We start from the raw sequence: 144,179 nt of genomic DNA, 5'->3' as shown, positions 1-144,179 counted from the left end.
TAAAAGGTATCTTAATATATTACAATGGTGCAATTGTGAGTATTAAATGTAAATAAGTGGGATGTCTCAAATAAATTATATATTGGAGCTTGTGTCAAGTGCATTGAAGGTGACATTTCAAGTCTTTATATTTGTTACAACAAGTGCTCCATTGTGTTTCTCTTTCAATACAAGTAAACATCTGGTTAAATGAAATATTTAGCTAAAAGACAAGCATTTTAGACGTGCTCACTTACACAAGCTTCCATGTTTGGCAGCAAGGTGGCGCTGTGGTTATCTGATTAAAAAACTTCATCGAGCAATACACGCGAAGAAGAAAACCCTGTGCGTCACTTCCATATCCACTCAACAATGGCGTCCTCCACGACGGGAGACGGCGTGAGTGAAACACAAACTGGGAAAAAGGCTAAAAAGACTAAAAACGAAGGTGAGTCTTTGACGCTGTGGAGTTAGAAACTGTTTCCGGACACCCGACCGTCGACCCTGTGTGAAACCTGGCGGAACTGGTCTGCTCACCCCTGTGTTTAGATGTCGGGTTGTGAGACACGCGACCGGAGCTAACAAGTGTGAGCTGAGCTGGGTTGTCAACATGTGTTTCATGTAACTCTCCAAAGAAAACTAACAGAAATGAACGGTTCATACTCTTGAAATCTTCTAGCTGTAATGTTAGTGATCTTGGATCATATTAAAAACACTGCGGTAACACCTCTGTAAACTAGGACATGTGCCCTGTGCTCTTTACATCTACGCATCAAACTCTATGACCTGGTTAACATACAGGATGTTGATATGTCCTACTTGTCAGCTGCCCTGTGATAAATTATTAAATGTGGCTGCCACAGTCCTCAGCTGTCTCTGTGAACCATCCATCCTTTAGATTACTTTCTATTTGTAATTGGAGTTCTGGTGGTGATATATGTATATACCTAAAATTTAAAAAAATGGTTGTCCTTGTTTAATTTGTATTTATATTATGGTTTATAATGTCATTATGATGGCGTCTGTGTTTGAGTGACATGGAGTGAAAACATCTTGGTTCTGATGTCTGTGTCATCCAGGGGATGAATCTGATCTCCTCACTGTTCCCGATGGATGGAAAGAGTCGCCCTTCACCAAAGATGACAACCCCCGGGGTCTCCTGGAGGAGAGCAGCTTCGCCACCCTCTTCCCTAAATACAGAGAAGCCTACCTGAGAGAGTGCTGGCCGCTCGTGGAGAAAGCTTTAGGAGAGACTGTAAGTTTCCTCTTGGAACACAATGCCCTGAAAACAACCCAAACACTCCATGTTGTCCCGGAATAAATATGTCTGCAGGCAATAGGAATTTGTTTTCATTGGTCGCTTACATAGATCAATAAATTAAGTCAGACACTGATAACCTATTCCTTCTCAAACAACTCTATTTGTAGTTTGTACTTAATAGATTATGAAACCATGTCATCTCTTGATTGTGTGGATGATTTTATTAATTGACATTAAATGCATATTGTGGTTGCTGCAGTTTGGGTCACATGAGGTGGAGGACATGGACAAATGTTTAGAAGTCATTAATCAATGTGTCATTCCAGCTGAAATACAAGTAAATCTGAATAAAAAACATCCCTTCCTCGTCAGACTAAGGTGTATGTCTGTATTATGTAATTCAGCTATTGCTGATTGACTTCAAACCGTTTTAATCCTGTGTTATGTGGATTATGTTTCTCTCAGCACATAAAAGTGTCTCTGGACCTGATCGAAGGCAGCATGACAGTTAACACCACCAAGAAAACGTTTGACCCGTACGCCATCTTAAGAGCCAGAGACCTCATCAAGCTGCTGGCCAGGAGTGTCCCGTTTGAACAGGTGATGATCACTATGCCCCCACAAAGGATATGTTCGGTTGTGGTCTACTGATTTAAAGTGGTTTAACATTTTGTTTTCTGAACCTCACACTGCTTATTCAAACACTCACAGCAGTAGCAGCTGCCGTGGGGTCTAATTATTACGTCGCTCTGTTACCCCTTCATGCTGTTGTTTTTACTTCCAGGCTGTTCGGATATTACAGGACGACGGGGCCTGTGACATCATCAAAATCGGAACCCTGGTGAGGAACAGAGAGCGGTTTGTGAAGCGAAGACAGCGGCTGATCGGTCCCAAGGGTTCCACCTTAAAAGTGAGGACCATACCAGCGTTCAGTTTTTATCGAACACCTATCATATCTGTTGGGCTGCAGCACTTCTACTTTTTTTTATTTGTTCTTGACCCTAGAATTAAGACTGTGGGCTCCAGTAACTTAATTCCATCACTTCACTTTAAGCACTTCAGAAGGCTGAAGTGCTTAAACCTGTCCCAGTAAAGTGTTTGCTCCAATGCTGCAGTAAATATAAAAGATGTTTCTTTTATTAAGAAATATTCAATATTCAAATCAAAATACTCAGCTATTTGTTCTTTATTTATTAAGCATTGTAAATGTTAACCCTGTTTCATATGATAGGAAAAACCTACGATTTTAATAATTGAGCTACTATGTGAACAAAGCCACAGTTTTTACAGGGTTCTTTGACTTTACTTTGTCTCTGGTGCATTTCATTGTATATTTCTCTAGGGGGCAGCATTTCCTCTAATAGGCCACAGTATCTGACCGTATCAATGGAACAATTTATCAGTGCTGTTAACTTCGCTCTCCTGTTTCTTCCCTCCAGGCATTAGAGCTTTTAACCAACTGCTATGTGATGGTGCAGGGCAACACAGTGTCGGCCCTGGGGCCTTACAACGGCCTGAAGGAGGTAAGAACCCAGCTTGGACTCCTGGTGGGAGTAACTTATTTGTTATTGGACTTAATATTGAAATCAGAATAGCTCAAAGAAATGAGGACGTAGAGTCGTTTAAATCATATTTGTCTCCTCTGTTCAGGTTCGCAAAGTGGTGATGGACACGATGAAGAACATCCACCCCATCTACAACATCAAGGTACGTTCAGGCTGCTGAAGGAAACGCAGCTGCACAGAGGCGTTCTGCCACAGCAGTAGTACTGGTCCGACTTGCACAGGCAGCCTTCATGCCCAGTGAAGATATTTTCCATCCTTGTTCTTGATGTCGTGACTGAAATAAATCTCTCTGGGTTTGAACGCCAAGGCTGGCGCGACCTAGAGCTGAGGGCATGAAAGAGGCACCTGTGTACTTCTATAGTGACAGCCAGTGTTGATGGTGCATCACCAGCACAGCAAGTATCCCAGTTTGTCATGCACTCACTCCTCGTCCTCTCTTTCCTTACTGGTTTGTTTGGCATCATCAGACGCTCATGATCAAGCGGGAGCTGTCCAAAGACCCTGACCTGCGGGTTCAGAGCTGGGAACGCTTTCTGCCCACGTTCCGCCACAAGCACCTGTCCAAGCGCAAGCAGCCCAAGAAGAAGAGCGTGAAGAAGGAGTACACACCGTTCCCTCCACCACAGCCAGACAGCAAGGTCAGCACACGCTTGAAACTCCATTTCTCTAAAACTACCTTAGCATTGTGTAATGAAGAATGGTTGGCTTGTTTTTATCAAGAAGCATCACATACACTCAAATTTGTACTGTGCCATAGACCACCAACACATGTATTATATAAGTCAAGATGATTAAAATCCGAAGATGCAATTCATTGTAAACTATTTATAGAAGGAGCTGAAGGAAAAATCCTGTAATTATTCAAACATGTTTTAACTTGTTTAATCTTTTGTAGGTTGACAAAGAACTGGCCACTGGAGAATTCTTCTTGCGTGAGAGCGTGAAAAAGAGGAAGAAGATGGAGGAAATTAAGGTGAGTCAACCGGAGCGTGTTCACACGACTGAGACGACAGCAACAAAGTCCAGCCGTCCTCGAGCTGGGGTTTTACAAACTTAAAACTCAATCAGCTCTGAGTATGAAGGATCTGATGGAGGCCCGGCCCACGAGTATTATCAGGGCTTCAGAGTATTAAGGGGGAGAAAGAAGAAGTTGTCAGAGAGCAGTGTCTACTTATATGTTGACTTATTAACCTGTAAAATACTGCAGTGACTCGTCCTAAACCGCAGAAGAAAGAATGACATATTGTGAGAAGTGACTGTCATTGTTCCTCTTTCTCAGGTCAAACAAGCAGAGGCGCTGACCAAGAAGCAGGAAGAACGCAACAAAGCTTTCATTCCTCCGAAAGAGAAGCCTTTAATGAAGAAGACCACTAAAGGTAGAACCGCAGAAACAAACTTTTTATCTGAACTACAAAACGTGTCTGAATCTGATAGTATGACTGACCCCCGTTCTGACTGTGTCACAGCTCCTACAGACGGAAAGCTGGACATCAATGCCCTGAAGGAGAAAGTACGAAAGGCCAAAACCAAGAAGCTGGGAGCGCCGCCAGTGAACCCAGCTCCCCCTCCCACAGACAAGAAGAAGAAGAAGAGCAAATCGAAAAGCAAAAGCTAATCCCAGGCCGACCACTGCACTGTCGCTACACATGTGATGTGATGCGTGTTGGACGGAGTAAGGACTCACACAGAGAGGATGGAGCTTCAGACAAGCTGTGTGTGCTTCCACCTAAACACACAAACTGTCACAGATGTTATATTGAACTATGTTGTTGTGATGAATTTCTTTTTTATTCTTGTACATTCTCTCTCTGAAGACCAACTGTTTGACACTCCTGTATCCCTCACCTGTTGTCTTCTATTGATCACAATTGCCCAGATTTTGTAAGGTCAGGTCAGTATTTAAATATGGAAAAATATATTTTCTTCTTTAATAAAGACTGGTGTGTACAGGAGTCGGAATCAGACAGACAAAACTTGCCTCTTGTTTTTATGCCTCCGGGCTGCAGACAGCCAGTGGCCAGAGACGAGAGATACATCCTAGTGAACGTAATATCACAGTGATGACTTGAGGGAATTTCCTCAAATGTGGTACATATGTTCAATTGGACTAAAGGATGACCTGATACGATTTTGGTGGTCAAAGGTCAAGGTCGCGATGTTCTTGTGAGCGTGATAAATCAGTGACAGACATTGGGGAATTGTATCCCATCTGGCAACAATATTCTTATATGAATCTGGAAATAAATGAAGTGGGAAACTGAACTGGTTGGAGGAGATGTGGTTTATTTTTGATTTGCTCAGTTGTCAGAGTGAAGTGCTCCGACCCAGAGCTCTTAATGAGCAGTAAGACAAACTTTATCACCGGAAGGAGTAACTTCTTATGACTAATTATCTAGAATCAGAGAGAGCTTTCATGAACTATACTTACACAATATTATGTTCAGTACATATCCACAAGGAAGGTTGGGGGTAGGAGGGTAAAGGGGTGTTAGTGGGGGGTTAGATCGGGGAGAGGGAGTAGTGGGGATTGGGTAAGATAAGGAGGCATTATGTTTTTACCATCTACCTAGAGTATGTACAGACATTCACTTTAAAACACGCCGACTCAGATTTTAGTGGTCAAAGGTCAAACAGTCACGGTGTTATCAAACATGTTCTTGTCCTCTTGAATGTGATTTCTCAAGATCTTTAGCTTAACACTGTCCGACTCAGATGTATTGGTTGCTCAAGTGTAAACGGGGGAAACTATTCATAGCAGAAGACGTCAGGGTAGAGGTAGCGGAGAGCAAATGCTGTGATGAAGGTGAGGAGGAGACCCATGGGCCGGACAATCACAATATTCAAGTAGTCGGGGTAAGTCGAAGCTTTGGCAGGGACTCCCTCTGGGCTCCAGTTGTAGCCTGGAAACAGCAGAAGAAGAGGTGGCTCCTTTTAGTTTGTAACATTTAAAAGCACAAGTGTGAATGGTTGTTGTTCTCTGAGTATTGGGTGTACTCCACCCCTTTTTTCAGCCTTTTATTAAGTGACTTGTTGGTGGCATTCGAAAGATTCTAAAAGGTTTGTGATGTGGCTTTTCTACAGGTGACCTCAAAAAGAGGAAAATATTTGACAAAAATGTCCTAAAAGTGTTTTTTAAAACAAAATGTAAAGGACTGGACGGAATATTTGCATCACATCAAACAGGATTGAGTACTCACGGCAGAGACGGTCCACACAGGAGCCTGTACATCCAGAGCAGGCTGCTCCTCCAGATTCATATGGTTTCGCTGAGTTCATGTTACCCCTGCACGAGGCACAATCATCAAAGTTCAATCACTTTCACATGTTGTAGGTAGAAGATATCTGGTTGTTCCCTGTGCTCAAAACTCTCCTTTAAGAAATGTTGTCCTGTCCTCATTTTCAAAGATCAGTTTGAGGGTTAAATCTTGCTTTAAGGTTTAGGGTGATATCAAGGTTAGGGCTAAGCATGTAGTAGGGATGGTTAATGTTAGGGCTAGAGAGTGCCAATTTGTGTGTGTGTGTGTGTGTGTGTGTGTGTTTGGTGTGTGTGTTAGCAGTAAAGCCATGTGGGTCACTGATGTCTGATATATTTTGGAAAGCAATGGATCTCTATCATACAGTGATTTAAGATTACATCAGATTTTATATTCCCTCACAATACATGTGCGTAGGATCCTCGTTGCTGATAATTTCCTGTCATCGGTTGAACCAATTAACATCTACAACTCTTAAGGTGTGGTTTGTGGTGTTCAACTCACGCTGTAGCATAGTTGCAGACAAAAACAACACCCTCCCTGGAATCAAAACCAGCGACACCACCTGGGCACAGATGTGCTGCACAACCAACCTTGTAGCTGCTTCCCCACACAACCTGGAAACAACATGGTAACATTGTTCATTGCAGACCAAAGTCTCTGTAAGGGTTTGTGACTTTTAACACAAATTGGCAAACACAGAATAAGCACCTTATTTTTTTGGGACAAACCTGTGTATAGTGGCCACAGATTGAGCTGCATTTGTTCCCCTTGTAGTTGTAGTGATCCTTCTCATCCACCCATTTCTTCATGGCTCTTGTCACATCAAATAAGGAGGGTGAGCCCGTCCATATGTTCTCCCCCACAGAGGAGAAATTGGGGTGCACGCTGGGGTCATCTTTGAGTTTGGGGTTGTGTTGAAACACGCATTTCTCTGCCCATGCTTTTGCAATGAGGGATAGGCCCTCGTCCCAGGTCTGGATAAGCAGAGGCAGAAAAGATCAGTCAACCGTCCCTCATACTGAGCAGCTCTCAAAGTGTCTGCTTCACCTACCATGTACAGCATGTTAGTTGCAGGTGGGCTGACAGACGACCGTGCCTTGTTGTGCTCCCTCACACATTCGTCAATGAACCTGCTGTCGGTTGTTTCTGGCAGCGAGACTGAAGACGCCCCAGAGTCCAGGAAGATCCAGAACCACAGCCACACGAGCCCCATCATGCTGCTCATGGTTCAAAAGATCAACTTGCACGAGTGAAGGCACATCAGCAGTCAAACTGTCACAGGAAATTACACAGTCAAGAGGAAGAGGATGTAACAGATGTTCTGACAGGAGGCGTGTTAATATATTTCATAGTTAACCCAGTCTTTATTTAAATAGAATGCTTTAAATAGAATCCTCTGGCCTTTATCACATCCTGTGTGCTATGAAGGTGTGAAATTCAGTGTGGTGAATTGGAAATGACAAATTAGTTGAGAAGCAGAGTGGAACATTGATTGCATGCTAAATTATGATTTTAGTAGATTGAATGTGTGTGTGTGTGTGATTGAGATGTTTTGCAGTTTAATGCACCAAACCAGGAGGCAAGTCCAAATGTATTTGTACTGAGATATTTCTTCATGTTAGCTTTTGTTTTTTCACTTTCATTTCCATACTTCCCCGTGTTTTTAGCTCCTGTAAAAACATGGCTCATGTAGCAGTAGTGTCAGTCTGTTGGTCAGCTCTCCACTTTAGTCCAGAATGAATTATCACTGTTACGTTTTGGAACAGGTGGTGCACTGTACTATAGGACCACCAAACAGTTGTGGATTTAAAATTGAAATACGATTTAAAAAACAGCTAGTGTGAGTTGTTGTGTCATATAAAGACAATATTTGCTGTGTGTGTGTCTCCATCAATATAAAGAGTCTGGGTCTCGTTGTGTTACTCAGGCTGAGCTGCAGCGTCTATTCTCAGGTGTGATCCCACCACTGAGCGGTACGGGGGCTTTGACCTGCTCCGTCTCCGACCTGGGCCGGTGCGCCCCTCCTCAGACGACCTGGTGGTCCCGGGCTCCCCCAGAAGAACCATATCGACACCGACCTTAGTGCGGACACCCGATCAGCACAGTCCGCTGCAGCTCAGAGCTCCAGAGCTCCACCGATCCTCCAGACTCAGCCTCCCGGACACTGGGATCACTGGTGCGCGCCACCGCACCCGGCGACAGCTTCTTCATCCAGAGAGGTGGAGAGGTGCTGCTACACTGTGACGTCATCGGCCGGCCACGCTCCCGGGCCATCTTGTGGCAACGATAGAAACTGCAACTAAGTTTGAATGTGACTGAATGGAGTTTAATTCCAGATCACTGTCACTTCTCTGAGTTTCTCAGTTAGAAGTAAAGTTTCAAACAAATAAAATGAAATGTTTGTTGCGCCACTTTCTGCCACACAATTTCAAACTATAGAACATGTTCACAATAAAGCTTATCAGCTAGCAGAGTTCTTTAGTTTTTTATTCCTTTGGAGATTGTGGTTAAATTGTTCAGTTTTAACTTCCCCGTCCAAAACAACTTTAATTTATTATTTTACGACTTTATTTATTTGTTTTGAGTGCGATATAAATACCAATATTATGATGATTAAATATTATGGCGCAGGAGCGTGTCCCCCTGATGACGTCACAGTGTAGCAGCACCTCTCCACCTCTCTGGATGAAGAAGCTGTCGCCGGGTGCGGTGGCGCGCACCAGTGATCCCAGTGTCCGGGAGGCTGAGTCTGGAGGATCGGTGGAGCTCTGGAGTTCTGAGCTCCAGCGGACTGTGCTGATCGGGTGTCCGCACTTAGGTCGGTATCGACATGGTTCTTCTGGGGGAGCCCGGGACCACCAGGTCGTCTGAGGAGGGGTGCACCGGCCCAGGTCGGAGACGGAGCAGGTCAAAGCCCCCGTACCGCTCAGTGGTGGGATCACACCTGAGAATAGACGCTGCAGCTCAGCCTGAGTAACACAACGAGACCCACACTCTTTATATTGATGGAGACACACACACACGGTCAAATATTGTCTTTATATGACACAACAACTCACAGTCACTGTGTTTTTATCTTAATTCCTTGTTAAAACCACAACTGTTTTTATGGTCCTACACTGCCTCCACCTGGAGGAGAAGAGCAATAACCACACATACACAGAACTTTTCAGCTGCTCCAATTTACCATCACATTCTTTGGTTTTCCATTTTCATTTCCATACTTCCCTGTGTTTTTACTGATCCAGAGCACTTGGTTACAGAGTTCTGAAGTCTGTTATATTTGAAATTAATGAAATTAAAAAGAAAAAAAAATTCTAATATGACATTTGTTGTTACTCTCTGGCCTACAAAAAAATTCTTAGTTGTATCTATTCTCCTCTGTATAACTGCAACACAGGAATCAGTCAAATGTGTCTTCATCCATACAACCCCTCCAGAGAAGTTGAGGAGATTATCCAAAGTTCAGATCATGTGTGAAAGCAGCTCGAGTGTGTTTGGTCATTGCTCCTCTCCTCCAGGTAGAGGCAGTGTAGGATCATCAAACAGTTGTGATTCTAACATGGAAATAAGATAAAAACACAGTGAGTGTGAGTTGTTGTGTCATATAAAGACAATATTTGACCGTGTGTGTGTGTGTGTCTCCATCAATATAAAGAGTCTGGGTCTCGTTGTGTTACTCAGGCTGAGCTGCAGCGTCTATTCTCAGGTGTGATCCCACCACTGAGCGGTACGGGGGCTTTGACCTGCTCCGTCTCCGACCTGGGCCGGTGCACCCCTCCTCAGACGACCTGGTGGTCCCGGGCTCCCCCAGAAGAACCATATCGATACCGACCTTAGTGCGGACACCCGATCAGCACAGTCGGCTGCAGCTCAGAGCTCCGGAGCTCCACCGATCCTCCAGACTCAGCCTCCCGGACACTGGGATTACTGGTGCGCGCCACCGCACCCGGCGACAGCTTCTTCATCCAGAGAGGTGGAGAGGTGCTGCTACACTGTGACGTCATCAGCGGACACGGTCCTGCGCCATATGGTGGCAAAGATAGAAACTAAAAGTACAGTTTGAATTTGACTGAATGGAGTTAAATTCCAGATCCCTGTCACTTCTCTGAGTTTCTGTTAGACTAAATGTTTCCAACCTATAAAATGTAATGTTTCCTGTGCCACTTGCTGCCACACAATCTCAAACTAGAACAAGTTCACAATAAAGCTTAGCAGTTAGCAGAGTTCTTTATTTTTTCGGTGGAAAGTAAGATTTTATTCTGAAATCTCTTTTATGGAGAACCTCTCCCTGTCTGACCTTCCTGTTACTTCAACATTCATTCAAAATACATGGGAATTCAAATGTATCCGGGTGGTCTTAGTCAAATGTAATTTTTTACTATTTGATTTATTATTTTACGACTTAATTTATTTTTTTTGAGTGCGATATAAATAGTATTATTATGATGATGATTATTATTATTATCGCGCAGGAGCGTGTCCCCCTGATGACGTCACAGTGTAGCAGCACCTCTCCACCTCTCTGGATGAAGAAGCTGTCGCCGGGTGCGGTGGCGCGCACCAGTGATCCCAGTGTCCGGGAGGCTGAGTCTGGAGGATCGGTGGAGCTCTGGAGCTCTGAGCTGCAGCGGACTGTGCTGATCGGGTGTCCGCACTAAGGTCGGTGTCGATATGGTTCTTCTGGGGGAGCCCGGGACCACCAGGTCGTCTGAGGAGGGGCGCACCGGCCCAGGTCGGAGACGGAGCAGGTCAAAGCCCCCGTACCGCTCAGTGGTGGGATCACACCTGAGAATAGACGCTGCAGCTCAGCCTGAGTAACACAACGAGACCCAGACTCTTTATATTGATGGAGACACACACACACGGTCAAATATTGTCTTTATATGACACAACAACTCACAGTCACTGTGTTTTTATCTTAATTCCTTGTTAAAACCACAACTGTTTTTATGGTCCTACAGTGCCTCCACCTGGAGGAGAAGAGCAATAACCACACATACACAGAACTTTTCAGCTGCTCCAATTTACCATCACATTCTTTGGTTTTCCATTTTCATTTCCATACTTCCCTGTGTTTTTACTGATCCAGAGCACTTGGTTACAGAGTTCTGAAGTCTGTTATATTTGAAATTAATGAAATTAAAAAGAAAAAAAAATTCTAATATGACATTTGTTGTTACTCTCTGGCCTACAAAAAAATTCTTAGTTGTATCTATTCTCCTCTGTATAACTGCAACACAGGAATCAGTCAAATGTGTCTTCATCCATACAACCCCTCCAGAGAAGTTGAGGAGATTATCCAAAGTTCAGATCATGTGTGAAAGCAGCTCGAGTGTGTTTGGTCATTGCTCCTCTCCTCCAGGTAGAGGCAGTGTAGGATCATCAAACAGTTGTGATTCTAACATGGAAATAAGATAAAAACACAGTGAGTGTGAGTTGTTGTGTCATATAAAGACAATATTTGACCGTGTGTGTGTGTGTGTCTCCATCAATATAAAGAGTCTGGGTCTCGTTGTGTTACTCAGGCTGAGCTGCAGCGTCTATTCTCAGGTGTGATCCCACCACTGAGCGGTACGGGGGCTTTGACCTGCTCCGTCTCCGACCTGGGCCGGTGCACCCCTCCTCAGACGACCTGGTGGTCCCGGGCTCCCCCAGAAGAACCATATCGATACCGACCTTAGTGCGGACACCCGATCAGCACAGTCGGCTGCAGCTCAGAGCTCCGGAGCTCCACCGATCCTCCAGACTCAGCCTCCCGGACACTGGGATTACTGGTGCGCGCCACCGCACCCGGCGACAGCTTCTTCATCCAGAGAGGTGGAGAGGTGCTGCTACACTGTGACGTCATCAGCGGACACGGTCCTGCGCCATATGGTGGCAAAGATAGAAACTAAAAGTACAGTTTGAATTTGACTGAATGGAGTTAAATTCCAGATCCCTGTCACTTCTCTGAGTTTCTGTTAGACTAAATGTTTCCAACCTATAAAATGTAATGTTTCCTGTGCCACTTGCTGCCACACAATCTCAAACTAGAACAAGTTCACAATAAAGCTTAGCAGTTAGCAGAGTTCTTTATTTTTTCGGTGGAAAGTAAGATTTTATTCTGAAATCTCTTTTATGGAGAACCTCTCCCTGTCTGACCTTCCTGTTACTTCAACATTCATTCAAAATACATGGGAATTCAAATGTATCCGGGTGGTCTTAGTCAAATGTAATTTTTTACTATTTGATTTATTATTTTACGACTTAATTTATTTTTTTTGAGTGCGATATAAATAGTATTATTATGATGATGATTATTATTATTATCGCGCAGGAGCGTGTCCCCCTGATGACGTCACAGTGTAGCAGCACCTCTCCACCTCTCTGGATGAAGAAGCTGTCGCCGGGTGCGGTGGCGCGCACCAGTGATCCCAGTGTCCGGGAGGCTGAGTCTGGAGGATCGGTGGAGCTCTGGAGCTCTGAGCTGCAGCGGACTGTGCTGATCGGGTGTCCGCACTAAGGTCGGTGTCGATATGGTTCTTCTGGGGGAGCCCGGGACCACCAGGTCGTCTGAGGAGGGGCGCACCGGCCCAGGTCGGAGACGGAGCAGGTCAAAGCCCCCGTACCGCTCAGTGGTGGGATCACACCTGAGAATAGACGCTGCAGCTCAGCCTGAGTAACACAACGAGACCCAGACTCTTTATATTGATGGAGACACACACACACGGTCAAATATTGTCTTTATATGACACAACAACTCACAGTCACTGTGTTTTTATCTTATTTCAATGTTAAAACCACAACTTTTGTATGGTCCTACAGTGCCTCCACCTGGAGGAGAGGAGCAATTACCACACACACAGAGTTAACTTTTCAGCTGCCCAAATTTGACCCTCACATTTTGTCTTGGGATATAAATACACTCAACAATGTGTTTTATTTAATGTATCACTCACACTGTGTATTATAGATAGTGAGTTCAAATCTTTAAAACATGATTTACTGTCTTTTTTTCATCACTGACTCAGAACAGGTCTACCTCATATCTAGCTATGGTCTCTGTTTGTGCCTTAGATGTGATTTTTTTTAGCCTTATTTTTTGCTGCTTTTAAACTGGGACTTATATAAGTAGATAAATAATATATAATAATATATAATATCTAAATAATAGATATGTGAAAACTGCTAAGGAAAAGCCTGGGTTAGCAGATGCACAAGAGTGAGCAAAGTTTTCAACATTCAACTTGCCCAGTGGAAACAATCATATATGTTGATCATTATTTTATTAAATATTAAATGTATTACCGATTTATAAAATTGTGAATTCACTTTTTCAGTGCAGGCCCATAAAATCAGACTCAATAAAAGTGGCATTTAGAGTAATGTATTTGAAGAATGTATAGTTCTGTTCCAGACACACACAACTGGAGTGTATACCAAAAGAAATGTGTTGCTTTTTCTAATTTAATGTTTGCTATTTGTGCAAAGTCTGTTCTCGGAGGTCAGGGATGCAGAGGCCTGCAGCTCAACTATTAGGAATAACACAGATGCCAGCCACTTGTGGTAAAGTGTTAAGACAAACACACACTATTACTGTATAAACACCTGCTCCATTACTTACATATGAACTAGGTGTCTCTTTTTCTCAATTCCTCCTGAAAAACTCTAGTAAATTACACTTCACGCAGATCTATAGAAGCAGTTATCTTCTATAGAGTTCATTAAGTGAAGATTTTATGGCACTCATATTACACCAGTATTGAAAGGGGTGTGAACAAAACCACACAAACATTAGAGGACATTAACAGAACCCACTGTTTCCTGCAAAACCTCATGGGTCCATCTCACTCCAGCAAAATGCATGTTTGTTCAACTGCCTTCTGGAAAGCATTATGTTTGCAATTACTGGGCAAAACTGGCCCAAGCTAAAATCTGACTTGTCCTTGAAGTGCCTCTGTCCTGTCAATAGACTTTAAAGGTTCAGTGTGTACGAGTTAGGTGAAAGGGATCTATTGGCAGAAATTTAATATAAAATAATCTTTGTGATGTTTTCACTGTGTGTTTCATCTTAATTATATGAATTGTTGTTTTCTTTACCCTACAATGGGACTTTATATTTAGATACTTTATATATATATATATCGGAAGTGGGTCCTCTCTATAGAGGCTGCCATGTTTTTTACAGTAGCCCTGTATAGACAAACTGAACCCATTTAGAGGCTGAGGTGAGGGGTATTCAGCTGCAACATGCAACTTCACCACCAGATGTCACTAAATCTTACACACTGAACCTTTAAAAACACGTCACTGAATAGCCTACTAACAATTAATATAAAAAATTGTCGAAAACATTTCCAGGCTTTTTAGAAGAACAGCATGTGTTTGAACAGAGCTAGCAAGCTTTGCTCATAGTATGTATTGTATTTTGGGAGTACTTTGTAAAAGTGTTTAGATACGTGATATATAAATAAAGTTATTCATATTCATATTATTATAAAATTGGCCCCTCTGTTCCCCCCACTCCTTGTGTGAATCATCATAGTTTTGAAATATAAAAAAACACCGATGGGAAATGAGATATTAATGAGCAGCTTAAACAACGGCGTGATTTTTCGTGAAGGCTTTTATTGTGAAAAGCCGTCCCCCCGGAAGTGTTGTTCCCGGTGGCAGCGGAGTGGAGCTCAGCTGTTCTGGGCACGCACAACAGCCTGTTTTGACCATTTGACACCTCTAATGGCGCCTTGTGCTCCCTGTGTCTCCTCCTAACTACCCCCCCGACACTTCCTGCTCCACCCTCGCCGTCTCCCCCTCTCGTAGCGGGCCGCAGTGAGCGCTGTTCGGCGTCGTGTGCAGGATGGTGGTGTCCACATCACAACAAGTCGCCCTGGCTTTCACCGCCGTGCTCTTCACCTTCGTCGTCCTGCCGAGGATGTTCGGCGTCGGCGGCGGGACCGCGGCCAAGGATACGAGGTTCGACTCCCGCTACTCCAGGAAAGGTGAGAAGGAGAGAGAGACCCCAGGTTCCTCCGCGCTCCCTCATGTCTGTCACAGCAGCTGCAGCCTGCACTGACTAGCGCCCCCCCCCCACCAAAAGTCACACTAGAGGAGTGTATCTGCAGTTTGTGGATTTAGTTGTGTGATGGTCTGTTAGGTTCACCAGTGTCCAACACAGGAGCAAACATCAAATATACAATTCACTTTAAATCACAAGCCTCACATTAAACACTCACATTTGTCCCTTTAACAATTCAGCGTCCAGATTCAGGGGAGGATCTAGGATTTGTCTAAACTAGGAGCTTCACGTGTTGTTCTGCCAAATTGACGATATGGCAGAAATATTAATGTTTCATGAATTTAGAGAAAAGATTGCAGGTTAACAAAAAAAACAGTTTCATAGGAAAAGTGAGGAATATGACAAAGGCTACAGAGTCAGTGAGTCAGACCTGCTTTCTTGTGATGTTGTGTTTTTACTGTTTTTATTTTGTTTACTTTTAGCTTTTATTTTACTTGTTCATATATTTTTACTGTCATATTCCTGCTTTTAAGTTTTCAAATTTACATCTGACATAGCTCTATATTTATTTATTTAATCTGAACACTCCCTTGGTTACGACCACGTAAATCTGGTTGTCTGGCCTCCTTGTCACATTGCATCCTGTTGACTCTTATTTCTCTCTTTTGTTGCTTTGGTGTCATAGCACTTTGTAAGATCTGTTTTTAAAAAGTGCTTTAAACGTTTGTATTATTATTATAAGGAGAAATTAGAAGATAAGATGTCAATATGTATTGCTAGCAGATTGATCGCTAGCGTTTTTAAATTCCCAGAACCAAAATTAAAAAGTTCAGTTCCATTGGTTTGCATTAAAACAAATAAACAACAAAAAAGCAGTGTAAGCTCCTAAGCTGGAAATCGACCCAACTCCGGATATGAGAGGAAAACAACGTCTAAAACCAGTGTGATGTGATATGAAAAGTTTTTGGGAGCTTTTTCTTTTACTGCTGTCGAACAAATCCTAGTTCAGAAGCTAATTCTGACTTCTCCAAGACATCGTCCCTCGAATGAATGAAACTCCATGTTTTTGACTTTTCTGGCAGCAGGTCCGGGTCCAGGCGGAGTCCGAGGTCAGCCCATGAACGTGAACGGCCCCGGCGCTCCTCAGACCGCTGAGAACATGCAGCAGATGAAGAAGCTGATGGAGCAGGAGCTGAAAGCTGACAAGTTCAAGTCCACCAACAACAACAAGGGCTACGTGTTCACACTGATGCCTCTGTACGCCATCGGAGTCGGAGTGTTTGCAGCCTACAAGTTTCTGAAGGTGAGAGAAACAGACGGGCTGAATCTCTTCTACCTCCAGAGAGACGTCTGAGAAATAATAAAAGTCTTAAAATATTAACTCATGCACAGCTCAAACGTGACAAACCTAAAAATTTAAAATATAAAATAAAATCACTATCTAGTGTATTATGCCTGCAAAACCAAAGCTGTTTTCAGACATGAATTCCAGAGAATGTCCACACAATGGGGTCTTGAGTTTTTCCAGATTTAGCCTCTCACACATTGAACACACGGCAGTGGATTCTGATTTTGATATGTTTAGTATTTATAAACTTTGAATTAACAGGTCGGCTAATGCTCTGTAGCAGAGGCTGTGACTCATTAATGTAGATCGCGACTACTGCGTGTTAGCAACAAGAGCCACGACAACTGATTCTCCAGTTCAGGGTTCTGCACGCTGAGTTTAGCTTCACTGAACTTTGAACAAATAGGTGAATAGCTCTTTGTGCAGCTTCAGGGTTTTGAGGACTGAGTCCTGCATCAGGTCTTCACTTGCCACGACCCAATTACTGCAGGTGACTCTTACAGTTTCAGAAAGGAAACTGCAACAAGCATCACAACAGCCCATTTCAAATAGGCAGGTTTATAGAACGTGCACTGCACTAGTGTGGGAGAGAGAGAGGATTTCTAGCTTTGACAATCAATAGTTGCAAAATGAGAATCTGTCAATCGTTCTTTTCCTCCTCAGATTAAGTCGGCGGACGACCAGGCACAGAAAGACAAATTTGCAAAAGGGGCCAAAAAATCAGTGGAGGCAGGTGTGTATCACGTGTACTCTGATTTCTGTTTGCATATCTGAGTTTGTTTTTTCCATGGTGACACATATTTGGTTACCACGCGATATTTAGATGAAGACACTTTCTGCTCTTGTTTGCTTTTTGATTGTGCAGAGAACCAGTTGAACGAGTTGGAACAAAGACTCGGGCAGACCGAGCGGATGCTCAACTCCATCCTCACACAGCTGGACCCGCTCACTAACTGGTGAGTGCCCAGCAGTGTCACATGCTTCGGCCCGCAGGTGTACAAACCACAGCTCATCTTTTTACTCTGTGTACATATACATGATACATGATCCTTATTTACTGGGCTGCATCTTTTCTCATTCAGCAGACCTGTGATGTATATACAGTGAATTCGCTGGCATGAGTAGGGAAATATGGATCGTTTCCCATTGTGTTAAACTTTTGTCCCTTTTAATGTAAATTCTGACAACCCTCTAATCACCTGGCAATTATTTGTAAATTGCCTATTTTTAAAATGTTTGACAATGTCCTCCATGGTATTATATTGGGAACCTATTTACATTCTGAGTTAAATTCAAATATTAGTGTCAAAATAAAAATAAAACAAACTCCCAACACAAAACCGCTGCCACATGTAAATTAAGCCTACCCACCATGGTATCCAGGTGTTTTTATTATTTTTTCCATCCTATTTACATAGGTGAAGGTAGGCTTAATGTCAAACACTCATTTGTATGAAACAATCCTGCTCAACAAACTTCATCCTCCAAAAAACATTATCTAGTCTCAAAATTCACCACTGGCCCTGATGTCATTAATAAAGTGATACTGCACTGATTCCTGTCACCACAATATCTTTCTCCTCCAGTTTAAGGCATGTTCTTACTACAAGGTAGTGTTCACCTCTCGTCTCTGTGCAGTGTGAAGTCAGTGGCCCAGGAGCAGAAAAACGAGATCATGTCTCAACTACAAACCATCCGCTACCTGATGAAGAAGAGAGGAATGGACTGTCCACCGCTCAACATAAACGGTAGGCTCCTCAGCTGTCTCTGACTGTGTTCACACTGCAGCCTAATCCAGATCAGAACAACTGTAAACACTGTCTATGTTTACATGGTCAGCAATATTCTGACTATTGACGTCATTCAGACTTTATTGCGATTATTATGTAGACATTAGTTGCTAATAGAATATTCCATTCATATTCCTATTGAAATGTTACAGAGCGTAGTCTGATAGCAACTGATTTGTACAATGATGATACAAAACAACAAACTGCAGCTTATATAGTGAAATACAGATTACACAGCTTCATGCCACAGTCACTCCCTGCAAACTGTGTGTGCGTCATCAGTGTATTTCTTGTCCTGTAAAACCACAATTTTAAATTCAACCTGCGCTGCTACACTGATCCATAACTGCAGAAAAGTGTTTTGCATCCACTTTTACACTGTGAAACCACCTGGTGCATGAGCGTGTGAAGTTTTTCATATCTTCGCTGCAGCAGGACTCGCATGATTTTCAGGAAGCCTGTGGTTTGGTAACGTGATCTTGTGTTGTTTAATCAGATTGGTTCACGCAGAGAGAACGGCTCTTAAAACCTTCAGGTGGCGGCAGGATAAATGTCTCAGAAGAGAATATTTAAGTATGGGGTTATGTCCCTATCTTTATTTAAGATCATGGTCTTTCAGTTTCAGAGCAGGACTCATTGATTTCTCTTAAAGATTTTGTAATACTCTCTCAAAACCCTGCGGACACAGTCAGATACATCCTGCTTAGGCCGAGACTTTCTGTGCTTCTGTCGCCTTTATCACAGTATAATGAAGACAATGTTGAGCTGAACAGGCTTAAAACAAAAATTAGAGAATACAAATATATACATACAAATTTGAATAACTAGAAATGATAAGAGCAACAAAATGTTAAACTTCATAGACAATTAAGAATTATAATATTGCATAATCACAGGGGAAATTAATGTCTTCTTGTCGTCTTTATCTCTAAAACAGCTGCAGGAAGTTTATTGATGTTAACAGAGCTGGAAAACTAAATCAGAAAGATTCTGTGAATGAAAACAATATGACTTGTTACTGTTGCTGATGGAATTAGTGATGTAGAAATGTACATTACACAGAATTTATTTTGTGAACCGTTGGGATTCAGGTTATTCCAATCATCCTAAAAGTTTTCGGCCCCTAAATACAGGCTTTTAGAAAATAATCCATCACATGTACTTATTGCCCTGACTGTCTGATGGTTTCTGTGATCAGTGTCACCAGCTTGTCCCACCCTTACTGCTGTCACCTAGCAACAGAGCATGAGTTGGACACGATGAGAACGTTTTAGTAGAAACCAGATACTTGAGTGTTGAACATCTGGCCATCCCCTCTAAAACGGTTTGTAATCAAATCACAATGAATCCTGGGACACTCTGGGCGGAAGAGGATCCACTCGTTGAATGCAATGCGTTTGTCGGACATATTTGCAGAGCCTTTGAAATGGGACAGTCTAGTAGTTGCATCGTTGTTACACATTTGGTCTGCAAATGCAACCTCTGAAGGAGACACAGCTCAATTATCTGAATTGAGACACAGCTTTAATATCATTTTTTTTGTTTTTCAGAGGCCTCCTGTGAGCGTAACCTGGATCAACTCATCGAGTCCCTTGGGGTAAAGGACTTCTCTGCAGCCGCTGCTTCTCTGGGGGACAGTGAGACCTCTGGAGTAGCAGAGACCTCGGAAAAAGACTTTCCGAAAAATTCAGGAGCAAAAGATGAAGCTGCAACAGAAGGTGAAGAGATGAAGGAGCTGGTACCAGAGGAATCTGATGGGGAAGAAGAACAAGAAGGAGATACATTGGAGGAGGAAGAAGCGGAAGAGGAGGAGGAGGAGGAAGCAGAGGAAGAAGAGGAGGAGGAAGAAGGACTTGAGGACCGTGAGCTCATGCCTTCTTTAGAGGACTCTTATGAGCCAAACACTGGGGAGGTGTCGCCTGCGTCCGGCCTCAGGCGACGCAACAGGCCTGAATGACTGCACGAATTCTGCCATGTATAGAAATGTAATAGGTTATTATGAATATTTATTATCTGAAAGGCTTTCCTTCCAAAATGCTGTCTACCTATTCATCACATACATGTACAGCATTAATAAGAAACATTAACCTCATATCCAAAGACATGGGGCTGTATTTTCCTGTTATAGACACAAAGACAAGCACGGACTATAGATCTTGTACACATCGCAAGACAGGGTATATGCAAGTGCATGCGCTATTTTTGCTCGTAGGCCAGCAGTGTGCTACAATATCATGGTTTTCTACAGTTTCAAAGTAACCCAGTGGTAGTTGGTTATACATCCATAGACACATTGTACAGAGACAGCCAATTGTCAGATGCCAGTTTTACCTAATGTAAAACTAGAATAACAGTCAGTAGAGCTATACCCCTGCCAAGGCCCAACTTTCGCCATAAATTCAATCAAGCTGCACCAAATATCACACACTTTTAGATAATTGTCACTTAAATGAGCTGTTTAAAAAGAAAAAAAAAATCAATAGCAATAATTTATTCTTTAGGAAATCTTTGAAAATTATATATTCGAAAAAAAAATCCTCCCTGACTTGTTTCACTTCCTACAAAGAGTTTTGTGATAATCCGTCCAGTAGTTTTAACAAGAGATTGTGTTACAAAATTACAGGTTGTAGTCCTAATATTAAAAAAAATGCATAAAAGATCAAGTCATCTATAGAAAACATAATAAATGGAGGACTTCAGTAGTTTAAAATCTTGAGATAAACGATGGTCTTAAGTGTTGTGGTATGGCAGCAGATATACGTCTATCGGTTTCTCAGCAGGGAGAAGAGGCTGCGGCAGGTGTTTGTGTTGCTTTTCAGTTTCCTTTTGGGCTCTGCACAGGTGCCTTGTGTCACTGAGATCTCCGATGCTCAGTAGATGGATACTGATGATGTTCTGCGTAGTTTTAATCACCTGCTGCAGAGCCGTGCCGTCCTCATGCTGCTGTATCCATCTTTTCACAGTAATGAGGCTCAGATGGGCTCCTCTGTTTGGGGATGCAGTTGCCCACAGAGACTGAGACTTTGGGCACATCTGCTCTGAGATATCAAAGCTACTGCCTTATCTAGAAATGCCAGTTTATGTGTGGGGAAACATTTTTTTTTTGTATCCCTCAGAAAAACCTACACTTTGCCTTGTGATGCCTCATTATCAGCATGGGACTGCACCATGTTAGCTCGACCCAGGCACAAACATCTAGAAGATACCACAGGGTGTTCAACAAAGGGGAAAATGCCAACATATCTACTTTTACTATTGCTTGTTGTTTGACTCTTTGTGCTGACATGAAAATAGAGCCCACACTGTCCTGCAGTCTCCTGTCGTCAGTCATTTTATAATACTAATAATCACATTTTTAATCAGAATTAATAAGTCATTGGTTCAAGTTTTTACCTGTCAGAAAATGCCAATCTATGCTACATGCTAAAAGGGGTGGTGGCCCATGTTGTGTTGTTGCTAGTTTGCCTTTACTGTTCCTTTCTCCATGCAGGCATCTACCAACATTCCTGCATTTCATTCATGTCACACTGGGACAGTTCTATCGTTTTATAGTTGCATCTTAATCCTCCTCCATCCTGTGCTGCCACCCCCAGGTTGCTATTGGACTAAAAATCCAAGTGTCAGTCACATTTGTATGAGAAAATGCATAAAAGTCTTTATTCATTTTTTATTTTGTATATATTCAATTTTTTATCATCACAAAGGAAGTAACACTAATGCTGCCTGATGTGACGAGCCTGTAGAATATTATGTTTGTTTTAGACGTGTGAACTCGGGCCTGTGCCATCCAATCATATCTATGCATGTTTTATTTTCCATTACTGTTTTCGCCTGCATAATGTTACTGCATGATATTTTCATTTACTCATCCCAAAGGAATATGACAATCATCTGATCAGCCAACTGACATGAATTCAATGTTTCTACTGCTTTTATGGTACTTAAATCCACTAAGGAAAAGCAATCAATTGTCACTTATGCCTTATGTTTCAATTACTACTTTGAAATTGTGGTTTAAAATCCATGAGAGTTTATCTTGATGAGGCTCTGAGGTTGTTAACATCAACGTACTATCAGGGTGGGTCTTACTGTTTTAGGTTCTGAATGCTGGTGTAGTAAAACGTGCTGAAATATGGTAGAAATCACAATAAAATAATCGTAATTATAATTTTCGCCCAAAAGGACACATCTCTATAAAATAGAATTTATTGTGTAATATGATACAACCAGCAGACCTTGCCTTATTCTGGATGAACAATTTAACGTGTACACCCACCCACACACACTATGTTTGCCTCCCTTTTCACTTACGACACCCTTACGTATAGAAATTATCATCACATGGTACCACAAATCTTTGCCTTAAATTATTTCGTACAATTCTGTCGTTTCTTTCCCTTAAACCAAAGTCACCTTTCTGTGTTGAATATTATTCGTGTCCTGTCGGAGTTGACGGCTTGTCTTAGTAGAAAATAAAACAAAAAAAGTTATGAAAAAAGTTTCTTCAGTATCAAAATAACACAGTAATAGTTGGTTGTACATCCCTGGGTAGATTGTGAACAGAAAAGCTTTACAGGCGTTTTACAATCTGTTCAATTATGTAAATTTGACATAATGTAAAACTGGAATGGCACTTATTAGACCAACACCTCCGCCAAGGCCCAATAATCCCGTCAAATTCAATTAAGATGTCACACACTCACTGAATATGGTTTCTATTTTTATCAAGATCCAATAATAGCAACAATAATTCACTAGGAATTAAACCTAAATGTGGAAACACCCTATCTCACTATGTTAAAGAAAATTCCTGAATTTGCCCCTAATCCTAGATCCATACCAAAATGTTATGGTTTCTTCCCTGACCCATATCACATCCTTCCACCAAGTTTGGGGTAAATTTGTTTAGTGGTTTTTGTGTGTGCCTGCTAACTAACAAACAAACAAACAGACGGATACATCACCTCCCTGGATTACATGCACAGCTAACATTAACTCACTCTAAAGGGACTGTCTAGTTATGTAAAATTATCATCAGCTTGTCTTAGTAGAAAATAAAACAAAAACAAAGTACTGTAGGTGTATATTACATTTAAAGGCTATCATCTTAAGTTTCTCCTTTTAACACAATAGATAGTCTTGGTACTAATACTGGACAAATTGTCTGCCAAAAGCTTCAAATCTCCTTCCTCCACGGTTTTCTTCTTGGTTGTATTTGTATCATGTCATTGATAAGAAGTAGGAAAGTCACATTATTAAGATAAAGGAATAATAGTTTTATTTATGAATTAAAATGATTTAGTGTCATGGTGGCAGAGAAACGCTCTCAGGTGATAGATCATGTCAATGCTGCGTTCAGGCCATAAAGGAGAAAATCGGACACAAACCTAGAATCCTGTCATGTTAAAAGCAATGCAGGCAACATTCCTGTTTTTTTGGTGTCATATCAATATTTGATGTTAAGATAGTAAAGTAAAGATATTTGGTTTCAAGGCATTTAATTTGGCACAATATATATTGTATCTCAATGGGACCCACCTGGTCGAATACAGGACAAATAGAATAATATAAGGGAAAATAAAATGATCAGATATTCTATTTATGGAGACATCTAACCTGCAATTACCACTTTAATCCACTTTTCCAATAATTTGTGCCTTACGTCTGCCTCTGTCACATTCTACATTCACCCATCAGATAGGGTGTCACAGACATATAAATATTAGACAGATTAAAAGGATGAAACGATCTGTTTTATCTCCCCCTTTCTATATTGGGAATAATACATGTGTATGATCATTTTAACAATGACTGCCTCTTTGATATGCTTCGGAGCCTACTTCAGATTTATTCCCTCTGCATAATGTCTACTGTAAAAAGGGGTGTGAGGCAAACAATATGATCACAGGAGAGTTTGTGGACAGGCCAGTTATGGACAATCTAGAGAAAAGGTATCATTCCTGCACAATCACCTATCTGTGTCAAACATGGATTGTTGAGCCTTTAAATATCACTACATCTTTGTCATGCTACTTTGCAGGCGATGGTCGGATGATTCAACAAAACTCAATAGGTTTGTGTTCTAATTCTATAATTTAGACCCATTTAATTCAACCATTATTACCTCAATCAACATTCTACCCCTTGCTTGCATCTGCAGAGTCAGAACCAGCATGCAGTCAGTCCCTGAGGTGGATTCAAGCTACGGGCAGCACAGAAGCTCCCGCCATTACCTGCAGATGGAGCCACAGGAACACAGTTACAGCAAAGGAAGTACGTTCTCAAGGAAAATTGTTCCTGTAGCATATGTCAGCATAAGAAATCCTCATTATTCATTTATTCTATGTGGAAAAAACTATATATAAAAATAGAATCAGACAGAAAATCACTGAGGAATGAACATCAATGAGCAGGACAAACTGTAATACATGCCACCGTCCTCATTAATTCCAACAAAGCAAAAAGTATTTTTGAAGACTTCTTCAAACTATCCTGGTGAAATAAACCACCCCCGCTAATCATAACTTCTAATTAGACGTACAGACTTTATAAATGACTTCCCCTCGTGCAGCACAGGAAAAAGGTCTGGGATTCATCGCATTAGCTCGGCTCTCTGAACATTTAATCAGCTCAGTTTTCTTCCACTGAGATTTCTCCCTAATTCCATCCACGGGTCTGTGGTTGGCTGGATAATTTGTTTTGTATTGTACTCTGTGGTTGTGAATGGAGCTGAGAGTGTTTCTAGCGCAGGGCTGCATAGAAAAAATTATCTTAATTCCTTCCACCACTCCCTTCAGTGCAACACTGGACTTCTAATCATACCCAAAACACCCTCAGGGGCATGAAAGTGTTTATAAAGTGTTTGCATTTGTGTATGGACTCAAATGTTTACATCCCACTTAGCAGAGCTCTATCTGTGATGACACATCAATCTGATGACATGGCTGAGACTTTTAACTGCAGTAACTGCTTCTGTGGGGGAATTTTATCCTCTATTCCCCCAGACTCACATGTTACCGAACCATTCCGATCTATAAATTATTCTCCTTGTATCAAAGTTATAAACAAATATAAATATAAGTGGCAAGCTCCATCCCAGGCACATACACACACATTTTGGCCCCTTTCCCGCTGGTCCCTGGCTTGTGTTGGCAATGGGAACGGATATTATTATCATTCACTTCCAGGTCAAATGACCCTGGAGTTAACACAGGTTTTTATTGGCTCCGGCTGGCAGTCTCTACACTGAAGCTGCACTTTTTCTGTGCAATGTTATCATGCGCATTGAACTTCCAGGCGTTGGTGCGTAAACACTCATGAATGTTTGTGTACTCGTTGGGTTTTACAACAACGTGCAATATAATTTTTGGGACATTTTGACCTCAGATGCTTTTGATCTTGACCTTTCTTTGTTTTTAGATCTGTCTCTTGTGAGTCTCCCAATTTAACAGACATGCAATATTGAAATACTGGTTGTCGTATAAACAAATTACCAGTAGTGTTACAATGAGAGGGAGGTCAAAACTAGAAGTGATTAGTCTATTTTCTTGATTTATTTCTTGTAATAATTTTGGTGCTTTCAAGAAGATGGTTCACTGAGCCCACTGGGCCTTCTTGTCATGTCACTTTTTTCCCTCTCACTGTTACAGAATAAGGTCTCAACATGCAACAATTTCCTTTATTTTTTTGGACCTGATTTGAATTGACTTTAGAAAAAGCTGAGTTTGAAATTTTTGGCTTCAGACAAAGACCTGTCCTTTTGGTCCATAGATGTCTTTAAAGTCAGCGGGATTGGGTTGTCAGACCTTTGGGAGCGTGGCAGACGTATTGTGCTTCATCAGATAAAAACCCTCCAGACAGTCTTTTCAGGACAGTGCAGAAAGTTCAGACTGAAAAGGCAGAAACGTCTCCGTGTCTTTGTCAAGAAAGGGCACTTCTCTGGACTTCAATGCAAGGCTTTATTCTAATGACCAAGGCTACATCCATACTACTAACTTTTTGTTTGAAAACGCACCAACTCTGGTACAGATACACCTCTTGTCCAGTCTACTGTGGAGTTTTAGAGCCACTAAAATGGAGAAGTTTGGAAATGCTGCTGTCCCTGTTTTAGTTTGAAACTCTGGTGCTGCATTGTAATCTGGACGAGCAGAAACTGGGATGTTTGGAAATGACGACAAACAATCCCAAATTGCGTCATAAATTCACAAATGCCTGCTGATTGGGTCTTTTCGACCTTCACGGTTTCATCAGGCTCCTTTGACATCACCCCATTCAGGAAGAAAAAACGGCATTAGCCTCAGCTACCAGTGGAGAACACAACATTGATAACAATTACAAGCGTTGCTGACCCTGTTGTCTTTACAAGCAGCTGTTGTGTAGATAGATTCTGCAGTTTACAACAATACAACTGCTTTCAACATTTTGCCACTTCTGCCATTGTGCGTGGCCTCGCTCTTTCTGCAACTCACAACCAAGTGCCTCCTGTGAACACCAGGACGTGCATGCTATGAAAACGCTGTTTTCAAACGAAAAGTTAATAGTATGGATGTTGCCCAAAATGTATTTTTACCCACTTCCTCAGTATTTTCTGTATCAATCACATCCTCTTGGAATGAAATGGACCCTTACCCCTCCTGTGGCCTAGATTAACGTAGTTTGAAATAAGACACTCGGACTCGAGACTCTTTTTTCCTCGACACAGACAACACTGAGCGAAATTGTATCATTCCCCATTCCTGCATTTCTGATTGATATTAACTTACTCAAGTGAAATCAGCCAAGGCTGCCTGTCTAGCCTTCAGTCCCCTCCGGGACTGCTTCTGTGGTTCTTCTTAGGGAAAATGGACCAGCCTAGGTCCTTGGCTTCCATATAGGCTTACTTATTTTTCTCTGTAGTTGCTTATAAAGATCAGCAGATCTGGCTGCTCTATTTTTAGTAAAGATTGCAGGGAGGGAGAAGGGGAGGGGAGACTCTGGATGCTATTTTCTTCCTGCATTGTTCAGTACACAGACAGCCGTTTATGGACCGTCTTGACCCACTATAGTCCCTAATACTTCATCTTCTGTGACGAATAGCCTCATTAGTAAGACATTAAAGGGATTTAGCATCCCAATATCCTGAACCAGCTTGTTCATTTTAAATTGAAGCAGCAGCGTGTGGACAAGGAGTAATGTTATCACAGTAGATGTTTTTCAGAGGGGTTTATGACCTAAACTGACCTTAGCTGGAGATCTATTCCCATTATGTCGGCTTTATTGTAAAATCCACACTTGAAAGGTCAAAGAAAGTGAATGTTAAATAATACCAAGGGATGTGGTCGCAGGTCCCATGGGTTAAGGGTCACTACACCTGCAGGACTAATGCTTCTTCTGCAGTGCATCACAAGAGTCCCTTTTCCACTCTTCAAACACACAAGCACACCACTAACATCTGGTTTGTCAGCATTGGAAATTGATATAATCTGCATTCACTTCCGATTCTACTGCAGACTCTTTCGACACGGGAGTGGATGCAGATTATATCGATAGATTGTAGTGTATGGATATATGAATGGTGTAAACTCCTTTCCATGAAAAACAAGTACTTGTTACTCGACATGTGAAGCTTTATATGGTTTGAAGTCCACCTCCTTCCCCTCTTTACTCTGGCTTTTTTATTAGAGGTGGGGGTAAGATTCATACAACACATAATTTTTGATATTTTGTGTGTAGTGATACAGACACCAAGAATTTATATTTTAGTTTCCCTAATAAATATTGCAAATAAAAAAAAGTGTGTGATTCAACTTTCTTCTAAGGTTTTGTGTTTAAAAAAAAAAAACGTTACAAAATTCCCAATAAATTGTAATAATGAATTGATACAATAACAAATACACACTGAATCAGCATCTGAATCTTTTGATCGTTATGATGGATCGAATTCAGATATTAGAGTATTGTCCCTGTCCTCTACTTTGTATTTTGGAAATTGTGTGAATATTTTAACTAGGGTCAACTTCTCTCTTTGTTGGTGTGCATGTTTTGAAGGAAATTGCTTTGAAAGAGATACCTTAATATTCTTTATTATTTAGAAACCCTGCTCTTATCTTATCTTATCTCAGCTGGACAGTGCTGTGGAAGTGTGAGATATAATTTTATTTGTAATTTGCCTTTTCTAAAAACTGGGATGTTAAACAAAAAAAAAAATTCCTTCCTCAGCAGATGCGATCAAGAAAGTTAATAAGTAATTAGGTTACTCAGAGGTTACAGTTTTACAAAGCAGCCTAACATCGGGGAATAATGATGCATGTAATTAAAGGAGCGCTGCCTGCCGTGTCTCCTCGTTGATTGAGCTGTGCTCCGGCTCCCTACAGATGTCACTCTCCCCTCCTCGTGCACTGCGGAGCACAGACTGACAGCTGACAGGCCTTCTGCCACACAGCTGCTTCTCTCCTCTTATCTACAAACCTGTTAAGACTCAGAGTGCAGAGATGGAAGGAAACTTGGTTGTCACTGATGTACACCATTGATGCAAAAAGCGTAATTCTGAAGGGGTGGAGAAGTATAGTCTGCACCATCATTGACAGTGCTATAAAAAACCTCACATGTCGGTGGTTCCTACGTAATGATTCTCTCCCCTGCGACTATATTGCACACAGTGCTGTTATTACTGTGGCCTGTACTTCTGCTATTGTGCCTAATAATTCCGGTATCACTGACTCTGCTACTATATTGAGCATTACGGACTTAACCACATTTGCCACTGCCTTTATTATTACTCTTACTAATACTTCTACAAATGCTACTTTTAGTCGTGTGTCTCACTCTTGAGAATGTCTGCACAATTGGGTCAGGACTTTCTCTGGAGGTTGCCGTTCGCATATGGAGAACGCAGCAGGAGTTACTCAGTCACATGCGTTCACAAATCAAGTCTCAGGAGTGTTCAGGTGAGGAGTGGAGCAGGAAGCAGCACTTAGCTTATACATTACGCTCCGGGGATCACATGCTTCAGTTTACAGGCATCGTGCCTGTATCACCAGAAGCTCTGGAATCCTGTCGTCTCTCAAAGTTGACATTTTCTCTGGTATCTTCTACATGCACTTGTTACTTTCGGTTTTGCTACTGTCATGTGTAAGAAACATCATCAACATGCCCATTCACTTGTGTTGAATCCTCTGGAGCATCTCCTGTGGCCATTATCCAGAGGTTTTAGAAGGGGACAGGCAAGAGACCCTCTGGAGAATGTCTGCAGCAACTGACCCTGACATTTGAGTTCCCACATACAGCCCCTGCAGATCATGTCAGGAGTTTAGCTATAGTTCAGTGCATGTCTCTGGTACAACCATACTATTACTGCCTATTCTACTGTACTACAATTTTGTCAGGAGGCGGGGGTGGCCCGAAAATTGGAAGGAGGTGGCCGCCTCACAATTCTCTGTGCAGGAAAAACCTGTATACTATATGTTTTGTGTTACCACTGCTGCTATAAATGCAAACCACCAAAGTACTCTGTGGCCGCCGGTTGCCTGGAGCCACAAAGGCCCAAGGTGCAAGGGGCTTTTGCTTTGTCATAACTTTTCTTGTGTAAATGTGTTTGGTAATACACAGGATTCAAGTGCAATATTGGCTGAGATGATGAGGGCATCTCAGGTACTTTTACTGTTTTATAATTTTAGTTCATGTTGTGTTTACATTGTGCAGTCCCAAAATAAATGTGTGTGTGCGTGCGTAGTTTACTGCAGACTGAAAAAAAGCAAACCTTAGGGCTCATTAAGAAGCTAATATGGTCAGTGATGATTAGACAGTAGAGTCCCATCTGTTTCAGACCTGTGAGATGAGCAAATAAAAATGGCAATTATCAAATTTAAAATTACTTAAATTGTTAAAAATCAAAGAAACAAGTGTTCATGTAGGATTTTATGATTCATTGTCACAACATGATTGAGAAAAAATGTGTTCAGACCCTTTTACTGCAAGATAAAGTGCAAAGTGTGCAAAGACTAAGGGTCAAAAAGAGCTTAAAGCTATAATTTTTGTCCTAGAGTCACCTTCGGCAGGTTTATTAGACCCTGCATGCCTCTAAACTGTCACTTAACTATTTCTATGGCACTTACCTGTCTTTACTCCTCATGGAAGTGTTACTCTGGTCTCTACTATAATTACTACTACTACTGTTTCTATTTATGGAGCACTGGTTCAGGCAGAACACAGCCTGACTGATTTACTGGAAAGCCCATTATTGGCTTATAATTGCATCTCAGAGGTGAGTATTGACTTTGGCTACAATTTTTGCCAATGCCCGTTGATTTAGTCATTTCTAATTATTGGCTCTAATAGGCAAGTATTACATAACAAGTCAATTAGCAGACTTATATCAGTGGATTCAACACATATGAAGGGGCATTTAAGGGTTCAGTATCTTGCCCAAGGACACTTCGGCATGCAGATGGGGAAGACTGATGATTGAACTGCCAACCTTCTGGTTGGAGGAGGAACACTCTGCACTTTAGCAACAGCAGCCCTCCCACTATTAGCAGTGGAGGCTTTATTTCTTCTTTAAATAAGTCAGTTCTAAGTTTATCCAACAGAAGGAGCGACATAATCAGCTAAAACAATTTCTACATCAACATTTTTTGACACTAATTATAAGGAACTTATCCTGTGGCAGAAATCTATTGCTAATCCATCTTTAGAGACGAAATGTAACCGCCATGTTACTTATGGCTATAAATGAGTACAAAAATGACAATAACCAACATAAACCACAATGTTCTCCTGAACAGACGTGTTACAAGCACTTATAGAAGTAACATTTGCATTAGGCAAATTAAAACTTCTCAGCAGTGCCTCATGAGGGGGGAAATGAGGGGCGTTGCTATGCTCCGAGCGTGCAGAGTGCTATCCCAGCTGAGCAGACAGTGGTGCGGAGTCGGACTGTGGAGTGGAGCAGTTTGTCTGGCCTATATATATCGTCCCCTAAAAATCCATATCGGTCAGCTCTACACTGAAGAAGCACAGTGTTTATCACTTCTCACTTTTCAACAAAACCTTCATGCCAACTGCAGTGTTTTAGTGTTAACTTACTCCAATCAAATTTAAAATTTAATTTCAATTGCTTGTAGATTTGAACCCACTCCTTCCCTTAGAACAGCCTACATATGAAAGCCTCTGTACAGCTTTATTAACACTGCTGCTATTACCAACTAAGATCCGAGGGTCAGATACATGCACTCATTCAGGGACACCTGCCTGATGCTGGGTTAAAAAGTTTGACTTTAAAGTCACTTCAGTGTAGGGGCAGAGACCCAAAGAATGATTGCATCTCATTTATACAGCACTTTCCATAAAAGCTTCTACTGTATGACTCAGTGAAATTCAACCTCCGTTTTAGTCATTCATGTTATTGCACATGAGTAACGAGGATATTAAGGTTCTAGGTCGCGCTGTTAGCTCATTCTGTGATGCTGAGGATAGACCCATCCCTCTTCTGTTAAACATGTGAAAGCCCATAGATAAGAACTGATCTACCCCAGTAATGCCAGTAACCATAACCAGTAGTGGACAGTACTGAGATCAAGTACACATTTGAGGTACTTGACGTTAGTATTGGTATTTATGCAACTTTGTATTTCTATACCACTACATCTCAAAAGGATATATTGTACTGTTTACTTCACTATATTTGTCTGACAGCTTTAGTGACTTTATAGACAACATTTTAACACTGGAAGTGTTCGATGTGTGAGTTGAATGAACATTTCATTGTTCAGTTCATGTGTTGAGAAAATTTTAAATGAACCACTAAAAGAGCCTCTTGGATTAGCTGGAAAATGCATAGAAACAAAGCTCAACACAGGCTTTTTGATTCTGACAAAGTTGTAAAATATTTTACTAAGAACTTTTAGTTTTTTTACTTTTACTACTTTTTGCAAATAGTACTTGCCTACTTTTACTTAAGTAAGGTTTCGCATAACTTTTATTTAGAATGAAGTATTTTATAAGTGTGGAATTAGTACTTTAAGTAAAGGAACTGAATATAATTCTTCCACCACTGATCATAGACAAATTATGCTGGGAGCTACTTTATAAGGATGAGAGGCTTCGATCACAATAAGAAGTTATTTTTGGTATCAGTAACTAATTGAGTTATTAATTATTTCTTCTTCACCTGAAACCGATGATTTCAGTCACTTTGTTATACCGAGGTAACCCGTGGCAGCTGCTCTGGAGGTGAGCGCTGATTCATGTCCCTGAATATCTTAACCAAAATAAACAGTTCCCAGCTTCACTTGAGAAGGAACTGAAATTACGCGCAGTGGATGACTTGTTCCCACCAGGAATAAGCAAAGTGCAGATACTATAATTTAGACTTTTAAGTGATTGTTATATATTGTGAGTAAGGAGCCCGACGCTGACGAGCGTCTGTGCGTCTTGGAGAGGGCAGGGACTCCGGAGGCGCGCATCGGCAGCACCAACACCAGCTCAGTCTGCTCGGAGCCACCGGCTGAGATCCTTCCTCACTGTGATCGCTGCCTGTCTGAGCGGAGAGTGGCACAGCGACGACCACCCACCTCCCCTGGTATCACCCCCCACACACACGATGACCACCCTCCTCGGAGCACACAAGAGCCAGGAGAGCTGCGGATGAGTGGAGCCGAGGATGCTGCTGCGCGCCACGGCCGAACTCCCGGAGCTCCTGTGACCGGGACTGTGGGTGTGCGCACGCGTCGGGCTCGCTGCTGCTGCCTCCGGACCGCACTCGCCAACTTCCCCCGCTCTCCATCGAGTCATGTCTGAAACCGAGCGATGGGCAAGTTTGACGACACCGAGAGGATAATCCTCAACGTCGGCGGCACCCGGCACGAGACGTACAAGAGCACCCTGAAGACCCTTCCGGGGACGCGCCTGGCGCTGCTCGCCTCCGACTCGGACCTGGACTCCGTGCTGGACCAGCTGCAACAAGTCCCCGGCTTCCTCGAGTACAACGCGCGCACCAACGAGTACTTCTTCGACCGCCACCCGGGCGTGTTCGCCTACGTGCTCAACTACTACCGCACCGGGAAGCTCCACTGCCCGGCGGATGTGTGCGGACCGCTGTTCGAGGAGGAGCTCTCCTTCTGGGGCATCGATGAGACGGACGTGGAGCCCTGCTGCTGGATGACCTACCGGCAGCACCGGGACGCGGAGGAGGCGCTGGACGTGTTCGAGCTCAACGTGGACAACGGGGACGAGGACGACGATATAGCAAAGAGGCTCGGCATCGATGAGTTGGATGCCGACGGTAACGTCAACCTGTGGAGGAAGTGGCAGCCGGTGATCTGGAATCTATTCGAGGATCCCTACTCCTCCAGGGCGGCGAGGGTAAGGGCGCACCGCTGCGTCTGGGGCTCACCAACCCAACACAGTAACCCCCCCAGTCCACGCGTCCTCCTTAGAGTGCACAGAAACACCACAGCTCACACTACACACACTACATGTTCAGTTCAACAAGTTGTTTACCCCAAATCCTCCATGAAGTGTCCAGAAAGTCACTCCAAGTTAAGTCTTGAATTGAGAGGTCTTGAGGTGAGAGGTCTTTGCAGTGGTGTGACATCGCTTCTTTCATTTAGTTTGAATGGTAGTGACTCCTGGTGAAGTAATCTGCCCTAATCTGACTCATTAAAGACACTTTTAAGAGCCTGATTTAAGAACAAATGTCTTTGGTACCATCATCCATCAAAAGAACCAAGTTCTTTTGTCCTATACAAGCAAACAAGGTGTTAACACTCTGTCAGGGTGGATATTCTTAGAAGAGTTGCATTGTAGGTGTGTGGTCTGTGCCGAAACGGAAGCTATAGCCTACATTTATTTGTTGCAGTCTGATTTAGTTTTTTTTAACCGTGCATCTTAAATCCAGCAGTTTCCCACTCGCAGAGACTTTGTTTATTGGGTTAGAGCCCTGGAAATGTCATGTACCTCTCAGCTGTGTACTGAAGCGCTCAAGGTCTGAAGAACCTAAAAGAAATGTGTGGGGCTTTACTCTTCTCCTGAATTGGAGCAGCACCATGTGGCATCTGTCGTCTGTTTTTGAACATCTCTATGTTGTTTATTTCTGGCTGGTGTGCAGTTCAAAAAGCATGCACAATGAGACGTGACATCCCACTTAATGTAGTTTGAATCTTAAACAACATGATGTTAAAAACATGGGAGAACCAGCAGATGTTCTAAATCCATGCTAGTTGTTCATCAGAAGTTTTTGGAATAGTTATAATGTTGAATGACCAGTTAATCAAAGAAAGCAACCGATTGAATCACCTGTCACGGCCACTTATTAAGGACAGGGGCTCCGCTAAACTCGCTGGTGAGTTCTGGGTTATGGACAGGAAATCATTACCTCATCGGCATGGCTGACGTATTGGAGGAGTGAATGATGTCATGTTGTGTCAATTAAAATGAATGTAAAACAGATACCTAAACACCCCCATCATGTCACAGGTAGTGCGTCATGACAACAGCTGAAGCAACCACAAATGTTGGAGCTAAAATGTTGAGATTTATTTCAGGTTTGACTGATGAGATGTCAATTTAACATTAAGTCTCAAAAGGAAGAAAATGTATGATTTATGTGCTCTTTCAACAACTACACGGTAATGGAACTATTAACTATACCAAAAAAAAAAGAACCAGTAAGAATTAAACATTTGACTTGCATTTGTACAGGCATATATTTATATATTTAAGTCATGTATCTTAAGTTAATTATTTGATTCTGATTCCCTCAGATTCATTTATTAATATTTAAAGTCACTGAAAAGAGTCAGACTGATAATTAGCAGCGTTTTCAGCACCAACCATGACAGTGCTGCTGAAAGGCATGAGGACGGAAGGCTTCAGCAAACAGACACAGGGTGGCGTGACCAAAAAGTTTGGCGCAGATTAAAATGTTCTACAATACATAGCAGTGTTACCTGGCAACGCACTGTGTTAAGTAAGCACACATATCAGTTAGCATACCTTCCAGTGTGCTCCTTAAGCCTGCAAGCATTAAGGTGAGGGAGAAAAATCATTGCTGCTGCGGTGAACTTTTCAAATTTGAGTCTTCATTTGTCTTGATTTGACCTGGATTAGTTCTAAATATAGTGCCCCATTGATAAAATGTACCTGTATCAGCCAAATATTTTACCTCTCATAATTTCATTGTTTTTCAATTATCAAACCAAATTGTGTTTCTTAGCTGTTCAATAGTGAAGGTTTCAACCCATTAGGAGATGAAAAGAGAGAAACAAAACCCGGATTGTTTTTTATTTGTACTGTGATTATATTATTCTTCCTCCTCATTCCGTCTCCAAGTGATTGTTTGATCACGATTGCATCCTTTTAAAATGAGTTTAAAGAAAGGAAGCAGTATCTGTGATTAAAATTAACCCTAAATCTATTTAATTGAACTCCAAAGCATAAACAACAATGACCTGCACTTTAATTGTCTTGTGAACATTCCCCCAATAATTGCTCACTGAAGAAGGCAGAGCTGCAACAGCTGTTTTCTTCCATCATGCTCACGTGTTACCACAATATAAATGTAAATATCTATTTAATCATGGTGTGAAAACCCAATCTTCTTGGAATCTTCCAACAAGATTTTTACCTCTGGTTAAAAGAAACCGATCCCATCAGATAGTTTTTAAATATTGTGACGTAAGACTCTCGCATATTTAATAGTAGGATTTATTTCCTGAAGACGTAAGATTTACCTCATTAAAAAAAGGAGAAAACAACTTGAAGATTTTGGTGCAAGTTATGAAAAAACAGACTTGGATAATTCCTATTTAATTGTTTTCTCTTTAGCTCATCCACATTTTTAAAAGAAAGGGAGGGACTAGTGTGTGTGTGTGTGTGTGTGTGTGTGTGTGTGTGTGTGTGTGTGTGTGTGTGTGTGTGTGTCTCAGTTGGGGGGGGTTTGGCTCCTCCTCATAATCCATCAGAAAACTTTCAGACAGGATGAGGGCTGGGATTTGTCTTAATGTGCACGAGGAATGCTGATACAGGATGAGAAGATATACTCTCAGTCAGACTGTATTGTACAACTTAATGTAAACACAAATGAACATAATTCCCACAGCTCATTTAACTAATTCAATTTAAGCTTCTACAAAAGGTTGCAAGATAACCAAAGTTTAAATGGAGACTAAATGACCATTAAGTTCAGTTGCTTCCCGTACTCGTCCACTAAATGTCACTGATTATTTCTTCCACCGTTAATAGAGGATCTAGTACTGATGTAACAGTGGTGAGTTAGTTCAGCACTTTCAGAAAAGAGTTAATGAAGCTGACATTTTTTGTTTAAAATACGTATGTACAGTACATGTATTTCCAACTCTCACTCAGACACTGAAGCCTTCAAACCTCTGTCATAAGTATGTGAACATCAGGTCTTACGCTGGTGTCCTCCTTGAGGCCTGTTTCCTCTTTTAATAAAGGCTAGCTGGCTTTTAATTAACCTTTCAATACTCAAACCACAGATGGAGAAAGGCTCTGCGAGTGAACGAAACAAAGAAGTTATGGTGTGCGGGTGTTTCTAAAAGCAGATCCTTGAGGGCACTAATCCTCCCCTGACAAGGCGTCAGGAGGGAGTAATGTGGAATTATCCCCCATGGAAATGAAAGGTGTGATTTCATCGCGTGGGCCTGTTCCAGCAGAAATCGTAGCCCTCTTACTCACCCTTGACCCTGACATCACGGTGCAGACGGAATTAGCTGTTAAGTGCTCTTTAACTGCAGAAATGACATTACCCTTTGTGGTGAATAAAAAAGATGGCTGGAGGGATCATACAAGTCCTCTAAACACTGATCATTATATGAAAATCAATCAGCATGTGCAGATAGGCTCTAAATCATTATACCACATACATGTTTACTACAGCATGTGCTGAAGACACCAGGTTGGTTGTGTGAGTCTGATATAAAGTAGGCCAACTACTACTTGGCTGACTGTATTTGTATAATCAGTTTCAACTTTTTCATCATCAGGTTCCAATAAGATGTGCAAAACTTTCAGACACAGCAAAGCGCTGGTTCCCTTAAAGCTCATTAAATCAATGAGCTGTTCTTCCTGAAAAGTGTTGATATGATTTGACATTTCATTTAGACCGAATTAACTAATTCACTGTCGTACCTGTCTGTGCACACCTGTGCTCTCATCCTTCAGTCGGGTGCAGAAGGGAGGGGGGTGCTATATATCTGTTGCATAATTTCAAAGTGTAGCCTGCCCTTGCTAGCGTTTTCAGGAATGCCAACCCTATCTTTAAACACATGGTGCACTTCAAGTTGGACAAGCGAATACTTCCTCTTTGCAACACTGGTAAAAATGTGTACTTGTATCACTCAGATCAGCGTGACAGCGCCAGAGCACCAGTCCTCTCCATCACGGTCTCATGTGTTTGCAGCAATTAAATAACAACTTATTTGATTATTCTCCACATAGGAGCCTCCTAAACAGCACAGTAATTGACATGAGATCATTACTCACTGTCAGCTCAGCTGTCTGAGGCTGTCAGAGAGCTGAACACCCCAAAGTCTGATCGGTCCCTTTAACCAACTCATCCACGAGTGCTCGTGTGCCAGCAGTCAGCGTTAGCAGGCGTGTTTCTCCGGGCTCCCCACGCTATTTCTATTGTTGTAGCCATCCTGTTCTCTCCTCTCTCTCAGTGCTGCCTCTTTAATCTGCATGCAGAGTGTTTTTAAAAGCAGCTGAGGGTGTGCTCATTTGTCTGAGCGAAATAGGACCAGTGAGAATTCCTTGTCGATGTTTGTGCTTATGTTTCTGAAAAGGAAAAAGGGAGTGTGTGTGTGTGTAGGTGTTCTACTATGTGTTAATCTGTTTGTTTGTCCCTCTCATGTCTCTGTAGTTGGCCATTGCTGGATTGGAGGGTAATAAAAAGAAGAGAAGAAATAACACCCACCACCTTTTTTTCATTTCCCATGTCTGTGCTCTGAGGCAGGGGTTTTGACTGATGCACAACTTTATAACCCCCCCCCACCACACCTCACCTTCATCCACTCACCCACGCATCCCCCCTTCCTCCCATGATCCCATATGAGACTGCAGCTTGCTTTCTGCCACTTAAGAGGTTAAAAACCCAAACCGTCTGGGTGCCGCCTGCCGCACGCCTGAAGATACCAAAGCCAGGCTGCACGCTCAGCCTGCCTGTTGTCATGACAACATCATCGCTCATCACCACGGCCTGTTTTCATTGAGATCCGTCCGGTCCGTGAAATCGATTGATTTCAAAAACCTGCTCGACCATGATCCCTTATTGCTCAGTAACCCCTTGTGTGCTAGCTTGTTATTCTTGAAGCGGCGATGCAAAAAAAAGGGTGTTGGGGCATCACTAACACAACCGATCCATGTGTGCATGTCTCTTTAACTGCTTTCTTACAGCTGTCAGAGGTGATACACGGAGATATGCTCGAGCTTGTTCCTGTTAAACCGGGGCTACAGGTGCACGAGGGCCTGCCCAGCTCATCAGAGATCACATTGGGACGTTGTAGGAGGCCAGGAAATGTGGCAGACTTGCTGCAAATAGACGCCAAAGCCATGCTGAGTAAAATAGAGTCTGATGTGTAAACAGCGGCAAACCTGACTCTGGGTTGGCGAGCAGGGCAAATGGTTGCCCGAATGTTGGTGGCCAATCACATTAATCTGCCCCGCCAATCACGATCCTGCACTGCTTTGGTTGACTGTAATAGCTCAGTGTAGAAGGCTGCCGCTGTGGTAATTAAGCCAGAGGCTCGTATGGGCAAGTGAGTGCAATATTACTTATTTCAACATTTGGTGGTGTCACTGTGATGTTCCTATATCTGCAGTTGTGCTGATCACTTGTCTGTTGTGCACTTTGATCTCCATGGTTAGTTTCTTAGTCATATAAGATTTAGAAAAATGCACATCTGTGCATGTCTGAGTGGAGGTGGTGAAGCTTCCATTTGGGTGCTCTTATACATTAATGAACCCTCAAACTCAGCCTCCAGCCTTTGAGGAACTGAGGTGGGGTATTGGGCAAAGGGGGAAGAAGCAGTGGAAACCATCATGCTGACTGATGAGATTTAGACATAAGTTTTAAAAGTAACCACTATGATCTTAATTGTAATTCCAGTAATTTTTACTCAGCAATTAGTTTCCAATTTAAAGATGAACTAAAATGATCTTCCTCTTAAAATGATCAGTTGAATTCACAAGCAACATTACAATCACAAGTGTTTTAAAATATGATTAACGTGCTCATGCCACGTAAAGAGAGTGTTTATGCTTAACATAATTTTTTTTACATTCAAGCCATTATTTTCACGTCAGTGATCTTTGGATTTTAAGCTGCACTTTAAAATAGCAGTACTTAATATAGTCTGTTTTAATACGAACATGATAAATTACTCATTCATCACCTTTCTGTCCTTTAAAGGTGGTGACTGAGATGTGGGTGTTTTAAAGGCGTTTCTACATGGTTTTTATGGCTAACTGTGAGAGTAGAAATGAGACTTGTGCTTATTGGCCCTGGCCACAGTCAATGAGATTTATAAAACAGAACCACGCGCACTTGTGGCTTTATAAAGCATATATACCTAAAAGAATGCATATACTATGCATGTGTGGTTTGTGCATACACAGTTTTATTCAGTGATTTTATGCATCTGGACCCAGGAAACATGTGGATTCTTTCTTGCTAAATGTCCTAAAGAGAATCTACATTTGCAGTCACTTGGTTATTACAAGACACTCACCTCAAAAGTTGAAAATCTCCCAAAACAGCAGCAGTACTAAAAAGACGTGACATGTAATAACTTATTTACCCCAGAAAATGAAAAGCTTTTTGTGAATGGGGAAATATTACCACTTTGTCAGGATTGGATTCTATGAATTGGTGGCATAGATTGGGACAGATATTAATTCATATGATTATGTAGCTATTGCATCCACCACCAACAAAAGTGCAGGATGGTGTTTATGAAGCAAAGAGGCCTGTTGGATAGATAATGAAGGAGACTCGTTCACTATGCATGATTGGACCTCTTGCCTTGCAGTTGCTTGCTATATACAGCATCCCATCAGGCCTTGCTCTCTCTGTCTGTCTGTTGGTCTCACTCTTTCACTCCCACACACACACACACACACACACACACACACACACACACACACATACACACACACACGCACACACACACACACACACACACACACACACACACGCACACACGCACGCACGCACGCACACACACTCATACACGCACACACACGCACACGCAGGAACCTGCTCACTCTCTCTCTCTCTTGCAAAGGGACTTTTAAATTATTACAGAGTAGATTAAAGTTGCCAGATTTGGCATACATGATGAGGGTGTTTCTCTGAGACCTTAAACTGGGTCTTGATGGCTGATGTCATTCTTTAGTGCGGCCTCTTAAAGTCTGTGCAATAGTTACAGAATTTTCTCAGCACATATATAAAAAGTGATCTTTCAATCAATCGTTTTAAATTGTTCTACTTTGTAGTGTTTGACTTTCGCACAAATTGTGTTTTTTAGTTTAGTTGGATTTTATGTCAAGAAATCATATAGGAGGGATAACGTAGTGACGATGATAAGAGTAATGGATTGCCGGTGATCATATCTATGGAGATCCGTTCATTGTTGATGAAAAAGCAAGAAAACAAAGAACAAGAGAAGCTCGGTTTCTTTTTAAAACATGCAGCAACTCTGAACATCAGTTGGCATGATGTGCATTTGATTATGAATGAAGCATTTTGAAGCATGAGACAAAAAGTGCATGTCTAACTTTCCAAGGTGGCGTTGCCCCTCTTTGTCCTGTTAACGGTTTCTGCAGGTGTTGATTCAACAGAGCATCTGACAAGAGTGATACATTTATTAACCCACTCCCACCCACCGTCTCTCCACAACAACCTGGCGGGGCTTACCGGTGCACATCAGAAAAAAGTAACAGCATAACGGTTAGTCATCAGAGCGTGTTAGGTGTTAAAATGTTTTTGTGTGTGTTCTAGAAATGTGAGAGAGAGCGTTTTTTTTCGGCGTGACAGTCACCCCAAAATAGTGGGTGGTTTTCACAAAATGCATGTGACTTAATGTCAGCCAAACTGGAAGAGATGCATTGCTCATTTTTGCAAACAGAGACTGATGTCACCGTGAACGGTGACGGTGAGGGATCACTGCCGAAACTGGGACGAATCGAAGAGAAGGAGCCAAGTCCTGTTATTTGACGTCCGTCTCAGCAGCAGATCACAGGAAGATACTGGATTACAATGGTTAAGCTTCACAGTGAGAATTGCTCTTGGGAGTGGGAAAGATAAGGGTTATGTATCATGCATTTATAAATGTCACGGCTTGCATGCCTAAGGTGGGCTCTTCCCGTCTTCCTTGCACTTCCTGTCGACCACCAGGAGGAGTCCTGGTGTGGCCCATGAGTTCTGGGAGCTGTAACGGATGGGCCATTAGTTTGGGCTGAATGCTGAATAATTAATGCTTTATCCAACCACTCTAAAAGATTGAGTGCTTCCAATTCCAAGGACAATGGATTTACTGAAAGTTCTTTGATCTGACACCATTTGCACAACCCCAAGGCTCATGCATTAAAAGGTAATTAATAAATCAGTCTTTGAAGCTGATTTGTGTATCTTGACTCTTTGCCCCCGTCAGCTGATTGCGGCTGTGACACTGTGTTACAGAGTGTAAGGGATGGAAATCAACAATCGGTTCTTAATTGTGAGCACCATCGGAGTTGCACCTCTGACCTCATCAATTATTTTTTTAAGTGCCGGTACTGGAAGTTGGTATCAAATGTCATGTCAGATTTAAAATCTCTTTTATATAGAAGTTTTAGATCTAAATAAGAACTTAATCTGTATTAAAACAACCTTCACTATGTTTGAGCTTTAGTCTTTTTTTCTTTAAACCCGTTATTCATTTTTGGGCACACACTAATATGTTTTCCCCTGATAAAGTTGATATAACTAACCTGTTAGCAAACAGTTGTTTCAGATCCATCAAATAAAGGGCAACATTATCATGATTTGAAGTCATGTCAAGTTACCTTGAAGTTCTGTTTTTGTCTCCACCAGCTACTGGCTGACTTTGTAAGTTGGCTGTTTGGTGCTGGCCACCTAGTAAAACAAACACCGAAGTCAAGAAGTTATTTTTAAAAGAAAAAAAAAAATCCAGCATATACATTTTTTATCAGCCTTTGTATATGGTTTGATAATGGTCACTTAGCAACTGAAGGCTGTTGCAGTCTAATAAGCTTCACAGCCTTCAGACCTTTTGTCCTTTAAGCAGTATTGAAGAAGCACTTTCCCACTGCTTAGATTAACTTGTATTTGGTAGGAACGTACCCTGCCAGACTTTAAAGGCTGCTATCAGGCCACATTTTCCGAGAGTCGTTCATATTATTGTTGTATTATTTATCTGGCAACAGTAACATTTATAGCACAGCGGGCTCTTGCGTGACAGCAGACAGCTCAGCCACCCTCACAGCTTTGATTTGAAAACCTGATCCCAAATAAACACGGTGAGAAACTGCGCTGCCAGACACGGATGAGGATCAGGCTGCAAAGTGAAAATGTCACATCAGCAAAGAGATGACAGGGGTGTGATGTGCACAGTAGGAGTTGTCATCTTGTAATAATGGTGACTAGCTTCGACCTGACCCTCTGTGACAGCTTTGGCTGCGATTGAAGGTGAAAAATGTGTATTTGTTTTATTTTTTCCCCTCTCCCTACACAGCGAGGCATGGATATGGACTGGATGTTGCCTTTTTCATGGTATGATGGTTTGATGCTAATTGCGTATTGGTTACTCTGCCGGCTCAACCCCTGCTCTCTCCGCTAATCATTTACTCTGGTTCAAAGAGTGAATCTTTAAAGAAGATCCACTGTTTAATGCAGCCACATCTGAGCGAGCTGGGTTCATTTAGAGGACACGCCGAGCCAAATGAAGAGACCAAGACACAAAGGTGGACAGCTGGAGGAGCTAAAAGTGGAAAGGGGATAGATGCAGTTCAAGATAATCCGCTGATGGTCACTATATGAGAGTTCAACCCCTGTGTCACACTGGAGCATCATAGCTATGGTTTGATGTGTATTAATCAATGCTCTACACACTTTAACATAGTGCTGCTCAATTGGGAAAAAAATAAACAATGCATGAGATACTAAAAGCGCTTACAAATTTGGACCTCCAGAGTAAAATCCTCTTCTTTAAAGTTGAACATGTTGGTTGCTAAGTTATCACAAAGGCATTGGATATGGTTTGAATTTTTAGTTTGTCGTAGTAATAGCAAGTTTTGTGGCCATGGCAACCACACCACAGGAAGAGCTGATTTTGCTGGTAACGGAGCATCTCATTTTTTAACAGCTTCTCACCAGCAGTGCAGCAGTTTTAGAAAAACTTGGTTGTGGTCTGAAATAATGTCATCTGGGGTGCAGTCATAAACAATGTTTAGGATGATTGATTGGCTGAAATTGTAATTATAGTCATGTAGTTGTTTCATCATTTAAAGCACATTAACACATTGGACTAATGAATGAACTGATCAGAGATGGCTTGTCAAAGGTGAAGGTCACTGACCTAACAAAACACTTGTGGCCATAGCTCGAGAATGAATTACCTAATTATAGCAAAATTAGCAAACCATCTTATAGGTGAAAACAATAAAGTGCTGCTGAATCATTACACATCTTCAAAAAATACATTTTGTGTAACAGAGCCCCATCGTTTCCCAAAAACTATATGCAAGTGATTACCATGATAATCAATGGTGACACATTGAGTTTATTTTATCTTAATCCCAAATACACTGCTGCTGCTCACTTGATCACCAAATATGGATCAATAAACTATGCAAAATAGTTCTCAACAAATGTACTATTTTCCCAGTTTGGATGACATCAAATCTAACAATCTACATCGACCAGTTGTTTCAAAAAGTAATTTGGCCTATTTTTATCAAACGAATCTGATGACATTTGAGTAGGATTGCAGCAACATATATTGTATTCCAGGTCTATAACAGTGACTAAGGAAGAACTATCTTTGTCTTTTGGCATAACGTTATATCAGTGCATCTTTACGATGTTGATATTTTAGCATGAGTGACTTTGGTGTTGCACTAGGATAACCAACTGTGAAATAATAGGATATTGATCACATCCTCGAGTACAAAGTTACCACATTTATTTGTTCTCAATTGTTTTTTCATACTTGACTTGAGCCATTTACTGCAAGTAGTAGACAGTGTGGATCAGAGAGAAACAAAACAACAAACTCAAAGCTCTCTAAATTACCTCAGAGACCAGACTCAAGTACTACAGCATATTTTCTGTGGAACAGTAATTGTAAATACCGTTAATATAACTTCTTTCAGAACTGTCAGGGGTCTTTCTGGATGATGATGATGACATATGGTAATGCAGACTCTGCCAGCATGATATCGACTGCAGTCAGTAACAGAAACCTCCCAGGAGATCGTCTCTTTGAGGGAAAAAACATGGTACTGTTAGAGTCAGTGCATTGCCCTCTGGCAGGAAAACACAGTCAGCCATGAAATGGAGCTCTGGACAATGTTTCTTCTTCATTTTAAAATCTTTTTATTAAAGTTTTCAGCGTTGCCAGATTAGGGCAGATACAGTATATGCACGATTATAAATTATATACCAATGCAGCATCGTTTAAACAATGAAATGTAGAAGGGCCTCCAAATGCCAGGACTACAATCGTTAGGAGCCCAGTAATAGTGGCAGATAACAGGCAGCCCCATGCCACTCTACTGAGTCTCTGAAATAGGATCTTGCCTATTTTCAGTTCCTTGAGATGTTCAGGTCCAGTAAAGAAGGGAGGGACACTGGTATAGATGGAAATAAATAAGTTAAGTTGTGGAGTACATTCATTTGTATTGATTTATTTGAGAAACACAAGGGACAATGCGAGAAGGGATCAACGTAGAAACAACATTTTAGCCTGATTTAGTATGGTCATGACATTTTTGAAAATGTAATTTCATTTGGTTGTTGCCCCTAAGTAACTGAATTGAGTTTCTTGAATTTGAAATGGTATGTCATGAAGTTCTGGTTAAATACATCATTGTCAATTAGGAGCAATACACTTTTAGGCACCTTTACTGGCAGAGTAGAGAGAGAGCTGAACAAATTTTCATCTGCAAATATCCCATACAGACCTTCTTAATACTGACAATTAATACTGTGCTTTTGCAACAGATCAAGAAGAAACCAGTTGTACAATCAGAGAAAAAAGGTCCTGCAGGGAGTGTTTGCTGAGAATATTAAATCAACAATACATATCGGATTTATTTTTAATACAAGCGTGACATGCATTCTCTATCCCTAACTGTGTCTGTGGTTTCAACTGGAAGTGAGGACATTTTTTTAGGGAGGACGTTCAATGGTCAGAAACAAAGTAATGTATTTTTTGTTGACATTTTGAGCTATTACCCTACCTTAAATGTTAGCTTAATGGGTCTATATTGCTGATTCCACTCCAAAATGGTCTAAATATTACTGTAAATAACAGCGTTCATATTAGCAGACTAGAAATCATACTTCTTAAGAAAAACAATTAATGTCCTGCTCTCTTGAAATGGCTTCAAAGATCGACTGAAGTAAAAGCTAGCTGACCCCATCCCTCAGTGCAGCCCCGGAGTCTTTGTCTGTCTGAGGCTTCTTCTATGGTTCACTGATACCGACCTGGCAGAACCAATCCTATTAGTAATTCTCTGCTGGATTCAGGTTCATGGGGACCCAGAGGAGCCCTCCACTCTTGCAGCTTCCTCCTCTTCACTGGGCTATAGAAGACAGGAGAGAATATTCACGCCTGGGTGCATTTGCTCTTCTGTAAAAACCACCAGGGGTTTGCTTGTACAAAGAAGGAAGAGGTTAAAGGCCCCATGCCTGAGGAGATTTCTCTCTTCTCACTGCATGCCTGCTGCAACCCTCGACTTGAGGCAGACAGACATTTTACCTCACGTTTGTTTCCACAGTGGTTGATGGCAAAGCTTCATAGAACATGATGCATCATGTCTCCAGCCATTTGTATCAGAGTATTTTCAACTCTCACAAACCAAGGATTCCAAAATTCATGTGTACTTCACATGGGTCAGGTATAAAGTTGAGACCTGGATTAAACCTCTTTCTCTGTAAATAACTGCAGATTTCTCACGAGTGATTATAACTTCCCAATTCTATGAGTTAAGAAATGTTTCCTTGACTTATCATCATAGGATCATAGGATTTATCTATTGCCATTGCATGCTCAACAAGTTTCAGTCTAGCATATAAATACAAACTGTATGCAGGTCCCGTGGCTCATACTGAGAATTGTTGGGATGCCAACTCCTCGGCTGCATGAGCGGTTGTTTTTTCATAAAATTGAGGGGGAAATCAAAGAGAGCTGTTAGGTGGACAGAAATACTTTGCCATTTTGGTTTGTATTTAATGATTTTTACGATACCCTCAGTGTAAGAGGAGTGTTCCATATTGCTACACATTTTCTGATCAATCTCACAATCCCTCTGCATAAATTCACGGTTAGTTCATGCAAATCAGCCAATTATTTTTTCATCCAGCCCCTAAGCAGGCTCCAAATTAGACATCCAACGTAAATCATTTTTGATCATTTGGTTGCAGGTGTCCTTACTGCAATTAAAACAAATTATGACGTTTCCACAGGCCAAGTCAGATCGAGGAAGATACAAGACATCATTGTAATGAGCCCTTGATAAAATGACAGCTACAGTTTAGTTTTTTTTTATTGCAACTAAAGGATTGCAACTAAAATTTCAAGTCTATACAGCATTGATTTGAATGTTTCCTCAAAACAGGTAATACAAGGTCTCATACTGCACTTCTCAGTGCAGGGATGGAATGGGTCAGACATCAGAAGCCTATGTGCTTTTTCAGGGTTTAATCAAGTAGTGTTTTATATTTCTAAAAGAAACTATAAATAATTGAAGTTGAAAATGAATTCACAAAAATGTGGTAAGATATTTACGATTAGTATGAAAGTGTTTTCAGACAGAAAGGGAGGTAAATAATAATAATAACAATAATAATCCTCAGTCCTTCTCCTTTTCCTCTTTTTTTCTGTATCATAATGAAGAAGAGTCTTGACGCCCCAGTACTAGCTCAAATATATGTTAATGTTTCAAAATATGGTTGTCTTGGCATCAATGTGTGTCTTCCCCAGGTGCCCATAAAAATAGATCCTAATGGTTTCCTGTGCAAACAGCTTATTATGATCCATAGTTACATTGTATTGTTAGGTGGCCTCTAGAGGCTGAAGCTATGACAGGAGCAAAGGAGGAAGTCAGGTGATGTGCTATAGAGTGACAAAGTCTGCATGCGGCGGAGGTTGGGATGGACAAAAGCAAACATGGGAATGTCACACAGGAAACGGCAATTCATTTATAGTGCAAAACTATTAGTCACCAGTTCAGGCACTTATTTTAACCAAGATCTTTACAACCTACCAAATTAGATTTTGGGCCTAAACTTGTTGCTGGTATTTTCTCTTGCTACAGGAATGATTAACCTTCGTTTCACAGCTTTAAAGGTTATTTACGTTTTTTCAGTATAACATTTTTACAGTACAACATGTTTCTTGCTCTATCAGATTTATTTTAGATTAGAGCTCTCACCACCATCACCAGAACTCAACCGTTTCCTTGGTGGTTGGAACAGTATTATTACAAATGGAAATGAAGGTCAAAACCATATAATAAGGCCCCATGTTGTAATGAACTTAAATTAACCTTTAACATTCATTCAAAATGCATGAGGCAATGTTCTTTCTGTTCCTGATGGATTTTTGATGTATGCATTCCATGTACAGTCCATGATTCTATGTGAGTCCATGTTCATAATCTGTAAGCTAGTGCTGCACGTAGCTACATAATATCTACAATGTCTGTCTGTCTCACATAGCTCACAAACCATTCATCTTATCGGCTTCGCACCTTGCATGTGTATTGCTTAGGGCCCAGGGAGGTGCGGTGTTGAATTTGGTGTGATTTGGACATGTGATACACTCAATATCAAAAAACTTTGATTTAACAGGTGGGGGCTTGGCAGGCAGTCAGTGGTCCGAGTTTTACGTCCTTGGAAACCTAGAGCAGTGCTTGGCAGTTTGCAGCCAGGCAGCCATTAGATTATTTTGATATGTTGTTTATTTTAAGTTCACAATCAGACACAGAATCTGGTTGATCAGCGATGCACAACAGCTTCACCAGGTAGGATGAAGTTTTCAACTTCATCCTACATTGTAGGATGTTTATAAAAAAAGCTCCGCACACAATGTCCAGCACACAAACAATAAAAAGTGACAGCATATTGTAGAACTATTTGAGGAGGACTCGCTAATTACAAGAAATAATTCTGGAGCATAACCACAGGCCAAGTAAACAGGCATGTTTAGAATGGGCACTGCGCTAGTAATACTAATTAGACTTTATAGTGATGTGAAAAGCATTGAGTATCTTTATTATTTCATTATTATCTTAGAAGATAATGTGTGGAAAATGTGAAGGGACCACTTTGACATCTTTTGCCGCTCACATCTGCCCTGGTAATGCACAGATATGACTCATATGAATCTTTTGTGAGCAGCTGTGGCTGAGAGGTAGAGTGGTCGTCCTCCAACCTGAAGGTCGGCAGTTTGATCCCCAGTCTGACCCATCTGCGTGCCGAAGTGTCCTTGGGCAAGATGCTGAACCCCGAATTGCCCCCCATAGAATAACAAGGTGCTGCGATTAGATGCACTGTATGAATGTCTGTGTGAATGGGTGAATGTGAAACTGTACTGTAAAGCGCTTTGAGTGGTCATCAAGACTAGAAAAGTGCTATTTACAAAACCATTTACCATTTTAAATCAATATTATCCTTAATATCATAACATATCATCAGTCAAGTAATTCATATCAAAACATAAGTGGGAGAAACACAAAGACTAAATTACTTTACTTTATGAGAATGGCTCTCTGAGTGTACCAGTCTCAGCGTAAATATTTTGCAAACTAGATGAGAAGAGTTTTTTTTGCATTTGTCAAAGTACAATGCTGATTCACTCCCACACAGGCAATTTTGTCATTGACTTGCAAATCTTCAGTGTTGCCGGAGAGCTGGGATGTGAACATTACCTCAGGCGCTGTCTATAAACGACTCTAAAATGAATCTAATCTGTTAAATGATAATACTGTTAAAGTCATTTAACATAGAAGCCTTCGTCTAACCCAGTGACACCCGACCATCCGGGCTGCTGCAGGTTGTTTCACGGCTGATTTGTCTGTCCTGACTGAAGGTTTTGCTAGAGAAAATATCTGACTGAAGAGAAGTGTTTATTTATTAATGTATTATTTCTCCCTCTTAATAGAAGTTGTATTTTACCTGCCCGAAGTGGAAGTGAAGATATGATTTGGCTTGTCCACTTATCCACAGTTGTCAGGGTAACCTGTAGCATTCTCCCACACATTTTATACTTTTTTTTTTAGTTTTTTACCACTGCGAGTATCTATATCAACATGTTATCTAATTTTTTTTTTAACACTTACTGCAAAGTCTAAGGTCTAGAAACCTGACTTTATTATTTCAACTCTAGCTCCTGTAACCAAACCCCTTGGTCTAAATGCTGATTCTTACAACAGACTATTTATTACAAGTTAACAAATCGGTGATCTCAAATATAATATTCATTACAAGAATGAAGTCATAATATTACAAGAATTAAGTTGTAATTGAGAAAAAAACATCTAACATTACAAGAATAAAGTGATAATGTTATGAGAAATAAGTTGAATATTTCGCAAAATATAAAGTCCTAATTTTATGAGAATAAAGAAAAGGAAATATCAATCTTTTTAAAGTCCTGATACTTGGATCTGATGTGCCAAAATATTAAGTACTATGTTATGGGACCTATAATAAAATAAAAACTAACAAGAAGCTCCATAATCCTAACATTTTAAAATGTGAATGGAAACAAATCATAGGTCGTCACACATCGACATGAGGCTCACTTCCAGTCTAAGCTCAACCACCTGTTCCTTGAATATTGTACTGAGACAGTTAACCTGAATACTGTGGGAATCAGATCGGCTCGGTGGAGAGGGTAACTATAAGCATCTGCTCCCACAGGCTGAGGAGCCATTTTAAAAGCTTGAGTTCAGCGCTGCTCAAGCGGGAGAAACGCAGCCTCTCGGTCGAATGCCTGCTGTTATCCGAGGACAACTGTGTTCCTCTAATGCTCCGGAAACTCTTGCATGTGTGAGTCTTCATCTGAGCAGATGCATGCCACTGTGTGCCAGCTATCCCTCCTGGCATGTGATATATATTAAATTACCCCTGCTGCTTACTGTCAGAGCGAGGAAGAGGACTGTTTAAAATCATCACGTCTCTGCTAAACGGCAGTTTAATCCACCACCCAACTTCAACAACTCAATTCAGCTCAGGATGACTGGCACACACCACGTTGCACAGCTGCGGAAGAGTTTCTTGTTTCATGTTGAAGAAGAAAAATTCAGAGATGTTGAGAATAAAGTTGTAATTTTACTAGAATAAAGAAATAATTTTACCAGAATAAAGTCATCATTTTAGGATACGTGTCATTTTACAAGGGGAATATTAGAAGTCCCACCTGTAGCCTACGTTAAAATGAGGTATGAGGCAACTTGTTTTTTTGTACTTCCAAAGTTTCCCAAATAACGTAATGCTTCATATTTTTGGCACACATGCCCCATATTATCTAGCCTGACGTTGTCCAACTCATTATTCTAGTCAGAATATGAGTCTGAGACCGCTCCATTGGGCTGTGATTATGGGGCGTGTTTCAACGGAACCAGGAAACCAGATGCCTCTTCGCACAATTGGATAGACCTACAACCAATCAGAGCAACGTAATATGTTACGTATGTCAAGCGACGCATAGTTGTTGTCAGTTGTCTGTTTCAGGAGTTTATTCACTCTCTAAATAAATAAATGGAAATGCCGCTCGTATATCCACCGGAGGCAAAGCCCCCAGGAAGCAGGGCTGCTCGTGAGAGTCCCGGCTGCCGGCGGCGTTAAGAAGCCCGCGACGGATCTCTCTCAGAGCCTCGCTACCGGCCCGGGACCGGTCCCGGGGCTCTGAGAGAGATCCGTCGCTACCAGAACTCCACGGAGCTTCTGATCCGCCAGCTGCGCTGCAGAGCTCCGCTGTCATGGCTCTGCAGGAGGAAGCGAGGAGGAGAACCAGCAGCTAATTGTTTTTTTCAAGCATTCACTTCCTTGTTGCTCCAACATTAACAGCGCCCCAACCTATGTGTCTTTTTGTCTCATATGTGCTGAGGAGCGTAGCCCCCCCACTCTCTTTTTATGACTGCTTGTGTGGCTGCAGCATCGGGGCCAGCTGATAAATTAAACTTTTTATGAATCCCGTAGGAAGAACGGCAAAAACATCTGTTCGATCTACTAATGCCTTGATCGTGTTCCTCTGTTCCTCTTTCAAAATGAATGCGCTGTCGATGTCTCTGAAACAGACTCGATGGCAGCATCGACACATCTCAGCTCATAGATATAAACACTATATATGTCTATGTCTCCATAGATATAAACACTATATATGTTTATGTCTCAGCTCTGCAGGAAGCGCTCTCTGGTGACGTGGTTGATTACGTCACTGTAGATCATCTGTCAATCATCGTATAAAGCCCGCCCTGACGATTTGATTGGATCCGATCAGCTCCTGATCGGCCATAGTTTCTCCCCAACGGAGCGACTCCAGACCGAACTTCCCGAACAACAAATGTTGTGGGCGGGGCTAAGTTCGTCTGGCACCCAGGCTACATATTATCAGTACTTTGAAAAGATTGTGTAAGATCTATATTGCCAAGAAAGAACCACACCAACCGGTTGGAAATTGCCTTTTTTCCCGTGATATTTAAAGGGGTTTCATAGTTTCACAATGAGATTGATTTAAGATGTGGGATACAGAAAGAGAGAAATTCTAGCAAGAACCCCCGCGCTTGCTGCTTATTGTAAATTTACGACTTTTTCTCTTATTTTTACCACTTTATTCTCGTAAAATTACTGCATAAACTTTGGCTGCATTCAAATGTTTGGACATTCCTGCTTTTGCAGAGAAACACACATGCACTTGGCAGCATCTGACTTGTCAAGAATCCTCAGTTTGGGGGCATGGTTGGAGCGTGCAATTTAAGTAATTGAATTTAATCTCTTCTGGCTGAACAGTTGCTTTCGTTGACATATTTGCTGCCAGCTATTTATTTATCATATTTTTTTTTCACAGGCTCCTCTCTTGAATGCCCCGGTAACTCATTGGAGACAACAAATCAGCTTTTCCTCCATATGATGAAATATGATCTTACATTTTTTATGTAAAACTACTTCATTATATGAATGAATCAAGCCCTAACAGATTTGACAACAAACTATATGATAAATATCAAAATGCTTGCAGCATTAATTCCAGTTGAAACAATCTTATATAAATATAAAGCAATACAAGCAGTATTCATCATTCAATACATCATTAACATTATTGATATCACAAATGAGCATTTTAGTGATAGTCTGTGTGAGAATGATTGATAAAGTTTTAACCTTGATGCAGATATCTGGGTTTTCACAGATCTTCTCTATGGCTGCTGAGCTGATCCATCACCCAGAAGTTTATTCAAGACAATTTTTCATGAGCTAAGAGGCAATCCAGAGCGGAGTGAGTTTTCAAAAGCACCTCCTTAAAATAACTCTAAATCGGAGAAAGGAAAGGAAGAAAGAGGGAGTGGGTGGAACAGACTGATAGCAGGAAGATGAGCTGATGTATAAAGCAAAACAAGCAAAGTCACAGTGAGTCTTGAGTTTTATCTAAATGACCTCAGATATCACATTCACCCAGATGCTAAACTGGGTCTGATTTTGATGTAAACAGTTTGACTTTGGAAGGATTACTTTTAGAGCCCGTGGCAGCAAGATGCCAGAACTCTTGAGAGAATAAGCCACACTCAAGTGTCAGTCACTGAGACTAGATGTCACGGGTGTTTACATGCTTGCTGCTCAGAAATGAAAATGAATACACTGCTCTTATGAGTCTGCACCGAGGTTCACATCGTCACAGCTCTACGAAATATTGGAAATGATGATTTGACCTGAAGGAACAGGAACAGGCAAAATCCACACAACTACATTTTGCTCTAAAATGTAGCCTCTACATTTGCCAGTGCTCCTTCTCGTTTGTAGCCTAGCTTTTTCTACAACTTAATTAATTACCAAATATTTCCTGTAAACATCGACATGTGCATATGCAGTGTATGTGAGTGGTCAGGTGATATGTGTTTTCAGGCACGTTAGTATGGACGGGGGTTGAAACTGATGTGGGGCCAAAACGCTTTTATGTGGACAGAGATGGTTTTAGTTTGGTTTTCACTCTAAATACTCCACTCCTCAGTCTTCTAACCCTTTTAATGCAGTTTATATGATCTGTTATATGGTAAAACTCAGGTTAAATATTTACGTGCATACTTATTGGCAAGAAAGAGGTTGGTTGCCATACTGTAAATGAGTGACAGGTGGCTCCTCCTGTTTTCCTTCTTTCTAATGCATTAACACCACATGCAAGCGCATGCCATTCAGCGCAATATCATTCCACTATTTATGCACCAAGCGTTTATGCAAGTGAAAACAATCAGGCGACGCGTGAGATCTGCGGGTTAAGCGCCGGCTGCAGTGTCAAATTTTAAATGCTGTGGTGTGTCTGCTCGTTCTCACAACCCAGCATGTAAATATAACCTTCTCCTCTGTAGCACCCTCGTACTCCCACCCTCCTCAGACACAGGCAATTATGCTATTCACTCTCTGCCTATAACCATGACTCTCTTTCCATTAGAAGTCACTTAAGCAGCGAGCTGGAGGAGGCCAGTACAGCCGTGGAGAGGGTCTCGCAAACGCAGAGATACACACTTATAGTACTGTGTGTAATTGGCTTTCCAAATGCTGAGGAATCTTAATGTAATCTTCATATCTTGTATCACTCAGTTCCATCCACTTCAGCTTTCAGCACCTGGTAGGATTGCACTCAGGGAAGTGTCAGAGCCGTCTGCTTCCTCCAGCTCCTTCATTTGGCGACGATGTTTTCATTTAGTTTAGTTTGTTCACATAATCATACACCAGTGCATTTAATGAACACAAAGCAAGATGTTGGCGAGCTTTAATGAAATAAGAAAACAAACCATTTCAAATATAAGACAAGTATCTACCAGTATTATACTCTGAAACAGTGAATGTATGAGGTGGATGATGCACATTTTGGTGTCAGTACTCAACATTACCAGGTTATCACTTATACCAGGGTACCTATAGCACAGTATATATGTAGTAGTGTATGTATAATGATACAGAAACTTTTTACGAGCATTTGGTATAAATTACACTCGCATTTGTTTGGCAAAATAATACAAACTAAAGGTCCACGTGAAGGTGGGCGATTCTGCGGCATGACTGTTGATATGTGAAAAACAATACACTGCTCTTTCAAAAGCCCCAGGCCCGACATTCATGCAGGCACAGTGCCACGGTGCATCACTGATCTCAAAAGGTTGGAATTGGCCCCCACTAACATTAACATCATCTTCAGACAAAATACATCCCCAGTATTTATTCATTATACGCCGTCAACAACCAGAATCCGCCTTGAAAGTGATTGTCTGTCTGCCCTTGAAAAGCAGACGGACACTGAAGGTGCACCACTGGTGTTATGTGACTGGCTGCAGCCCGCTTGGAGGACGTTATGTATCGGCGTGTGGTCACCGCAGTCCGCAGCACGTTCCAGAGGCAGCGTCTGGAGCACTTGGAATTAGCCAACACCAACATTAGCAATGGGACAACTCAATACTGGCCTCTTGCTTCTGTAAAACAGCAAAAGAAGTAGAAACAGAGCAACCTCTTCTTCCCATTTTTGCCCTTTCAACACCCGGTGGTCCCTCTTCCATAGAACATTTAAAAATAAATGTTTTGACCTCTGTTGCTGCTTCCATTACCTATTTGAAAAACAGTTTGTCACTCAAGTGGAATGACTTATTGGGATCGCATTTGTAGCAACCTTTGAATTGGAACAGTCTAGTCGCGCCGCTGTGACGCATTCTCCAGATGCAGCGTCCGATGGATGCGACCCAGATTTGGGGCCATTATCTTGTTTAAGATGTAAAAGGTGATGTTTTTTTCAATAAGAAATTGCTCAGAGAAAGAAGTATGGCGTACAGTTAGGTTTCATAGATGGATCACAAAATGACACCTGGGCGAACACCATCTGCTGATCAAGGCCGTGGGATGCAGTCAGGTTTCATAAAACGGATATAAAAAATGATTTATTTTTGGTCAAATTTCTGGGGTTTAGAATAAATTTAGAGTTGAAGTAGAATATAACCACCTAGCAACAATTAAGTTGTGTGAAAAGCAATTTAGCAATAGAATAACATAACAGGCTGTTCATAATAAAGTAAACAGAAAAGCAAGCATAATGCAACAGCAGTTAATAAGCAATTAAATGTGTCCGTTCTTTCTAATGGGTAAAATTAGTTTTGGTCAATAGGACCTCTTTCTCAAAATGAATTTCTTACATATTTGTACGCTTCCGGCTTTATTTCAAGTAAGAATGCTGCCAGATGTCTTCAGTAAGAAAATCAGCTGCAACAAGTTCCCCCTTGATAATCCTCATTCCTCATAATTCCTGCAAATATGCTTGATCTTTATTAGATGGTTAATTCATACTGTTTATTGCCTCTTTTGCCCTTGATATTGAAGAAGATCCTATTAGCAACTAAACAGACACCAGGGTGGATTCTCAGCCATGACTGTGCTCCTTGTGTTAAGATCGACCTGCCCTGAGTGTGTGTCTGAGTTCAGCCGTCGTCTCCATCAGGTGTAGCACCTCGCTCTCCCTTTTGATCTTCTGCTCCTTGTCCGTGAGCGCCGGCGGCAGGAGGGCTGTGACACTGGAGGAGTCCTGCCTTGACACCATCTGTGCAGCTCTGGCTCCCCGCGCTCGCCATCACATGATGGCACCAACGTCACTGTACCGCAACGGCAACAGACAGGCGTGCATATACAGTACACACACACATTTACAGTATATAAAATGCACATTTATTTCAGATGCCTATACAAGCCAACACCCTGTTTATAGGAAGATACTGTAGGCATTTCATTACAGAAAAGGTCTTACAAGATTATCTCATATAAACCTTAACTAAAAAATGCAGCCACACTGATGTATTATTCTCCACGATTAGCTGCCAGCTCAACTCAGAATATGCTCCTGAAGACAATGTGATATTGATCAGTTATTTTTAGTTCTGGGAAAACTGTTGGTATCTATCTCTACTAATTCCAGAAATCTCTATCTGTCCGTTCATCCTAACCGGCTTCACGCTCATCATGTGTAACATCAAGGGCCCAAGGTATTATCAAACTTGGTGTGATTTGGACATGTGCTATGTTCAGTGTTAATTAACTTTGAATAAACATGTGTCCATCACTATGTAGCAGTCGCGTCTGGGACTCATCAGTGTCGGTGACATTGTCAATCAGGACAACGGCAAAGACAACTGATTTTCCAGTTGTTCTGCTTATTGAGTCGAGCTTCACAGACCTTTGAATAAACAGGTGAACAGCTCTTTGTGCAGCCGTAGCTCATTTATACCAGGTCACTTTTACAATTTCAGAAAGAAAGCTGCAACCTCTTCATCGGGTCTCATTACCTTTTGAAAATGTATTTACCACTCCCAGGTTTGTCTTTGTAGCTTTTTGTGGCTCTAATCACAGAGGACTTGAAGACAAGACTTCCCTGACCTAAAAGTTTTATTGTATTGTCAAAATGTTTTTCCCTTTTTGACAACAATACATCTCTGCAGGGAAAACTAACATGAATAAGGCTTCAAGCATCATCAATGAGTTGTTGCCCTCTTTTCTCTGGGTATTAGTCCAATCTGCCATCTGACCTCAGCTCAGTTTGCATGACTTTCCAACTGGGACAAACTGCAGGCTGCCACATGTAAACATCTCTCTCCTTGAACCCATAAACCTTGGCATTAGAGGCCTTCCTCTGCTTATTCCTGGTCCATTGACTTTGCTAAACAAAGAGCACAACAAGTGGTAGGAAAAGATTCAGACCTACATTTTTACCAGTGATGTTTTTAGTTAAACTGTAAAATCAGATCACCACTAATAAAGAGATACATCTACATATTTTCACCTATGTTCTCTGAACTGATTGAGTTCACTGTACTTCATCAATTACATGAAAAATGATTTTGTCCGAATAGTGTTTTAAAATACCTAGCCAGTTATCAGTTGGCTATATTTTTGTTTTTGTTTACTTTCTATATAAAGATAAATATATAATTATTTATAATAGGGTTTGTGGTTTAACAATAAAACATCTTGCCTCAATTGCACTTCTAACAAAATCTTATCTGCAGTATCGTTTAAAATGTTGACCTTTATTTAAAAAACACTGATGTGGTTGGATGTTGAGATTCCAGATGTCGGTGGATTGTTATTTTGTGTGAGACTTCAACTGATGCTCCAAAAAGGACACGGAATTCCTCAAAGAAGTCTCATTTCACCCTGAGGTTCCACACTTTCCAGCCCTGCTTCACTCAAGTAACCAAAACAGTAGTGTTTAAATGAAGGTTACATTCCCGCACAAGTAACGGCAAAAGTAACACCAGAATCTAAGTGAGACTTCAGTTGAATTCATCTTTGCATACATATTACTCCTTTTCCTCCAAGAAACCGTGCCATGTACTGTCAAACCGGCCATTCAGTTTCTGTTCAAGCTGTCAGTCATCGTGACTGATGGGTGTGCAGTCGTCCTGTGCTGATTTCTAATTTACCACAGAACATAACAGGTCATAGCAACCGCGTGTGTGTGTGTGTGAGCTGCAAAACATGAGATGGAAGTTTTCTTCCTCAGGGCATAACGTCCTTCAGACAGTGCAGTAGATGAATGTGTGTTTGATCACAGCGGTGCGTGTGAGTGTGTGCTTGTGTGCGTGTGTTGCGGAGCTGTAAATATAGAACCTATTCTGGGTGTATATCTAAAAGGTGATGGTAAAGTAGTGCTGGGACGAGCGGGAACATCTCTCTAATGTCAGAAAATAGGACCCAAAGACCCAGTTAGGCCTGAGTAGAGGACTCAAGGCAACATGATCTCCATTTCATCCTCAGCGTTTATTTAATTCTTTGACTTTTATGTCATCATTTTCTCTTTTTCACTTAAATGCACTTCCTTTTCTTTTCCCGATTTGGGGTTAACGTCTGTCATAGATTCAGTATCACCTTCTAAATCTGTCTCTCGCTCTCTGCCCCAGCCCAATGTACAAAATACAAAGTTCACACAATTGATAGAGGGACAAGCAGATATTCAGGTAAAAGTAATGGATTGTGCTGAAAGTTCACTAACATTTCAGCACAAAGTGAGCAGTGCTGCTGAATGTAAATTTCAAATTTCTTCTTGTAGCATTTCTCTTTCAAAGGTTTGCAATTTTGCATAAGTGCACAGCTGGTTGAGCAATCCTGAACTGAAATCATACGTTACTATATTGTTCTTATAACCATTAGAACACTAATGCAATTTGATTCAAAAATTGCACGCCATAGACCAAGAGCTCAAATAGGCTCAAAGGGTCAACCCGACTAAAACGGAATTGTATTGATTTAGATTTCAGTGTTACAACATTTGCTGCAAGAGCTGACTGTTAATGATAATCTGTACACTTTATATTTATACACAAATACAAGTTGTAGGTGCATGTGGTCTACAAACACTCAACACACAGCAAAGCTTACTGAAGCACATATCTAGCCCTCTCAATCCTTCTTGATCTTCCTGATTGTCACTAGGACCATTTGCCAGGACATATTGCCCTTCATCTGTCCTCCCTCCCTTTTCCCACCTCGCTTTGCTAGTCTGTAGTTATGTGTGTAAATAGTCCCTGAACGCAACAATGGTGTCAGAAGGTGCTTGTAAAACTGTCATGTTTGGAATGGAAGGTGCTTGGCCCAGAGGAGAGCGATTAGAGCCTCAGGGAAGGTTATGTTTTATGGGCCCTTCTTTTAACCCCTCCAAATAGAGGTGATTATGGAGAGGGGCGCAAATCCAGTGACCTACTGTCCTACCACACTGCCTTATGTTCCCTCTCAGCCTGATGCTCCCATAATGACAGTCACGCAGTCTATACTGCTACGACAGTCAAGGCTTTCACTATGTACCCTCAGTTGCAATGTTGTGCACTTTAATACGACAGTCGACAGCCCTACAAAAACTCCTTCCTACACGAGAAGTATAATCAGTGTCTGTTAGAGCCTCATCAATTTATCAATTGGCTGATAATATGGGCTGATATGATCCTTTCGCAGACATATCAGTAGTATATTTATCTATATATTTGGCTGTATTTGTGTTTTCTTATTACAAAATAAATCCAAATATTTGTATTTATATCTATTTATAATAAAGTTTGTCGAGAAACTCAAAAATGATTGTATTTCTTTGTCATAAGGGTTTGATATTGATATCCTTGGAATCATTGCCAATTCTTAAAATATAGATATTGGCATATCAGGATCAGACATATTTTCCTCCCTTGCATTGGCATCAGTCCACAAAATTCATATTGATTTAGTTTTTTTCATGAAATTGTTTTAGTGGGAGTTGTTCAAATTCATGGTTTTTTGGAGGCTGCAGTTTTTGGTGCATTTGAATTGTGTTGTATTATCTTCAATCATCTTTATAAATACAGATAAATGTTTCAAGGTTTATTTTGATTATTACTGGACTAATTTATACTTGTGATCATAGTATTTCACCTAAATTTGTTGGATGATATATTTTGACCTTCAGCAGACCATCTGATCCAGTTTTATTACTAATATTCCTTTTAATATGTTCTACCCACTAATTTGTTTGCATACCCTACAAATTCCTCAGGTATCAGTTTTTTTCAGTATTTTTCACTTTGAAACCCAAATCCTCTCTGACTGAGATTTATCTCGAGAGGTCAATTCAGTTCGATTTTCTATTTCCAGGAGGGTAGACGGGATAACTTTGGAGTTTAAGCCTGTGAAGGGCTGGAGTACAGGAAGATTCTGTCACTGGGACAGAAAAAGATAGCCACAGGGCTCGGATCTGAACCACATCTGAGCCACTGTGTACTTGTGCCAAGTACAAAGTGCTACCACAAAATAACACTTATTTCTCCACCCTTATCACAGTCCTGGAATCCTAATCTGTCAGCACCTTCTCAATTTGCCCAATGACTTTTCCATTTCTCTCAGGGTCATTTTTATCTTTAATCCCACATTGGCAGAATTTACCAATAGTACTTTGTTGGTACTGCAGACAGCTCTTTGCCATGGGTCAAACCACAGAGGCAATTTAAAATGCTGTTAGGCAATCAATGGTAAATGTATTGACCTATGTTAACAACTAGAGGTATGGTGGCTTTTAAGATTTGACAGTTAAAGGGTTGAACATTGACAATGATGCTGTGACAAGACAGATGCATTTGTGTGACATTTAGGAGGCTAGATGGATCCTGATATTTCTAGGGTGTCAACTTCTTGTTTGTGTTTTTTGAAACTTAAGGCTCATCTCATGAAGTCATCTCTGTTTTTGTCCAGTAGATGTTGAGTATCAGCAACACATATAACATGAATTACTCCCATTTTAATTGGTTACTTTAACTTAACCTGTCTTTCCAATAGAGCACTCTATGTAATCAGTTTACAATGATCACAGTAAGAAACTAGTTATTAGCAGCTAAACTTAGAGAGTACAAACATCCTCTAATCCATTTCTGACACATTTGCCCAGGATTAATGCTGGTGACTAACGTAACAAGCTAGATATCTTAGTAGCTAAGCTGCACTAAGTGCTTTTGCGCAGACTAGTTAACTATGCAACGGTAAGAAGACATGTTTGTGACACACTTTGTGAATCTGACCAGATTGCTCTACTCTACTCTGCATCTTCCCTCAATTTGGACACAGCAAAAGTCTTAGTATCATTCTTATTACAGCCCAATGCATATATTTTAAGCATATTGATAATAATTTTTTTTGTTATTTGTTATCAATAAAAAAACTTGTTATGCTTAGCTACTGATGCTAAGCTATGATTGGACACTCACAGTTTTGTTAATAGTAAAATGGTGTCAATCTACTTTAGTGCAGTAAGAATCAACTTGCTTGAAACATGTAATCACATACATGCTTATTGTCTTGATTGTGCTCCGTCACATTGTCACACTCAGTCATAAATTATATATTTTTTACTGTTAACTGGTATGTGAACTGAGATCAGTGCCTTTCTGGAGGGTAAACATTGTCTCTGTGAACTTCTGAAGTCTTTTGGAAACCGGATTGCAGTGGTGGAAATAAAACCTGTTCTCAAATGAATGGACTAAAACCTGTAAAACCACCAACACAATCTTTTAATCGGTACAGACATTAAAAGAGGAAGTTAAAGCAAGTTGTAAATAAATTATAGCAAGCAAGTAAGGCATTAGTACCTCTGTCGCCCGGTGATTTGTCAGAGCTCATCAGGATGAAGGAAGATGGTGGGACATTAAAGTTCAGGGAGTAAAATGGTTCAAGAGAGGACTCTTCTCCCTCTGGAAGTGTCCCATATCCTTAAGTTCTACTGGTTTGTCATTGTAGGAGTTCAATTCCTCAGAACTCACTTAACTCTGCAGATCTGCAGTTGACATGTATTCCCAGCTCAGGTTTCATGAGAGAAGCAGAAGGCAGTGGTACATATAGAGGAGACAGGGCTGGGTTGGGAACAGTGAGAACACCAGGGTAGAATCACCAGCGTGTGTTTTTAGGCTTACCCAATTTTCCTGATGGTATAATAAACTTAGCCTACACACAAGGTTCATATACTACCTGTGAACTCTGTTGAACCTTTACTCACTTGTCTTCCTGCTCTCTCAGTCAGCGTCGGTTTTAGTTCAAGGATGGTAGTCCTATTTTAATGCCAGAATGCTGGAGTCATGATGATCTGATCAGTGAACCATTGCTATTGATGCTAATTTCTGACTGTGCTGATAAACTTAAGGCCATTTTTCACATTTCCCTTTGGACAATGGGTCTCATTCACCAACACTTGCGCAGAAAGGTTCTTACTCCCCTCACAAAATAAGTGGGTGCGCAAAACCGCCGCCAGACAATTTTGTTCTCAACACCTTGCGTAGGTTTGTGAATCCAAATCATTCTAAAAATTTTGTCTGTTGTCTGTAATTGGCATATTGCCATATAAGGACAATGGCAATATGGGGTGCTCTTTTTTTAAATATATGTATATTCCTGTTTGTGCACAGCTTCCCTGACAAACCAATATATTGGAAGGACAGATGCTTATTAAAGGAGTCTCTGTCGGAGTCTGCTTCCTCCTCACTCCCCCTCTGACCAGTCCTCGCTTTACACTTTAACAAAAAACACCAGCGCTAATCACACTTACTTTGTGTTTGTTTGATTAGCTAGATTAGAGTTTATGAGAAACATGTTTAAACCTGCTACACAACGTGTCATCAGGGGGGTTAAAGTGAGCGGATCCAGACTCATGATCCGACATAATTGATTAATAACTAAATACATGTGATTATCAGTTCATGAGATGAGCACACACACACACACACACACACACACACACACACACACACACACACACGCACACACACACACACCGAGCAGACAGAAGAGTTCTTCCCGCAGATTATGACGCAACACAGTGTTTTAATTTCATAGTTGCAGAAGAAGCGACGCCTCGTTTATTCAGAAATTCATGCAGAAATTCAGCATGTTTTCATAGAAATGATGTGCGTCAAATGTCCGTATAAGGTTTAAGGTTTTGGTTTAACAGATTTTTTTTTTTTGTGAATGAGGCCAAATGTTGGCTTCAAATATTCATCAAAACCTCATTTCACTGAACTTTTTTTTGGCAAACATGTACATTCACTTTATTGGTGCTATCTCCTCTGTCTGTCCTTCTTTCCTCATTACTGTTTCACCGTGTTCTTTATCCACATATAATCCCCACTGAAATGGGGCATATCCCCTCACCACGTCGGGTAAGTCGAGATAGGTGGCCACATCCCTCCATGTCTGCCTGGCATTGATCCTGCTGGCAGAGTCTGGTCTTTAGTCTTCTTTGAAGGAAAAGCTTTTGCACACTTTTTTTACGAGACAGCGTGGCTCTGCTTCCCTCCCTGGCCACGCAGACACATGAAACACCAAAGATCCCTGTGAGAATGCCTGTTTGGCTATGTTTTCCTGTAGCACACAGCGGGAGTCCTGGATGTATATCCATAAATCCTCTATTTTTTTCAGGTGTTTGTTGTGCAGTTAAGCTGTTTTACTCACGTGGATTGTCTGTATTCACACCCTCACACCCCTGGAGGTGATCTGTTTTTCGAATGAGGGTATTTTTGGAACACTAATGAATTCAGTTAAGGTGTAAAATGGCTGCCACAGGAGGTCAGATGCTGGGCATTTGTCATCAAGATGAGTTAAGTGTGCCTGAAAGACGGAAATAGCTTTGTTTGGAGTGCCAAGTCATTTAAAGACAATCTACTGGAACCAGAGGGTCCAGTATTTTTTCAGGCTCTCCATCTCTTCCAGGGTCTCTTTCATCATTCGCTGTCATGTGTCGCCCTAAGGCATTGTCCGCCAAATGCAAAGACATAAATATCTTCCATCAGAAGAATATGTTTCTCGACCTGTCTAATAGTGCCTGTGAGCATTGCACAGTATAGTGTATATAAAGTACCATCAGTCCCACGGTGCTCAAGGAGCCTCCAGCAAATCATTTTCCCCTTTATGTCCCACTGTCTGCAGGTTTTCCACCAGATCTCTTTTCCTTCTTATAACCATTTATTCCAGTTTAACTGAAATCTTTAAAGTCCTTTTGAGGATAAGAAGTTACCCTAAAGGTTAGCTTCGCCCAAATTACAAAAATTAAAATCCTCTCTCTTATTTTTGTTCTGCCGGTTTTGAGATTGATTTCTCTGAGATTTCTGTATTCATCACAGCACAGTGGTAGTTAACGCTATTTGACTTTGAAAATTCAAAAACTGCACTTCTCTTGAAAAAGTTTCCCCCGTTACTCAGATGCACGATGCATAGTTATGTGTACACATTCTAAAATCTGAGCATTGATAGAGGTCTACGGCAGCCAGCCAATTAAACTTCCCTCTGAGGGGCTGACCTGGCATTGCTCACTGCATATTTCCCCTGTTGATTTTTAACTCACTGTACCTGACTCACGGCAAATAACTTACTCAGTGTCCAATGTGTCTATTCTCCCCTAGCCCCATCCAAAAATGTTGACTCAGATACACAAAATGTGATAAGTTATACAGGAAGTAAGCCTTAGACACAACTTTTTAGCCATACCTACTTTGTTTCAATGCTCTCCTATTTCATGATTGCTGTTGTCTATCCACAGAGCTGTGAAGGAAACAAGTATTGTTGTGTCACAAGCATTGTGGTCTTATTTTTTTTCTCTATCCTAACTTTGGTTACCTGTTGATGATTTGAATTTTTGCTTGTGGCTGTTACATGTTCGTGCAAATGAGAACAAATATTTCGTCTCTCTTTTAATCACATGAATGTAGAAATATTCTGCTACAGAATTTAATTGTGACTTTTTTGAGTCCAGAAATTTTCGTAAGTATAAACCAAAGATGGACAGCCTGTCTCCACTTCCTCCCACTAGAGGAAGCGGGATTTAAGACCTATACTGCATCCAGCCATCAGATGGCAATCAAGACGCTTTGGCTTCACTTTAAATACAGTCTATGGTTGTAGGTATTAATGTGCAGCTGGGTGCATTAACGTGAGCTGAGCGTTATGACAAATTAATTCTAAATCATCTGCAGGCATGCCAGGTGGAACACTTCTCGTCGGGATGAAATACAGCTGCCCTTACTGACATTTGAGTGTTTCCAAAATGTCTATTTAAATGCTTGAACTTTAGTGACAGCTGACATAGCTTGTGGTTGCTACGGTTATCCGACTAATACTAGGAGACACAGGGTCAAATGTCAAAGGGAAGCATAATAATGTGAGTCATGTCAAGTGAAAAGGCTTCCTCTTTTGTTTCCCTGCCACTGGGGCAACAAATTGGGAATCTCTTTCCAGCCGTCAGCGTTTGCTCTTCACAACTGAGTGAGAAGTGGAGGTGGAGGGTGGTGGTGTGTGAGGTGTTTTGTTTTGAAGTGTAGCATCCGCTCCACACTGACAGACATCCCCATTGGTCTCCATCTACACACAAGGAGGTCCGTTGATCACTGGGGTTTTATCATGTTATAAAGTGAAATATAATGGTCCTGCCACTTCCTACTGCACTTCTGCAATTACTGCACCTGCTACTTATTGCTGTCTCATCAAGTAGTACTGTGATTATGACTACAACTACTACTACCATTATTGTTATTGATTTATTGTTAATACCGCTGTTACTGATATGATGTAACTATGAGTACAATGATTTCTACTACGTCAGCTACGACTGTGACAATTAAACTGTTTATAAAAGCACCTACCTTAGTCTTGGATCTCCTCAATCACACACACACCACTGCCCGCCCTCTCTCCTCCAAGAATAGCACTGACCTTGAGCAGTGAATTTGGAAATCTCAAACCTTTTGGAGAGTCGAGGGAGAGATGGATGTCTATGGTTTCTTTGCCAGATCCCAGGCCTTGTTTAGGAGTTTGGAGCGAGAACTGGGGAGCTGTGTGTTTTCATTACAGAAGGTGATAACCAAGCCCAGTGGCATGAGAGAGTCAGACAGACGTAGGGAGAAAGATTAGAGGGGACAGAGTCAAAGGCAAAAACAACGCTTCAGGAGCCTAGACGGAGGCTGGGTAATGGAAGAATATTGTTGGTTGTTTTGCAATTCTCTTTCTGAATCTGTTTCACTTTTACTTTTTCTAACTTTCTCAAATTTTTGTCATTCGTGAAGCAGTAATACACAGTCTCTCAATTCAGATACACTGTGTACTGTCTGGTGTAGAGTTTTCATCGTGGACTGTAAATAAATATGAATGATGTGTCTCAACTTCCTCCCACTGTAGAAAAATAAAGCCAAAGTATCTCATGTATGGGCACTGACATCTTGCGCTGGTGATGTCATTTGAAGACAGACAGTTTTTAAGTCAACACAACGTCTGGCATTCTATTGGTTGGATGCACACAAAGACAGCAGTAGTGCGGGAGAAAAGCTTAAGCCGGAGCCCAGGAAATCTGATTGCAAGCGCATTGTTTGAGCACAAGCAGGGGCTATTTGAATATGAGCACAGGGTTGTGAGTGAAAGCATTATACAATCTGAACGTAAAATCAGTAAGTTCTCTGCACTCGATCTGAAATACAATACTCATGAATAAAGATATAGGGGGAAAAAACATATCCCTGCCCAACCAACTAACATGCAGGAGGCAGGGTTAATGACAGATTGTGCAACCAGCCACCGTTGTGATTTTTGCTTCACGTTTAATGATTTGTCATCCAGCCTTATAATCAATTTTGACAGTGTATTATTAGCTTAAGTCAGACTTGAATGCGCGTACTGGAAATTACATGAATTGAATTGAAAATAATGTATTGTAAATGTCTTTACACTGTCAATGCACTCAAAATAGCAAGTGGGAGTATATAAGCATGCAAGCTGAGACACAGCCACAGCCTAATGCTACTGTTGAACCATAACACGACAGCACGCCACTCATACTGCGAGCTATTCATTCACAAACAAAATGCACCCACAGACACGTACACATACAGATGCTGACACACACACCCACAACCTCCATTGCTGCTTGATCTCTTATCATCTCCCAGAACACTATAGAGTTTCCCTCCCTCTGGCAATTCATTTCATGTTAACACAACATCAATCTGCAGGCCTGCCCTCTCACTCCACACATCCGCCCATCGCTGCACTGCTTTATCTCAGTCACCTTCAGGGAAAACAAATGATGTTTCTATCCACCCTGTCTCGCCACTTAGATCACGTCCATCTCACTGTGTGTGTGGAGCCCTGCCACAGCGAGCCGGGGTGGTTCGTGCTCCAGCACAGTGTGGGCACGAGCTGTCTCCTGCTGGAGGCCTGTTGAGAAAGACACTTTCCTCATCCTTAAAGGGTAAAAAGAACCTCCACATGAGAATCATTTTCACAGTATTTAACCATAAGTGGACTGTCTGGTAGTTATATAAATATATAGGTAGAATATATTCATATATACAACTGAAATTTAGAGGTACCACAGACATTCTGAGAAAGTTATGGTAAACAAATCAAAGTTTTTGCATTTCCTGGTTACTGTATCTACTTTCCGGGCAACGTCTCCTGTAAAGTTTGATGCATGTCTCTTATCAAAACAAAAGCCATACATACATAAGTTTGCAAGGACTTTTCGAACCAAAAATCCATTGTAAAATGTGATGCTGCAACAATTTGCTATCTGACTGTCAGCCTTCTTCATAACTCACTCTTGTGAAACAAGCTCCTGGTTTCAGAGTCCCAGATAAGCTCTGATCATTATACAGTGGCGCTATATCTACCCTTGTCTTTCTTCCATTAAATGATTCAAGATTTTTATTGTCATATATACTTATAACAGTGCAAACATCATAAAGAGTTACGAAATGTTTTCTCTCAGAGCACACTCAACTCTATAAAGTATATTACAGTTAACAGGCATATGGTACAGGGGCAATAATTCACATATTTTTTAATATAAATATTAACTTTTCATATCAAAACACGTTAAAACATAAAACCTTTGACACAACATAAAACGTATCAAATTACAACGTGATACTGTAAAATCAATACCAATGTAACTGTTTAGAGATTCTTTGCGATAGCTCTTAACTCTGATTGTATGAATCAGCTAATTATCCAATATGAAAATCTTTTCCTATTTCTAGGCACAAAACACCTTTGTAGGCAAATAGAAGTTGCCAAACTTCAATAACAAACCAAATCATTTTAGGTTCCAATATCATCATATGATCATTCAAATCAACCATCAACACATTCTTCTCAGAAATGAAAAATACTCAAGTCTCATGTTCAAACATGTTTCCTGTATATTTTGTCAGCCTGCTCCCTTTAAAAAATGTCTGAAAACACCAAGTCTTTAAATCCACCAGCAAAACCCATCAGATAAAGTGTCTGTATCGAAGCCAGGGATGTAAAAACCCTCAGACCACTTAGAAAGCACATCAAGGAAAAGACCGCTGGGTGCTCAGTGGTACCTGCACTCCTGATTGTGGTCAGTGCATTCGGAGCTTAAGCTTTTCATCGTGAGTGAAGTGAAAATCTCTTTGGTTCTTTAGATCAGGAAACGTAACGTGATCTGGTTGAATAGCTGCTGCGTTCGAAGAAAGCGACTTTAAGATAAAAATAGACGTTCACTCTCGCTGTATAGAGTGTTTACAGTTTTTTTCAGCTTAGAAGATCGACATTTGTATTTGTGGGAGTGTGTCACTGTTCTAATTCCTGCTTCAGGGCGTCTTCAGTGCGCCGGTTGCTGAGGATGGCTCCTCTTACTCCCCACCGGCTAATTGGCCCTAACTCGATCTAAAAAGCCAGATAGGTTCACCCATAATGCCTAGCGTTGATATCTATCCACTGGGGGCTGCTCTTCAGTGTTTCAGCAAAAATGGCTCACTGCCTGTTTGTGTGTGTGTGAAAGAGATAGACGGAGACAGAGTGTGTGTTTGGGAAGTGAGGGGGGTAAGTGCGGGTGACAGTGGGATGAGTGTGGTCCTGTGTGTGTGTGTGTGTGTGTGTGTGTGTGTGTGTGTGTGTGTGTGTGTGTGTGTGTGTGTGTGTGTGTGTGTGTGTGTGTGTGTGTCTACAGTTGCGTGCCAGACTGTCTGCATGGTACAGTGCTAATACACTGAACGCTGGCTGCTCCCAAATGTCAGTCTTTGTGTGCAGGTTGCCTGGCAGCACGTCGAGGTTGAGCGAACACGCTAATTTGATGAAGAAAACCACATTGTAGTGAAACTGATGAAGATTGGCTCACTCTTTATCCAGATTATCATAATTCCAATACCTCATTATGTAAGCTTGATATTGGAAAGAATACATTCCATTATGTTAATTGCTGTAGTGGGAGGGCTGTTTGGCATTAAGCATGGAAAGGTTATTGTCAAGAATGGTTTCTTGTAAATTATCAGGGCGATTGCTGATAGTGCAGTGACCCTTCACTTTTTTGTAGTGTGCTTAACTATTTTAGTGTGTTGTATATTAAAGGTAATTGTGTACATTTTTCCCATCAGTCTATATTAAAAAATCCAGTGGTTGGATAAGTACATCTACTTAGTTGCTTTACTTCAGTTAATTTTTCATTTATCTTTACGTGAGTAAACTTATTTTCCCCTTCACATATTTCAGCAGATATCTGTACTTTCTACTTCACTATATCTGCGTTTTATGTTCACATTATATTTTTAAACATAACAAGATGGCCATTGGTCCACTAATCCAATCAGAGGGGGCAGGTAACATTAGACTCCACCTCCTGCAGCAGCAGCAGCATCACTGAAATGGATGCAGAAGAGACTCAGACATTTATTAATATGATAATGTTACTGTACTGCTTGTGTGATTTCACCGAAGTGTCCGCAAGCCCCAACATTCATATTCGACTCGAAACAAGGTTATTTGCACCGTGTTTTATGCCACACGACGAGTATGGAGGGATGTTGGTTTTATCTGTTGTCGTATGATGTCTGAAGTCCAAGTCACCATTGACTTTAATCGTATCAGATTTGGCTGCTACATGGTTTACTTCTGAGACTCCAGAAGTGTTTTGTGGACTCAAACACTTCACCCCCCCTCCATTTGCATAGTAGTGGCTATATGATGAGTGCATTAACATTTTTCGTTGAAATATCCCTTCTAAGTGATGCAATGCATTACTGCTCTGTTGGACTCACAGTCAAACACCTCAAAGGTTTCTGACAAATCTTTTACACCATCAGGAGGAACTTCTTCATGTTGAGTTGAATAGCTCCCACCTTTGGAATTTTGATTGACATTGCATTTGCAGCATAGCACTGGCTTTTGACCTTTAAAGCACCGGTGGTGGCCGCTGCCATGTCTTTGTTGGACGGCACAACGGAAAAACAGATTAAAGGTCAAATATCTGATTCGAGACCACGACCTCCATGTACAGAGCCTCGGCCTTGTTTCCTCTAATGAAAGGCAGAGCTTCAGAACTGCTCCAGTTCATTGTTTCCTGCTTCTTCTCCCCACATCTTGCTAACAGTTTCTCTGTAAATTGGTGTGACGGTAATGGGAGCTGCTTCATGAATCATTAAGCACATTTTTTTTCCTGCAATAGTGTGCGATTTGGCTAAATGGATGTGGACGATGAGAGCTTTTCCATCTTATCTGTATTATTTAACGAGGAATGGTTCGGGATGGATGGTCAGGATCATAGCACTAGAGCCGCAGCGAGAAGCCACATTCATTATCATCACTCCCTGTCTTTCTCTTTCTCTTCGTCTCTTCCTTCATAATTTCTGTTGTCTTGTTTTTTCCTCACTCTTCCATCTTATGCCTGTTTGCGGAACCACTATTATTCCTTCCTCCATCTCTTTGTCTCCGTCTTACTCCGCCTCTTTCTCCCAGAGGGTTTTTATCTAATCAGCTTTCTGACAGAAATGTAATTATTGTGCTAATGGTATATTTTATTCCTGAGAGCTTTTGGGCACACTGCCATGACACCTAGGCTTAAGAAGGTTGTAACCATGGAGTGTAATTCCAAATTTAGATTCATTTAAAAAGTCTAAAGCCTCAAAATTGGACATTTAGTCCTTAAGACAGAAGTAACGTGGAGGTCAAACTGAAAAGGGTTAATCCTCTGTAACCTGTAACCTGCCCAATAGAAAACATTTGTAGAAAGAGTGACCAAAAAAAACAATTTAAATAATCTGTTGGAAGATATAAGTAATAGACAAAATTGTTTTTGAATCCTGATCTAACAAAACGAAGAAATGTTTATCTAACAAGGCAGTTTAAAACCGTAAAAGAAAAACATTGTGTTGTATGTTGTGTCTACAGATTACTTACTACTACTCAGATGTCATGTGTTGGACATATTGCAGAATCGAAGTTGTAGAAACGGCAGACATTCAAGTAGTAGTGTTTATTAGACTGCATGCACAGGCAGATGTGTTACTCATGTCAATGTCAACAGTCTGCACTTGCAGTCCAGTGTGCAGTCCACAGAGATCCTATAGTAGACATTACTAGATGAGGGAATTCATTTCATTTATACCCTTGTGACTTTACTTCTTGAAATACAGAAGGCTTGAGGCAAAACAGAAAGAACACGATAGCCCCAGGCTAAATATGGTTTAAATTGTATAATTTCCTGGGGCCTCATTTATAACTGTTGCGTACACATCTTTCAGAACTGATATGCCACTTCTCACGCAAACGGCGGGATCAATAAAAACAAACTTGACAGGAGAATCTGCGCACCTACACACAAACTTTAGCCCATGCGTACGAACATTTCGGAAAAAGGAAAGTGATGCTACCATGAGGAAGTGAATTGAAACCAGATTATTGATCCACTTAAAGCAAATTATGGTAACATACCAGAAAAAATAACTTACAGAACCGAGTGATAGTTTTTAATTTTATCTTCTATAACACTGTGTCTGTATCACCAAGTATGGCTTCAGTTTTCATATAATGTGCGGGTGTGTGAACATGTCTGTGCTGTCAGCCACAAAGAGCGCATGTACCACACAGAGCAGCGCACTGGAGACCACTTTCAAAAATTAATATGTGTGTGTTCACTTTTAAACTTCCATTTCCAAATGATGTCCCAGAGGGAAGGTAAGAATCCCAATGATGTGTGAAGTAATCAGTTCGATTGTTGAAAACATATATACTGCAGTGACACTTGTGCGGTGGATGCACTGGCACTGATATTGGAGTATGTGGATAGAAGGATGAGGAAGAAACAAGAGTTCAGTGATGATTTCCTGTCCCAAGATAATGACTGAATCATCAGCTGATACAGATTCTATAGAGCTGTAATCTTGGATCTGTGTGCTGTCTGAGTCCAGTCTTACAAAGACTCCCTGCAGCCCAGGAACTGTGCACACAACATAAAGAAGTTTATGTACAGTAGATGGCCCCTGTCCGGGGGGAAATTTCCAATCTCTCACCAAGTCTAATAAAATGTGTTACTGGGTCTCCGAGACTCCCTGCAAAAACAAAAACAAAAAACAAGTAGAGGTGTAGCGAAGATTTATGTAGATGGTTACGACCAATTCCACTTAAAATAAGATAATGAAATATTAAAGAATGAATAAATCAAACTTCCATTTGAAAGTGAAAGTGCTAGAATATAACTTTTGACATTTAATTGCTGAAGTTCCAATGATAATTTTATATTAAACGAACAACGATATTGCGTAAGGCTTTTAAAAATAAATTCTGAAATACACCTTTACACCTTAACAGTTCAGTGAGAGTTTCAATACGACATTGTTTCCTGAGTGATCAGTCAGGACCAGAATACACTTCTGATATGAATAATTCAGCAGGCAAGCCACAAATAGATTTACTGTAGCGGCAACAGACATGAGGCTTTGATCCTTGTTGGAGAATAAACGGCTTCAAAAAGCTCCTGGTTTGTTGCATCAGACATCCGACAGCGTTACAGATAAGCCCCACTGTCGAGCGCAGGTCACCTCACCAGAGTAAGCTGATGTGATTTGTGACACTTGCTGATAAGGGTTTTCATTACTTTGTTATTTAACTATCCTAATGTGTTGAAATGACTGCGCTCTGAACACAATGTGGGTTCAGTCATTTGTTTTCTTTGCAAATGTCTGAGTGACTCACCCAAGACACTGCACTTGAATGGACAAGGTGGTAAACTGGTGAATACCAATGGAATACACAGGCGTAGGGATGTTAAAATAATTATATGAAAAGTCAGGACATGGCCTTTAGACACCAAGGCAGATACATAATTCATCTCTTGGCCAATTATTTTGCACACAGCCCCCATGGGTGGAGGCACACTGAATGCTATATTTCCCCGTGACACTAGCAATGAGGTGTGTCAGATTGAACAGAAGGTGTTTCACATTTAGCCGGGGGCCGCTCATAAGTCACAAGGCCCAGATAGCAGAGCAGCATGGGCCAGATGAAAACAAAAAAAAAACTCACTGCCGTAATCTTCCCCTGCATTAACATTCCAGTTTCCTGTTTGTCCCTTGGGCTGGTGGAGGTGAGATGGTAGTGAGTCATATATATGTATTCATTGTTTCGGTTGTCGAGCCCAGGGGACATGTAGAATCAGCCGAGGTTGTCTCCATTTGGCCAAGACATCAAATTCCAATTTAGAGAAACACGGGATCCATGTCATGGTGATTGACGATCCAAATTTAGTTCGTATTATTGGCTTTGTGATTATAACTCCTACATCTGCTTTTAGCACTGACCTTTAAGCTCTCTGAAGAAGACCTTTGTCACATTAGACACTTACATAGTAGAGTCATTTGATTATGCAAGTTGGTTAAAAGGTAGATATCATGGTCAGAGGTCAGAAAAGAGGCAGCTGGTTTTGTTCAAAGTTGGAGGGTCCATGAATTTCACCATGACAACCAGATTCCTCATATTGTTTTCGAATGCAGTGACACAAAGTGCATATATCACACTATATAGAGATCTCTGGAATTAACAAGGCTCAAAGAAAATTGATGGGACCATTTTAATCATGTGTGACCAAGGTCCTGACAATTAGAAGCATTCCTGTGTATATCTTGAGATCAATTTTGTAGAAGATACATGTAATTAGAAACAATTAATATATGAAGAAATTTCACAAAGCTTATGAGACACCATTTGCCTCCCAGCGAGAAGGTGCAGAGCTTGATCTCGCCGGTCCACCGAGACCTTCGCCTGTGTGTAATTTGACGGGTACTTTGGTTAGGCTGATTAAGTTAGCCAGAGATTGCAAATTACCTGGAGGTGAGCTTGAATGGTTGTTTGCATATTGGCATTTTACCTGCAGGCAGAGAGGACCATTGTAAACTCATGTCATATTAAACCGCCATTATGTGGTTATTCATTATGGTCCAGCAATACTTCCTATTCAGTTTTTCAAAGAAGCAAAAAATAAAATGGGGGGAGGGGGAGGGGGGGATGATATGTACGTACAGTACAAACACAAGAAAAATGTGTGCACATGCATTGCTTGTCAAATAGCTCAGGTACAAAAATCATCTTTAAAAAAGTGACAGTTGTGTACTAGCATCTGCTCAGGAAAATGTGTGTGTTGGTTATTCTGGCTTGTGAGTGGTGTTCTAAATCTGTCATGTTACTGTGTCTGGCACAGGGAGTCACATCCAACAACACAAACAGACACACACACACACACAGAGAAATGTTGGAAGTTGCTCAGAGTAGACCACTGTTTTCTCAAATACCCAACATGATACTGTATAGCCTGCATCACATTCTCTGTAACCTTTAGTGGGTCAACAGTAAATCCCACGAATGGTTATATCACTGGGCAGACTTCTCAGTATGGCACGGTGCTATACTCACTATTTGCCCGTGGGCGCCCTTCTTGTTGAGCATAATAGCAAAGTGGGACCTGCAATTTCAAGTTGCCTGAGGGGAAGGAGAGGGTTACACACCAGCCAGCTATGACTGTAGTGGACGCCTCTCAGCTGTGCAGCTGGGGACAAATACATGGGGGATGAAGACATGTGATAGATTAGTTCAAAGATATGAGATATATGAAGTCATAAGCTAACTCTTTAAAGTAACCAGCACAGTATTCAGTGTCAAATACCCAGTTCAGACCTGGTGAAACGATCACAAATGGACATCTCACTGCTCGAGGGGTGTTATGTTATCACAGCACAGGAACCTTAGGGGTGGGGCTTGCAAGCCTCATTGTCAGAGTACTCCAGAATTTTATTTTAGCCAATCCCTCTCCACAATAGCCTCATAAATCTGCTTTGAACACACAATGTGACCAGTTCTTGACTCTTTTGCAATCAACAGCAGTAGGATCTGTATTGCCCCCAAGTTTACTATTGTTTTAGTGTTGCTCGATTTAGGAGTATCATGGTTGCTGTACAGTCTTTTTCATCACCGCCGCCTGGTGGACTAGGGTTGAAGTGCTTCAGGACGTTGACGTTGATACAAGTTAATTTGTCAAAGCTCCCCTGGTGTTTGAACCATGGTGGAAACAAACAACGGTCTACAGAAACCTTTGAGTTCCTTAAAAGGAACTCCTGAAACTAAGAGTGGCAAGAACTTCAGGTCAAAAACTAATGATGAAGATATTTAAATCATTTCTTTCAGTATTTTCATTGTGAAAAATAGTCACTATGGAGACATTAGCCTGACATTATGGAAAACCCAAGATAAGATGAGATGAGATCAAATATACTTTACTGATCCCACAGCAGGGAATTTCACTTGTTATAGCAGCAGAGAGTCAGAGAGTCTTTTTCTATGATTTCGTTTTTAAGGTATAGTGTTATGTTGCCTTAAAACAGGAGGTCTGGAGTAGACTGGCTGAAAATACATGTCTGACTTTATGAACTGGATTAGGGCAGATACACATTATGATGGTGTCCTTGTACCCTGCCGTCTGATCTCCCTCCTCACTCCTCACTCCCTCGCTGACCCGCACTCTCTATGCGTTCACAATAAGCACCATTACTTGTTAAGTTGATGTTGTTAAGACCTGAACAGTACTGAAGTTTAACTTGTGTTTGTTTGATTCACTCGAGAGTTTATGAGACATGATTTAAACAAACAAAAAACGTACTCTCCATCCTCATCCTTAAAGCAATGAAGAAGCCACAGCAAATAGTGGAATACAAGCTGGGCACAGGCTGCATCTGGTTTTGTTTGACTGAATGTTTGGCATTTATCGAGTGAGCTTAATATTTTCATAATATTTGATGTCAGTGTAAAAACTGTCAGACTGTCACGGAACTTCACAGCGGTGAAGGCGGTGGCATGCAGTTATCCTGACGTATTCAGTGTCTAAATGTCTAAATGCTTTGTGTATGTAGTTACCACTGCGGCACTCAATCCCAGTAAAAGGTCTCAGGTATGAGTCTGCTGTTGAAAGTTGGCTCGAGATCGTCGTGTTGTCATAACACATCAGCATTCAGCTCAAGGCCGATCCGTCTTTTGTCACAGCGTTTCTCAGTCGACACTTTCACGTTCCTCATCACCATAGCAACAGTGGCTTTCCCTAGTGAGAGCCACGGCCCTGAAGATGGTGAATAATGCTGATCTGCAGTGGGAATTAAAGAAAGGAGCAGCCACAGTGTGACGAGTTTGTCTCACAAACTGAGAGCTCCGCCATTCAAACATATGAATGTATGAATATGTGTTCATCAGATTTTTTTTTAATGATCGGTAGAATGTGATTCAAGTCTTTTGTGGTGAAACTGATGACACATACATAGATTAGACTTCGGGGATGCAAGATGATTAAACTTCACATTGAGAATTTACACTGTAGCTCAGCAACCTCATGATCACCCAAGGGGTAAAAGTTTTGAACACGTGTAAATCCTGAAACAATGATGCACGAGTAACACTGTACCTTACATTCTCCACCCAGCTGCCTCTCCAGCACCTGACCTCCACCACCACCTTCCTCTCATCACCTTCCCCTACTTCTCAGTTGGAATAATCACTGATTTTGAGTCATGTATAATTTTGAGTGAATGTGCAGTGACAGTTATTTAACTATGCGCTTTATTTCACTCAAATTCACGAGTCCAGACAGACAATTACATAAAACTACACCCATGTTCCAGCAGGATCGGCTTTGACCTTGAATCAGTGTGCCAGACATCACACCCCATGCTTTATTTATCAGAGCCTAGACGTAAACAATACCTTCTCTCTGGACTCGGTTGGCAGCCAACTATGATAATTCATATCCACAGCTCACATTGGGTTGAAATTCCAATAGTCCGTACTACATGGGCCGTGACGAGGGGGATCATTTTACCCAGACTGCTCTTCTTTAGACCCTGTCTGCCCGGATTTTTGTGTGTGACCCACTTTGCTGCAGCTCTCGGCTAAATTAAGTCGATGAAATCTGGAAAAGGAAGCTCATCAGAACACAAATAGTAGCACAGTGACAGATAGCAGGTTCATTTTTGGTGAAGGCACACATTGTTTTCGTCAGGTTGTGATTGAAGGGGAGGGTTGCAGATCTCAGCGGGATAAAGTGTGTGTGTGTGTGTTTGTGTGTGTGTGGACTGGATCACACACAAAGGGGGTATGTATAGCTGTTTGACTAGCCTTGTTTCTTTCTTTTATTCCTACTCTCCATATAATTGCATGTTTGTTTCTTTTAAATGACAATAATGTATTCATGAATTCTGGAAATCTTGGGCGGGCTGAGCAAATGCCTGCCAACTAGGCTTTTAATCACAACAGAAAAAAGCCCAGTTACTGACATCAATTTTTACACTCCAGTACAGAGGCATATACGCACGGGCACACACACACCCCCACACTCAAACACACGCACAAAACATATGTTCTTCTCTACTAATCTACAAATAGATGACAGGAGGAAGGAGCTCTCTAGTCTGTATTTAACCAGGCTGAATACACAACCAGGCAGTGTTGTTTCCAAGAGACCATGAAATAGACCACGGACTCACAACATGTTGTTGAATAGGCACAAAGTCTTTGTGTGAGAGGATTTTTTTTATGTGTGCAAATTCAGCACATTTTTGAATGCTGTCATTGGTCGAAGTTGTCTGATGTCACTGTTGATTATCTTCAACCAGTTGGAGTCACATTTAAATCAAGTCAGTCAAAGTTTGAGTAAAACCCTGTCGGAAATTTCAAGTCTTTCAAGAGTTTCGAGAAGACTTTCAACTTCCAACCTGGCTCATACCCATGTCTCTAATTGCTGGTGCGACTGAGCTGTATATTGGAAAACATTGTCCAGGATAGTTGCTCGTTCATTTGCTACATTTTATCCAGGCCTCCTTTGAATTTTTGGGCCCTTACAGCATGCTTTAGAAACATCTATCGGCCTCTGTGCTGAGTCTCCATCCCTCTTCCTACTGGGCTTTATGTATCTATTTAGAAATATTAACACAGATGATTGGTGGAGTCCACTGGAGAAAGAAATCTATTTTTTAATAACTTTTACATCAAGTCATTGATGATAAAACGTTTGGTTTTTGTCGCATGTATTTTACGACACATTTCTTGTTTCACATGAATTTTTGAGACATTTGCTGTGATTTCTCATTGCAGGTTTTGTTTGATTCGCTGGTACTAGGGCGTCAAAGTAGTAAGACATGGGATTTTTATGCCAAACAATCCCCTTGAATTGACTGTATAGTCTGAGCCGCATGTTCATATTTTTCTGACAGAAACCGTCAGCGTTGAATAGACTGAGAATAATGGACATGAGACCATATGAAAACGAAATAAACCAGTCTGCTTCACACACTTACCTTGCTCACATGCTTACCTCGCTCCGCCTGGACCAACACGACAGCTCTTGATCCTGTTGTGTACTCAGGCCTCCTCGGCCCAAGAGACAGCGCGGCCCTGAGCACTTTGTGCCACACCAAATCAAAAGCATTGCGAGCCACTGAAATACCAAGGCTGTTAAGTCAAATGAAGCGACTCGTCTTCCACTTGACCCTTGTCTTTCTGATCCTCCTCCGTTTCAGATTATCGTGTCGTACTCTCAGATGTTACCCAGCCTTGAAATGTGATTAATGTCACATTTAGTCTCTGAGGATTTGGGAGCAGGCTGTGAGTGAAGAAACAAAGGAGTGCGTCTTTTATTGGGAAAATTGGTAGTCAGTGTCCTCAGTGGGGAACGGGAGTATGTAATGGAATCTTGTAGGGCTATTAAGATTAGTGATGATTTGCATGGCGCTAGTAACTTTCTTTGGGGAGATTGGGGTGGTTTGGGGACAGGGGATAGATGCAACAATCCCTCTGGGACATTTAGGAAAGAAGGGACAAAAATCCGCCTGTCCGTTGATGTCAAATTTTGGTACAAAAACATTTGTGTGTGAACTATTTAATGTCCTATAAAAATGTCTGGAGCCTCAACAATCAGTTGTTAAAATAAATTTGAACAAATATGTTGTTTAATTCAAAGTTACATCATTTTTTCCTATTTTATTTGATCTTGGCTCATATTAACAATTATTTAGTTAGTATTCGTCCCTATTTACATTATCTCTATGCATAATTGATGAGATGGGCTGGTCCATGAAAATTCAGATCATGTAAATTCATTATTCTTTAGAAATTTAAACTTTGTGGATAATATATACCACTGTGGTTGACACAAATACATTGTATAGGGACTCCAGTCACCAGTCAGATGAGCAACTGTCGGGCGGAGTTGAGCTGCCGTACTTATGTTCCACGGTGATTATAGTTTTTACATGCACAATTTTAAACTAAGTAAATGCTGTAGTTCTCTCTTTAATGCAAGAAATTGTCTTTCACTCTTTACTCTGTGTACTTGTCATTTTGAGTCTGTTGCGCATGAGAGCTACCTTCATGCAAATGCACCCCAGTGCCGCCATAGACTGTATTCATTCTGTGGGAAATGTTGCAAAGAATGTGAAAAAAGAAGACTGGATTGGCCCATTTATTTACATTTTGTACAAGATTTTGTGGGTTCTTCAATGTCCACCCATCCACAAAATGTAATTGGTTCACTAGTTTTTGCATAATGTTGCTAACAAACAAACAAACAAACGCCAAGGACAACATAACCTACTTGGCGGAGGTAATAAAGCCATCTCAATATATTCCTTAAAGACATTGGAATTGTGGAAAGAAGGGGAAATATCATGAGCAAAGAAAAATGTGCGATCATGATGAGGGTATGTGGCAAAGAAAAAGAAATGTGGAGAGGAAAATGGTATGATTGTAAAATAGTGGAAATTGCTTAAATTTGTGATAAGACCTAAAAGTGGGATAATGACGAGAGTTTAAAAAAAGAAATGTTCCTGCAAGAGAATAAATAAATAAAACAAATTAACCTGTAATTTAATAAAGAGGCTCAATGCAACTTTAATAATGGATATATTTAGATATATGTGACATTTTGTCAGTTTTACACAATAGTCCTGCTCTTCACTACAGTCTGAACACAGTCTTGTCCTGGTGATTATGAATGGAGCCTGAATGAATACATCACCTCAGTCATTGCTAACATTTATGCTCCTTTACCGCAGACGTGCTTTCATAAACAGTGGATTTCATGAGTCGACAGCATGTCTGAGATATGGGCAAAGTTTTGCAATATTGATGGGTAGATGAACAGATGACAGAGAGAGGCAGTGAGGGGGAGCGTGTTGGTTATATTTAGTACCCCAGTCTCCCTGGGACCTTCATGTAGCACTATTCTTGTCTGACTGGAGAAGATGAATAGAGCCTTTGTTTTTATTTTGAGTGATTTTACAATAAGATTTAACCGTCGTCGTAAATTCTTTGTTTTCCAACAGGCAGTTCTTGGAATGGTTTTTGACAGCTGCAAAGTATTTGAGATACTTAAACCAATTTTCTGGATCTTTATTCGAGTATTCCTCATCTGTGTGGCCCAGTTCACAGCTCACAGCAGGGATGTTCACAGATATTTTAAGGGTAGTGACTTAAATTTGAGCTTCCCTTATCCACATCCTTACTTTGGCTTTCACTATCAATGCAGCATGAAGTGGTGTCTTCAATTTTTTAGACTTGCCTTCGGATTTCGTTTAGCAAACGCAACTGTTGCTTTTTTCATCCAGATGGCGAAACCTAAAATCAGGCGTTCTGCTCAGAAAGTTTCAAAGTTGAGGAACTAGTTTTCTGCTATATAACTAATTTCTATCAGTTTTAGATATGGGGCCAGTTCGATGGATGTGACACCTGTTCTCAAGAAAACCTCATGAAGCTGAAACAGGTGTCTTTTAATAAATAGCATAGACCAAGCTTCAATTAAACTATTTTCAATATCTTCCGTACAACCCTGTCTGCTCCTGTCTGCCACATAATAAACATTTAAAAATTTTTTTTTACTTTTTGATTTTATTAGTATGACAAGAAACGTATTATTCCTGCAATAACCCAAAAGGATGGCAAAGGGTATTCCGTTTGTTGCATTCTTCAACCTAACCACTAGATGCCACTAAATCCTACTCACTAAAACTAAAATCATTGAAACATTTTCCTCTTGATTAAATGTTTAAAAATGACTGAGTCAAGGCGTTAGTGTGTTCAAACACAATCGTTGTTTCGATATGATGTTGAAAAAGCCAATCAGCATTAAGAATGGAACCCATGGGAGACCGATCCTGGCACCAACCCGAGCCAGCAGGTCATCAAACTGCCCACTGGTCAGCATCTGTTTGTGCTGGAAATGGCAACATGATGGATTTTCCAAAACAGGTATAACAGCAATTGTAATCACTTCAGCTAGTAGTCCCCCACCCCACTTTTAGGAAGGAGAACCGGCAAATATATAGGGGTGTGTTTACTTACTTTGCTTGTGTGAGCACAAGGAGTGCAATTGATCAGTTTGAGGAGGAGGTGTTTAAAAAACCAGACACACATTACGTCATACCAAATCTTTTTTGCTGCTTTTATCAATGAGTGAACCACATTAATAACCACATTTTATTGCTGCCATGACAACAATCATCATCAATCATTTGGTCTAATTTGATGGTGTTTTCTGACTACATTGAAATGTGTCCATCTACAAACACACAAACTCCATAATAAACACGGTGTAAAGCCCCATTTTAACTCATTACTTTCCAATAGGTTTTCTGAAAATGAAAAATATAGATGTGTTGTAGAATATCATATTCTATACAAGTAGTGGAGCATTTCATATAGTAGCAGATGAATGTAAATGGAGACGACTGTAGCTGGCACGGATTAGTCTGTCTGTACCTCAGCAGCCCTCCCTCCCCTCCAGCGCTGGCTCGGCTGACTTAACGAGACAATGAACTGTTCAAATTGAAACGCCTGGAAAGTTTTGATAGGCTATTTTTAGCCCCAGCATCTGGTTGGCTGCCAGAAGCTATGGGTATAGACGGGTTCCCCCGAGTGAGCTGGCTGCCATGTCACAATGAGCGAGTGTATAATGAGGATGGGGAGGAAGTGTGTGTGTGTCTGTGTGTGTGTGTGAGCGGGGGAAGCAGTGACTGACAGAACAAGGAGAACAGCAGATCCTCCTGTCACTTGGAAACCTTTCTGTGTTTTTTGTTCTCGCTTTGTTTAGGAGTCGGGGATCTGTTTTCAGGGATGCCCACTCATATCCGGCTTCAGTCACTTGTAGATTTAAAATTCAAATAATTTATCGAAACTCATTCCTTGAGTTGAGTGAGTGACAGAACATCTTGCTCATGTTTTGTGAATCTGAAATCTGAAATCAACAGTAAGAGTCGTTGTTTTATCACGTTTGGGGAAAGGGAGACAGGGAGAGAGGGGAAACCCTTTTTCCTGCCAAGGAGCACCACCATTCATCTTCCTTTCTGCTGCCTCCTCCGCCTCCCACTTTACCTCCCTCCTCTCTCTCCGCCTCTCTCTCTCCCTCTTCACACGTGCGATTCACCATCTTGCGCTGTCAGAAAAAGGGAAAAGGTGTCGTTTCCATGGCGACAGCCGATCAAGGGGAAAATGAAAGTGCAACCCTGTGTCTGACAAAAACATATAGTATTGTGCGGGGACTTCATTGCAATTTAGGGCAATTCATTAGTAGCCTCCTATTTTTCCTTGTCTCTGATATTCCCTGGGACTCATCACTGTCCTCCCAGGCACTCGCTTTATTTTTATCCTACTTTATTTAATAAAAGAAATATCATCCAGCCTTGTCTCTATAGAATTAGGCTGAGATGGAAATCAATTACTTGGTGGTTTAATTATGTATGCTCTACGATGGTCTTTAAATGAGCCATTCAGCTAACTACACTGCATAATGTTGATTTAACCGCTGTTTAATTTTGGGATGGGGACCTTGATGTGACAGAACTTGCAAATGCAGACATCATGTCTGTTTCCCAGCATGCACTCTCCTCCTCCAACAGGCTGCATTATCACACGACATGTCGAAGCAAATATACTGGATGTGTTTGAAGCTGAAGGCCTGGACTCTCAGGAAGACAGTTTAGAGACAGGTTCTCTAACGCCTCCAGACATGTTAGGAGGTTCTATCATTTCAAACACATCTATGGTTAAATTCCAGGCTGGATTTCAAGATTTCTAAAAAAACACCATATGCTGAAGCTCAAGATCCTTACAAATGTCTATATTCGTCTTGTCAATAGCCTGAACTTGATTTTGCACGGTACATATTTAGCAGACTTTCCTATCTGGAGTGAATTACAACGAGAGCAGCAGTAGAAGACGGCATACATAAACATAAGGACACGTCAGGCTCTTTCTCCTTCATTCACACTCAAAAGGTAAAAGAAGTAAATAAGATCTATGCCCATGGATGTCGCACATGAAAAATAAAAGAGGTGCCATCACTGACGTCTGTGTCGTGAGTTGTGACTCTCCTTGGTTATTTTCAACATATCAGGAGGGTGAATTATTGAAAGGGCAGAAAAATTTAGCAAAAGAGAAACATTTTCTCTTGTGTTTTTACACAGTTTAAAGCCATCATGTTTCACTACTGTGAATTCTGGTCCATTAATGCCACTGATGGTTGAGAGCGGTATTTGGTTCTTTCCTGTGTCACTGTTGAATAATGGTGTTTCTGAGTGACTAACATCAAGAGCTGACGTTTACACAGTGTGTAGAGACTGTATGGTGGTTTGTTTCTCCCGCAACACAAAACCATATTTAAAATTTCAAATAAATTATATATATATTGGTGTCTTGGAGACAGAGTTGTCAGATTACACTGTTTAATCATTTGTTAACTGGCCGCTTGTAGAGAAGGAGGGAGGAGGAAAATTATGGATATATATATATATATTTATAGAGAGAGTAAAAAAGACACACTTGTCATTAAGCAGGTGATCAGTGTCACTTCCTAGTGAGTGTTCAGCAACATGGGTTGGTGTTGGCGGAGCGTGGGGGGGCGTTGTTGCTGCTTTGAAGTGACACAACACCACTGAGTGACAGACACAGAGCAGCAGACGGAGGGATATCTCTGCCCGGGGGTCTCCGCTTCCAGCTGGAGCTGAGCTCTGTGTGGGAGAGAGACACAAACACACACAGAGGGGGAGAGAGAGAGTAAGAGAGAGGCCATGCTGTAATTTAAAAGATGGGTAATAAGTGATCTTTAGCAATATATATAATTCATCCATTCCTTAGAAATATTAATTTATCCAGTATCCACGGCTAATTTACAGACTAAAGTTTAACAATACTGACACCAAGAATGTGTCACCTCACAATACGATTGGTATGACTTTCTAGTAAGACACCTTTTGAAAGGGAGTTTAATGTCCAGCTGTAACTTTTGGTTTATTCTGCATTCATTTATTTGTTTGGTTGCTTGAGGCCGACCATTTAGATCCTGGAAAGATGATATGACATATCACAAACAATTCTCTTTTTTTAAACCAGAATCAGGTATACACAGGTTTTTAAAATGCAGGTAACTTGCAAAAACAAAAGGGGATTTACTTCTTCCCTATTTCCCACAGCTGTTTGCCTTGTGACTCTTCACCCGGTGAGTCATGCTCGACATCACAAATGTGCCAGAAGCCCAGAAGCTCTCTCACCTCACTGTTTTGCCGGTGTTGAACAGTATTAAAAAAAATTGTTGTTGCACGTTGTTCCCCAGATGTAAAAAAACAATATGAAAATATAATAAGTTCAAGGTTATTTACGTGTCAACGCCCGTAAATTCAATACACATTGTAATTGTGCAGAAGAAGTGAAGCCTCACTGTCTAGACTGCCAATATACAAAAGAAGAAGAAATTAGCGAGTCATATTTCCATCTGTGCCAATTGTACCTGGAGCTGATAAACACCTGTCGACTCCAGAGTCATTTGACTCTGGGATTAAATGACGAATGTATCTATTTCCACTGCAGACTTAATCCAGATATAAAGTGTTATGAAATTATTTATTGATAATAAAGCATTTAGTTACAAGTTTATTTCCCTTACTGGTGGTATCTTGAGATCCATATTGACCTAAAATAAGACGGAATCTGACTCCACACAGTCTGTCATGTGTGCAGCCTTACTGAACAGTGATGGCTTTACTCATGTGGACCTGGGGTTTAACACTTCCGCAGACTTCATGTGTGTACACAGTGGAAAAGCCCTAAATCCAGATTGAAATTATAACCGAGCAATCAAGTAGAAACAGAAGGGAAGACAGATATGAGCTCAAACCCCCAAACCCCACAGGTTTAATTAAGTTGTGTGTGTGGATGTGGGCGTGTGTGTTGGAGATCCTCTTGGACTATGCTAGCACCTCCGGGTTCCCCTCAGCCCGATGATGTCACGGCGTCCTACAGAGGGCCGAAGCAGCATGATGCTGGATGGTGGTCTCAGATCGGTGCGCACAGCTTCAACTCATTGTGTCAAACAGATGGTGGCAGTCCCAAGGAGGTGGGGGCAGCGAGCACTCTGATTGGATGAGCCAGCAGGGCGGTTTTGGAAACAGAGCCTGAGCTGGGCACTGTGTGTGTGCGTGTGTGTGTGGGAGGCCTGGGGGGGTCAGTTGGAGGATGCCAAGGTTCGTCCGTCCATCATCCATGATGTTGTGCCAACAGAAGAAGTGATGTATAGAAATATGTGTGACCAATGAGGCTCATTCTGTTTTTAGCCCTCTGAGTGAGTGTTGACACTACCAGGATTTACCACAGAATAATTCAGATATTGGCAGGGTTACAATTGAGATTAATTATGGCAAACAACACAATGATTTTCCACCAGTGGCTCATATTACATACATAGAGCTTTATACCCAAATTGTGCCAAATTAATTAGAGCTAATTAATCAAGTACTTCATGCTCCTATCGTCTGTCTTTTTCTCAAAACCCACTAGGTCACCAGTAGACATTACAGACAAGGTAACTTAATGTAATAAATCTTTGTCAATATGGATGTGCTGTAATTCGTAAGAATGGGTAGAAGCTGGGTGTACCCCATTAACAACCACTTTTAGCTAAACCAAACACAATTCAAACTGCAATCAACTGAATCAGCACGTCGACAAAACCATTGCAGACCACCATGCTACTTCATGCTAACAACATAAGCTACACACAAGAGCCCAAATTCTAACAGTTTCTTTTTATTCTTTCTACGACCTAAACTCACTGAACCAGCATTGTTCAATACTTGTACTATTGTTCTTAGTGTTGGGAGTCGCCCGTTGACTGGAAGGTGCAAATCCTGTGCAAAATTATCTATAGAATTTGTACCCCAATTTAACCCATCTTTATTTATGAAATTCACTGTGTTATAAATAGTTTGTATTATCAGAGTGCAGAAGCTACAGGTCAGTCACAGTTGATTTATCACTGACTGTTGACAGCCGTGTTCCGTCAATGTAACCTACAGACCACCAAGTTTTTCCTTTCCATTAGCTTTGTAGTGTGACGTCCATGCCGGTGTATCAGTTACACTTTACAGCCTGAGGCTGCATAGCTCCAGTGTCAGCGTTCTGGCTTGCCGGCACTGCCGGCTCCAGGCCAAGTGGCAGATGTAATGCACCGGGGAACTCGTGATCGGAGCTGTTTGATCTGGCATTTTTCTCATGTCTATTCTCCTGGACATGAACAGGAAGAGTTCCAGGGCGGGGCAGGCAAGTAATTTAATAAATGATGTGATTATGAGGAAGGGCCTCCCTGACTCAGGACTGTGACAGCCATCACATCCCATCAGTATATGTGGTGGTGACAGGGCTGCAGACTGATTCTGTTTGGCCCTAATAAATCACTCTTTGTACAGTAACATACTTAGATACACAGAACTTGGGAATTAAGTATATACATTTTTTTGCTGTCATTTTGAGTTCATTATACAATCTACTTTACATTTCCCCGTAATTTTTAAATCAGTGTCATTTGCTATTATTCTGTCTCACTTCTCCTGTCTAATGAGGAGTAAGACAGCGCGGGAGAAATAATAAAGTAGGAACCACTCTTTCTTAGAGGAGGCTTTGCCTAGGTGTTGAGTAAGTGATACAAATCTAAGATTAATGGTGCCATATTTTACACTAAGAAGTGCTTTAATGCAGGTTTTTGATATATATAAAGTTTTAGGTGCCAAAAAGCATCTCTTATGGTTCTCTCTGGAGCTTTAACAGGAACAGAGCTTTTGTGAGCCACAGGTAACGAATTGCAGACGACAACAGCAGCTTGCTATAGCTCACTGGTAAATGCAAATGGTGATGGTCAGTCAAATGTGGTCCTTCCAGACTACATTTCTCCATCTGGATGTGCTGTGGTGAAGACCCTGGCATCTGGCAGGACACTGTCCACACTCCCCATTAATGCAGTGTCCAGGTCCAATGCAGAAGTGAAGACCTGCTACCTGTGCCGTCAGTTCATGTCTTGGCTGCTAGACCTCCGGGCCAACTGGTACAGTGACAAGACCACTAGGGGTCCGTCAGGGAGGTGGGTGATTGGACAGCAGGGTCAGCAAGACTGAAAGAATTGAACACTGCATATATGATCTATATGCTTTGCCGGGGCAGCGGCTGGAGACAAGGCCATCAAATAGCTTATCCTTTTTACGTAACTCTGTCTCTAGGCAGTGGAATTCATTGCTTAACTCTGTTAGCAAGTATCTCGTCAACACACAGCCATGGTAACAGCTAGTTTTCAGTCCATGTAATTAATGAAATGGCACAATCAATAAAATGGTAAACATAAAACTCTGACATAAAAAGTAATCCCACAATCGGTAGAAGAATAAAATTGAAAGATAGACTTTAAGAATCATTAGTGAGGGTGAAGAAAACCGATGGCTCGATTAAAGCACAGCGTTTTTCTGTGGATATTGAATAATTTTTAGAACCGCTCTCTGATCAAAAATGACAAGAAAATTCAAACAATGGGATCTCTATCTATTCAACTCAGGCACAATGAAATAATGTGAAAACAAATAGCTGTTTTTTATTCCTTGTTTTTAATTTAGCCCATTGGACAAATTGTTGTTCATAGTGAATCAGTAAAATTCATCAATAATCAATCAATCAAATTGTATTTGTATAGCCCATATTCACGAATCATAATTTGCTTTACAAGGTGCAACATCCTGTGTCCTTAACCGTCAGCAAGACTGTGGAAAAACAATGAAAATAACTCATGGAGAAACCTCACAGAATGAACAGAAGTGCAATATATACCGCGTGTAGTAAAGAGCACATCAACAAAATAACAATATTTACAACATTCAAAAGGCAGTGTCTAGCATATATGGAAAATGTAATGATGATATAAGTATTTATACAAAAGAACATGCATGACAGAGATGAAGCGAGCAGTAATGTCAATTGCAGTGACAGAGGTATTGCCACTAACAGTTGTGTATGTGTGCAGGCATATTGTATATCAAAGCAATCTAGTTGTTATCACAAGCCACAATCAGCTGCCACCATGATTCATGGTCACGATCCATCATGTAGATGTAGCCGCTGTCCTGAATTTTTAACAGTGAAGCCGAAGGACCCCATGGGAAGAAGTTCAGTGAGTAACATGTATGGATGAGACCCTAATGTGATGGAAAGGGAGATGAGGGAAAAGAAGCTCCATGTCTCTTGTGTCCCCCAACAACCTCGGCCTATATCAGGATAATCAAGAGCTGGTCCAAGACAAACCTGCACCAGCTCTAACTATAAGCTTCATCAAAAAGGTATTGAGAGAGTGTCTGCCTACCGATGAGCAACAGCAAATATTTCAAACCTTAGATTCCACATGAGGACATGAGATACTGACCCACCACCACATCCACAGTCCATGGGCTAATCCACTCCTCTTCATGGGGAAATAACAGATTGTCGTGCCTCTTTCTTCAGGTGAACATGAGCGTGCGGTAATCAGCGAGATCAATGATTGTTTACAATGAAAAATTGGCATTCAGATATGAAGGTCACAGCTTTGACCTCTATTGCTCTTATCAATGAGTGAGAATTTAAAAAAGCCGTACAGATAATGGAAAAGATGGCTGAATAAACCGGGCTTGTCCTCGGGGTGCATAAGATCTGCGTTGTTCAGTGGTGGACTGTCTGTGCCATGTCTGACCTGCTGTGCCGTCTTCAAAGAGCAATTTTATTCAAGTGCAGGACTTACTTAGCATGCAGAGGGAGTGAGCTGGAAATCAGGATGTGGCAAAGCATGTGCCTGTTGTAATCAGATGGTAGAGTAGCAGCTTTGCATTTTGTATGTCTATCATAAATGACAGTGTGTGTGTGTTTATGTGTTTTTATGAGAAAAGGGTATCAGTGTGTGCACCTACATGTTAGTGTACTGTTAATACATGGGCTTTCAGTGTCTGGCTGGTTAAATGTGACATGATTCACTGGCATGTGCACTGGGGAGATGGTGTATCCTCACTCGGCAGACGCGAGCGCCACAAAATTCCAGCCCAGCACGAGGCGGCAGTATTCATTAGTCGGCACAGTATCTGAGCAGCCAAAGGAAACAGCTCGGGTAGTCCTGCTGTTGGTTCTAGCAAATGGGAAATGGAGATAAAGACACAGAAGGGGGGAGATGGAGAGAAATTCAGAATTGAGCAGTAGGAGCAGAGTTCCTGCATTTTGAGTTTTCAGTTTCTTAAGGAATTATCCACAATATTACACCTCTCATACTTTTTGAGGTGCGTTTGTATTTTTTCTTGGTGGTGTATGATTTTCACATTAAATAGGAGTTACCAAAGACCTTCGGGTGTGTAACCGCCATTGTTGAAATGATTTCTGTGCATCAAGAATCATTTTGAACATAAACATAAATGGGAGGTCACAAATATGACGACAGATGAGACCAATTTTTTTATGTTTTCAATCAAGAGAATGCACAGACGATCCAGTAGAGGTGCCGGTACAAGCACTTGGCATCAGGGGCCAATCCAGAGACAGGGCGGAAATCTTACAGGCCCCAAAGTACCCCTGTCCTGTCAGTAGTCTTTTTTTAAATAAACTAGTCACTTAATACTAATAATAAATATGCTAGTTTGTTAAACATGTTCGAAGCTTTTTTGAAGTACACAATTTTCTGGAACAAGCAACACTTTTCGAAATGTATTCAGTGATGTGTGTCTTTGGTCAAAGCTGTAGAGCTAGCTGTATACAAGGAATGACTTAAATGCTCACCTCTGATGCAGGAGGTGTAGCGCCTAAATTAGAAAATTCCTAGATCAGCCACAGCTTTGGATAGAAACAAATGATTTCTAAATAGGCAATTTTAGAGACTTGAGAACTCTCAGACACTCAAGTGATCAAGTGTGACTTCAGTATAGTGACCTCATAAATAGTGTGTTTATAAAACAACTCAAATGCCAAATGTAGAAGTGTTTACCATTTTGAGAATAAGAAGGCTTACAGTGGTGCAAGAAGCCTGAAAAGGTATTCTGGATTATCATGTATTGTACATGTAACGAATCTAAAAGATCCATATGTGGTTCTTGAATGTAGAAAATCGATGGTGCTGAGTAACTGCTACGTGATGACGGGTAACCTCATTAAACTAAAAGGTGTCATTTGATAACATGCTTTAATAAATGTCACTGAATGAGCAGGATGAGCAGGAAAGCACGCACACGGTTCAGAAGCAGGGTGACCCAAATAGTGGCAATATTTTGAGTGTGTGAGTCATGCAATCTAAAACCGAGGCAGGGTGTAAAACGACTTGTTTAGAGCTCAGTAGGCAGAGCGCACCAGTGGAGGGATTGTGGGAGGAAGGTAGAGAAACAGCATAGTAGGCTGCATGTGTGGAAATCAGCTCCGTCTACCTCTCAAAAAAAAAAAGAAGCCAAGGATGTTGGCAAATTCAGCCTGAGCTTCTTCCAGAGAAGAGGAATATGTGCATGTCAGCTCTGCGTCTGACAGGTGGTTTGATATGCACTTTGCAGACGATGACCAAAACAAAACAAGATTTGTTGGATAAAAAATAAAATGTGCTCGTGACTCATCATTTAATCTAGTTGCCACACAGATTCAGATGCTTTAATTTTGTCAGCTTAAGACTGAAGTTATCCTGAGGCTATCCATGATTGGCGTCACCAGCTCGTCCCGCCCTTAATGTTGTTGCCTGGCAACAAAGCTGAAGTTGGACACGACGAGAACATTTGGATGTCCCTTGTTTTTTTAACATGTGCACCTTTACCAATTCGCTTGAGTTGAAGCTTGATACTTTAGCATTGGACGTCTCATCACCTGCCGGCGACTTTACATCTCTTTAAAAAAGGTTGTCACCAAACTGCAATGTATCCTGGGATAGGTTGGGTCAACAAGGATCCATCCGTTGGAACCTTTGTTTCTTGGGGATTTGTTGGCCGCATTCGAAAGAGCCTTCGAAATGGGACAGTTTAGCTGCTATACTGTGTCGCAATGGGTCTCTAACTGCAGTCTCCCAAGGATGCAGCCCCTCAATTGAGACACAGCTTGTATAGTATGTAATCAGTGTGGCTGAATAGAATAAACACAATGTGTACCTTTGGAAAGTGTACCTTGCCTAAAACTGCTGAATATATAAAGCCAATATAATGCCTGTCATTCTTTGTATTTTTTTTATGTTGGAAGCAGATATGAATGAAGGAGCCACATTATGTCTCTCAAGAGGACTATTTAGGTGTCCCTATCTCTGCCTGACTTTGCCTGCGGTCACTGTTGCCCAGACACCAGGGGAACGACCAAGAAAAGATGGCTTTCATTTTAAGCCAATTGAACTTTGCAATACCTGTGTTTTGTTCTAAACTGAGATACAAATAAGTTATTGCAGAAAGTGTTAAAGGTGATGGAAATGTTGATTTCTATGGCAAAAACCTCCTCCACCTCACAGATGTGCATTAGCACGTACATCAGGAAGATTTATAAGGATCCACTGCCTTGCCACAAATTTGTAAACCAAAACATGTTGAACACGAAAGTTAATTCTTGACCTTAGAAAACATTTTGCTTGTTTGGGCTTTAAATAGCATCCAATGATCTTCATCAGTCGATGGTTATCCCAATTGTCATGCACAAACTAAAATTAACATTTATTACTGCAGAATTACTGACTGCACAGTGTTTTACTTTATTGTTAAATCACTTTGTACCTGTATCTGCTTTCGTTTCATAGCCTAGGGATTTGGAATGCAACATGGAATTTTTAAATAAAATCCCATAATTGCCTCTTTTTTTGTTTATAATGTTTACATCTTTTGTTAATTAAATTATACTTCTTTAAGAGGGAAAATGTCCATTTGTTGACCTGTTCAAAAATGTGCAACCTGTGATGAGGAATCATTAGTAGAAATTTGGAAAATGGTTCTCGTACATTATAAGCAAAGCAACGCCTTAGCAATCGAATATGACATAATGATACACACATTTTACTTAACATAAATGCACAAAATATACTTTTTCTTTACTCAAGACCGATTCTGAATTAAATCTGACTTCACCTGTATTCCCATGCCACATTTCCAGCAGGATCACATGGAACTGTGTGTTTATTTGTTGCTCTTGCTAATAGATTGCTCCTCTCTCTGGAGTCCATTCAAATTGATGCAAGTTAATTAAACTTGTCTCAATTTACTCTCCGTCTCAAGAGTAAATGACCCAATGTGCTGTATATGCCATCTAAAAAGAACAACCATGTTTGACAAGAACCTGAAATGTCAGCAGTGTTATCATCCATAATATTCTTTTTCTCTTTTCTCCTCTTGCAGTTTATTGCCTTTGCATCGTTGTTCTTCATCCTGGTCTCCATCACCACGTTCTGCCTGGAGACGCATGAAGCTTTCAACACCATAATCAACAAAACGGATCTGATGCGGAACAGCAGTGGGCCGGACTTGGGCCCTCAGTACGAGATTGAAACGGATCCTGCGCTCACCTATGTGGAGGGTGTTTGCGTCTTTTGGTTCACGATTGAGTTCCTGGTGCGTGTGACATTCTGCCCGGTCAAGTTGGAGTTTGTTAAAAGTGTCCTCAACATCATTGACTTTGTGGCTATCCTGCCTTTCTACCTAGAGGTAGGGCTGAGTGGCCTTTCTTCAAAGGCCGCCAAGGATGTGTTGGGTTTCCTCAGGGTGGTGCGCTTTGTCCGTATCCTGCGTATCTTCAAGCTCACACGTCATTTTGTGGGGCTAAGGGTGTTGGGCCACACTTTACGTGCCAGCACCAATGAATTCTTGCTGCTCATCATTTTCCTGGCATTGGGAGTGTTAATCTTTGCCACCATGATTTACTATGCCGAACGAATCGGCGCCAGGCCCAACGACCCTACTGCTGCCAACCACACCAAGTTCAAGAACATCCCCATTGGCTTCTGGTGGGCTGTGGTGACTATGACTACACTGGGATATGGCGACATGTATCCAGAGACCTGGTCAGGCATGGTGGTGGGGGCATTATGTGCTTTGGCTGGCGTGCTGACGATAGCCATGCCTGTGCCGGTTATCGTCAATAACTTTGGGATGTACTACTCTTTGGCCATGGCCAAGCAGAAGCTCCCCAAAAAGAGGAAGAAACACATCCCTCAGGCAGTGCAGGGGGGGTCCCCCAGCTACTGCAAAGCTGATCTCAACACCACCTGCAACAGCACTCAAGGTGACCTGTGCCACGTCCAAGGGACCAGGGTACTAGAACCCTCAGGTAAGACCATTTGGACAGACACAGGCCATGCTAGGCCGAAAACTATGATCAACCACACCTTGGTAAAGTTCATGTAACACCGAAGGGCATTATTTATGAAGTGACAGCGAGGGGAATCCATAAGGGAACTCATCTCAGGTAGAGCGCTGGCCATTTGACACAGTCACGAGACAAAGTACAACCGCAGCTTCCTCACAGAAGTCCTGTTTCCGAACAGCCTTCATCCCAGGATGCCACACTGATAAGGAATGTAACACAAAAGGCAATGAGGAGATGGTTGTGTCAAACAGCTCAATGCTGATAAGAATTCACCGTTGTTGTGTCCAAGCTTATCTTCCAGTCGTTGTGCGTTTGCTGTAAAGACCGTAGGCGGCTGTTTTTCCCTCTGGGCCGATGTCGGTAATTTACTCTGACACATCTGATATTGATGGAAATAAGTGTCGACCTCTGTATATACTGGCTTTCTTTGAATTCTAGTGCAGACGTTCCTGAGGGTAGATGCACACTCTGGGCTCCTTGCAGTCTACTTGTTTATTAGGTCTCAGAACCTTACATTTAATAAGCATAGAATAATTCATGCCTCGACTGAATACACAAACAGAGTCAACCTGCTTCTAGTGGCCTATGTGATTTCCTTGGAGGTCATTTGAAATAGCCTACACAGTGTGCAAGGTTACTGTCAGTGTTAGATAACCTCATATTGCAAAGTGAATGGTTCCATGTTACATAAACTGTGTGTTTATTTTAGTCATACATGACGGGACAAAATAAGTCATTTAAGACACATTTTAAACCTATGATTTGATTACCTTCTTTAGTATCTTAAAGAAATTAACTTTGACATACCACTGAATCTTATTAATTCAAGCATGGGTATGATTGTCTGATTATTACTGTATTAGTAATTATGGTTCTTATTTTTATACTAAGTATATTGCATTATGTAATTGTCTCCTGATAATAATCAACCATTTGCTGAAATTAAATTGAAACTACATTTCAGTCACCTTATAATACTTGAAGTAACTTAATACAGCATTTCAAAAAAAACTTTTTACATGGATCAAAACTATTGAGGAGTTGAGTATCGAGTACAAACGGTTTCATCTTCAGTCTTTTAGCACAAAGTAATGTCTGTGGCCATCAAGGCCTTATAAATACATATAGAATCCCTACAACTTTCATCTGCACAAAATTATTGGACATCACAAGCTGCGGTCAACCTGCACTTTTAAAATCCATCAAAGCGATTGTAAATCATCCACAGTCACCACTGCAACCTGCACGTGTACCTTATGAGGCGCAAAGCTTGACAGGCAAAGCAACTGTACAGAAGAAGAGCCTGAGAAAAGGGTCATTTACACTCCTCAAAAGATCAAGATACTCACATGTTTAAAAAAATAATCATATTTACCAGTGGTGCCGAGGTCAATAACAAATGTCATCCAAAAACATACAAAAGGGTCACAGTGATGTAATTCATGACATGTTCCAAAACACTATCATAATAAGGGACACTTGTTATTGTGAAACTGTATTTTGAATCAAAGGCCAGTAATGCCATTATTCAGAATGCTTGGGCATAAAGTTTACATGCTGAGAGTAGTCTTTAGAAATTTAAAATCAAACTAAAGCCAAACTCAACAAAAACAACACAATATGCCAATCCTGTAGCCTTCATTGAGCTGCGGATTATGTCTAAGCCTTTAAATTTAGCCTCGTTGTGTGACTGTGGCAACTTTCATACTGTTTTTTCAGAGAGATGTTTTAGGTCTCGCACCCTGTTCTTATTAATTATTAATTTGCCGGAGTTCCACTGAAGCCGGTCAGCTTCATCTCAACGGAATTATTTAGAATTTGGAGAACAAGTTCACTTGGACTTACTGATTAACTGATTAGATTTCAGTGGTCAAAGGTCAAGGTTGTCTCAAAAATCATGTTTCTGCTCTCTTGATTGTGATACATCAAGACTGCCTGAGAGAATTTCTTAAACTTTTGATTATTTGGACTCAAAGATGAAGTGATTCGATTTCAGTGGTCAAAAGGTAAAGGTCTGACTGGCGGAGTCATACAACTGCTGCGCTGTAATTCTACTTTGTTGTTGTAAAACTGTGTCGTTGCTCATAAGAAAACAATGTGTCTCTCTCATCCACTGGAGCTCCAAACACTGGCTGCCCTTTGACCACTGCTGTGCTGACTGGGGGTGCCTGTGACATTTGGAGCAGGTGTTTAATGTAGGAGGGTGTTGAATGTTTGTTATTTGCTGTTCTCCCTCTACCCCAAAACTTCATTATTCCTTTATGCTCTCTGTGCATAGACCACTGTAAAGAGCCTTTCCCACTTATTGTTACCAGAAGCAACAGCCTAGTGTTGGTAGATTAAATGTGATCTGTTAGAATGGAAGGAGAAAAATGTGTTATCTGAAAATAATTAAGTATTACATTTTGTGATAAGAATTAATTTAAAGTATTAATGGCGGCAATTATTCAACTAATTAGCCTTTTGTTACCCTTAATCTTTTGCATGTGCATATAAGCATTGGTTTGGCACAATGTGGTGTTAATATCACATATTCTTATATAGTATTTATTTTACCATTCAGTAATAATTAACAAAAGAAATCAAATTTCTAATAATTTGGATAACACTGTATCAACAAAACAGTTCATTACAGTCGTGTTGTCAAGTCACATACCCTTTATATTGCCCATAAACTCAATAAATAAATGTTAGGCTAACCTGAAATTTATTGTAAAATACTATATTTAGGACAAATAAAGTTGTTGATACCACAGCTAGGTTACCTACTTTATAATGTATTAGGTTAAAAGCTAGACTGGAAGGAAGAAGGGCATAAAATGATTAAAATGATATACAAGCCTATCTAGTATAGAATTTATTTATTTAGTAACTCAGCTAAAAATATTTTAAAGCTGTATGGCGTGGTAGGTGTATGTTTTTTCTTGCTGTTGAGAAACATGGCCTTTTTGTCTCGTGAAATAACCCAAATTCAAAGCTTAAAACTTAAAAGTTCTACTTTCTGTGTGACCCATCGTGTTTCCTTCCTCACAGTTCTGTCGGCAGACTGCAGCAGTGACCTGACCATGTCTCCAGAGGAGAGTGTTCCCATGCGAAGGTCGAGCACCAGGGAACAGGACCATCGGGGCGGGGGAACGTGCTTCCTGCTCTCTGCTAGTGACTACACCTGCCCTTCAGACGGAAGTATGAGAAAAACAGGTAACTGGATGGGGAAATGTAACTGTTTTACGATATCATTTAGATATTAAAAAGTAAATAGATGTATGACAACAGTGTCCAAGCAGCCGACACAGAACTGTTGCTTTCTCCACAATTTATTCATGTTTTCTTGACACCTGGAAACACTTGAATACATTTCTGACCTTGTGCCTCACTTTTCCGGCTTTTGCCAGATTCATCACCCATCTATAGCTCCCAAATAAATTGGGTATCCTCACTCTCTGCCTCTAAGGTGATGATCCACCAGCATCAGTTTTTTAGGTTTTTGCCGTAAAGAATAAAGACATAGAAAACATGTTTCACCGACAAATGTAGAAAGCTTAGTTATGTTCTGAAGTCAGAGCTTTACAAAGAGCTGAAAATCAATCTATCTTCATTGTTTATACAGTGTATTTTCAGCAGCCTCAAGCAAACACCAATTCCAGTTTCCTACTTGCAGCTACAGTTTCCATCAACATCCAAGTCTTAATTATGAGCGGGAAGCAGCAGAGACCTTTTTCTTTTTTTAAAGCATCAACATTTCCAGCTTGGCACTTAATTACACAGAAGTGCCTGAGAACAAACAAATATGGATGCTATACATCAGGCATACTTCAATATAATTAGACTCACATTTTATGGAGAGGTTTTAAGCTTCAAGGAGTCAACTGGAGCAGATGTTATACCATCAGAAAGAGTGTCAGTTCTGAAAGAGAATAATAAGAATGTTAACTCTTGGCCTTCGAAGTAAATCTGGGTTAGGTTGAAACTTTGCCTGAAGGGTTTACTACCCATAAATCCTGACTACATTATGGTTAACAGTTTACATTGTTTCCAATTAGAAATATCAGTGACACAATATGTCCTCGAAATCTACCTTTAGATTATCTGTTATCACCTTCAGTCGTGGGCCGTTCCATCAGTGGAAATGTCATGCTCAGGTGGGACTTGAGCTTCCAAACACTTTGACCCAAGCTAAAGGTCATCGTGAAGTTCATATCTGCTGAATATCCAGAAAGCCTCGTTGCTGTCCCATGGGAAGAGGTCATGAATTAAAATGTATAAATTGGGTAGAAATGGGCTCATGCTGCAACTGATTTAACAGGTTTTCCACATGTGAGGAAATAAAAAAACAAAACATGAAGCCAAAGCATGTATGTTAGATTCAATCCTCCATTTTATTTGCAGCATCTTGTGGCATTAATGTTGTGTTAATCTGCACCATAATGTGTAAGTGTTAAGCCTCAGCTAATTGCCTTGCATCCGAAGTTAACTGCCTCTCCAGGAGGCTAACTAAATGTTGTGCTCTTAATGTTACTGCTCTGTAGCCTCAGAGTGATGCTGTACTCACTCTACAGCAGGCAAATCAATACCATTACACCATTAGAGGGCCACTTGTAAATTGAAGATTTTGTTCATTTGAATTTCAGCTCCCATTTCAGTAAAACTCCCGGCTACTTCATCGAGGCGTATTCTAAAGTGGAGTGCAGAATAAATTAAGGTAACTTGTTGATGGGTATTGATTCAATCTAGCAGGTTAAACTGCTGTACATCTGGTGATCTCTCACAGCAGGGCCCCTCATTGGACTTGTTTTTTTAGCGTAGGCAGCAAAACAGCTGTGCCTTGGTCTCTGCTGCTCCAGTCAGCGGCTTCAGTTGCCGCCACACCGACGATAATGCATTAAACATCAGGTCTTTCCTCGTTGCTGCTACCTGTCGGCACAGACCAGGGCTGTCCTTTGTCCTGCCTGCTCGGCTGGTTCAGAAACATTTTGATTTACACCCTTTCTCCTGGTGAAACAAATGAGTGCCGTGTGCAGTATGGTAATGAGGCCACATTTCCATTAGCTGCTCCTCATCAGTGTTTACACCAGTTGATTGGCATGCTCCATTAATGATCTGGCTGCTTTGGCTTGCTTGTTTATTTTGCAACGGATTCGCCAGCATGTTTTAAATGCTGCATTTTTCAAAGTTTGAGCTGTTGTAAAATGTGACTCTGTACAGACAATTGAAGCATTAATACTTTCCAATCATCATCATCAGTATGTAAAGGCTACACCTCTATTTTTTCAATCTTTATTCAAAAGTGTGGTCTTTCGTTTTGAAAGCAGGACTTATTGATTTCTTGTTGAGAATTGTTAATGCCCTCACTCAACCCTGTGCTCGCACTCAGATAAACCCAGCTTGTGCTGAGATTTCCTGCACTCCAGCTTCAGCTTTCCTCCTCATGGTCGTCCTGCTTCTGTGTGCACATTATCCCTAGGATTTCTCCTCTGATCTTGGATTTGTTTCCCCAACCAACGTAATGCCAGGTGTAGTTATAACAAATAAAGAAATGGGGAAGAGTCTGTTTTATAGTGGCGAGCATAGTGTTCTATCAGACATTTCTCCCGCACACATAAGCAGTGTGAGCACAAGGAGAAGAGCTGAAGCTGGAGCAAAAAGCAACATATATCTGAGTGGAAGCCATAGATATAATAAGCGCAGGTTTTTAATCGAAAGAATTACAACATCTGACTGTGAAATCAATAAGTCCTGGTCTCGAACCGAAAAACCATACCCTTGAATAAAGAAAAGAAAAATTGACAAACAACCTGGATTATTACACATACAAACACAAAACATATTTGATCCACTATGTGAATGTTGATAGTCTGAAGGTGTACACTTAATATGGCTGTAATATATATTTGGAGTATGTAAATGTAAATGCACAATTAGTACAATCATCTTTTTGCAATTTAGGATTTGTGGATTCTAAACAAATTCAAAATGAGAAAATACTAATGATGATGCATGAAATGAATGACTGCTAATGTGTTATTTTATTGTCCAGCCCTGTGAGAATAACACTGAATAGATTACTAATATGTTTGCAGCGTTATCTCAGCCCGACTTGAATTTAAATGGCATAGTATCTCTGAGAGGCGGAGCTGCTGTGTGGGTTAAAGCTGATTGGTTGAGTGATGGGGTGGAGCCAGAAAATACAATAATTGTTAGCTAAGTGGCAACTTCAATCTTAACAAAGAAATCTGTGAAATCTGACGAAAATGAAAGTAATTTTAAAGTTTAATGTTGGAGCATCATTACATTCATTATTTTTGGAACATCAGCACATTAGCTTACTGAAATACCTAAGATAGTTGTAGGATAGTAAGGCTATCTTGTACCTCTTTTACATCAAGACTAGCAAGGGTATTTGTTTTTAATCGTGACTCCTTTCCCATTACCAGTAGAAACATTTCTTGAGACTTAAAACTTCAGCAAAGCCGTCATAACTCTTACTTCCAGCTCTTTTACTTACAATAAGTTCACATATCGATACTCGGCTTACAGCTTAGTTCGACATATTTAAGATGGCTTGATGTATCTTTTCTGATCAGAGATGGTTTCAAGTTCCAGTTTCCTGTGCTGTGCGTCATAAACCAGAGAAACTGTGGTTCTTTGGCTCCACACACTCAGCCAATTAGGTTTTTTTTTACCGTCCTCAGCAGCTCTGGCAAGAGTTTTAGCCAAGATTATCTGGCACTGTGAGGAAATGTGCTGTGCATGCACTCACCATACAGTTTGTTACTGTTGCTCTGTCTCACTCCTGTCTCCTGTCTCGGTTCACTCGGTTGGCTCGGACTCGGATCGTTGCCTGCCTGCCTGTGTGTGTTCATGTCCTGTTCCTGCACAACCACAACCACCTCCACCACCACCACCTCTCTATCGCACCCTCACCTGAAGGCTCTGAGAAATCCCGGAGTTTAAACAACATAGCGGGCATGACTGGCATGGCTGGTAACACCCTGAGGTTGTCTCCCGTGACCTCGCCCTACGGATCGCCCTGCCCTCTGCGCCGCTCTCGCTCCCCTATCCCCTCCATCCTGTGAGACCTCCAGCCCCGGGGCTCTTCAGCCTAAACCACCCCACGTCCTAACCCCTAACAAACCACCTCCCTTTGGTATTATATCTGAACTCTTCTAGATCTTGTGGCTTGTGGATAAGTGCTTAACCTTGTAGCTAAGACTATTGTTAGTGGCTTGGGCAACCTGAGCAACTCTTCACTTCCCCCCCTTGTCCTTGAAGGTACATGTGCTTAGCTAAAATCCTTAAGTTACTTCTCAGTTCTCCTGTGTCACTTGGAGTTCCCTTTTAGATATCGTTGTACTTTGAGACTTCAGACTTGCAATAAAAGAACTTGACTGGTGGCTCCAGAAGTAGCAGCCATAACATTTAATAAAGGACATTAATAATCAGGGATATTAGATGTTGCTATATTTAGGTACCATGAAAAAGACGTGCTTCCAAGAAGAAAAGAAAGAGAGATGTCATTTCATTTTAACCTCATCCGACTGTGACTTTGTCTTTGTTTTGCTACCGGAGGGCTGGCTGTCGGGACGGACAATTTGTCTTTCAGGACTGTTTTGACTCACACAAGCACACGTCCAGTTTGTCGCTCTTCACCTGCTGCTGGGCCTGCTCATGTTTCTTGCATGGATCATCCTGTAACCATCGTCTGCAAACCGTGTAGCGAGGGGAAGAGGGACCAGAGGAGACACTAAGGCTATAAGAGAAGTACTCCTTCATATATGTTTATGTATCAAGGAGTATTTTTTTATTTTCTGTTTTTGTGCTGGGGTTCTGGGGCACTTTCAACTTGCATTGTGTCTCATTTTGCCATTGGCTTCTCCAACAATTCACAGAGGAGCTAAACCACTAAACTCCAGCCGAGTGTTCGTTTCTCTCTGCATGTGGGATCTTGCTTGTTTACTGTTATTTCCGATTAACCCTCTCCCCCCTCTAATGTATGTTCTTGTCTTTTCTTTGAGTGCCACCAAAGCTTTTTTTTGTTTCTGGTTGTTTACTCACAGATAACTGCAAAGAGGTTGTCTTTACTGGTTTCACACAAGCAGAGAGCAGCGTTCTATCTTAATGGCTTTGGGGGAAGGCGCCACCATGGCGGAAAGGTAACCTTCTGAACGGTTGGGGGGTCAGAATTCAGTGCGGAACCCTCTCACTCTCTTGGTCATGAATTATAATTTGTGTTTTTGTGTGTGAGATAAAAACTGGGGTTATTCAATAATCCTGAGAAACACCTGTATGTGGTTGGCATATACAACAAACACACACTCTTAATGGTGCCATTGTATCTACTGCTTGTAGCATCAGTGGATCATTACCACATTAATACGAAGACATAAGTATAATTAATGTAAAAACAAATTTATCCATTATTGAGGAGTGAAGTTACATCTTGAAATATGTGCTACTAAATTCACTTGGAAGTTATTTACAGCCCTAAACTAGATCTGTTATCTGTTAAGCAAGTGATCCTTTTTCTGCAGTTTCACTTCCTGTCAGCCATCTCCAAGGGCTATAAGCTGCTCTCAAATCCCCAAACCAAAAAGACTAACCTGAAGTCCCTTGGAACAGAGTCAGTAAACCTCACATTTAACTGAAGCCGCCTTTTTTTCTTTTGCTGAAAGACTTTCTCATTTATTATTGATGAGACTTTTTTTCATGGCGGGCATAAATTGCCTCGGCGCACCAACAGGTGTGGGAAAGCAGACATACCCATGCAGCGATGAGCCTCACCCATTCCTACAGTATGTCTATACCAGTCGAAGAGGGTTGCTTAGAAACTGGCTCACAGCTAGATGCATCTTACACGTAGCTCAACAAAAAGTCTAACAATTAAAAATAACAGCTCTCGCGAACATTTATTTTTGTCTGTCGACCAAATTATTGAATCACCCCATTTTTAAACCACGGCAATACACAATAGAGCTTTTATAATTCTGCATATTCACTGACAGAGCACTGTTGATTTGTACTATGTTCTCATTTCTGTGAAGATATTTAAAGTAGCCAGTGTGTGCATGGCAAGGTCTACTGAAATGATGCTCAACAGAGACAGATGATGCATTTCTGATATTTAGAGATGTGTTTATATTTTATTTAGACAATTCATTTCCTATTTGAATGACGGTGGGATAAGACTGTCATCGGTATGAGGACCTATTGCAGTGGGAGGACCTCATTTGGAGCCATCGGGCCACAGGACAATACGGACGAGGACGCACGTAAAAAGCACAGACTGACGGCCGCCTGGTTCACGGCTCAGCGAGCAGGGACGCAAATGAAGACTTTGATAAAGCATTTACCTTTTCCTGCTTTCCTCTTTAAAGACACTCGAGAAAAAGGAAAGCAAACTGGACAAGTCCTTAAAAGGGACGACGTACTGCATAGATACTTCTCCTGTAAATAAAAACAACTGAACAGCACATCTGGGCCACGCGGCTCCGTCCACACATCTGTCTCTTGATGGTGAGTCAGGTAACAAGGCTGTTGGTTGCCAAGTTGCACCACGAACACTCAATGTCAGTCACTTTTCTTGCTGTGGTATCCCTCCTCGCAATAAGTGTATTAAGATGTATCAGTTGAGGCACTTTGTGTTCTGAAAATGGAGTGTATTCATATATGAAATCCTACATTCAGTATATACAGTATAGAGAGACAAACGTGCTAAGTTGAATAAATGTGACATCATGGTCATCTTTGCTTTTGGTTCCCAAGGTAATTTTCAGTAGGTTAATTACTTTGCTGTGTGTTAATGTGTGTATGTGTGTGTGTGTGTGTGCATCCTAAATCTCCAGGGTAAGATCGGGTCAGCAGAGACCAGTGAGTGAACGTGATGTCGTCACTCTTCCAGTTAGTTTTTCAGCACAAACCTGAATGAGACAGAGTCCCCCTGTGATGCAGTCACCATTGTAGAAGTCCCCCCCCCCCGCCCCCCCCCCCCCGCCCCCCCCGTCCTGCATTCAACATGCAACTATACCCTGCATCAGTGCTGCAGATGTTCTCACAAAGCAGAAGACGCCCAAGTTAAAAGTGGGACTTCTAGAATGGCTACATCTGCACTGTAGCAATCCCCTGAACCCAAACAATCAGATCGGATTTGCAATAAGCACCCAAATAAAAAACAAAAAGCGCCGATCTACACTGTGATTTCAGCAGCCTGTTACGCCCAGAGGGAGAAAAGCAGAGTGTGAATGCTTCTCTGAAAGCCGAGAGAAGCGACAGGCAGGTGGCACAACTTGTGTGTCACGTTGGTTGTGACCTGCCCGGCCGTACGTCGACTCGCAGCGTCGCCCTGTACCCACAATCCTCCTTGTGTAGTACACACGCTGCTTTACTCTTTGAGTTGACAAAGGGGTTCCTACGTTCTCTGTGTATCTCTAACGTGACTTGAAAAAAAGAAAGGTGTTTATTTTTTTGAAATCCAGAACATGTATTTTTGTGTCTTACTGTTGCTCTTACTTGTGAAAGTCATGGTAGTCGGATGCTGTGCTTCTCCATCGTGTCCTCAAACTGTCAGGCTTTTGATCCCAGTTCATGTTTTGTATGTTTTATTGTGAGGAAAATTCTAGTTTGAAGTCTGTATTCGTGGAGCCTTTTGTTGGCATTCTAAAGTGCATGCTGAAAAAAAAAAACATTATGTCAACTTGTAAAAAAAAAAAGAAAAGAAAAGACATACTGTATATCACAGTCAAGACGATGTGTATAAAGGTAAATGCTATGTGAGAGATTCACATAAACTATTTATCTTTTAACTGGCTGTTCCTCTCTTTGCTTCATTCCACCTGTTTTCTTCCTCACTGGGGTTTTAGCTCTAACTGAAAATATGGTTTCACCTTCAAAGTCCTGATGATTTAAAACATTTCTGTCTGTGTTCGGTCGACAAGCTTTTAGCACCTCCCTGCAAAGAAAGAGATATCAGATTATAGTAAATCATCTCCAGCTTCTCAAGACACAAGAGTTGTGGTCTTTGTGGTCAGCGTAAATCGCAAAAGCTGAACAGAAATAAGACAGATAAATTCTGTGGTTGGTTTCACCATCTTTTCCTGCTCATACTGTCGCCCAGCAACAGAGCTGGACACGATGACTCTTTGAAAATCGCCACATTAAAAACGTTTGTCCCCGAAGCACAATGAATTCTGGGACATGGAAGTATCTACCTGTTGGAGCCTTGCACTTAGGTGCCTTTGAAATGGAACAGTCTAGTGGTGCTGCTGTGACACAAGCCTCTGAAGGAGCCGTCCATGAATTGAGACACAACTATAGTTCATAGAAAATAACGTATTTTAGTACATAATCTTAAATTTCATCTCATCAATTTAAAGGGCTTTGGAAGGAAATTGAACCCAACTTCCCACAACCCCTAAACCCAGACAGGATGGTCATGGATCGTATGTGTTAATAGTTTAAATTTTTAGGGAAAACAGAGACAAATCTCTCTTCACCGTTTGATTAGTTAGTTCCTAAAGAAATTGCTCCATTAATTAAATAAATAATTAGATATGACAACGCAAACAAACTCATATAAAACCTACAGACCGTATTTTTATTTGTAAGCTGTTCTTTAGAAAGATTCTGCCTTCTCATCCTCCAGGGAAAACAAGACACATGGAGGCCAATCTGAATGTGTTGACTTAGAGAAGTGCTCGGTGTGTTAAACAGTTATGGATGGTGTCTTACCCACAGCAGCATCAAACAAACCAGACGCTGGAACATCGTGTTTGTGGCACATGGAAATCAACAAATTGTGCTGCATCTCATTTATCAGTGAGGTAATGTTGTAACTTGACTTTATTACTCCAGTATAAGTCCAGTAGCATCAGGTACAGCTGGAACATGGCACATCCCATTGTGAGTGAAAGGGTAAACAAAGCGGTGGCTGCATCCGTCCGGCGTCCAGCGCTGATTCCTCCCTCCGGTTCCTGGAACACCGGCGGTCTGCTTCTCCCACTTCCTGTGTGCCTTTGCTCATCCTTCAACTCACGTCCAGCAATCAGCACCTCTCGGCATGCACTGCATCTCTGAGACATCCCTGCTATCTTTACTCCCATCGCCATGGAAACAGCCTCAGACGTGCCAAAGAGATGTAAACAGCCGGAGTACCCCCCCCCCCCCCCCTCAGCCTTCTCCACCCACCCTCCACCTCCTGGGGAGGGGGCAGGGTATACGGTGCCAGCTGCTGAAATCCAAAACACCAAATCGTGACATGAATATTACATCAGAGACTTTTTTGGTTCTCACTTGGTGACATAGTAACTCACAGTTCACCCAGACTGAACTTACAGCTGTGTGAATGTAAATATAGATTCAGGAGATTAGATAGGTTGTCAGGTCAAGTTAAACAAAGTAATGTACAATGAAAAAACAGAGCAAAGTCATCAAATAATAGAAGACACCATGTGAAATACGAGAAAATAAATAAATTAAATGATTGCAATAGTGTGGATAAAAAAACACTCAAAAGAACGGAAGACTATGAGAGTCTATAGTCTCGTCTTAAATGTGTTGACGGACAGGGAGCTCTTGTTTATGAATGGTGACTGTTCCAAAGCTTTGGGGCAGTTACAGCCAAAATGGTCACCCTCACTTGTTCCTCGACCAAGAAACAGCCAGGAGCCACTGATCAGAGTCTATGTTGGAGAGTGAAGTTAGAAATCTTTGTGTTCATCCTACCTGGTTTATCTGCAGTGAAGAAATGTATTATATTTTATTATTGTTCATGTTATTGTTCGCGCGTGTCGATAATATTATTTTTATCCGACACAATTTTCAGACCCAGGTTCACAATTTTTCAAAATAAAAGCTCTGTAACTCAGCTTGACATAAAGCATTAGAGCAAAAACAGATAGACAGATGTGTGTGGAAATAGTTGACAGATAGGTAGATGTTTTCAAAAGACCTTTTACATCTTATTGTACCATAATATACCGGGACATCTGCCTTTATATAAAACTCCTCAAAGTAACAAACAGAAATTGACACAACATCGAAAAAACTAAATTTCCAGAAAGAATTCAAGTAATTAAACTGTCTTGAATGAGTGAGGATCCGTCAAGTCACACCTGACTTGACACCGGTGATTCTACACGGCGTAGGAAATGAGAACAAGCTGCCGGGCCCTGAAGCTGTCACTGGTTCAATCCTGATAAGTGCCAGGTAATGGGACTGGTGTCGTTGACAAGGGCACAGTGAGTCAGGCGGTAGAGTGGGGGCTCCGTTTACAGGCTTTGTTCCAGGTGCTGCACTCATAAAGCCACGGGGACGCTCCAAATTACTCACGCGCTGACACGGAGCCCCTTATTGACGACCCAAGGGCTGAGTGGTGAGAACACACGAGAGCTCTGGATGCCAGCGTCAGCTCATGCGAGACAACACAGAGATAATATCAATAATAACAATCAAACAACAAACAAACAATAATAAAGCAGGCATGAGGCGAGGAGCGTACTGGATCTGCAACTGCAGCAGGAAGTGAGTCCACACAGGAGGCCGGCCCTTCAGCCATCATGTCCACCACTTCACTGCTGTAAGTATGTGGGATACTGATGTGTCCTCCTCCATACTTCTGACTTGTCAGCCTTTATTTAGCTGCGGATGGAGGGAGGCACTGCTATGGGAATGTTCTCTTCAGATACATTAAAGATGTTTCATAATATCTACGTAGATTGTTTTCTCTTTTATGAAGCTTTGATAAGAGTTTTATAATTTCGGATGACAGTTATTTGGGCATCAGTGTTTTTCCCAGCGTCATGAGAACCGACCAGGGAATCACTTTCTAATCATCCCAATCAACTATCAGTGTCATTTTCAAATAAATATTCCATCATTTCAAACATTTCATATAACCAACAATTTCTCTTCTGATGTCTTTAAAGACGTTTCTTGACATTAATGAAGCAGTGCCCTATCTGGCCTCTGCTTTACACTCTGTTGTGTAACTTTCTAACTTGTATTCTGCTGTAAATAGAACAAACTCACCTCAACAGATAGATATGTGCTTAATGCATTAAGATCCAAACATTGTTTCGCTGAGAAACCGAGGAAAATGTTTATAAAGGCCCATAATTAAGGAAAGGGATCTGTCCTTCCACTGAGTTTGGTGAGAGGATGAAACTGTGGACATGAAAACAAAAAGACATCGCTCTTTAATAAAGAGTAAATATTAAGAAACATAATTCCTCTTCCAAGAATTGCACACTCTGACTACAGCAGAGTTACATGACTTATTGACCAAATTGAGTACATGAAAAAAAGGAGAAGTTTTGGCAGTCATCGATGATTCTGAAGGTCTGCTGGTAAATCCTTGGCTCCTTCATTCTTTACATTAATCGTCTGCATTCAGAGAGCACCTTCATAGTCTTAATGACCAATGTGTAGCACTATGAGTCACATCTGAGCATGAAGGCAACATCGTCAGAGAGAAAGGTTGAAGGCACTTAGGTCGAAGACCTCTTACAGCCGTGCTAGGGTCGGCTCAGAGCTGATTTAACGTGTGAACCTTTTAAAAACTAGTTAGCTTTTCCACAGGCTGGAGCCATGTCAATACATCACTGTATAAGTCACTTGATTGGTGTCTGATTTCCCAGCAGCACGAGTGCCGACTCCAGCACAACAACTACAATGGCGGACCATGAATCTCTTTTAAAGTGTTTCTCGAGGCTTTGCAAATGAACACTGGCATCTGAACACGATCAAAGTAAAAAATACAAATATTATTGAATCTTAAGAATCTACAGAATACACATGGCATGAGCACTGTTCTGTTTTTATGATGATCAAAATGTTTTGGTTTGTCTTGTTGGTCTGGTCGGTTACGACATTTCCACCCCAGCCCCTGACTTGCGCAATCTTCCCTTGAGATTACGGGGTGCTGGTGCCAGAGTGGAACCAGTTTTTCTGCTCGAGGGTCAGTGTGTTAGCCGTCGAAAAACAAAGAACTGGTTCAAGAATAGGCGCTGCCTCCAAACTGGCCCTGAAACAGCCTTGCTAGCTCAGTCTACCTCCTGAATCACAGCTGCTTGTGGTAGGATTAAAAAAATAAGATGAGCATACTGTATTTTAAGAGAGAAGGTGGACTTTTGTGCATTAGCTTACAATTTGTGTGTCTTCATATGTACAAAATGTGTGTGCGTGTGTGTGCGTGCGTGCAGTAGCTGTATTTGACATGCTGTTGGATGAAACTCTACAAACATCAATTAGTTTGGTTGAAGTGTGTTTGCACAGGTTTACTTTAGTCGTGGCGGAGCCGCCTGCCAGACTAGGACCAACGTGTCCATGTGAATATAAACACACGTGAGAAGTAAACAGATGGAGACAGAATGAGAACGTTATGATCAGTTAGTGTCTGTTTAATGAAGATGGCTGTGTCGGCCGACAGTAGATTATCTCGTTCCAAGCTCCTCTCACTTTCAATTTACTCTGAAGCAAACTATGCGGCTGCCAGAATCGCTGCTAAACGCCTCTTACTAAACATCAGGTGAGCTCGTTGGCTGACCAAAGGGGAAGGATCACAGCATATGGAGTAAAACGACTGGACGGTTTCCAATATCTTCGGCTGCCCACAGCTTCACCGGGCACTGCAGCGGTGAAGCACCTCTGCACGCTGAGCTATAAAGTCCTGACGATAAGCAGACAGAGAGAGGAGCATTAAATATTTTTGCGTCAGACGTTTCCATTGATCAGCCGAAGCCTCTTATCCAGCTCAGCTGCCTCCGTGTCATTACACAGAGCGAGATCACACACCGCCTGCACCCAGCGGCGTGCTAATGAGCCAGCCGAGCCAAGGTAAGCCTGTGCACACCGTTACGTCAGGCCTCGGGAGCGGCACTGGTGTAAGCAAACTAAATTTAGCACAGTGGGATTTCTGATCTCGCACGAGGTTGATGAGCATTTCCTCCCAATGTCACAATTGAGCCCCGGCACAGCCGCCTGCAAACCTGGGAGCTCTCTGGAGAAATGCACTGTCTGATATTTCGTGATGTTCAAAGAGGCTGTAAAGGTTTGAATATAGAATATCTTTTGTGCACTTTTCTGAGCATGTCCAGAGGCGGATCTAGGATTTATCTAAATCAGGGGCCATATAGGGGCCACAATTCACACAGAGTGGCCAATTATATGTCCAACATCCATTCATAATGCCTGATTCAGTAAGCTGTGTTTAATTCATTCCTTGTTTACTGTTAGATCTATAGCTTTGATTAAAGCCGCAAAATCAATTCAAGTATATTTGTGTACTTCAAAAAAATAAACGCTCTTTACACATTGAGATATTTATTGTTCGAATTGTTAGTGAGTCAAATCAATTTTTATTTGAATAGCCCATATTCACAGTTTGTCTCATAGGGCTTAACAAGATGCGACATCCCCATCAACAGTAAGAAGTAGAAACCTCAGAGAGAGCCACATGTGAAGGATCTCTCTGCCAGGATGGACAGAAGCATGGGACAGAAAAAATATTTAAAACCCTGACAATGTCTAACATAGATGAAGAATGTAGTATTTGTTCATAAGAAAAGGATTTCAGCTGGGGCCAGTTCCCCCTGGCTCCAGCCCTGGATCTGCCCCTGGAGCATTCTACTTAGCCCATAACAAGTTTAAAAACAGTTACAGAACTGCATACATACAACATACTACTACTAAGATCACATACAAATACTGTAACTGGGTAAAGCACTTTTCAGAATGAATCAATTTTTCCATCAGGTAATAAACACATGTTTCCTTGAATATAACATGTACACATTCAAGACCCATTGTGAGAGCTGTGGATCAAGCATTCACTCCCTGTTGCAAATGCTGAAAAATTAAAAAACATTAAACGTGTATTTTGATCAGTTGAGACAACATAAACTTCTTTGTGCATATTTTAAGAAATAAATGCGACCCCATCCCAACTGGAGCAGCAGCTGCTTCGACTGAGACGTCTTCAGCGATGATCACAGCATAGAAGCTGAAAGTCTGCTCCTTAATTCCTCTGCATTGTTTGTGTTGACAGGATGTAAGCCTGACATCTGCAAACAGCTGGAGAGCTGGAGTGACACAGCAGCAGAGACAGGCACTGTTCCCTCTGCTGCCTGGCTTCACACCTCATTGAGAGAAAACGTCTCTTTAATAAACACAAACCGCCACCGACACTAACAGCCCTTCTCTCAGTTTACTGGCAGATCGCAAATAGATTTATAGTGCATGTATACTTCCATCTGCTGCACTGTTTTTTTCAATACGTGTTTTACTCCAGGAGGTGGAATTACAAGCACACTAACATCTGAATAAAAAAGCAAAAACGGTTTTATCTAGAAAACCTCGCTCAGCCATTGTCAGGGAACGATAGGGTCGACATCAGCAGCGCACTGGTTTCATAGAGGGGCTTTCAGGTTTTTTGAGCTGTCACTGAGCCTTATCTGATAATGTCTATGATAGATAGCTACCCTGCCTTTGAATTAAAACTGTCATATATCACGAGAACCCATTCATCTTATCGGCTTCTCTCTCTGGTTATTGTTTGCCCTCATAAGTGTAGCGTTAAATCTTGTGAGATTTGGACACATGATATGTTCAATATTAATACAATTTCGATAAACAGGTGACCTGCGCTCTGTAGCTTCTGCAGCTGGGACTCATCTGTGTAACTGATGTTGTCAGTTGTCGATCTTCACAGAACTTGGAATAAACAGGTGTGAAGCTTCACTGTTCTGAGGCCTGAGTCCTGCAGCAGGTTTTTACTTCGCTGCAGCTCAATTACTGCAGCTCACTTTTACAGTTTCGGGAAACTAAACTATAACTAGTATTCCCACAGACCAAGCAAACAGGCAGGTTTACAATGGGCACTGCACTAGCTCAAATAAAATGTTCATTCATAAAAACTCAAACTTGCACACTCAAATGCACAGTCATCATGGAAGTGTATTTTATCTCTGTCATTTTTTCGCAGGTTTGTGATGATAAATGGGTCCGTGTTCCTATTTCTGCTTATCTCCATCTTCTGTATTTACAGTGTGATACTAACATCTGTCACACATGATGTCGTTGCCATTCCCATGTGTAGAGTTAACTGCTACTTATTTAATGTCTGCATTTAAAATACACATATTTCCAACACATCACTGAACATCTGTCTTTCCTGCTACAGTGACCGAACAATATCTTTTGATTGCATTGGTCAAAACGGTGTTGTATTGGATTTTCAAAAGATTTAAAGATGTTTATTTTCATTTTACTGAGGAACAATGAAATTGTAGGAGGCTTCTCTCTATCCAGTCATTGTATACATATAAAAGTGGAAGATTATGGACAAATATAAGAAAAATACCAGGATAAGGCTTAATAACATTATTATAAATATTGCAGAATGATAGAAGAATTCTCTTCATCTGTTGTTTTGCATTAACTAAGTACACAAGATGCATTAACGATCGATCAATCTCAAGCTGTTAAAAATGCTTCAAAAGGAACAAACATTTTTTTAACCTCTAAAACTTAAATCATTTGCGTCACACACTTGTAAAAATGTATCAGTCTCTGTTGTGGTGCAGTTTAAGTAAATTCCTGATGTATCCAGACATCCCTGTAATGGATTTGGACTGAAACATCAAACACTCTCAGGGTCTTGTTGTTTATTTGTGCTGTGGTGCATTCAGGCAGCAAATTACAGAGAAAACACTGGAGGTGTTTGATAGCATCTGTTCTCAGTTTATCTCTGTGCAGTCACTGACTCTCAGCTGATGAGTAATTAACATAAAATATTTAAAATCCTCTGCACTTGAAAGAAATGCGAAGGTAAATATCTCAAACGGCTTGTGTCTCATTCTTAATGAATAAAATGGCTGCTCCAGTCTTCATCTGGATCCAGAGCAGCTGAGCATGGAAATAAATAAAATAAGTAATTATAGAGAATCAAGTCACTTTCCTGCTGGGCATAAAACACTGAAAGGATTGAATACTTTTAAATTGCAAGACTACTTCCCTGCAATTCCAGCCGTGTCATTTATGACGTGCAGCATTTTTGGAGTCCGTGAAGGAGCAGGCAATTTAGATGTCAGCCATCACCGGGGCTCCTGTAATGGACCCCACGTGTACGTGACTCTAAGCTCTCCCCATCCCAAACTTGACAACTGTAATTGAGTGTGTGATGAATTTAGTTTCAATCAGTAGCACGCGGGTTGTATTCAGCGGCTCCACAGGCACTGAGGGAATTAGTTTTACCCTGTGTGTCACTTATGTTTGATGCCTTCAGGGAGGTTTCCAAAGAGTGGTATTTTCTCTGCCTGACTGGATTTGTGTTGGCTGACCCGACACAACCAGAGTCTGTGCAGAGTCAGAGGTTGTTGGTTCAAAGCTCCTTCTCTCTACAGGACATTAACCACATCTGGCTTCTCATCGAATGACCCTTGTTTAATGCTCAACCTAAAAAAATTTAAATTAATATAACACACAAAATGAGGAGCATTTGAGCAGCAGTACATACAGTGTGTGCACACTGTAAATGCCCCAATCAGGAAAGGCTGTTTCATATTGTAATAATGCAAAATTCATACTTAAGTCATGATGACATCATTACAAAGTTATGATCATAAGTAATTGTTTGATTTATATTACCTTTAGGTTGTGTGTATGTGTAGGAATGCACGCTGTAATTACTTAATTACTCTCTCTCTCACACACACACACCTTGCAGTCGAGAGTATGTGTGGTTCTTTCTTCAGAATAGACATTATCCTTATTGCACAATCTTTCAATCTCCTAATATTCATGATAAAAAGAGGTGCTGACAATCGAAAGATGAAGTATTTTTTTATTTATTTTTGTCATGTTACAACTTTATTCTTGTAAATATATAACTCTACACTCTTAATATGAACAACTTATTCATGTAAGTTTACTACTTTTTTCTGGTAATATTACAACTTTTGGTAAGATTGTGTCTTTATTCTCATAAATGTACAAATTTATTATGGAAATATTACCAATGTTATTGTAATTTCATTTTATTTAATTGGCAGACCTTTTTAAAAACAGTCTATGGCTCTGACTGCAAACACTGTCTATTTTTTATTGTCTAGGTCAGGGGTAGGCAACCTTTACTATCGAAAGAGCCATCTTCCCCCAAATTAAATCTGTCTGGAGCCACAAAACGTATTTGATAACACATCTTATAAAGTTATATATATAGTATACAATATATATAAAAACTGTAGTTTGTGTGCGTTATCTGGGAGCACACACACACACACACACACACACACACACACACACACACACACACACACACACGCTCCTGGCATTTCATGACGGCCTGATAGGATGATGATTTAAAAAATGACTTTCACTCACGTTCATCATATAAAACGGATTTGTTAAGTTCAACGACAGCGAAAAATATGCGCAACATGCACAGCACTGTACAGGGAGCCACTGTAGAGGGGTTGAAGAGCCGCATGCAGCTCTAGAGTCGTGGGTTGCCGACCTCTGCTTTAACCTTTTATAAATATTAATAGTATCCATCAGTATAACATGATTTCTATTTCTCCTGATGAATTAGATGAAGTACACCATTAGTGTGGGAGTCATAGTTGCATTAGTGTTGATTGGCTCTCTCAGTTTTCAGTATGTTTTTTAATGAAGATGATCGTCTGTGTACACCAAGTCATAATCATTCAAGTGGACATCACGGCTACTCGTGTTCAGCTCGGACGTAACATAGTAAAGCGTTTAATATAAAGTATTTAAAGTAATTAATGGTGCGTTGACGCCCAGTTGTAAAACATATGTTGTTACTATGGCAGCTGAGAAGGCCATTCTGGGTGTTCTTGTGGAAGAAATGTCAGCGGTAGATGACATGGGTTTAAATATGTGTGTTTATTTTGAGTGAGCACTTTATTAGGGACACCTGTACACCTTTTTGTTTATGCAATTATCCATAAACCTGATATATGATATGATATGATATGATATGATATGATATGATATGATATGATATGATATGATATGATAATGCTAAATGAGTGGAGTATTCTTTTAACATCTCTTTTTATATATCCAAAAAGTAATGGTCCTATGGCAGCAGTTACAGAATCCCACTGTTCTTTTTAGGGTGAAGGGGCGGTTGTGGCTCAGGATGTAGAGCGGGTCGGTCCTTAACCAGAATGTCAGCAGTTCGATCCCAGCCCCCCCCCCCCCCCCATTCTGCATGCCCTAGGATTTTTGGACAAGATACTGAACCTCCCCTCTCTTTCCGCTGGTGTGCGAATAATGCGTGAAAGAGAAAATGCTGCAGTACCTGAATTAGTGTGTAAATGTGTGAAATGTAAACCTGTACAGTCAAGAGCTCTGAGTGGCCGTCAAGACCAGACGAGCACCATATAAATGCAGACCATTTAGCATTTGTGTCATTCTGTCGCTCACGGCTTCAGAGGTAACTCTCTCTGCGCTAACTGGAAAGAACGTCGAGCACTTAACCCAAATTAAAGTTTCACAACATCCCTTCAGCAACCTGTTGTAGACCTGACAGATGGCGCAGTCATGTCGCCCCACACGTTCTGCTATATTCATGAATTAAAACAGTTTGCAGTAAAACAGGCATCATCCATTAGTGGAGCAGTGGAAATGCCTGTGCCGTATAGATTGAAAGGTGAGAGAGCTGTAATTCACAGGATGCATTTTTACTGCTCTTAATAATCTGAGGGATTACTGCCAGAAGGCGTCTCAGAGATAAATTCTAATGTGGTCGATGGTGGTTGGAGTCTTGTGCTGCGTTTAACAACAGCCCTAATTACCACAGATCAGAACGCCCCCCACCCCTGACCCCTGGAAGAGTGAATAATTCAGATGGCTTAACAACCATAAACTACATGGAAGCTTGTTCATGTGACTGACTTACAGAATATGGCTTATATATTATAACTAGTGCAGTGGCCGACAAACCTGCCTGTTTAGAATAAGCTGTTCTCTTGTCTGTGTTAATGCTAAGGAGCTACTTCATAATTATTTGTTACTCCTCAAACAGTTCTACAACATACAGCACCTTTTTATTGTCTGTGTGCTGGATGTTGTGCACAGAGCTTTTTATAAACAGTTTATGGTGCAGAGGGAAGTTAGAAAATGTTCTGTTCATCCCAGTGAAGCTTTTATAATCACTGTTTGTCATCAAATGAAACAGAATTTTTTTTATAACTGTTTACCTGTGTGGTTTATATATATAATACTTATATATAAGTTTATATAAGTTTGAATGATTTACTTAACTGGTGTTAGTTTTGCATAGTTTACATGTCGGCTATTTCAGAGGTCTGTTAAGCAACTGACAAAATCTTCAGACCAAAGTTCACAACTTTTCAAAAACAAAAGCCCTCTTAGCTTGATGTAAAGCATTGCAGCAACAAAATAGACATATGCTTTTACTTTGTAGACAAATTGTTGAATAGGAAGTGATTCAATGAATGTTGTTGCCATGGCGGAGATCAGTACCATTGAATGTCCGTGCAATATGGTGAAATAAAAATGATAAATCTATCCAAATTATCTGGTAACCATTTCGACCTGTGGTTTAACCCAAACTCTGACCACTGTGGTAGCTTAATCTGAGGACGTAGATATGATTATTCATATTTTAAAATGTCTCCCTTAACAGCTTTTTTCACCTGACATCTATACTGTTAATGAAAATTGGGCTTTTATGGGCCGTTTTTGTAACTTAAAGTCAGGTTAAGTTGGAGCTACAAGAACAGATGTTATGAACGTATTGATGTATTCTACACATGTTTTCCCCACTGGGTGCTGATGCTGGTATTACATACAGCTGACATCAGTGTAAACAGAATGAGATGTAACAACAGAGAGTAAACAAACGCTGAGTCACTGTGGCCCCTTTGCACCAACGCTGCCTCCATCCACATGCAAAACACATTCATGCCTGCGGCGCCTGATGACAATACAACAGACACACAGGAGTCACAAATGAAATCAGTGCATGAGTAATGCAAATGAAAGGAGATGACGAATACACATGAATAACAGCAAAGAGTAAACAATAATCCTTGCTCCTCAGACGAGACTAAGCTCCTTCATAAACAGACTATCAAATAGCCGGATGTGAAAGTAGCGCAGCTTTATGGTGTGTGTGTGGGTGTGTGTGTGTGTGTGTGTGTGTGTGTGTGAGACGAGAGTGAGTGAGTGTGGGGAGGGGAGTTGGGGTTATTGATCTTTAGGCGCCAGGAAACCCTGTTCTCCCATTTCCACTGTAATGAAACATAATCGCTTTGTGAGTGGAAACTTTGCCTCACAGAAAGACTTCAGATAATCTGGGCCTGTGTGTGTGTGTGTGTGTGTGTGTGTGTGTGTGTGTGTGTGTGTGTGTGTGTGTGTGTGTGTGTGTGTGTGTGTGTTTGTGTGTGTGAGTGTGTGTGCGTGCGTGCGTGCGTGTGTGTGTGTGTGTGTGTGTGTGTGTGTGTGTGTGTGTGTGTGTGTGTATACATTATGTTGAGAATGGGAACAAAGAGAATATTACAATGCAGAATAAGTAAAACCTCTTTATTCTACATATTCAAAGTTTCAATGAAAAGACACTTAAAAGCAGACTGCAATATATTTTTTTACCTCTGCCAAAGATGTAACGATTTCACCCCTATCTGTTTGTTTATTGGTATGTTGGTTTGTTTGTGTGATCAGATTTCTTTCTTTTTTTAATAAGAAGGAATTTCCTAAACTGCAAAAACATGATTTTTACATTAAAACACAATCTTCTCTGTAATTTATATTTCGAAGACATCTGATCCAACCTGAGTTGAGGATATTTCGGTGAGTTACAAGAGGAACTGGAACAAGTGCAGTTGCATATTAAACACAAAGAGATCAATTGAAGGCAAATAAATCTCATCTCCCTTTTGAAAAGAAACTCTGATTGCCTGAAATCTGCTTCATCGTCTCATCTGCTGCATCTTCAGTTTGATTTTCATCCAGTGCTTATTCTGAATTTTCCATTTGTGCCAAAAAATACCTTTAAGGTTCTGCAGTAATCACATAGATATTCATATTAATATCCGATATAGGGTCTTGAAAAAGACTCCTGTCACAGTAGTTCAAGATACCCTCGGATTTTGTTATTGCAATCTGAAATTTGGAATATAAATATTTCTATAGCTATAAAACAACTGATTGATTGATCGACAAAAAAATTATTTGCAGCTGTTTCGAACATCCTTTGATTCCTGCTTCTCAAATTAGATTTTCCCTCTTCTTCTCAGATTAGATTGCAAACGGAATATTTTGTGCTTTTTGAGGATAAAATCTATTATCTTAGACTCTGTTAAGTTGTGATGGGCATTCACAGACAATTGTTGATGATTCACACACAAATCTTATGATCGATTACTTGTAAAAAAAAATTGACTGCAGTGATGAAAATAACTGCAGCCAAAACATAGAGTGTTAATGATTATATTACGTTGTCAAATAAAGGTTTTATGCTTGAACTTCAGTACCGAAACAATACTTATTTTGTCTTTGTATATAAACAGTTTTGTATATGAACATGTTTCTTGTTTAGAACCTTTTTTCCACTTTTTCCATCTAACAAAATAATTCCAAAAAGCTCAAATGAAAAAAACAATAAGAAAACAAATATCTCACGGTGAAAAAGTGGTGACAGACACGTAGACGACACAGATGAAGATGTCAAGAGAGTTTGTGGTGAAAAGAGCCGACGCCCGTGTTTGTATCTCTCGTCTGAATAATGTGAAGGATGTTATGCTGTTGTGAAAGCGTCTTTGCAGGAACCTCCCGCTGTGTTGTGCATGTGTGAAAGGCAAACTCTGGATAAACTCTGAGGCCAATTCTCTGGATTTACCCGCAGGTCATGTCTGAGAACGGCTTCAGCAAGCACTCGCTGCCAAACTGGAGTTGTTCGTTTTAGTCTTTTCTACGGCTGCTAAGTAGCAATAAGGTATTGAGGTATAAGACTCTACTCAATACTTGAAGGTAGACTTGATAGATAACTAAGCTTTTTATTTCCCTAAACTTTCACTTTTCGTATGAATGGCTCAGCTTTAGAGCTTGAATACACGGTGAAGGAGAAGGAGAAATGTGCAAACAAAGATTTAAAGTTTGTGAGCAAGGGAGACTTTTTTTTTAACATATTAGCCCAACTGGCATTTACTCTGCCTGTCAGCAGCCGTCTGAGCAAACAGGAAGGAGACAGAGACACAGCCAGAGGAGCGACCCCAGCTGTCAGGTAGAGCTGTGTGTCACCGAACACTTTCACCAACACTTTCACCCCTTTTATAGAAAAGAACAGAGGAGCGCAGCAGCAATCACTGAGCTATTTGTCAGAGTTTCAGCCATCTATTGTGAGCAGAACATGGCGAGGGACAAACGCCTGGCTTATTATCTGATACAATGTTTACGCAACAATTACTGTATTGCTCTTCCTCTTTTTAAGTAGAGCGAGATGGATTTTCTGTATGCTGATAATGACCGATAAATTGAATACACATTAAGAAGCAGGGTCTCATGTTCCCAAAACGCTGTGGTCTTTGTTTCATGCTCGAGCACAAAGCAAAGCTGGCGTCATTAGAAACTTTGAGAACAGGAGCCTTACATCCCTGCTGTTGCTATGCAACACAAAGTTCAACAACAAGTTACACAAGCTACATGTTAATTATTGCTCCGCCAGCTAACGAAGAGTAAAAATGGAGACAATAGAGATAAAGTGTGGGTTTAAATGGGAAGCCCCTAGACAAACATTTCATGGGCGGCACGAAGTCTGTGTCAGTGTATTGTTTGTGTGTGCATATACAATATTGCAATGAACGAAGGTGTACTGATCCAACACCAGCAGGAACTTGCTATTATTGCACATTTTATTCCAACAAGATCAGATTCTACTCCATGAAACGCTTCGCTATGGTCACAGTCTTACTGTGTAAAGTGCCTTGAGATAATATCGTGTTTTGGCACTGAACAAATAAAACTGAATTGAGTAAGCAGCAGCACTTCACCTTGGCTGAAGGTAATTCTGGCTACATTTTAGATTTTTAGAGGCCTCCACCGTGCCAGTCAGGGCTGGTGTGGTAAAAAAAAAAAAGGTGCGAATAATCATCGGGCAGCTCTCTCATGCTGTTTTACAAAAAGGTGGATAAACTTCAGTCATTGCATACAAAACATATTAAGAGACAACAGTAAAATCCTGCTTTTGCATGAATATACATGTAATATCAACACATAGTTTAAGACAGTGTTAAGCAACTAAAAATATAGTTAGCACATGTTTCAGTAATCACTTACTGACAAGTAGAGCGGACAAATAAATGAATTTGGTTTACACAGTCTTTAATGTCCATCCAGCATCATAGGAAATTAGGTTTGAAATGAAATTGCTATGATTCAGATACGTAGCTTGCCAAGATCAATGCAGCTAATAACTCCTTACAACTTAAGCCTGATTGAGTTCATCAAGAATCACACAGGCATGTTGTTAATCTTACTAACAGATAATCAAGCAACCACCGTTTACCATTTGCAGGCCTATAATTATGACTGTGTTTTTTTTGCTGGAGGTTTGGAAAAGTGACGGAGGTCCGTCGCTGTGTGTTTAAATGCCACTGCACTATGTCTTTAAGGTCATCACTGGCACGAAAAACTCGCCTATGTGCTCAACAGGTCGATTGTTGGATTATTCTCCGAAACTCCAGGGGGCGTACACGCAGGTTGTGTTAAACACACAACCTGTGTTTGGCATTGTGTCACAGACGAACATGGCTACACTGATCTCCCTCTCCCCATCTCTCCTCTTCCGGTTTCATGAGCTGCTGCATCACATCAAACTGTTCATACATCAAGAGAGGATCCACAGCAGCTCGGTCAGTTTACAAGAGAGACTGGACTTTGAGAGTTTGCAGACAGCGAAGGCTGAAAGATCAGGAGGAGGGGTCAGGTGCCAGGCAACGGTGACAAGGGCCGGGGGTGAGGGGAGACGTGCTCCGAGCTTCATATAATGCTCAGTAAACAACAGTGTTGAATTTGACTCAAACTTTTAAAAATAGGACAATAACAAGTGAGTAAACCACCATAAAAAGGTGCTTGAATGCTATTTTGTATTTAAAAAAAGGTATTTATAGGCTATGCTGTTTACTTGCGTTCACATCTCACAAAAAGCAGCAGATCATTCTTAGTCCTTATGTTAGTATGTTAAACCCAATTTATCTAAAGTGTAATTTTCTTAATGAGTGCCGACAGCCATATCAAAATGACAAGATAATGATAAGGTTTCCAGCTTGGTACTCACAACTCTAACTTTTCTAATCTCCATCTCACTCTCTCCACACGTCGCATATCCATCATTTTCTTTCTCCTCCACCCACTCTGCTATCGACATGGGCCGTTGGCACAGCAGAGAACCGAGAGCTTTTAGGGCGCATTGTAGCCAAAGAGTAACCAATCTGTCCTTTTATCAACCCCCATTCGCGCTGGTAATTTCCCTCAGCAGCAACGTTTTTCCCACCATCCATGACATGAGACTGCCGAGGCGCGCTCCATCAACTTTTGTTTCATAAGCCAGCGTGAGGCAGTTTGCATGGCTAGTGATGCTTCACAGCTGCTCTGCTCCTCTGCTGACAGGAGTTGTTCAAAAAGTTATGAAATAGATAAACTTATAGGGAGTGATGAGTTTCTTTTTTCTGTTGAATTTGAGACCTAGAATTATTGATATCATTATTGATTATTGATTTTTTTTGCTACCTAACCCTTGAAGAACTAAGGTGTAGAATGGAAATACCCTCAAAGAGTGGTTTGAAAACAACCATCTAAAACCTGAGGGTTTTCTGAAGAGCTGACATAATGACCAATGTGTTAAAATAAACTCCTTAAACATTTGGCTTTCATTATAATTCATCTAAAAAACTGCTAAACTCGCCAAGACATCCCCCTCTTCCTCCTCCTCCTTCTCAAACATGTCTCCCATAGACTGAGCCTTGTCTGGATCTGAATCTTCTTCATTGCTACTTTCATCATTGTTTTTGTCTTTGAAACTTTGCTGTAATCTGCTTCAATATCACTCCCCTCGCTTACATCGTCTGCCATCGTCTGAAACGTTTCTTTCAAAACTTTTTTGCCGGCTGGAGGGCTAACAACAAACTACATTTCCAATACCACCTTTCCTGGGAGTGTTTCAGCGAGCGTGAGGTATTTATCCATCTCTTAAAAGAGAAGCGTGCAGACGTCACATTCGATCTTCATGGGTTAATAGAAAACCTTGCACTGTCTTTGTCACTTTTGGAAAAATGTTACTTCACTGCTCAGGCAAGTAGAAGAGGACATATCCCTCTAAAAGATTCTTGATATTACTGACACTAGTAATTTTATAGCATAAAAATAGCATGCTCCCACATTGACTATGACCTATTATGTAATCAGAGCAGATTCAGAGTACACTCAGGTTCATTCAGGTGCAGTTTCATAAGACCAGAGATCTGGGGCATAACACAAGACTCTCGCAGATCCAAGGAGTTGAGCACAGTTTGGTCTGGTCGGAGTTAATCCGTTGCTTCCTGTCTCTGTCTACTCCACCCGGCTGCTCCACCTCTCATCTGAATAAGGTGGATGATTTGTTGCTATTGTGAAGGCGTCTGTGCAGAGAACCTCCCACTGCGTTGTGCACATGTGAAAAACTTTTAATGTTGATTGACAATATTTTTCAAACATTTAGATTTAAATTATAATTCAGAGCTCATTATGTTTCTCCCTCTACATTTACCGTAGAATGCACTCGTGCATTATGTGGATTCTGGTAGACTTGGTTTGTTTATAGCATGGTACTGTGAATTAACCTTTTATTAATAGTGTATGAAGAAACTCATGATTTCTGTTTAGGGACCCTGTGCCTTTCCATCCATTTAGATCAATCAGCTGAAGTCAAAGGTGTTAAGCTGTCACTTATTTGCATCTTTCAAGTCTCAGTCAACCGGCAGCGGGAAAAGAATGAATCCCCTGGAGTCCTCATGTTGGCGTTTGGTGCTGCTACGTCCATATGTCTCAATTATAGTCGGGCTGAAGGACAGTAAAGGGCATGATTTCTGAAGGTAACTGTATCCAGTGTTGGTCTGTAGAGGGACTGCACACACACACACATGTATTGGTTAGGTCTTTGTTGTGAGTGACAACATAATAAACCCCACCACCCAGTTAAAGAGACCCTATAAAGGCTTGGAATTGATCAAAAATTACCACTGGGGGAGTTCAAATAAATTTTGGCGGGCCAATTGGCCCACACTTAATCTGAATGTTTAATTTTGGTGTTTCTCTGGTTACCTGTACCAAGCTGAGGTCAGAATTGAAGAAAAAACATGACTTTGTTTTATTCACAGTCAAATTTTTACCCCCATCCAGCGCTTCGTTAAGCTCCTACTTAGTGATCCAGTTTATGTGTCTGGAGAATAATGTTTTACAAATGACAAATTTCATTTCCAGTCCTCCGAGTGGGTTTTATCCCTGAATGAGGACTGGCGTGGCCTCCGACGGACAGTTCAGGCAAGGTAATTACTTCCATTATCCCCGTTTCACCTACTGCGAAAGTCAAGATTCATTAAATTTATCAGATTATTAATCCACATGTAATTAAGCGGTGGGGACCTCCAGGGTCCTGCTTGACAAATAGAATATCACCTGTCGTGCCATCAGTGGGTGACATTCATCGAGCGTGACTCTATATTGCGAGTGACTTCAGAGAGCAGTCAGAAAGGGTCGCCACGCTCAGACACTCAAATTAGTCTCAAGTCAGGGAAAAGTTTCTTGTGTAACCAAAGTTAATTAAAATATCTCCAAAGTTTGGTTTAATTAAGAAAAGGAAAATGCACGGGTCGTTTTTTTTACTTTTTATGTCCTACAATTGACATAGAGACTAAATACTGATGCGACCCTCACTACCTGGTTTAATCATCCTGCTCTGAAGATAAAATGTAAGATACAGGGAACACACATTTTCTCAAATGCAGTATGTCATAAAGAAACAAAACAAAAGTGAAGGTTTCTCCAGGATGTTGGTTGAAGGTGGATGCAGACTCTGTTGTGTATCACCAGCTGATTACCATCAGATCTGCAGGGCAGTGGGGTTTTATTTCCTTCCCTCACATCAGCACCTGATTGTGACTGATTGAGTCGCTCGTCTCGATTCTCTTTATAATTCCTACTGTAACCATGATTGGTGGAAGGAACAGGATCCTTCCCTCCTTGGCTTCCGACTGTAAATAACTGGCCAGCTCTCATCTCTTTTCTGCCCTGATTGGTTGATTGATTTATCCTCTCGATGGTTACTCTTACAAGCAGCCCTGCACTGCTCTACAGGAGGTGCAAACTGTATTTTTACATTTGAATCCACCTTACAGCAGCGTTACAACACGGCTGTTGCTAATGGAAGCCGAAACCACTGACCATCCCAACATCATTCCCTCACTCTGTGTCCTCAGCCACACAGCATCACTAATCTGTGTGTGGCTGAAGTCGGTGATAGTCTATCACCTGGACTCTTCACATCTCACGGTTGTCGGCTGTAGGTAATCCGGTTAACTTTTTTTTTTCACTGTTGATGGTTTTTAAAGCTTCAAAAGCTCTTACTGGATTTCGGTTTCGGTTTCTGTGGAAAGTTCGAAGTGTTGCAGACAGCACCCTCTGCTCTCTGCCTCCACGACAGGAACGATGTTCTATACAGACACAGTTTAGATCGTCCTCAAATTGTAATGTTATTTTTTATCATTTTGCTGTTATCTGGTTGAGGACCACTATATTATATATTATACATACTTTTAATGTATATCGAGAGAACTTTGCAAATAACCATAAATATCCTCTGGGCTATACATATATACTATATAAAACGTACACCAAAGGCACATGGTCAAAGCAGCATAAAAAAGGTTGAAATAAATCTTTAAAGTGATGTGAACTCATAAATAACATTATCATCTTCTTCTGAATAAAACATGAAATCTGAATGGTTATAGATGAAATGCACCCTTGGTCAATTCACTCAGGGGATTTGGTTGTGGCTTACACTTGGTGTGAAATGATAAGTAACTTCCGATGACTGGTATGTAGATTAGAGTGTGGCGCAAGCCGCAATTTCCTGTACATTAAAGAGTAGATTTAGGTAATTCACTTCTCATGATAAAAAAAAGTAATGTAACAAGTGCAGACAAGGGGCCCAAAGTCTTAAGCTTTATGCTTTAATGCAAATTTAGTAAAAGATAGTGACCCTAACCCATAATATTGGTTCAGTAGATCCAAAAGTCTTTCCTAGTCTGCTAGTTGCCCCAATTCAAGGACTGCTCATGGCTGCAGGGCCTGTTCAAAGTGCCATAAAGGGATTGTTTGTGTTATCAGTCAAAGTGGGCCGGAGCTGGGCCGGAGGCGCTGCAGGCCTCTTTGTTTCATTAGCATCATTTTCATTACCGGGGTCTGAGTGCTGAGTATCTCTGGCATCACGCTCACAAATAAAAAGCCACCGCCTGGGTGTGAGTGGGATGATAGTGGTAGGACTGTGACTCAGAAATATGTCGGGCACACTTCACAACCTGCCGGTGTCGGAGGGAAAACTCCTATCTGCCAAATGTCAGCAGCGCTGTGTGTTAATTGTTTGATCCAGAGAAGAGGGCGGCTGGAGTGCAGAGGTCATCAACTTTGCAAGAGCAGAATTTTGAAAGCCGAGTTCAAATGAAGCCATGCCAATTGCCTCAACTGGAGTTAAACAGATGTGACTCAACAGCGGCTTAATACAGTTGTAGAGAACATTCAAATTCAGGCCTGCATGAGTGTGCACTTATACGTACTTACTTTTCTAGTAGTCATTTCTGTAAGACAGTCATTACCCTCACCGGACGGATGTACTACTTCTTCTATTGCACTAACTCGTAACTCTTATGCGGCAGCAGATATTTGCTCATGAACAAGATCCCAAGAAAACTGCTCCCGAAATTACTTTCACTTTATTGTGTATTAGATTTAATTCCAAATGCCTGCCAATGTCTGACATAAACCACTGGAAGCCATTTATTTTACTCCGGAAAAGGATTATGTGATCTGATCTCTACTTCTAGAGAGACATGAGAATAGGAGACATTCACAATCAGCAAATAAATACAACACAACAAAGAGTTAATAATTAATAATTAAAAGTAACAAAACAAAGACTTCATTCAAATAATTACAAGAATCATGAAAAAAATTGGATATTAGGGGAATGTAAAGACTTCAGTTGTAGGACAGATTGCAGCTCATTCCATTAACAAGGTGCATAACTCGGTTCTGCCAACATTAGTGCTAGTGCAAGGGATATCTACTTTAATGTAGTCACCGTGGTAACTAGTTTTAAATGAGAGAGGAGAATTTGGAAGTTTGGAAGTTTAATCAGTTGTAGTTCATAAATTAATAACATGAGATGCCTGTTTTTTCTTCCTCCAACCGAATGATACAGAGAACAATGATGAGTCACCTGCTGTCAAAGTTATGCAGTGTGATACACAGGTTTGAACTGTTGAGGTGTTGTTGGGGCAGCACGACGATTAGGAACATGTCTGTCATCAAGGACGGACATGGAATCAACCACAGTAATTTGGCTGCCATTCAAAGCTTTAATGGCAGGATAATCAGAGTCACTGATGGAGGTGGAGAACATTTACTTTGTCTTTATTGCATTTTAAACTACTCTGTGAGTTAATTAATGAGTGATGACTGTAAGTAATCAAAGGTTGACCTTAAGACGGGTAAAGGCCTGCGTAAGAGAGGAACCAGAGGAATAGCACATTGTGTCATCAACAACAAACTCCTAATACCAGATGTGGTTGCTAGGGGAATTCAAAATAATGGGCAAAGGCTTTATGAACTAAATATACAAAATAAAATAATAAGTAATGAAGTGGGGGAAAATGATGGTGAGTAGAGAGTTCCTTTTGCTGGACCATTAAAAACATGGAGGTAAAATAATATTAACACTGAATACGTTTTTCATATTAGTCAGCTGCCATAAAGTTTTAATCCGGCCCTTTCTTGTATTTAGTATTAGTAGTTAGTAGTTATTTATGTAATTAGGCCAGTGAAATAGATGTGATTCGATATAACACAAATGCATGGTGCAGTTTTGTGAAGTTTGAACCGAGACAAAACAGAATGAGAAGATAAGAGAAAACGACAAGGTGTGTGTGTGTGTGTGTGTGTGTGTGTGTGTGTGTGTGTGTATGTGTGTGTGTGTGTGTGTGTGTGTGTGTGTGTTTGTGTGTGTGTGTGTGTGTGATTAATTGACTAAAACCTAACCCCTCCTCAGGCACAGTGCACAGGGAGCGTGTCCATCCTTTCCAGCAGAATGTTCAAGTAGACACAGTTGAAGTATTTAAAGCGGCAGCAGCCCTGTGCTACATCCATCAAGCTGCCAGGGAGGGAAGTACAGCAGCTACGCACGCAGCTCGCAGGCAGCCTGTGTTTTACACTGTAATGGAAAATTATTACATATTATGACACAACAAGCAATTATCAATTCTGGATGTTTAATTCAAACCGTCTGCGGACGGTTTACAAAGGTCAAGTCACGACAACAGACTTGACCTCAATGGCACAGAGCTCAAACATCACGGTGACAGATATGAGGGCAATGGCAATGAGCTCTCAAAAGTACACTCCATTTATACAATCAGATCCCTCCTCTCCACAGTAAAATACATTTGTCCAATCAGCTTCTCTCCATGTCGTTTACAGGAAGACCAGACATTGGTCTCTGGCGGTCTCTTTGAAGTTTGAACAAGATGCTAAACGCATCTTGTTCCAGACCCTGTGAGTTTCTCAGAGATCTCCTGTCTCTGCAGGTCACACCTATTAGCCTTTGAAGCTCCCTGCTGCAGAAGACTTAATTGGCCCCTGTTGAGAAACCTTTTGTTCACCCTAGACTGAGAAGGCCACGTCTATAAGGCCCTTCAAGAGTATTATGCATAGTGTTAACTTGACCTAAACTCTGACTATGAGTCTTAAACACAGAAATACATCTTTCAGTAAACTTCTTTCTATATAAATGTAATCTGTTACATTTGAACATGTCTAAATACAAAATTCCCATCACAATTCCTCCCTGTTTATCCATCTGGGATCAACATCTTTATAACATCTCATCATTTAGATTGGGAATTTTCCAGGATATGTGAATTAAAGAAGTAACACTAGTCTTAGTGCAAAAACAATACAACAGAGTTACACAATTGAAAATGATCAGTTTCTACAAACTTCAATAACGTATTTTACAATTATTAACATGATGATCATCATATTATCAAAATGTTCACTGTATTGGTGCCACACTTCGTCCTGATCGTGTGTCGAACACCTCCTTGTTGAAGAACATCTTGTTTCAGAGACATCTTGTATGCTCTGACTTTGATGATCAGAAATTTGATGTTGTTCCTGCCAAGCATTCGTGAGCAGGGAAACCATCTCTTTTCCCTTGAATGCTTCTCAGTCGTATAATCATGTGTTGCTGATCTCCTGTTGGTGCGGTTGTGTTCAGCGTGTAGCTCTTCAAATGTGTTGACTCTCCTTGCAACACCTAAAAATGAAGACTGAAGCTCACACACTGGCACAAAGCACTTCCCGTCCTGTAGATCCACCCCTGGCTCTGGAAATCCTCCTGCGTTGGCCCTCATCTCCAGGTTGACCTCTGCGACCTTCCTGTCATCTGTGTTGAGAGGCATTTGGCTTGCACTCGTTCCATCGACGTCGTCCTCTTCCTCCATCCGCACGTCCTTAAGCACAATCCAGCCTCCTGGTTTCAGGTCACGCAGTCCTCTCTCCATGGATTTAGATAGAATCTCCTCGTCTGCCTGTGGATTTTAAAGAGTACAGGAAACAGTTTAAAAAAATATCTACCAGTTTGTTTTTCAATGTGTTTTTCAATGTGTTTGTTATGTTTGTTTTTTACTTCCTTCTCTCTCCACTGTCCCATCCCTGGCGGGATGTGGCATGATGTTGCCTTGTGTTGATACTCATACTCACCAGTATCCATAAAGCTATGCTTATGAATATGTTACCCTTGTCAGCGGACATCCTTTTGAAATCTTCCATCATGGAATGAGTTCTCCGAACAGTATCTGTTTCACCGCTGGAGAATCCTGTTTAGATGTTTGGGAAACACTTCTGCTTGCATAGAAATCATGTCATAAAACAAAACAGTATTTATTTATTTCCCTAACCTACTTTATTTAACTTAATCTTTATTAAACCTCTCTATAAATGATTAAACCGTTTGTTTTGAGGTGGATGTCAATCTTGTAGAATCTGGATGTCCTTATTTTATTTGTAACTCAAATTACATAACTCTGTTAAAAAAGTTTTATTGAATATTATTTAGAGTGTTTCTTGTGTACACCCAATAACCCAATTCATCTATATCCAGCATATGTTACTCCTCTCTCTTGACACACTGACTCCAGTCATGTGTCAATCCAACCTAATGAGAAAACGTACACAGGTTGAACAAAATCATCCATATCCCACATCAAAAGTCCATCGACCACCAAACAAAACACAGTCTATCAAGACTACTTAATTCCTAAACTAATAAACCCAAATCTGCATTCTAAAAAAATTTAGTTCGATGTAGTCTTGCTAACCGCTCCTGTAACCCACATTAAATGTCAGTGTTAAGAATCATTCAAATGCCTTCCATGTCCTCTACAGACTGCATACTGTTTGCAACCAGTAACACAGTCAAGGCAAGACAATGGTGTGAAGTCAATCTCATGAATTTCTTCTTCAGCCCAAATCACATGCAGAACCCCCATGCAAACAAGCTATCAGTGTAAATCTTGACACTCTCGCCACTAGCATATTTGCATCTCTTTGGTCCATGCATGTAATGATGGGGACGGTTTTCCTTTGTTTCAAACAGAGTCGTAAAACCCCTCTGTCATTCGTTATCACACTGTGATGCTGAAAACCTGTCATCAAACACTTCAGTTTCACAGTAATCAGCTGTTAACCATTTAAATCTGCTCTACTGATAAAGTTAAGAGTTTCCTAGTTAAAAACTTTCTATTTGTAAATAGTAATGTCTATCATCCAAAACAATACTGTATCATAGCTGAACCTCCTAGCTGTTGAAAAGTGAACGTTATTTTCTCAAGCAAATATCATTGTTACAGCATATGACACTAGTAGAGTCTTATTTCAAAGTATCACACATATCACATTACTCTGTTCTCTCAGAAGCTGCCATTGCTCTGAGACTTGCTTGAAACTTTGCATCTGTTGCTTTTCCCCTAAAGGAAAAAGTTTTTCTGTTTAAACAAAAGATTACTCATATTCCACAAGAAGATTTCAGATATTCTTTTCTATTGCGTCTGCTCTTCTGATCAGACCAAAATCATATATGTGTCCGTTTCACAAACATGATAGTACCTGTTATCAACTCAGAAAAATCAATAATGTTTACAACAAACTAAAAATGTCAATCAATTACATCAAAGAAATACATTTTCATGCAGAAATGTGTTCAGAAACCCCAATGTGATTTAGCATGAAAGAAAATCGTTTGCGATTAACTTTAAACCTTCCTTTTAAAATCTTTTAATTTGATTAAATGTATTTTCTTTTCTTATAGCCAATGTATCTATCAAAAACTACTGAGACAACACCGTATTTACTATTGTAAATGCAACCAAACTTATTTTATCCTTAATTTACTTACTATATAACCTTTAAAACTAAATTTGTCTTACCAAGTGTTTAGATAAATCTAAGTAAATACCATTTGTGCTCTAATTTGATCTCTCCCCTTGCTCTTTGCAAGAGGATGTTAATTTAGAGGTGAGAAATTTGTCTCGGATCATCCATTGATACGCTTGTGTCAGATCCCCCTTTCTCGTTTAAATAAATGCAGATGTTATTCAACTCTGTCTTCCACTACTGCCCTGCTGTTTCAAAATTTAGCATACTATTCTATCTTCCCCCTAAATTTTACCCAGCAGTAAAGTGACAACAGAGATAAATGTTTGTCTTGCATTTAGCCTCTAACCACATTATTAAACCCCAATGATAAAAATGGATCTATCTACAACCTTTGCATATGTTTTTCTATCATTATGAGCTATATAACATTCATTCTAAAAGTAATATCACACTATTCACACATGTTTACTGGTGCTTTTAGTTCCTGAACCTAAAAATAGATTTAATTTGTGTGTTTTTAGCAATTAGTTTTATTGATTTCTAATTTAACTATAATAATGTTAACCATATGCTTTATGTGTAACATTAATTCACATGGTGTCTGCAGCTGTGTTCTTACGATATTGAAGTTTTGTTGAACTTCTCTCTCTCCATCATGGTCTGCTCTTGATGGCATTTTCTACTGTTCCCAGCTCAACTGCTGGTCAGTAACACTGTTGTGTGGATTCTCAGGGCAATTTCTTGCCCAGTGTCCTGCTTCAGCGCATATGAAACAAGTTCCATCTCTCCCACGTCCTCTCTCTCTCCCGCGTCCGCGGGCTTGGCTTTTCCAAGCATTTGGCTGGGCAGCTTTCAGCGTCCCTGTAAAATTAGCACATCTTCCACATGCAAAATGGTGGAAACTGAAAGCCTGCTCACCTTCACCTCCACAACAAAGCTGAATTCTGGAAGTGTCGATTGGGACGTTTGAGGCCGACGCCTGCTCTGTCTGCAACGATCTCCCTCTCAGTGGAAATGTATCCAGATCAGAACCTATTTGGAGAGACTGATACCTGGAGATTATTTCGGTTACTTCCTTCTGTATACTGTCTCTTATGTTGACTTCAGTCAACCAACACTCAAATGCTCTCCAGTCTGGCACAAATAGCTCCACATCTCTCCCTCTTGTTGCTTCTTTGCTTCGTTCTTGTTCAATGAGCAATTTGATCTTAAGTTGCTTCAACTGATTTAAAGTTATGTTCCCTGTGTTTGGAAAATCATAGTTTTTTACCCACAAGCCAAACTGTGTAACACTATAATGACCATACTTCAGAACCATATCTTGAACTGTAGGAGAAGAAATCTGTGGTAAATTCATCTCTGTAATGGTTGTTTATCAATTTAAACTCTGATTTATTCAGTAGAATACGAATCTTTTGGGAATTTAAGTTCTACTGATATGGAAAAGACCCTAATGTTTCAGAATTAATTTCTAAAGCCAATTATTTTCCTATTTCTTAAAAAACGTCTATTTTCAAATTCGTTTTAAGATTGATCTGAATCTTTTTCTTTTTCTTTTGATATAAGCCTTTAAAACTTACACATATATCCCAAATATGATTGAAATTATACTCACCTTATTCCAGTGTTGAGAATTCCAAGAAATCCTCTCTCACTCACTCCTCACTTTTTCTTTTTCAGCTGTAATTCTCAGATTAGTCTCATCAAATCATGCATGTTACTTGTATCAAATCATCAACATTTGTGTAACGTTGATAGTAACCTTTCACCTTCAAAACACTTTTTAAGAGACAATGAGAAAAACCCCTTCAGTTATAATATTGCCACTGTAATCACCTCTTGTAATTACTAAGTTTTAATTTTAATTCCTCTAATACAATTCTAAAACTCTGCATGAATCAAATCGCCTTAGAGAAAACTTCATTTCACATTTCTCTTAAACAAGACACATGTAGGTATAAAATGTATGGGAATTTATCAGATTTTTCAACAGATAGCTATGCTGAGACGATACAGACCTGGCCTAGGTCTCTCTGTCACAGCTTTTCCTCCATTTCAAAATAATAATACTATTATATATTTATATTCTACTCTTCTGCTTGTTTACAATAACTATGAGCATGCCGCAGCGCCCAATATTAAAGTAATTTAGCATTAAACTCTTTCGCTAAACCCTGTTTAACATTTTGATCTTTTTTTGAAAAGAATCTTAACCTATTAAGCTTATTGTGAATCCTATACCGGTCTCTAAGACCTCCTTAGTATATACACGTCTGTAACTCACTTCCCTGAATGAGTGAATTTCTTTGGACCTTTTTCCTTAAAAGATCTAAAAACAAGAATTATACTTTACCAGAATGAAACTGCTTGCCTGTCCCAGTCGGTTCTTTAGCCCACCTCAGTGAGCACTCCGGATTCTCAGAACATCAGGCCCACTGAAATAATAAAGGTTTAGTTCCAAACGTACTGCCCCGGCGCAATTACCTACCCTCAGCACCGAGAGCCAGAGTCGCTCACGTGGATGTCACTGCCAACAACAGCCAAATGTAATGGGACATTATTACATATCATGACACAACAAGCAATTATCAATTCTGGATGTTTAATTCAAACCGTCTGCGGACGGTTTACAAAGGTCAAGTCACGACAACAGACTTGACCTCAATGGCACAGAGCTCAAACATCACGGTGACAGATATGAGGGCAATGGCAATGAGCTCTCAAAAGTACACTCCATTTATACAATCAGATCCCTCCTCTCCACAGTAAAATACATTTGTCCAATCAGCTTCTCTCCATGTCGTTTACAGGAAGACCAGACATTGGTCTCTGGCGGTCTCTTTGAAGTTTGAACAAGATGCTAAACGCATCTTGTTCCAGACCCTGTGAGTTTCTCAGAGATCTCCTGTCTCTGCAGGTCACACCTATTAGCCTTTGAAGCTCCCTGCTGCAGAAGACTTAATTGGCCCCTGTTGAGAAACCTTTTGTTCACCCTAGACTGAGAAGGCCACGTCTATAAGGCCCTTCAAGAGTATTATGCATAGTGTTAACTTGACCTAAACTCTGACTATGAGTCTTAAACACAGAAATACATCTTTCAGTAAACTTCTTTCTATATAAATGTAATCTGTTACATTTGAACATGTCTAAATACAAAATTCCCATCACAACACACAGAAGCTGTGCTGGGCCAACAAGTGACTCCACAGCAGGCAAATGTCACCGCGATACGTAGTCTCACAGAGGGAGAGAGAATGAGGGGCAGGGATCTGGATACAGAGAAACAAGTGAGATGTAGAAGTAGGGCTGGGCAATCAACCCAAAAATGTATCGAAACAGAGATTTATAACCTCTCACGACTTAACCTTGCTCATGTCGGTTAATACTTTCCCTAACGTGTGCATTCCTGAACTGTTGGATTTCTACTACCTTCATTTTGCGCCATATTAATTATATTACCCTGCCGAATTTCCTCCCTCCTCCCTTTGCCGCTGACCTGTGCTCACTTAAAATAATAATCAAATAATTTCTCATTAATCGCACTCGAGGTAAAAGTTACAAATAATCGTGATATTGATTTGAAGTCACATCGCCTTAAAGCACCGCGTCCAGCTTCAGCAAATGCTTAATTTCTCTCCATCCATGTCTCTTCATATCCAGAGTAAAAAAAACAACATAGAAAAATGACAAATGATAACATACAGTGTTATTGTATAATTTTCTACACATGCTTTGACTAAACAGTTAACAATGGTAGAAACAAATCATATCTCCAAAGACAACAATACATGAAGAAGAGCAGTTATATATTAGTAGTTAAATGATATTTTTTTGCATCTTTTGCAGCACTTCATAGAAAATCAAGCTCTTCTGGCTTCAAATAAAGCAAGCCCATATATTTACCAAGTGTCCTGTTCGTACATCAACCAAATAGAAAAATATACAGAGTCAATCTTTGAAACACTTTATTTGTATGATGTGTTTTACATCACTTTAACATAGTCTAATAGAGCACTGCAAAGTTTATTTGTCATCTTTAATTTAAAAAGTTGTGGTTAGGTTATAAGAATTACCTGGTGATACTTTTTTATTGGATTATTAATGAGTACTATTGGCGTCACAAATCCAGTATTTAATTAGAAAGATTAAATTGTTCTGTCTCTGGAGAGCTTAGGTGCTGTGGTGTGGTTTATGTGTGTGTGTGTGTGTGTGGGGGGGGGGGTTATGGGTCCTTGTTACCTGATGTTATTAGAACTATGTAATTTCTAATCATTTTGAGCAATTGTCCTTATAATATCGGTTACAAAAAATAACCTAACTTGATTCATCACTCTGTTGTTCTTTCCCGAAATGTTGTGGTGGAGTTGTGTCGTAGTGTAATAACGTAGAATAGAGTTGTATAGCACATTAACTAGTTAATAATAAAAATAAATTACCAATCATCTCCATTAGAAAGCAAATCCAGCTCCTTTTATTTGCTGTTTTTAAGACGTATACACGTCTGAAAGCTGGGAGTGTTACATTGAGTGTGCATGACATGGCAACCTAAGGTGCACGGTGCAGAACAACATGGAAATACCACGGCAGCTCCTGCATTCACTCCACATCCCCAAAGTGTCAGGAGTTGCTTGGCAACAGACACAGAGGTGAATCGCAGTGCTAAAATGGTGGCATCTCAAAAAGCAGAGAAACCAACCTCTCTGCTCGCAGTGATAAATCTGCTCTGAAGGATTTAAAATCCCACAAAAAAAAACAGTAGCACAGAGCAGCTGCCAACTGCAGAAGTAGTTTCGCTCTTAGTGCTGCACAGATTGCTCCGACTTTTCGGAGAAAATTAAAGATGAATGAAGGAGATTTCGTTTTTTTTCCCCTAAATCGTGCATTTTGGTTGGGGTGCAGATTTCTTGGTGGAGGCTCTGCATGTATTTATGAGCACAGCTCGGAATATAATAACCAAGCAAAAGCTTTTGGAACATGATACAATTATTCAGAGGTTGCGTGAAGCCATTGCCTCAAGTGTTGGAAGAGAAGTCCAACGTTTAGTCCTTAACTTTAAAAATCACCTCGAGTTAATGTACTTGTGGTCAAATATAAGGCCCACTTGAATGTTTCAATTATATATACAATTAAAAATATCAACCATATGGATGATTATATGATGCAGATCATATATTTTTTTGTGTTCTGTTAAACACGACTTTATACAATTAGCAAGCCTTCTGGTATGGAGTCACATATTCTGACTGCTTTGTATTGACTCGCTTTAAAAGAATTAAAATAGTCTCATCACAAAACATCAAATACGAGGTTTCTTTTCTCCTCAATCTGAAAATCTGCCAGGGTGAAAAGATGCTTGAAAAAAATATGCTGCAGCCAAAGTGAAGCAACTCTATGACTTAAAAAAAACCTGTCTTTATCTTGCATTCATGGAGACCGTGACATATTGAATTTGAGCTGTTAACCTTTACTTGAAGGTGCTGAGTCTGAATCTTTGTGTTGTGAGTTTCTCTCACAACACAAAGATTCGTCCTTGGAGCCTTCGGCAGAACTTCATCCATAGAAAATGTTGTCTTTTCATCTCGTCTCCATTGAGCTGAATGGAAGGCCTTCTTGTCCACCTTCCATTCAAACATACGCTCAGTGTAAAACAGACATTTTGTGGTAAAGTTCAACAAAAACACACGGTAAATAACAGTTGTAGGTTTTTTCTTGTATTTCTGTATTTGGTGTAATTTATTACATACATTCTAATTGTTTTTGCTGAATATCAGTTCATGGAAATATCAGGTATAACAATGAAATAACAGAATCCTGGGTGTAGATATCCAAATATACAATATCCATCTCATCAGAGGGTTTCAGATCTGAATTCCTTTGCTGAGAGATCTCTAGTGGTTGTTTTGTGTGTTAACATATCTCCCATCTGCTCACCTGATGAGAGTCAGGAGGAAACCCTCCAGCATAATGCTTGCTGGCAAGACCTCATGTTTACTGCACACAAGATGTATTTTATATCCTGGGAAATAGCTTTGTGTCCTGGGAAACGCCTGGAAACCAAACCAATCCCAAGCTATTATTTGTTTTTTCTCTCTCACAGATCGAACTCCATCTGTCCTGAGACAGGTCCGACCAATCTCAACCATTCATCTAAAGTAGGACGGGTTTGATGGAAGAGTAGCACCGCTGTCTCGACAAACAAACTGGACAGACGTTTTCTCTAAAAGAATAATAACACTTTCCTTGATGGGGGACACTTTGAGACTGGATGTCAAAAGTGAAAACAAAAGTTGGCCTTACGCTAGCTCTGTGGAACAGTAATTTTCATTTCATTTCATTTATTTGTTTATTTGACAGGGACATTGCTCATTGATCAACAGCAAAATAACTGCAAATTAGCCAGAGTCAGGTCAACAGGCTCATTTTCATCTGTTGTCCCTGGCCAGTTTTGAAAAGTAAGAATCAAATAAATTGTTATAATCAACACATACAAGCTTTTTATTTGTATCTTTTAATAGATTTTTTTTTCTGAGACAAAGCACAGAAAGAAAAACAAAGACAAACTGCAATTATATACAGCGATAACATGACCAATATGTTATTGGCTTACCAAGACGGTTATGCTCCACAAACAGCGCTATTGCAGCCTTAGGTAAAACTAATCCAAACCTTTTAGTAAAAACACAAAGAAACATGAAATTGATTATCCTCATTTATCACTGCATTGAACTTAGCTGGTGTACCTTACAGTACATATTGGTAAGTTAGAGTATGTGTTACAGCAATCATTTTCATGATCAAGAAATAATAATGATGATGATGATGATGATGATGATGATGATGATGATGATGATGATGATGATGATGATGATGATGATGATGATGATGATGATGATGATGATGATGGTGATGATGATACAAATTTTAATATTAGAATTTATCCCAGTCCACCTGCACACATAACCTCAGAACCACGTCGAATGTGCCAGAATGCATTCTCCTTTTTGAAGAATGCCAGGCAGAGGTGATGTTGTCCTTCAGCCTGCACTCCTTCCATTCAGCTGGTCTGTGTTCTATTACACGCACGGTCAACCACGCATGACCTTCTGAATGTGCACCCTGCACAAATAAACCATTAACTAAACACATGAAGGATGAGTGAGAATCGTCTCTTAGTCAGGAAAGTATTAGTACTTTACAGAATTTATAGAAAATCACATAGAATATACAGAAAATCAATTTTTTAAGGATATTGCATGGAGTTAAGCAGGGGCATTTCTAGGATTGAAAGGAAGGGGGGGCTTAGCCCCTAAGGATGCTGAATGTTTGCGCGCACAGCGCGCGCCAATTTTTTTGGGGCTCATTTGGGGCTGCGGATATCCATTGTTTCAGACAGTTACTAGATTGGTTCAATCAGAAAGAGTGTGATTTTTCTCTGTATCTTTGCTTGCATTAATTAAGTATAAGATAACAGAAGAGACAGAATTTCAGGGTCATTGTGAAATTTGACAACACAATATGAACTTTTCTCAAATAGAGAGAAATAATTTTCCTGCTTGTAAAGGAAAGACGGATAAACTAGTTTTCATATCCGCCTCACTCCCAAATCCTAATTCTTAAAGGGACCACACACAATGGATGGAGAATGGACCTGCCAGTGTCAACTTCTGAGTTGTTTATTTGTTGTATTATGAGCAGAAGGGAATAAGAGTGAGAAAGAGTGAGAAAGCCAGCGCAGCAGCGATGTAGACTCCCCAAGGTCCTAGTGCCCGTTTTTTAGTGTTAAGTATAATGAGAGGCTATTGGATTGTAATTTGAAGGGGGAGAAAACATACAAACCAGAAACACACTCACATATGTAGCATGTTAGAGTTATAAATAACTTGTCCATGTGTAAAACAATAGTTTAATTTAAAAAAAAAAAAAAAAAAAAATCCCAATAATTATTTGGGGGGGCTGAAGAACATTTTATGAATATATGAAAACTTCAGCCCCCCTAATACAGGCCTAACGACGCCCCTGGAGTTAAGTCTGATTAGAAGGAGATGGGCGGCAGCTTTCGTGCTGACTGCTGAGTAAACATTGTACTTGAGTCGAGCCCGGATACCTGGTCAGTATGTGACAAATAAAATGTGGCAGATGGTCCTCGACGGCTGCCTCTGTTTGGTTTCCCCCCCACCCAACCCCCCGCTGCACATTCTAAAGGAGCCATGTTAAAAGAGCTGAAGTTTGTTCGTTTGTATGACCGCAGATGTTCAGTGAAAAGATCTTTGAAGCTTGATTGTGTTGGATCGGAATTTACAGCACAGAACTACATTGGTTTATTCAGTTGTGTGTGACTGAACGCAGGAAATCCATTAAGCCTAATTCGAATCAGTTGACAGCGCACTACATGGAAAGCCTTGAAGGTTTACCTCATTTGAATTAAGCGATGTTCACACTAGCAGGAAGGGAAGCAACAGTGAGACGGTTTCATTGCCTGCTAATGTTCTGCAGTAATGTCGACGAATACAGCATGTTGGTTCTAGTGTTCTTTCAGCTGAGCTTTGTTCAGTGGGATTATACCTGAGAATGGAAGTTTGTCAGAACAGTTTTGACAGTATGTCAAAGACCTCTATGGATTGTAAATGGTAAATGGACTGTGCCTTACACAAAACTTTTGGGGGGCCATTCCACATTCACACATGCATTTATACAGTGCATCTATGGGCAGCACTCACAGCCAGTCAGGGGCCATTTTAATAATTGGGCTATAACCTTCTGGTTAGAGAACAACCCATTTTACCCTGTGAGCCACAGCTGCCCCAATGTGTTGCATCTATCATGTCCATCTTTACTTTGTACCTAAAGATGTGGTAGTGAGTCAGTCTGGCATATATATAAATATGTATATATATATATATATGTTAATGTGCAAGCGCCACATTATATGTTAATGTGGCGCTTGCACATTAACATTGACGAAAATAAACAGCACAAGAAAGCAAAGAATTCTGAGGCAAGACACAGTTAATAGCATATAGACTTGTAGCAGAGCATACAACATTGTTTCACAATCTCATAGGTACCATTAGATGCTTACAACATTATGGCTAAATCCCTGTTCAAATGAATGGTACAGTTGATCGAGGCCCTGAGACTCCCAAGCAGGTTGTAACAATAACCAGCTCTGAAGGCTACAGTGTCTACATGAAGATGCAGTGATGTACTTTACTGCTTCTAAATTGATTCTGATTGCCTGGAGCTGTCAGCCATTCAACATGGTGTTATTATGTGCTAATGCTGCATTTTCCGTTATGGCTGTCAACTGAGAATACACAGCTCTTTTTTAAGAACTTCAGCCTGAAGGGTATAAACATTAAAATGATGAATTCATTTTATTGCCATGGATGGTTGAAGTGTGTTGGTGTTGTATTAGAATACAATTCTAAACTGGTCATATTCCTTGTAATATCATTTTAAGGTAAAGTGAGTTCACTGCAGTCAGATATCTAGCTATGTTTAAATGCTAGTTCTTTTTGGAGGATGATAGTGGGAGGTGGGGTGATTAGGCTCATCTCTTCCTTTAAGGCTGCTGCACACTACAGGATGTTCAACTCTTGACCGATTTTAAAAACCGTGGGAGACCACAGACACATTTAACAGATTGTTTTATCTTCAAATCTTCAGAACACAAACCAGATGATTTGGAACGTAAAACCACACACTTGTGTTTTTGTAGGAAATTATTTCATAGTGGCGCACACACAGAAACTCGCAAGATTCTTCCTCAGTGTTTTTATGGCGGTTGGAGAGAACGTCTAGGCGATTGACCTCTGGATGCGATCAACCCTGCAATCGTTGGATGGGGCCAATCAGGTCCGAAATCAGCCCGATTATCCTCTAGTGTGCAGCAGCCTCAACTTGTCTGGCCTAGTTTTTGACAAAAGAGAGAGGTGATTCGTCTTTGGGGGAAACCAGCTCACAGACGCCTCTCATTGTTTCTCCATCACCCAGGTAAGTGTCTCTATTTTAGGGCCATGATGGTGTATTTTGGACGATTTAAAGAGTGAGTGGTTGTGTGTGAGAGAATTAGAGAGAGAGAGAGAGAGAGAGAGAGAGAGAGAGAGAGAGAGAGAGAGAGAGAGAGAGAGAGAGAGAGAGAGAGAGAGAGAGAGAGAGAGAGAGAGAGAGAGCGAGAGAGAGAGAGAAAGCTTCAGGGTCGATCTCTACAGGATCACAGTCAGCTGTGTTCCTAAATTTGCCCTTCAAACAGCATCCATCCCCTCACAGATCACCATGGCAACAGGGCGCACTCTCAGGACAAAGCAGCAGTGAATATAAAAAGGATTATGTAAGAGAAATTTAGATGAAAGTGGGTTTGGTATTTAAATTCACTCCCAACAAACATAATTGTGGGACTCCGATCAAGAGCATCAGGGAATGATACATGATTAAACAGCAGCGCTGGAGATGCTACAACAAAACACAACCCATAAACCAAGGTGGATAATCTGAGAGACTGTGCAACATGTTCCCACCTGATATTTACCTGTGTGTGTGTGTGTGTATGTGTTGAATACTACATTAGTACTTAACGTTTTGACACCCTTCCTCTGTAGAACTTTCCAATTGTTTTGACATTCATAACAATCATAGTTACATAGTCAATATTTTGAATGAATATGATTTACCATAATATTTAAACAGTCAATGGACCATGGCTACATGTGTTCTTGTGTGCTGTATGACTATATCTCTTTGTTCTAGGTAAATAGAAAAAAATTACATAGTTATGCTGAGCAAAAAGACTACAGTTACATGTGTGCATCACAAAAATATACAAGTCCCAAACCTGCTGAAATGCAAGATAGAAAATAACCAGTAGATTTTTTTTGGTACAGATATCTTACAAGAATTATTACTTTTATATTCATATATATTGTCTAACTCATTATGTTACTTTCAAATGCTTTCTAATGCTTTTCTGGTCTCATCAACTGTGCAAAATCATCAAATGTCGAATCAGTGTGGAGAGCACTGACCATTGTCATAAAGCTTTAATACCTTTTCAAGCACAAATCACGAGGCTAGTGATGAAACACACCTCCAGTGCTCACAGAGTGACGAAAAAATTAAATCATGTATAGAAATCAAATTCTTCAATGCATCAAGAAGCATAGATAATCGTTCTATCATTGAATCGTAGCCCACTGAACCGCATCGAATCAGGAGGTGCCTGGAGATTCCCACCCCAATGAGTGGGATACTCCAAGTTAAGATTGGATTGCTCACCAAACAAATTGCTTTCTTTTTGTCCCTGCAAAATAAACGGGGTCTCGGTGGGGTTCAGTGTAAAGAGAATTAATTGGGAATAAAACATTCACATCATGAAAGTGTAATGAAATGGATTAGCAGAGCAAGAGACACCATGTTTTTGTCCACAGAGAGACAAGTCATTTACTGTAGATCAGTAATGACACACGAAAGTAATCATATTTGCAGATAACACTTGATTTTATTTACTCCGTACTGAATAGATTATGTATCCCACGAAGTATCCATCACGCATGACAATAAAATCATTCCTTTGTCGCTTATGGACATCAGATGCTCTGATCCTCAAGGGAGGACACACACCACCAGCTGTATGTGTGTGTTTCTTGGAGATTAAGTGCACAACAGCACAACATACATCCTAAAGGGTGAAATGTCAGATTTCTGTGATAAATGCTTATGTGTGGATGTGTGTAATGGCAATGGGAACATCTATCACTGTTGACAGTTACTGTTGGACTCTCACTCAGGATCAAGTTCATCCAATGACACGGATGGTTATCTCTTTCATTTCAATCTTCTGTGTTTTTTCCCCTTATGGAATCACATAAATAATTGTTCTTAGTCCTTAAAATACTGTAATCTACTGTAGTTGTATGTTAGACACAGATGTAGATGGATGTATGGCAAGGAGGCTATACCTTTTATACCAAAAATAGCAGGTAAATGCAGGTAAACGTGCTTCAAAGGCGATGGACTCATTTCCCAATGCCAGTAGAGGAGTTTGCCAACGTCCTTTTTTCCATGTTGGACGTCACAAAGGCAGCGAAAGCATCTAAACAGCCAAAAAGAAGTTTAAATGTCATGTTTCCATCAGTGCCGATTGGAAGCGCAAGCTAGTAAAAACCTGTTGTAGATTCATTTGACTAAAGTAGTCAATGGCTATTGTATCACTTTCTGCTGAAGATAAAGGCCAGATGTTCCATTTTTATTGAAAAAGTATCGATGGACGGAGCTGTTAAAATTGTTAAATTAGTTTTTTTTAATAATTATCACTGTGTCAATATTACACACAGATTCACACACCGATGACATCAAGCTGTCAGGCCAGCACCATGAAAGTTGGAGAAGTGCAGGACACTTGTTGAAATATTGTTGACAAAATTGAAAGTAGAGATATTTCATCAAAGAAATCCTCCTCGGCTGACACTTGATTTTGTTCTCGCGGTGTGACTCCTCACAGCCCTTTCAGCCATTCTCCCGGCATCACTGTCTGTGCCACTGCCATCCAACCCCTGCCCCCAATCCCCGCTGCCCCCCCCCCAACTCCATCACGATCAGCGCTGCTTCCTTCTCTTCCTCTCTGCGTCTCGCTTTCTTCAGGTGGTGCAGCTTTGACCTTGATACGAATCAGTATTCATCACAAGCGGAGACCCATCAAAATGTAAATGATGACAGGTAGAGGCAGAAAAGTGGGAGTGGGTGCATCGTGCACCCAATGAGCCGTGCCTCCAGGGGCCAACCAAATTGCTCTGGTGAGATGGGCGGCTGGTGAATGGTGGACAGCTCCGATGATATCACAGCCATCTCCTCTCTGTGTGCGGCCGTAACCTGCTCACACACAGTTTGTCACACTGGGAGGATTTAATGGAGATAATGGCTGGTTTTGGAGCAGTGGTTTCTGTCATCAGTTCTGTCTTTTTGATTTCCCGCCTCTGTACCAAAATAATCATCTCTGTGTGGCTCCAGATACCTCAGTGATCTTTTCCGCTGCCTTATTTCAGCCATCTGTCTTAGAGGTTTGATCTTGCCAAAAAATATTGCACCCAAACTGACTTGAGATGGGATTCTATCATAACCCCACTAAGGCTGCATGTAGGCTTTATCATTGGATTTAATGCCAGGGTTTGAATATTCACTGTATTCCTAAAGTCATATAAAAAACTACTGTTGACAAGACCTATGTAGATGAGGTCTAAGTGGACTGATGAGTCAATTATTATTTGGCCATTCAATTCTGGTTTCCAGTCTCTACTGATATTCTGATTTTGGTTTTACTCGGACCATCATCAGACTCTTACAATTACTA

The 144,179-nt window shown here is 40.8% G+C and overlaps 4 protein-coding genes across 12 annotated transcripts; 3 read left to right on the top strand and 1 right to left on the bottom strand.

The window, feature by feature from the left end:
- Window positions 1-349: 349 nt before the first annotated feature.
- krr1 (KRR1 small subunit processome component homolog) lies at window positions 350-5,067 on the top strand. Its single transcript, XM_061071719.1, has 10 exons — window positions 350-427; window positions 1,059-1,234; window positions 1,706-1,840; window positions 2,025-2,150; window positions 2,680-2,763; window positions 2,891-2,947; window positions 3,273-3,443; window positions 3,701-3,778; window positions 4,085-4,181; window positions 4,272-5,067. The coding sequence occupies exons 1-10, from the start codon at window positions 352-354 to the stop codon at window positions 4,418-4,420; spliced, it is 1,149 nt and encodes a 382-aa protein (XP_060927702.1). The 5' UTR covers window positions 350-351; the 3' UTR covers window positions 4,421-5,067.
- Window positions 5,068-5,165: 98 nt separating this feature from the next.
- glipr1a (GLI pathogenesis-related 1a) lies at window positions 5,166-7,303 on the bottom strand. The gene is made up of 5 exons (XM_061071709.1): window positions 7,114-7,303; window positions 6,791-7,036; window positions 6,564-6,676; window positions 6,003-6,088; window positions 5,166-5,705 (listed from the first exon to the last, which is right to left on the bottom strand). The coding sequence occupies exons 1-5, from the start codon at window positions 7,285-7,287 to the stop codon at window positions 5,551-5,553; spliced, it is 774 nt and encodes a 257-aa protein (XP_060927692.1). The 5' UTR covers window positions 7,288-7,303; the 3' UTR covers window positions 5,166-5,550.
- A 7,417-nt stretch (window positions 7,304-14,720) lies between these two features.
- On the top strand, window positions 14,721-22,366 carry ccdc107 (coiled-coil domain containing 107). 2 transcript variants are annotated; one of them, XM_061071516.1, is made up of 6 exons: window positions 14,721-15,043; window positions 16,146-16,363; window positions 17,072-17,141; window positions 17,274-17,364; window positions 18,047-18,156; window positions 19,749-22,366. In XM_061071516.1, the coding sequence occupies exons 1-6, from the start codon at window positions 14,902-14,904 to the stop codon at window positions 20,153-20,155; spliced, it is 1,038 nt and encodes a 345-aa protein (XP_060927499.1). In that variant the 5' UTR covers window positions 14,721-14,901; the 3' UTR covers window positions 20,156-22,366. The 2 variants fall into 2 exon arrangements, with proteins under 2 accessions (XP_060927499.1, XP_060927490.1); XM_061071507.1 differs by having other exon boundaries at window positions 16,143-16,363.
- Window positions 22,367-32,982: 10,616 nt separating this feature from the next.
- Window positions 32,983-102,227, top strand: kcnc2 (potassium voltage-gated channel, Shaw-related subfamily, member 2). Of its 8 annotated transcripts, XM_061076041.1 has the most exons (5): window positions 32,983-33,537; window positions 93,145-94,072; window positions 94,184-94,210; window positions 97,145-97,309; window positions 101,039-101,184. In XM_061076041.1, the coding sequence occupies exons 1-5, from the start codon at window positions 32,983-32,985 to the stop codon at window positions 101,182-101,184; spliced, it is 1,821 nt and encodes a 606-aa protein (XP_060932024.1). The 8 variants fall into 8 exon arrangements, with proteins under 8 accessions (XP_060932024.1, XP_060932070.1, XP_060932050.1 ...); XM_061076087.1 differs by lacking the exons at window positions 94,184-94,210; window positions 101,039-101,184 and adding an exon at window positions 102,166-102,227; XM_061076067.1 differs by lacking the exon at window positions 94,184-94,210 and having other exon boundaries at window positions 97,187-97,309.
- Window positions 102,228-144,179: the final 41,952 nt, after the last annotated feature.

This window comes from Limanda limanda, chromosome 1 (assembly GCF_963576545.1).
Source record: "Limanda limanda chromosome 1, fLimLim1.1, whole genome shotgun sequence".
Lineage (NCBI taxonomy): Eukaryota > Metazoa > Chordata > Actinopteri > Pleuronectiformes > Pleuronectidae > Limanda > Limanda limanda.
The sequence above is the reverse complement of the archived record's forward strand: the minus strand, read 5'-3'. Positions and strand labels throughout refer to the sequence as shown.

Coding starts and splice junctions, on each gene's coding strand:
- krr1 (XM_061071719.1), top strand. CDS start 352: ATGGCGTCCTCCACGACGGGAGACGGCGTGAGTGAAACACAAACTGGG. Junction 1,235..1,705: donor AGAAAGCTTTAGGAGAGACT/GTAAGTTTCCTC, acceptor TGTTTCTCTCAG/CACATAAAAGTGTCTCTGGA. Junction 4,182..4,271: donor AATGAAGAAGACCACTAAAG/GTAGAACCGCAG, acceptor ACTGTGTCACAG/CTCCTACAGACGGAAAGCTG.
- glipr1a (XM_061071709.1), bottom strand. CDS start 7,287: ATGAGCAGCATGATGGGGCTCGTGTGGCTGTGGTTCTGGATCTTCCTG. Junction 6,677..6,790: donor TCTGTGGCCACTATACACAG/GTTTGTCCCAAA, acceptor TGTTGTTTCCAG/GTTGTGTGGGGAAGCAGCTA. Junction 6,089..6,563: donor GTCTGCAACTATGCTACAGC/GTGAGTTGAACA, acceptor TGCCTCGTGCAG/GGGTAACATGAACTCAGCGA.
- ccdc107 (XM_061071507.1), top strand. CDS start 14,902: ATGGTGGTGTCCACATCACAACAAGTCGCCCTGGCTTTCACCGCCGTG. Junction 15,044..16,142: donor CTCCCGCTACTCCAGGAAAG/GTGAGAAGGAGA, acceptor CTTTTCTGGCAG/CAGGTCCGGGTCCAGGCGGA. Junction 17,365..18,046: donor CTGGACCCGCTCACTAACTG/GTGAGTGCCCAG, acceptor GTCTCTGTGCAG/TGTGAAGTCAGTGGCCCAGG.
- kcnc2 (XM_061076041.1), top strand. CDS start 32,983: ATGGGCAAGTTTGACGACACCGAGAGGATAATCCTCAACGTCGGCGGC. Junction 94,211..97,144: donor CATAAGGGAACTCATCTCAG/GTAGAGCGCTGG, acceptor CCTTCCTCACAG/TTCTGTCGGCAGACTGCAGC. Junction 97,310..101,038: donor CGGAAGTATGAGAAAAACAG/GTAACTGGATGG, acceptor CCTCACCTGAAG/GCTCTGAGAAATCCCGGAGT.